This window comes from Phyllostomus hastatus, unplaced genomic scaffold, assembly GCF_019186645.2.
Source record: "Phyllostomus hastatus isolate PE091 unplaced genomic scaffold, TTU_PhHast_1.1 phas_contig_196, whole genome shotgun sequence".
Lineage (NCBI taxonomy): Eukaryota > Metazoa > Chordata > Mammalia > Chiroptera > Phyllostomidae > Phyllostomus > Phyllostomus hastatus.
The window spans coordinates 7,627,648-7,734,550 of record NW_025333709.1 but is presented as its reverse complement, the minus strand read 5'-3'; the positions used below and the strand labels follow the sequence as shown (position 1 = coordinate 7,734,550).

Below are 106,903 nucleotides of genomic sequence, written 5' to 3'. Positions count from 1 at the left end.
TTGCCAGCACCGGGGAATCACGGTGAGGATTGGATGAGGGCACAGGGGAAGGAGGTACGGCCAACCCCGTGACTTAACCCCTTCTCTGGGCTTTTCTGGGACAAAAGAAATGATCTGAAGTGGGCGCACTGTGCTAATGATGCAAGCCCGTGCTTTGCCTCCCCAAACCCTTATTTCCAGAAAAACAGTGATCTTACAGGGTGTGTATTATTACCCTTCCTGTTTTATAAACAGGCTCAGATAGGCTGTGTGAGCTGCCAGGGTCACGCACAGCTGGTTAGAAGCAGAACCAGGGTTTAAAGTCAGACTGACGTCTTTAAAGACTCTATCAATTCAGTATGGAATTCTAGAAGGTAACCCAGCTGGGTATCGCCAGGCATGGATTCGTAAACCTGATTCCAACATGCCGAAGGGTTAATTAAAATAGAGAGTCCTTTTCCCTCGGGGCTAAGAAGAGCTTCATATGTTCTTTTTGTTTGCGGCATCTCTGAACTCCACGGACATCCGCCTCGGATGAATCCGAACCATTGGACACAATGAGATCCCATTAACGGGTGATGCCTGACTAACAACTTTTAGAGGCCAGAACAACTGGTGCAGCTTCCCCGGGGTGTAAACGGGCGAGAGGGGGATTTGCCACAACAATAAGAGCTGATTGCAAGTGTTTCTCTGCCAACTACGTTTATTCTAGGGAATCTTAAAATGACTGACTTCAGTAGCTTCAGCTGAGCTCATCAGCTGAAGCTGCTGCTTCAAATGTACGTGTGCAAACCTCCCCTGGAGCTAAGAATAGAAGAGGGAGAGAATTGCCCTGAAACTGTCTTTTATGGAAAATTTGGCTCAGCCCCTGAACAAATAAAACTTTACAGCGGTTTAAATGAGATTTGAAAAACTACCCATTCAAAGCACCTTTCCAAATAATGCATTCTGCTGCTTAACAGAACTTCATCGGGACATGGAAACTGTTCTTGAAAGCATTTCCATGAACTCCTTCAACTACACACTTTCAGAGTGAAAAAGTAATGCGTTCTTACGCTTTCATGCTTTTTTTTCCAAAAAAGTCAGTTAGTAATGTGCATCACTTATAAACCTGAACGATGGAAAAACTTTCAACCCCCACCAAATATATTAAAAATGGGGTTAGATGGGGATACCTTTATAGAATTACAGTAATTTTTTTCCTTCCAAGGGTTTTCTTTCTTTAATGATAGAGCAGCAATTTTTTTAAATAGTAAATCTGGAATTACAGAAAAAAATTTTTACAAGAACAAAAAGGTAAAAGACTTTTGTCCCCTTGCTCCTGGAGACAATGGGGGCTGACGTGTCTGTGTGTTTGCTTTTGCTTTGTTTTGCTTCTTCTAAGCTTGGTTTTTATTGTTTCTGAGTGTACTGGTAGTTATGTACCGAATTTTGTTCTGGACAGGCTGGTCACCTGGCAGATGGAGGTCAAGGGCGGGGCAGGAGGCTGAGCTGCCGCCCCACTGGGATCGCCGGGATCCTGGGTGAGTCGTTTCTCATCTCCAGGCCCCATGTTTACACAGGTCGGTTGCTTACACAGGTCGGTTCCGAGAATCTGAAAAAAAGCAACACGCCCTCTGTCCAAAGTTGCACACAGACCCGCCGCGCCCTGCATGCAAGCACAGCCCCCAGGTCCAAACCTCTTCACCAGCCAGGAGTGTCAGGTTCAAAACCCCTGAACTAGGGGATTTTACAGGCCCCTTGGCAGCTTACACCTCTCTGCCTTCTCGAGGGGGGGCTGCCACAAACCCCTGATGTTTTCAGACGCCTGTGTGTTGTTCTGAGGACAAGGTAAGGAGGGAGGAGCCTTCCCAGCACCCTGCCTCTGCCTCCCCCTGCAACCTGTGCGCGCTCTGGGAATCTTGCCTTCGGGCTGCAGGAGAGGGGAGGTCAGCAGGCTTTCTGCACCATCCCAAGTCCACACTGCCAGGGACACTCGGATGAAACCGCCACGTGCTGCCGAATGGCTCTTCGGTCAGTGACAGACCACGTGTACGATGGGGGTCCCTTCTTCAGATTGTGACGGAGCCGAATTGCCTGTAAGAGATGGAAGGCTACCTGGTCCCGGAGGAATCCTCTTGCAACAGCCAAAACCACACATCGCCACGACAGTCCCCTGTCCCTTTATGCCTCCGACTTGATGTCTGATTCCTACTGAGCCTCAGGCCACCTTTCACTCCCTCCTGGCTGACCCTGCGATGGTGCCCCTTGCTTTACCCGGCCAGTTTCTGCTCGATATTTCCAACCAGTCCCGCCCACATGCCTGTTCTGGGAGCAGCGTTGGTGGCTCTTGGGTTCTGTTTCCCACCTGTCAGGGGGCAGCAGGGGAGGGGCTGTGTGGTGCGCACTGGTGTCCCGGCCTCCGCGTCACTCCCCTCACTGCCGGCCTCGCCCAGAGCCCAGAGCGCCTTCCAGTCCTGCGAGCGCCGTTCGAGGTCGGTGCCCTGTGCTGGTGCACCGCTTTTAGTCTCCGATACTGCATTCTCACTGCGCCTTTCCTATGCGTGTATGAGTGAGTACTCACCAGGGGGGGTGCTGTCTACGGTACTCAGTGTGCTAACGTGCCACCCGGGCTTGTAGCTGGAGCAACAGGCTGTGCCGCTTGGTCTGGGTGTGCAGTGGGCTGTGGCACCTAGGTCTGTGTAAGTGCCCGCTATGCTGTTCACTCGATAAGAGCACTGCCTGATGACACACTACTCAGAACGTGTCCCTGTCATTAAGTGACGTGTGACTGGATTGAGTCAAGGTCAAGAGAAAAGAAACCATCGATCAAGGTGTAAGGGAGGGTTTTGTTCCTTGTGCCCCCGTAAAGTGGCCCCGATTCACGACACGCCCTGGCAGGCATTCAGTGCCACCTGGCATGTTGGCCGCACCCCGGTCTTGGCCACACAGCGTTCAGCCAGACGATGGCTAAGAGCCAAGAGTTGCCAATGTCCTCAGCCGCCATGTATGGTCATTGTGGCGCACCCCATCTCTTCCTCCAGGGGCACGGCCAAGCCAGCCTCGGGGCAGAGCAGAGCGAGAAGGTTAGTTGGGGACAGAGCCGGGTGCTGGCAGGCAGGGCAGAGGGCCTGGTGGGGCCTTTGGGGACCCAGAGGTGAAGAGTGCCCTGGGAGGGACTTCTAATTAAGAGTCTGGAAGAAGGGAGAAAAGGAATGAAAGGAAGCTTCCACTTACTTAGTACTTATTACATCCAACACTATGTATACAGTAATCCTATTATTCAAGCTTCTCGATACACAGGTGAAACAGGTCTTGTTCAGCTATCTGCCCAACAGCTGTTATGGGCTGGGGACACTGGGCCAGATCCCGGAGAGATGGCAGCAAACACAGACCCAGCCCGCGCTCCCATGGAGCTCGCTTGCTAGTCGGGGAGCAGACAAGAAAGAACCAGGTGAATAATAAGCATGAGGTGACAGGGGAAAGTGACCCAGGGAAAAACCAAGCTACCTCAGGTGACAGTGAGGGGTGTAGTCAGGAGTGGCCTCCAGAGCTGTGCATGTCGGGACGGAGACCTCAGGCCAAGGGCACAGTCAGGCACAGCCTGAGGGGACAGGTGCTCGGCCCAGGTAGGGGTGGCGGGTGGTTACAGTCCATGCTGGGTGCTTTGGCCGTTGTGCTGAGTGCAGGTTGAGATGGGGACCTTCACGGGTTTTTAAGCAAAGGAAGGACAGGTTCTGGCTTCCACTATGAAAGCATTGCCCTGGGCTCTGAGTGGAAAGTTAGACCACAGGCAGGAGAGAGAGCAGGGGGCACATTATGACCCTCATTTACAGATGAAGATTTGGAGGCTCAAGAACATATTTCAAAAATCTGATCATACCACGACCATCCTGAATACTTGAGCGAATGCCCTTCACCTTTAGGATGGAGCATGAGCTCCCAGACAAGATCCCACACCACAGGGCCTGTGTCGGCTTCCCTCCCCCAGATCCCCAGCTACCCCATTGCCTTGGGCCTTCTCTCCGCCTCATCCTCAAGAGACCCACGTTTCTCTACTTACCTGGCCGTTGGGCATCTTTCCTGATACCTGCAATGCCCTCCTCTCACCTGTTCACCTGGCTAAGTCAGGTCCTTGTCTTCCTTGATGTCTTTAAACACTTTTTCTTAGGGAAGCCACTCCCATCCCCATAGACCAGGCCAGGCATGCTGAGTACCTCTGTAGGGTCCCTCTTCCAATGTGGCTGCATTCTCCACCTTTGAGAATCCCTGCTTTTTGGTAGCCCCACCCTGGGCAAGGGCAGACTGGCTCCTGTCTTGTTCACCCCTCTGCACTACAGCCAGGCGCATGATCTGGGAACAATGTGGACACTTGATCAAACGATTTTGTGACAATGGGAACACTTGATCAAACGACTTTGTGAGTTGCAAAGAACATTTGCTGCAAGATCCCACAGCTGATAGGTGGGAAGAACAGGGTTCAAACTTTTATTTATTTATGTTTGTTTATTTCCTTTTCATTGAATTGATTGGGTTGACTCTAGTTAACAAAATTATACAAGTTTCGGGTGCACAGTTTTACAACACATCATCTGTACACTGCGTGGTGTGTGCACCACCCCAGTCAAGTCTCCTTCCGTCACCGTTTATCCCCCTTACCCTCCTCCGTCTCCTTCCGCTCCCCTGCCCCCCGCCCCCGGTGAGGACCACACTGTTGTCCATGTCTGTGAGTTTCTCTCTTTTTTTCTTTTTTGCTCAATCCCTCCGCACCTCCATCAAGCCCAACCCCCCTCGGACTGTGGTCAGCCTATGCTTTATCTATGTGAGTCTCTATCTGCTTTGCTTGTTAGTTTATTTTGTGCGTCTGGGAGCCTCTGGTCACAGACTGTTCTGAGCAGAGTGGGTGTGGGGGGGGACTGGAAGAAAAGTTGACGGGAACCTTTGGCATGAGCCTCGCAGGATCTCAGTCCCAGTGAAGGGGCTGTAGTTACAGTATTAGAGTCACCTCAGAGGTTTAGAGGTAACTACCATTTCCTATTTCCAGCACTTATTTGCATTTTAATTAAAAACAGTGTTTAAAATTTGGTGTTTGCCTCCATAGAGATCATGGAGATCAGAAGCTCCATTAGGGCTTCTACATTATAATTTTCTTTTTTTTAATTTTTTTTTATTTTTTTTATTTATTTATGTTTGGAGAGGGAAGGGAGGGAGATAGAGAGAGAGAGAAACATCAATGTGCGGTTGCTGGGGGTTATGGCCTACAACCCAGGAATGTACTCTGGCTGGGAATCGAACCTGCAACACTTTGGTTCGCAAGCCCGCACTCAATCCACTGAGCTACACCAGCCAGGGCTACATTATAATTTTCAAGAAATTAAAAACACGATCTCGCCCTGGCTGGCATAGCTCAGTGGATTGAGCGTGGGCTGGGAACCAAAGTGTCCCAGGTTCGATTCCCAGCCAGGGTACATTCCTGGGTTGCAGGCCAGAACCCCCAGCAACCGCACATTGATGTTTCTCTCTCTCTCTCTCTCTCTCTCCCCCCCACTCCCTTCTCTCTCTAAAAATAAATAAATAAAATCTTTACAGAAAAAAAACACGATCTCCATGCGGTGAACACATGTCAAAGGTTTTACCTGATTCATTAGTTAATAAGGGAACCAGTAAGATGTTATGATTGGTTTAAAGGATCCTCTGAAGAGCAGACATTTATATAGGCACTCAGCAATGCCGACATGAATTTTTACTAATCGTTGCAAAACTTGTCACTGTCCTATAGGCAGCACGATTTTATGTTTGGGATCATGTTTTCTACATGGTAGAAATGAGATGATCTCTCCTGAAGAGCATTCATGTGCATTGTCATCATTTTTCTACAATGTAACTGCGACCCTTAAGAGTTGGGAGGTAGCCTAGTCCATAGAAATACAGTCAAAGGAACCGATCTCTGTGGAATCCAATACTTTCTAGAAGGTCTGTTCAGTCATGTCCTTCATTCCATTGAAAACACGGTCAGTCTTCACCTTTGTGCATTCCCAAGTCTCGGAGGATTTCTTTTGAAGGACAGAGGTCAGAATGTGTCCCCCTTTGGCCTTTTTGGCTCAGAGCCTTGCAAATCCTTGGGATATATTACGGAATGTTTGTGGGATGAAGTTAAAAAGAGGGGTTAAGGGTGGGAGAGAGTCTGGCAGAGAACGAGAAAGAACAGAAATAATGGCTGCCATTCACTTCACGGCCGAGTGTGTGTGTGTGTGTGTGTGTGTGTGTGTGTGTGTGTGTGTCAGGGGCATTGCCTGTATCGTGTCATTTAATCTTTTTGCAAAATCTCCATTTTGTAGGTGAGGAAACCGAAGTTCAGGGAGGGCAAGTATGGAGTTGGTGGCTTTAACGTTTCCTGTTCTCCTCTGTCAGGGGGTAATTCTCTGCCATATCTGTGTCTGGCCCACAGAACGTGTTGAATGCATGTATAAGTGAATGAATGAATGAATGAATGAATGGGGTCACATAGCTAGGACCCATTCTCAGGTTTGTCCGAGCCTCCACATCCCACACTTTCCCCGCTATCCCTTAAAAAATAGCTGTTCTCTATAAATACCCGGGTGGAGCTATAATTTTTTTATGTTGTATTACATATCTTTCATTTTATTTTATGTTTTCCAATGTAATTGAGATCTAACCGATAAAAACACTGTATTATTTTACGGTATAAATCATATTGCGTTGATACAGGTATACACAATTGTGAAATGATCACCACAGTTGAGTTAACACCCATCACTGTGCACAGTTGTAAAATTTTTCCTTCTACGTGATGGAAACTTTTCAGATAGACTCCCTTGGAAACTTTCAAACATACAGCACAGTATTGTCAGCTGTGGTCATCATGCCGTACGCCCCACCCCCAGAACTAATTTATCGTACAACTGGAGGTTTGTCCCTTTCCACCACCTTCGCCCACTTCCCTGGCTCCCCAGCCCCAGCCCCAGCCCCAGCCCCTGGCAACCACAAATTTGATCTCTGCTTCCTCGAGTTTGGTTTTATTAGATTCCACAGAGTAGTGAGATCATATGATATTTGCCTTTCTCAGGCTGACTTCACTTAGCATAATGCCCTCAAGGCTGGATGGGCCTATTAGTTAACCCCTTAACTGGTCTGGCAAAAAAAAAAAAGGAAAAAGAAAAAAAGTGTTTTAATTAGCAGAAAGTTTACCGAGTTTAAATAACTATCTGGCCCTAGCTTTGGTAGCAGATAAAGTATGAAGCAGAAGAGAATTTTGCAGACAACGCTATTTTAAAAAGTCTCCCAATGAGGAAAATATGCAAGGATAGTTGAGTTAACAAAGAGGAAAGGCCGTGTCTGATAAAAGGGCTTTTTAAATAAGTGAGTTCTGAGTCAGAGTAACCAACGACTCTGCCGGCCCATGATCTACAGCAGGTACTAAGCAAATACGACTGGCTGACTGATGCCTATCTTGTAAGTACTTTCAGATAATGATGAGAAGTACAAATTAGTAGTTATTTAGGGGAAACTCATAATAGTAATTATTTCCAGAGGGGTAACATACCGCTTAGCAAAGGTGTACGTTTTGTTGTATAAAGTACAAGTTCCTGGGCAAACCGTTAAATCTCCATCTGAACCACCGCGTGTGGAAAATGAAGAGGGACAGACCCAGGAGGAAGCAGGCCGTGGAGATGAGGCATTTATTTGAAGCGGTTACCTGAAGACAGATTTAGCACATAAAATGTAAAACTACCCCACACCTACCCCCGTTAAAGTGGGAAAGAGTTTGCCGACGTCTCCCCAGAGTTCACGCTCGCTAGGAATCCAAGCTTTGAGGCACCTGGCCTTGGGCCGGCCACCCCCACCATCTTCCTTCCCTTTCGTCCAAACCGAACAGAAGTGTTCCTTTCCTGCCTTTGAGTTAATATGCAGTGGGCTTGGTGGATGACTTACTCATTTTACCTGATGTTTCTCAAAGCACAAAAAGAATGTTTCCTTGGTTTCTGATGATCAAACATCAGCAATGTTATTTTTGGTATTGAAGCCCAGAAGCAAGGGTTGGGGGAGGGGGCATGAGAAGGATGCACAGGAAATCATGAGGTACAATATTTGTAAGAGAATCCTGGCTTGCAGGAGGCCATTCCCTTCAAAACTAGTATAATGTCTTTTTTTTTAAAATAAAGATTTTATGTATCTTTAGACAGAGGGGAAGGGAGGGAAAAAGAAAGGGAGAGAAACATCAATGTGTGGTTGCCTCTTGATCACCCCCTACTGGGGATCTGGGCTGCAACACAGGCATATGCCCTGACTGGGAATCGAACCAGAGACACTTTAGTTTGCAGGAGGCACTCAATCCACTGAGCCACACTGGCCAGGGCAAAACTAGTAGAATTTCTATTTAGACTAATCTCTCTCTCTCTCTCTCTCTCTCTCTCTCTCTCTCTCTCCACACACACACACACTTCTCCCTTTTTCTTCTCTCTTCTTGGCTGTCTCTTACACATATTTCAGCGTTTCAGTCTTAAACAGGTAGGCCAGAGGCAGTTGAGAGGACAGAATCCTGTTTTTCTAAAGAGTCATGTGCGGCCATGTTTATTGATCACTTCTTTTTAAAGCATAGCTGTTCGTGGTAGAAATTGTTAGGTTAACTAGAGTAATATACTTGCTAACCTATTTTGCGTTAGTGACTCAGGGAAAAATATCCAAAGTTTTTCATAAGGAACACCTGGTGAAGGACTTTGGATTCTTGAATGACCAAGAGTTGGCTACTCTGACAATAATTCATCTTAATACTTCAGTTTAAGTGTCACATGACCCTGATAAGTTTGTTGAACCTCAATCTTCTTCTTCCCGTCGTGTTGTAATTTTTTTTTACTATGGTTCACCATTGACGCCAGCACTGTCCAATGGGCCTCTCTGTGATGACAGAAATGTCCTCTGTCTGTGCTGCCCAGATGGTGGCCTCCAGCCCCAGGTGGACCAGTGAGGAATGTGAGGCCCTGGGGGTTTGTGACTTATCAGCCACCATGTGACTTACCAAGGGCCACACTGGCAGTTAGTGACAGAGTCTGAATGACTTGCCTATCTCTTGCTAGGATGTGATGGTACCTCATGTTTAGATTTCATTTGGGCAGGGAAAATGAGGAGCCATTTCAGAAAGGGATACCTACTTTTTGCATCTAATGACTGAGTGTGTATGTGGGAATAGTATCACCCTCCTCTGGCCTTGCGTATCACAGGCGACATAGAAATTCAGCAGCGCTAAAAACACAGGACTGTCGGCTTAGGGATTAGGGCTTGGAGCCACACTGAACAGAGCAAGTCATGAGGCCCCTTCACTGTCTGCCTAAGGCTGTTCAGAAGTGATCTGAATACTGTGTTCTGTGTTTATTATTTATTCATCCCCCGATGAAATTCCTACGACGGTCTAGGTAGAGTAGGTGTCAGGAGTAAAGAAAATGGATAAAGACAGCTGAAGCATTCAGGGCCGCAGGGCACTGTCCACTGGGGCTCACAGAAGGCCCGAGAAGGTTGTGCCTTATCTTTGGGCGTAGTTATTAGTCATTGTGGTGGTAGGGCCCTGGAGGCCAGATCTGGGTTTGAAATCAGTGCTTCACTTACTAGCTCTGTGACCTTGGACACTGGACGGAGATGAGTTCAGCCTTCTCTCTAAGAAGGAGAGAGAAAGTGCTGTGTTGTTGCTAAGACCACGTCAAATCATGCATTTAAAGCGCCGAGCGTAGTGCCTCCTTCATAGCGAACGCTCGTGAAGTGCCAGCACTCACCGCTACTACCGCTGTTGGTATTAGCATTATGAGAAATAAAAACGAGTCCCGTGAGGCATAATTCTTGACATAAAGTAGCTAAAGTCACAGTGACGAAAAGGTTCAGGACCAGAATTTGATCCAGGTCGGAGCCGGCTCCTTTCAGGAGGGACAATTCACCTCTGGGCCCCACCCAGAGAGGGCTGTCTCTGAGCCCGGGGAGCTGGGGTTCTGGGGTTCTGGGGGCGTGCAAGCAGAGCCCCTGACCAGCGGGGGCGTCACAGGCCCAAACATCAGGCCTGCTGAGAGGCCTACCCTCGCCACACCTGTAGTGTCGCTTCAGAGGTTTCCTGAACTCATATTCGTTGTCCCGGAGATAGGTGTATTCAGGAGGAGTGTAAACTTTAAATCAAACAATACTATTGCCAGCACCTGTTTTGGTGGATTCTCCAGGAAGTGAAAGAGCCACAGAGTTAACTTTCCTGTCCATCATTCAAAGATCCGGCCGTTCATCCATCTATCCACCCGTGCTACAAACATTGAGCACCCACTGTGTGCCACCCAAAGGCACTTTTCCTTATACACCTTATTTTCCCCATCAGACAGTGTTCTCAGTTCAAGGTGGAAAGTGGCGAGTGAGAGGCAAGATGCACATCGGTGAGTGCAGTCAGGTGAGGCAGTGACTCCTCCTGGCAGACAGTTTGCGCGCCCAGCCCGGCAAAGGTGGGGACCGTGAGGACCGTGGGGACTGTGGGGAGGGTGGGCAGCTCACAGCCGGGAGAGACCAGTGTGAAATGATGAACTGTGGGTGGGCAGTTTCCTGTGCAGCGGATGTCTGCACGCATATATGGGAGAACGGCTGTTGTGTACTGTTTAGTAGTAGCATTGTGATGGGTACACACTAAGGAAACCCAATGATTTGGGTGTGGTTTTGTTTTATTCTGATAAATTGTTTTTAAAAGTCTGTTGGGAGCTGGCAATACAAGCATCTGCAGCGGCGGCGGGGGAGTCCATGAGGCAGGCCTGAGTTGGAACCAGACGGAGGAGGAGTCTGTGGAAGGAAGGGTAGCGGCATTCCAATCCCAAGGTCCCGCCTGGGTGAAGGAGGCGTGGGTGCTGCGGGAAGGGCGAGCTCCGGTGAGCAGGACGGCCGCCTCAGGAAATGTTTGCGGGCCGAGTCCAGTAGGTTCCCCGGGGGCATCGCGGCGACGCTGCCCCGCTGGTCCAATGGGAGCGCGCCCAGGACCCCGGCTTAGCTGTCTTTAAAACACCCGGCGGGGTCCCCACCAGGTACCTGGCAGCGCTCAGCTCTCCAGCCTCGGGTGAGTACTGCATGCACTTAAGGAAACTTTGGCACAGAAGCGGCTCCATCCGCAGGTCCCAGGTGGGAAGGCGGGCGGGAGGCAACAGGTCCCACGGCCACTGGCCTCGCTAGGGCCTCTAGGGCAGACGCCTTTCAGTGCCAGCCTCCTCCCAGAGCCTCTCCGGATGTCTTCCCGGTGGTCCCGGAGGCAGCCTCGTTAATCATTCATGAGCCGGGGCCGGGGAGCGGGGCTGCAAGGGCAGCCGCGGAGGGTCACGCGGGCCAAAGCGGGAGCCGGGCCGGGTGCAGGGTGAGTGTCTGCGTCCTCACGCGGATGAGCCTGGGGAAGTGTCTGTGACCCGGCAGGGGGCTGAACCCACCCCCTTCTAGAATGCTAGGGGCGGGGAATAGGAAACTGAAGGGTCCCTTGTGCGCCCTTCGCCTCCCGGTCCTCTGAGACCCCGCCCGGACACCTTGGCGAGTGATGCGAGCCCGAGAGCGAACACAGGGGCTGCCGGACGGGAAGGTGGTCCAGGCACCCCGCCAGCCCAGCGGGATTCCGGGCAGGGTGAGATGCTCACAGACTTTGCCGGCTGCCTGGGTGGGTCTTCTTTTCATCCACTGGAGGGGAGCCGGACACTGTGGTCCCCGGGTTGTGGGAGGGAGCAGGCTCTGGGAGAGCGAGCAGGTCAGGGACCGTGACCCCAAGGCCGTGGGCTCGATCTCGGAAGAGCAGCAGACAAAGAGGAGTCTCGTCAGGGGCTTGGGACCTGTTCTGCGGTGAGGGAGCGCTGGGGGGGGGGGGGCCGGGGGGGGGGCGCGGGGCGTTGAGCCTCCTGAAGGGTATGGAAAGCGATCACCTTTCTCTGCTTTGCCAAACGGACACGCTGTGCACGGGACCGTAGCGCCGGGGAGCTCTGGGGGCAGCGGGAGGCCATCTCCCCGCTGACGCCAGGGAGCGCGCTAACCCCTGACTTGAAGCGTTCCCCTGCCCGCTTTGGGTGCAGAGCGTGCAGGGACCTTCAGCGATTTCGGATCCAGAACTAGGTGCTGGGGCGCCCCCGGCGGTAGGTGCGGGCCGGGACAACAAAGGGAAGCGTGGACAGAGGAAGAGCCTCGCGCTGTGGGCGAGTCCGGAGCAGAGGTCAGTTTCCCCGAAAACCTGCGCCGAGAGGGGCAAGGGATCCAGTCCCGGGACGGTACTTGGGGCCCCCATCCGTGCCAACCCCGGCTGCGGAGCCCGCACGCGCTCTCGCTCGGGGCAGCCAAGTTACTGCGGCAACCCGCTCCCCCAGAGGTCTGGCTAATTCCTGGAGTCTCGCTCAGCCCAGCAGCCCGTTCTTTTGTGTCCGGCTGTCTGGAAAGGCTGCGGGGGAGGAGGGAGCGGGAGGGGTGGGGGTTGGCCTGGCGGCGGCTTGGAGAAAAAGCCTGGGGGAGCCAGGGCTCCAAGCTTCCTGCAGCAACAGGTTGCGCCCGGCAGCACACGGTGGCTGCTGACGACTCCCGGAGGTTTTGCCGGACGGAGTCCTGCGGGCTGCGGGTACCTTCGTGAGGATAAGGTGTGTGATTGGTTTTCTTAAACTTACCCCTGCCCTGCCCTGCAACGTAGACCCCTTGTGGAGACGCAGCCATCTGCGGCCACATGTTAGGATGAACTACCTGAAATTGACGTGGTTTTGTTTTTTTTTTTTAAGATTTTATTTATTTATTTTTAGAGAGGGAAGGAAGAGAGATAGAGAGAAACATCAATGTGCGGTTGCTGGGGGTCATGGCCTGCAACCCAGGCGTGTACCCTGACTGGGAATCGAACCTGGGACACTTTGGTTCGTAGCCCGCACTCAATCCACTGAGCTACGCCAGCCACGGCAACGTGGTTTTGTTTTTGGTTTTGTTTTTGTTTTGGGATAGAAGACTTGAATATCGTCAATTTCATATGATTCAACTTGTGGAACCTTACTACCTATTTGTCTTTCCTCACTCACTCGAGAGTGTTCTCTTTTCCATATCCGTGGAGCCATCCTCTCTTGCTGGGGTCAGGGTGTTGTTGGTGCCCACAGGAGCTCTACAGGCCTTCGTTGACTGCGGGCTGCGGGCTGCGGGCGCTGGACCTGTTTCACCTCTAACCCCCCAGCGGGTCGGGAAGTCCCGTTTCACAGATGAGCAAAGGAAAGGGCGGAAAAGGTATCATTCAGACTCTGGACTCCAGCCGCGCTGTCTCTCCAGCCGCGACTTGACTTTTAGTTTTGTTTCCTTGACGCATCTCATAATGTTTTTTATGGACGTCCCCAAGATTCCATGCTGGGCTGTCTCTGTGAGTCTGGGACAGGGACGCAAGCAAGTGCCTCAGAGGACAGGTTAAAATAGTACAACTTGAAACCAAATACTGTTTTGTCGACTATTTAAACTATGAAGGAAATATGTTTCCCGGGGGGACCAAGAGCTACCTCCGAGATTTGTTAAAGGCTGGGGTGCTTCATTACAAATAAATGGTAGAAGCCAACTCTGGTCACTGTATCTGGTGGCTCAGAGAAGTTGCAGGAAGGCGGGCCAGGCGGGCTCAGGAGCCCAGGGGAGCAGGACTCGGGACCTGCACAAGAGCCCCTGAGTGGTGCATGGCCACCCTGTCACCTTGATGAGGCCCTGGATGTGGCTACTGACACTGCAGAGGCAGGAGGAACAATCTCTGCCTTGATGTGCTGCTCCATGCACAAGCCCAGGAGAAAGCGTTCGATTGGCTGAGCCTGGGCCACCCTCCAGGGCACCATTTGGGTGCCTTGGCTGGCCTCACAATGAGAGGCAGGGCCTGGCCCCCGAAGACTCACAAAGGTGGGCTCAGAAGTCGGGCAGCTCCCATCATGCCCACTCCCCACCCCCCAAAACCCCAGAGGACAAACATGCAGTGCAAAGATCCTTTAAAAAGAAATTCCATCAAAAGTTCAATCAGAAGAAGAGAAGAAATGAAGCTGGATGGTCACCGTGTTTGCTTTTAAACCAGGGTTTGTGGAAGGAAGTGCCCCACTCTGGACCCCAGGCCCAGAGTCATGTGAAGTATTTGCTTAAAATGCACATTCTTGGGCTCCTTCCCCAGTTTGAACTCATATGCATTTGGAGTGAAAACCAGGGATCATCGCCCCCATAAACCAGAAAAGTGGTGAGACAATTTATTGATCAGTCTGGTACCTAGGCAAGGAGATAGCCCCCAGGAGAGCAATTTCCAAAGCCTGCAAAGTTGGGGGTCCCAGCAGAAAGTATGGTGCCCAGAAGGGTAGACCAGTTGGCTGCCTCTATTGGCGGAAGTAGCCAGGATTGTCCATAAACAAATGTTTGATGCAATTTTGAAACAGGTAAAATAGGCCCTTTTGTGAGTCTTCCCTCCACTGTTTGATTTCTGCAGTCCGTCCTTGCTGAGTGCCTACTGTGTGCCTGACTCTGCAGGCACAGAGGTAGTCAGACAGCCCACACAGGAGCTGGTCGGTGCAGTGCGGGCTAAGAAGGGCAGTTTGCAGCCTTTGCCTTACTTCTGCCGTCCCGAGGTTGTGTTTGGGGAGCCAGAGGTGCCTTTGGAAAGTGACATGAGTGACCCCAGCAGTGGTCAGGAACAGCACTGGTTCTCAAACCTGCCGTGTCTTAAGAATCCCTCCCCGGGGGAGCTTGTGAAACATGCAGGTGAACGGCCCCACCTCTAGAAATGAGTTCCGCTAATCCCATTTAAAACAAACACCCTCTTTACTGGATGGAGTTGTTGGCCCAGGAGGGTTTTCCTGGCTTCGATGCCAGCAGCTCCGGGAGCTGCCCTCAGGCACCCTGGCTGCATGCGTGTTTGTGGTTTCGTAGGGAAGCACCCACACTGAGCACCGCCAGTTAAAACTAGAGTGAAGACCTTCTCTTTTTTGACTTGACTTTCATCAATTGTCTATCATGAGATTTTAATATTTTCTTAAAATGTACTCTAAACCTTAAGAGGGGCCGACACGCTGGAGCAAGGTGTAGAGGCGTCTGGGCCTGGGGCTCCAGGGGCTGCCTCAGCCCACGGACACCGCCACGTGCCCCTGACACCCCCACGTGCCCTGCAGTGGGAAGCAGCATCTTCTTCGGGGCGTCCTTTCCCGGGCCGGGAGTCTGAAAGCCTGTTTATTCCTGGCTCTCCCACCGGCCTGCTGCCATTTCTGTCCCGCTGTGTGCGTCTCTGTCCCCGGCCCAGGCTTGGCGGCATTACCAGGAAGTCAGCCTTCCTTAGCAGCTGAGCCCTTAATCCCTCCAGCTGCTGCGCTCCCTGCCTGTCCTTCAGCGGAGAACAAGCTGTGAGTGTGTGTGTGGTCCGTGTCCACAGGTGCACAAGTGTGTGTTGTGTGTTAGTGTGTGTGGTTTGGGTGTGTGTAGTGTGTCAGTGTGTGGTGTACATGTACATGGTGCGTGTCGGTGTATGCCTATGTGGTGTGTAATGCCCGTATGTGGTGCATGAGTTGTGTGTGCCCATATACACACATGATGGGGCAAAAGTAGGTTTACAGATCCTTGTGTGGAAAATAATACAATAATTAGTAATAAAATGAGAATAAAGTCTGTTTCACGTGACTCTGAACCTACTCTTGCCCCATTCTGTATGTATGTGTTAGTATATACGTGTGGTGTGTGTATGTAGTGGGTCAGTGTGTGGTGTATGTGTACATGGTGTGTGTTCGTGTGTGTTGTGTGTATATGTAGTGGGTTAGTGTGTAGTGTATAATGTACCTGGCATGTGTGTGTGCATGTGGGACGTGTGTGCACACACCTGCCTGCCTGCTTAGAGTAGCCCTGTCCTACCTGAATAACCACACACACCTCTAGTTTCACACCTTCCTGCTACTCTGGCAGCCCCGGAAATTTCTAGACCAAGGAGCCTTGCAAAAGCTGATACTTTGTTATTTTTATTTGTTCTCTCTGGAGCCGATTTGATGACGGAGCAGAGCCCTGATCTCCTGTTAGAACCAGTGAAAGGCTCGGGCACTGCAGAGCCTGAGGACCGTGTTTGCGGCTGCCGTGCCCGGCAGGGCGATTATTGCCTCATGCAGACAGTGACCAGGGTCCTGGGTGTGTCTGTGAGTGAGGTGGAGAGCAGACGTGGGAGCTCAGGGTTTACGAGGCTGGTCCTGGGAGCCGCCGGGCGCTCTGAGCAGCCCTGAACTGATAAAGGAAGAACTGAGGGTCATTCTACTGTGGCTCTTTGCAGAAGTAACTGGAGTGGGGCGGGTCTTAGAAGACAGGCAGCCTCTGAGGGGATTCTGTAGGAATTCACATCTTTCAAATAGCCCATGAAAGTGCGCCTCCTCCTTTGACTTGGAGGAGTGGAGGGAGTGGGCCCACTGGGCCCCTGTACAAGGTGCCACTTTCCTGACGGTCCCCCTCACAGGGTGTGTTTCAAGAGCACCTTGTCCTTGTTTTGAAAGTTAGTGTGTGTCTACTATATGAAATAAAATCCGGGGTTTCTGACACCAGGACAGAGGGGACCAGCAGAGCTTCCCGGTTGCTCTGGTAGGTTCTGTGTTGGCTCACTAGTCTCATGCACCAGCCCAAGTGAGTCTGCGCTCTTGGCTTATGTATTTGTATGTCCAACAGCACTTTCTGTGCCCCCGCTCTGTGCCCCGCCTCGTGGTCAGTTCTGGGGAGCAGGGGCCACGCTGGGTGTTTTTGGTGGACACTGGGTAGGCAGCTGCTTTTAGGATTCCTGTGCTTGTTCCGCCTCTCCCCGAGGGTGAGCGAGAGTCCCCCTCCACCCTGAATCTCATCACCTGGGCCCCCAGTTGATCAGGTGGTGACTTGGGGGCACAGGTTTCCATGGAGACTGCCTGGTGACTGTATGAGACAGATGCATTCCAATGTCACCCAGCGAGTTTTTGGCCCCTGCTGTTGAGACCATATTCTTCTAGTTTGGATTGGGGGCCAGTGGAGAGGGGATGCTTGAAATGAGGTCAGTGAGCAAGTAAGTAGAAAAAAGGCAGAGTATGAGCGATCTCCAGAGACAGGGGAAACGCCACAAACGTGGAGGAAAAAAGCGTACAGTCTACTGCTGGGGGCCTCCTGCCTCCGGCTGGAGCCCGAGAGGGCGGGCTCTGTGAGGAGAGCCTCAGTGTCTGAGGTTGGGCTCCGAAGGCAAACTACTGGGGGTGAGCCCTGGCCTCACCTCGAGTCAGCTGTGACCTCGGGCAAGCCACCGAAACCCTCTCTGTCAGTTTCCTTAAATCAGGTCCTACCTGGAAAGCATGTACCACAGTGTCTGGAATATAGGAAGTGCACAAACAAATGTTAGTTTTCAAGACTGCATAACCATCGCTACACACCTGGTGGTTCTTGAACCCGTAAAGAGTCTGCCTGTGGCCCCTTGCAGAGGAGGGAGCTGCTTCTCACTTTCCCGTCCCTGTGGCTCTGAGTCAGCTTCTGTTTGCCTCCCTGCTACACGGCGCCCCCCCGTCCAGATTAGGTGGATAGGCTTGCTCTCTAAAGCCTGCAGCTTCCTCTGGGGCCGCTCCCAGGGCCAGGCAGCTGCTGTGTTATCCACTGTTGCCCCTTGTCTCTCTGCCAGGGATGCTGCCTTGAGCGACTGACCCCTCTGGAGGTTGCGCATGCCGGCCCGGCCAGGAAACGGAGGACTCTGCAGACCTGGTCCTCCCCGCGCCTCTTCTGCACAGAAACGCACGCTCCTGGCTCATCCTCGGCTTCCAGAACCTCTGAGGTGGGAGGCCCCCACTTCTACCTTATGTGTGGGGCATCTCGCTAGCCATGACCCTGACACTCCGCATCCTGGTGCTGCTGGGGCTCTGCTGGAACACCATTTCCGAGGGGTCTCCGTCATCCCCAAAGAGCCCCGCTGGTCTGGAATTTCAATTGCCCTCAACGAACTATGAGACCAAAGACTCTTACACACCCGGGCCCATTGGCGTTCTCTTTCAAATGGTACACATCTTCCTCCACGTGGTGCAGCCCAATGCTTTTCCAGAAGGTAAGTGACGAAGAGACGGTGGCGGAAAAGATAGAATAGTTCTCCAAATAGCTGTGTGCACACTCGACAATGTTTGTTAATGACAATGCAACCGATATATATTATCGTCAGTATTAAGGATGAGGTTTGAGGAGATGAATTGCGTGAGAGCAGGAAGTATTTTGACAGAAGTTAAGAAGAGTCGTGCCAGGTTAAATAGGTTGTCAAGAATGCAATGAGAAGAAACGAAATCAAACTATGTATGCTGGTTTTCCAATTCCTTATCCTCCTCTCCTGTTTTTTCCTTTTTTCTAATTCTCTTTGGCTAGAGCAATGACTCATTCTCAAGTACACGCCAGGTAAAACTCAAGTAAAACTCAAGTAAAACTTAGGGTAAAAAATGCAAATTCTCTGTCATCAGATGAGAAGTTAATCATTTAACTTCTCATGATTAACTTCTTCATGATTTAACAATTCCGCACTTCTCTACCCACCACAAAATGCCATTGACATTGCTTCCAGCAAGGACAGGCTTGGCCAAACCCACGCACCTGGGGGACCGTGCATTTCAGTTCTTGAGGAGAGGAGGGGGGCCCCTTTCGGTCACGTCCATGGCACCTGGTGCTTGTGTCCTTTCCACATGCCACTACGAGGGCTTTCTGCCTTTGCTTGCCCTCCTGGGCTGTACTCACAGCCTTCGGGGCATGTGTGTTCAGGGACGGAGTTATAGACCTTACAAGGGTCCCTGGGGAGAGTCTGCTCCCGGGGCCGGCAGCCTGAATTTTCACTGGCTTAATGTTAGATCTGTCCTGTGCCTGTTCTTTAAACTACACAGATTTGAGTATTATCATGATTACTAAAAATTATAAGGACTGTGGAAATTTGTATCATCTTCCTTAGCTGGTCAGCTACTGTTCACAAGAGCCAGGGGGAAGTAGGGTGGGGGAGAGAGGGAAACTGCATTTAGTAAACTTCAGCGCTTGTTTATATTATGGGCAGTTGGTGGATTTTCATTAAAATATGTTTATATCGGAATATTTTTACATTTATTTGCCTTAGATCAAGCAGATGGAATGGTTTTGAGTGTAGTTCTCAATTTTCTTATTAAGTTTAAATTTTGATTTCATGAAATAAATTACTTTGAGCCCTATTGTCTTTGAAGAGATTCCTGAAGACTACTTACTATTTACGTAATTGCTTAGGAGACTAAATTTGGAAACTCAAAAGACAGAAGTAGAAAATACACTGCGTTTATTTATTTACTTTGAATACAAATTCACTATTTTCAATACATATCTCTTTATTGGTAGGCTTGATATAAATATTACTGAGTAAACACATACCTACTAGTGTTTCCACTGGCTTCTTTTTTATGTGAAAGGCACAGAGTTCAGTTGTCTATTTATTATGAACTTACAATGGTGTCTTAAAATGTGTCATTGGATGGAAAGCGTATCAGGTACCGAGTTAATCCTATAATCTCTTTCCATATGTTGTTCTATTTCCCTTCCTTTGGATTTCAGAGGGAGACTCCCTTGCACTATTTTATAAGGAAAAAGCAGCATTTTAAAAAGTCTTCATTTGAATGATCAGGTTAAAAGATATCCTATCTCCAATGCATTTCTAAGGTTATGAGCTCCAACATCATTATTAGTCAGAAGGAAAATTCTGAAAAATTTAGATCCTACTGCAATCTGAGGGAGTTAGCCTTGCTTGCCCCCTTGACCTTGTTCAATACTTATTACTTCAGAGAAAGAAATTCTCAAAAGTTTCGAGAGTAGACCAGAGCAGACCAACACTATTCCATTCAAAAATAATTGTTAGGGCCGTTTAAAGAATAAAAGTTTTAAAAGATTTTATTTATTTACTTTTAGAGAGAGGGGTAGGGAGGGGAAAAGATGGAGAGAAACACTGATGTGCCAGAGAAACATGGATCAGTTACCCCTTGCGCACCCCCAGCTGGGGATCTTGCCCGCAACCCAGGCATGTGCCCTAACTGGGAATCGAACCAGTGACCTGTTGGTTCACAGGCTGGCACTCGATCCACTGAGCCACGCCAGCCAGGGCATAAAGAATATAATCTTGGATTCTTGAATCAAGATTATGATCTTGGAACGTTGTTTTTTTTTCCACCGCCCCATTATTTATATTCTTTCGCGCGTTTACTAGACTTCATCATAGCCTCAAAGTGCCCAGTGGATGCTTTGCGGCACAATAGACCCACAGAGACCAGCACGGCTTTTGCACGTGGGACACGTGCATTTCATGATTGCCTCCTCATAGGCAGCCGTCTGCGTACTTGAAAATGGAAAAATAAAAAAGAGATGGATTCTTCAGGGTTTACTTCACTAACTTAGGTAATACACTAACTAAAATAGAAGTCCTTTAGGGTGAGTCTTCGAAGGAGAAGACTCTGCTTCTATCTTCCGAGCGGATATTATCCCGTAGGTATAGTCTTCCATTGGAAAGAGAACTCGTGTTTTGGTGCCCAGTCCCAGGGCAGGAGCGGGAGGGGAAGAGAGAGCCCTGGAGGCTGGGATTCCTCTTTTCATGCCATCGGACTGGGGAGCTTTCTACTTTTACATCCTGTGTGCAACCAAAACGGTATACCAATTTTTTTTTTTTTTGCATTTAGACCTCTCTAAACAGAAACACATGTTTCTGTTATTTAGCTAGTACTTGAGACAAAGGCTTCCTTAACTCCCTGGGAAAAGAAAAGCTCAGCCTAGGGAGGGCCAGGAAGACGATACTCAGAGGCAGAAGGTGCTCTGGAATCTGGCGGAGGACTTTCCTAACGACCTGCTCTGTCCGAGGCCGCAAGAGTGACGCAGTGTCCAGGCCACCGGCTCACTCAGAAGAGGGTGATAGGAGGAGTCCTTCATCCCTGTCCAGGGCAGGATGCCCGAGGGTGTTGAACACCCTTTGTTCCAGGGAGGGAACAGGCGTGTCTGGAGAATGGGAGAGACCGTGGTTCGTGGTGGACCCCCGAGGTGGCCGTTCGTGGAATAAGACCTCCTGGGTCGGGGAGCCAGAGAGGGCGGGCAGGTCAGGCAGTTTTGCAGAGGGAAGGAAGCTGAGGAAGCTGAGGCTGCGCAAGCAGAGGTTTCATCCGTCCGACAGGCATTTCCTGAAAGCCCTGCCTTCCGTGGTGCACCGAGCAGGGCACGGCGAGCCCGGGAGGAAGCGGAGTGGGGCTTGGGGGAAAGGAATCTCAGCAGCTGGTGAGAAAGGTCACAGGGAGGTGGAGGCTCTTGTTGTGGGTGCTAAGGGAGGTAATAACGAACTACCTCAGAACAAGCTCAACATAATTGGGGGAACGGAGGCTGGATCCACTTTCTGTCCAAAGGACCGTGTTGAAATCCTAGCTCCTGCCTATTGCCTGCTGTGTGATCTTGGCCGAGCTGTTCCATATTCAGAGACTCCGTTCTCGTAGATGTAATGTGACTATAAACGTAATGCACTTTATAGTGTGTATCTGTGAGGCTTACGTGGCTGTACTAATACTATTATTTGAGAGGAAACATTGGCCAAATTTGATGCCGAGATTAGTTTCAAGGAGGGGAGGAGGAAAAAGGAGGTGTCTCCAGGAGGGATCAGCAAAACTTCTCGCTGCTGCTTACTCGGGGACATTCCTCGTGGAGGTGCCTGGGAAGAAGCGTTTGCACTTGGAAGTTAAGTGGCTGTGTCTCCTGGCGAGCGCCACAGTAGCAGAACCGGAGGAAGAAGCCAGGGCTTGGATGCTGGGCTACTCTCCTGAGTGGTCCTTACTCCTCTGCCAAGATATCTGCGTCCCATGAGCCCTTGCTTCCTCTGCTTCTTGCTCCTCTCCTGCTCTCCCGCGTACCTGCCGTAAGACGTCTTTGCTAGTGTTTGCTCCTTTGAACCTCCCCGCAGCTTTGCGTGGCAGATGATTGTGGTAGATGCTGGTCTTACTTCTCTTTTTAATATCCCTCCCCCCTGAGTTAGGGTGAGATTGCGTGTTCAGGTCACACAACTAGCCAGGGGAAGGTTGAGAAGCCCCTCTCCAGGACGAGCTATTGCTTCTATATTCTCCCAATTCCCTTGTAGATAATCTATTTCTCTATTACTTTAGCATAGTGCTTGCAAACTGACCGTGGGATGCTATGAAAAAGACAGTGATTTTTGCACCTCAGAAGTGGTCGTTGCAGAAGGTGACCTGGCATAGGTGGTGAGGAGTACCCTTTTCAGTGTGCTGTGCCTGTGACTACTCTGGTAGAAATGGGGACGCAGGTCAGAGCCATTGTAATGGCACAAATGAGAAAAGAATTCCCCCTCTGCTTTTATTGTTATAGAAATTCTCCAAAATTATTCTCTACCTTGTTTTTGTATATTTTTAAGTTATTGTAGGATGGTCGGTCTGCTTCCAACAGCACTGTAGGCTAATGGGGTTCGCCCCTGGTATGTGACGGTGAGAGTGGAGTTGGGGAAGCGGCAGAGTGGGAAGAGGGAAGAGGGAAGGTGGTTTCTGTGGAACCCGCGACGCCATCAGGGTGTTCAGTTCCGTGGGAGCCCCTGCTGGTGCAGGTGGCAGAGACCCAGCAGCTAAGGCGATCACAAACAGGAGTTTATCGTCAGGACTTCACGTCATCCTCTAGTTCTTCCGTGTCTGGGAAGCTCCGTGTCGGCCCTTCCGTGCTGAGTGTCTCTGCTGGGTAGAGCAGTCTTGGCTGTAGGCTTCTGCTTTTCATGACTTTGACTATTTCTTGCCAAAGGAGTTCATCATCACCAAACCATTATTATATGAAATGTTAAAAGTATTTATTTAAGAAAAAGAAGAAGATCCAAACTCTGAACAATCAAATGGCAAAAAGTGCAAATCTATCGACAGTTGAATCTAAAAAAACAAAAGCAAACAAGAAGAACAGAGACAGAATCATGGATATGGAGAGCATTTTGATGGTTGTCAGATGGGAGGGGGGTGTGGGGAACGGGTGAGGAGATGAGGGGATTAAGAAGTACAAATTGGATTGAGCGCGGGCTGTGAACCAAAGTGTCCCAGGTTCGATTCCCAGTCAGGGTACATGCCTGGGTTGCAGGCCATGACCCCCAGTAACCACACATTGATGTTTCTCTCTCTCTCTCTCTCTCTCTATCTCCCTCCCTTCCCTCTCTAAAAATAAATAAATAAAATCTTTAAAAAAAAGAAGTACAAATTTGTAGTCACTGAATAGCCATGGCGATGTGAAGTTCAGTAGAGGAAATGGAGTAGCCAAAGAACTTACACGCAGGACCCGCGGACGTGAACAATGACAGGGGGATTGCCTGAGGGAGTGGGGGCTGCTGGGTGGAGGGGGAAACATCAGGACAACTGTAATCGCATCATCAATAAACTGTAATTAAAAAAGAGAGCCTTCACATCATCTCACACGCTCAGGGAAGGGGTCAGGCACCAGGGACTAGACCTTGCACTCTCGGGACTCTCTGCCTCCCATGTGGGAGCTCCTCTCTGCCCGTAACCGTTTCGTTCCTCCTCCCCCGACCCCCCCACTGGGTTCCCTGACTCCCGCAGTCTCAGGGTAGAGAACCAGGTTGCCAATGTTACAAGTTTCGGGCCGGCATCCTGAACAGTGGTTGGGCATTTTTTCTCCTTCAGTCCCAAGTCCCAATTCAGTCGTGCCTGAGCCAATCAACACCCTTGGGTCCATGGAGTAACTGTGGCCGAGGCCCCAACTCCTGGGCCTGATGCTGTGAACCATCACTATCTTCACAGCGTCGTGGGCAGGAAGGTGGTTCGCAGGGAAGTGGTGGCCAGGCCGACAGCCCAGTCAGTGTGTCTATGCCCATGTCCATGTAGAACCAGGATGTTATATCCAACACCTGCGTGTTCTTAAGTCAGACAAAGCCGCACTGTCCTTTAGAGCATGTGACTCATACTGGCGATTGGCCTGGCTCTGTAAGGTCATGGGGGGGAAAGAACTAATATCTGTTGTTCCTTCCTCCCCATGTCACTCGTGCTGGGCAGTCCCTAGCTGCCACCTCCTTCCACCCTACCCATTGTAACAGCAGACAGCTATTATGTGCCTCCATGCAGGGATTTGAACAACTCCATGCTCTAGGAGCTAGGTACTGTTACTCCCATTTTACAGAAGTGAGAGTTCAGGCCCAGAGAGCCAGCTAACTTGCCCAGGGTCACGTGCTGGTGGTCAGTGACAGAGTCAGGGTTTGAATCCTGGCAGGCTGGCTTGCTGTCGAGTCCAGGCTCCCAGTGGCCAATTTTATTGGGCTGATAAGAAAAGTGAGACTCAGGAAGGTCAAGGGACTATTCCAAAGCCACACACACTGGTGGCTGAGGGGCCGAGTCAGCCACCAACCAAGAGGGCTCTGTGATGGCCACGCCTGGGCTCATCCCCAGGGCTCCACGCTGCCTTTGTGGAGGATGCCGGCTGTGCAGATGGCAGTTATCTGTCCCCGGAGACCTGCAAGTGCGGGGTGGAGTTGGCGGGGAGGTGACAGGCGTGCCCGCAGGCTGTAATAGGGACTCTAATCCTCCTTAAGCATCTGCTTCAGGGTGCAGCTCTTTCAGCTCAACTGAAACACTGGTCCGCTTGACTGCATTCCCATAAGCTTGTCTACGAAGTCCCGCTGCACTGCGCCCCGGCCTTCCCTATGGAAATGAGGGGGGCGGCGTGCACTGAGGGAGATGTGCTCCTGATCCGAAAAGACTCCAGAAGAATAGCTTCCTGTCTCTTGGTCTCCAACAATGGTGTCCTTTTAGGAGGATTTCCAATACACGCAGGAACTGAGAGACTAAGTACAAATGTAAATAGAGAGAGATCACCCCAGGAGCTACTGGAGGAAGGCAGCATGGTAATGAGCATCACTTTTGTATTGGGGTTGAGTGGAAGAGAAGTCCTAAAATTTGCACTTGGAGAAGTAGCTGCAAGGCGTGGCCTGCCCAGGGCAGTTCTGGGTCAGAACCACAAAGGGTGGACATTACCAGCAGAGTTGGCTCCTGACGGCCTGGCACACGCCACGCCCTCTGCTGGGTTGGGGTCTGGATTCCGAAATGAGCCTCACCCCGGAGCCGTGGGGAAGAGCTCCCCTTCCGGAGCCACTGCCTGGGGTTGAATCCTGGCCCCGATGTTCACTGGCTCTGTGACCTCCGGCAAGGGACTTAAAGTCTCTTTGTTTTCCCTCTCTAAAGTGGAGATAATAGTAATGGTACTTCTGGGGACATCATAATGTTTACATAAATAATATTTACAAAACAATTACAGCAGTGTCTGTTATGTACGAAGTGCTATATTCATGTGTGTTAAGTAACTATGAAAGTATACAGTCCATACGCATTTAAGAACATTTACAGTAACCTCAGGTCTTGGTGATCACATGCACTAAGGAATAATAGTTACCTGATCCCCACTGTGTTGTTTTCCTAGGGCTGCCATAAGAAATCACAACCTGGGTGGCTTAACACAACAGCAATTTATGTTCTCACGGTTCTAAGGGCCAGAAGTCCGAGGTCAAGGTGTTGGCAGGGCCATACTCCCTCTGAAGGCTCTCAGGGAGAACCCTTCCTTGCTTCCCCCTGCCTCCAGTGGCTCTGCCTTTCTCCCCATGGCCACCTCCGTGTCTCCGGCGCAAACCTCCCTCTGCCTTTCTCTTCTAAGGACAGCTGTCACCGGATGTAGGGCCTTTCCTTTGTCCAGGGGGATCTCAGATCTCAGACCCTTAACTTGATTACATCTACAAAGACCCTTTTTCCAAATCAGGTCACCTTCCCGGGTTCCCAGGGGCAGCACTCAGACCTACAGCATTTTGGGAGTTACAATCCAACCCACAAAACCTATGACATAGTGCTTTAGTCTTCGCCACCAGCTCAGATGTTAAGCAATGTGCCCAAGGTCCTATTTCTGAAAGATGACAAAACCAGATGCAAACCTGACTGATTGCGAGGGCTTGCATGTCAATTGCGTAAATACGTAGTGAGCTCCTACTGAGTGCGAAGAAGCCTGGTGCTGTTGGGCAGAGATGGACTTGACTGGGTTTCTCTCTTCGCAAGAGGCTGACATTGAGAGAGCAGACCTCCACCTCCACAGTGGGCCGTGATGCAGGGCAGGCGGGTCGTACTCACTGTCAGGCCCGAGCAGTGTGCTCTTGGCTGGCCAGAGGAGGGATTGATCATGATGGGGCGATCAAAGAAGGCTTCATGGAGGAAGTAGCGTTTGAACTGAGTCCTGGTGGTGTTGGAAGGGTTTAGGAGGCAGAGAGTGTTCCAGGTAGAGCATTCTAGGTGTGTAAGCGGAATCCTGGGTGATGCGAGTTGAGCCAGGGGCTCATAGGATCCGGCCTGGAGAGCAGTGAGTCCTGGGCCCTGCACGTCTGGGAGGTCGTAAGGCCACTCGCCTGGGGAGTAGCTTGTAGGCAGAGGGCAGACAGGCTCTGGAGTGTCATGCCAACACATCCGCACAAGTTTCTGCAAATCATGAAGAGTGGGCTTGACCTGTAACCTTGGCCAAAGCTACAGGAAGGAGGCCATGGGGAGTACGCATGTTCCACGGAGCCTGTTCCCGGAAATTCTCCTGCACCCTCGGGCACTCGTGGTCCGGCCCAGGGCTTCTCCAGGTGTGCATTTTGGACCAACAGCGTCAGCATCACCTGGGAGCCTGTTAGAAGTGCAGGTGTTTAGATCCTATCACCATATCTACTAAATCAGTATCATTTTTGTAATTTAAAAAATATTTAACTTTCTACATTGATGTGTTAATGAGCATACAGGACAACGCACCTGAACCTACCGCTTGATGACTTTTCACACACTGCACACGTCTGTGCAACTGGCCCTCAGATCGAGCAACAGCAAATGAGTTTGTAGAAGATTCTCTTACCTCCTAGAACCTTCTATTATTTTCTGTTCACTGTCCCCAACTCATCCCAAGGGTAACCCTGTCCTGACTGCCCAATGTTTAGATGAGATCATGCCTGGTGAACCTCGTATAAACGCTTCGGTTTCTGATGTCATTCACTCAGCGTTTTTATTGTTAGATTCATTCATATTGTTGCATTTCGTATAAATATTCATTCTTATTACTGTACACTATTCTATCACATGAATATACCGTAATTTATTTATCCACCCTGCTGCATTAGCATTTGAGAAGTCCGCAGTGGGAGCCTGTGTTGGTCAGCGTGGGCTGCTGTAACAAAATACTGAAGACTATGTGGCTTAAACAATAGATATTTATTTCTTGTGGTTCCAGAGCCTGAAAGTCCAAGATAAAGGGGTCAACAGATCTGGCGTGAGTCCTCTACCTGGTGTGCAGATGGCTGCCTTTTTTCTCGGCAGAGAGAGAGAGAGAGAGAGAGACAGGTCTCTGCCCTCTTCTTCCTCTGATAAGGGCACTAACCCCACCCTGAGGGCCTCACCCTCTTAACTTCATCTAAATCTAATCATGCCCCAAGGCCTCACCTCCGAATGCCGTCACTGGTGATTAGAGCTTCCACATATGAATTAGGGAGAAACTCAAACATTCCCTCCATGGAAGGGCCATTATGCAGAGTGCGGCTATGAAGATATTTGTGTATGTCTTTTGGTGACTATATATACCAACCAATCCTTTAAACATTTTTATTTTACTTATTTTAAAAAGATTTTATTTGTTTTCAGAAGGAAAGGAAGGAGAAAGAGAAGGAGAGTAACATCAGTGTGTGGTTGCCTCTCTCATGCCCCCTACTGGGGACCTGGCCTGCAACCCAGGCATGTGCTCTGACTGGGAATCAAACTGGTGACCCTTTGGTTCACAGGTTTGCACTCTATCCACTGAGCTACACTGGCCAGGGCTTTATTTTGTCTTTGAGGAGAGTCTGATGAGTCCTCATTTACCCATCACCCAAGCTTCAACTTGCAACTCAAGGCCAGTCTTGCTCTATTCCTACCTTTACCCGCTTCTACTCACCCCTTCATTCTGAAGCAAGCCCTCGTCTTCCTATCCTTTATCTGTAAATACAGGGTCTGGCAGAAGTAACGCCTGCCTGAGTGTGGTTGGTAGGGTAATAACGTGGGGGTAATAATGTGTAGTTTTAATACAAACATTTCACCTAAAATGTCATATGGTGTGTTTGAGTGTGATATTGTTATGTTACAGAATTACCTGCTTATGATTTTGTAATAAAAAGGGGCGTTAGTTGTACTGGACCCTATATTTCAGTATGTGTCTCTAAAAACAAAGACATAATATTATCATACTATAGAAAGTTAATAATAGTTCTTTCATATAATCAGATATTCAGGAAGTGTTCGGATGTTTTAATTGTCTCATAAATGCAATTTTAAACAGTCTGAATCAGGACCCAAATAACGCCTATACATCATAGCTGGTTGATGTGTCTCCTTATGTTTCTTTTGAATTTATAGGATGCCCCTCCATGTCTTTTTTCCCCTTGCAATTTATTTGTTGAAGAACCTAGTTACTTTTCCTGTAGCATTTCCTGTAGATGGCTGATCGTATCATCATGCTGTTCTTAACATGTCCCTCTGTCCCCTGCATTTCCTGTAAACCAGTACTTATAAAGGTCAGATGCATGTTCATTTTGGGTCAAAACGGTTTATAGATGGTATTGCACCTTTGCATCAGCAGACATTTCTCCAGTTGTCTCTCTTTGTAATGGCAGCAGCATTGGTGATCACTGTCTATCCATTCATTCATAGTAGGTGCAGTCCTTTCAAACTCCTTTGCAAACATGCTTTTACTTATATGGAAACTCCTAAGAAAAAATGAGATACTTTACATATTCTATAACTTGAATTTTTCATACAGTGAACTTTTCCCCATGAGGATGTTGACTAAAATAGATTTTTAACAAAGAACCTAGAACATTCTTTCACCGATCTTTTCATGTAGGGCCAAGGGCCTTAACATTATTATGGGTTAATTCTTTGAAGTTTTACGGCTAGTGTTTCTGATATGAACAGTACGCACCCAAAAGCATCCTATTTTTAGTTTTATTGTTTTGATTTCTTTGAAGTGGAGCAAAAACACTTGGAGCTCGGTGTTTTAGATTTATAGTTTATTGTTTTCTCCCCAGGCTTTTATGGTTTGCCCACACGTAATTTCATCCAATCGACTGGCTGTTAGTAAGTCCTAATAGAACATGTGACTTCGTTTTTAATGGTCATTTTTTTATGTTCTTATTTCTTCAGTTCATGTAATATTTAATTACTTATTATATATAAAGAGACAGAAAGAAACTTGGGAACAAACCCAGTGTTATGGGTTGAATTGTCCCATCTCCCCGTCACCGAAATTCACATGTTGTGGTCCTAACCCCAGGACCTCTGAATGTGGCCGTATTGGGAGATAGGATTGTGGCAAATGCAATTTGTTAGGTGAGATCAGACTGGTATGAGGTGGGTGGGCACCTAATCTGATATGACTAGTGTCCTTGTCAAAGGGGAAACTTGGAGACAGGTACACACGCCAGCAGGACTCCCTGTCACAAGCCGAGAAACCACCGGAAACCAGGAGCAGTCTAGAGCAGATCTGTCCTTGGGGCCCTCAGAGGGAGCAAGGCTCTGTCCACATCTCGCTCTATCTGGGCTTTGTGCCCCAGAACTGTGGGGCAATACATTCCTGTCGTTGAAGCCACTTCATTTGTGGTGCTTTGTTACAACACGTCTAGCAAACACCCAGTAAGTGCGCCAGCGAGCAGAAGACAAGTGCGGAGGGCCCAGGGCCCCGAGCAGGGCTGGTCCCCTGGCCCCTGCGGGACTGTGCAGCCATGCTTTCTGAGGGAAGGGGCTGACGGCCAGGTACCCTGGTCAGCTGGGGAGTGGGTTCAGCTCCTAGAGCCTCTACTGTACATTTGCACACACCAGTCATGTCACCCGTTCATTTAATGGACGGATTCCAGTGCATGTGCCGAGGGGTAGAAGAGATGAGAAAGAAGTAGTATCACTGATTATTCCCACCTTTTCACAACTGTATCATGTACCATTCACTTTCACCAACACTTAAAAAAAAATCAGAATTCTGCCACCGCTTGTTTGAGACAAGAGATTTGAGGGCTTTTCACGGATAACTCCTGGGTTTTGTTCCCTGCAGTCCCTGCCTGGCTTGAGGACCTCACTTTTTTCAGGATCAGACACCTCATTCTGTTGCCTCTTGTCCGTCTCTTGCCTCCTGGCAAACTGTTATTTTTTTCAAACTTTTCTCGTGATTCATGTTCTGGAAATCTGGTCCCTCCTATCTCATTGTTTTGTCTGTATTGTTTCTGTTTATAAATAAAAGTTTTATTTATTTATACAGTGTTGCATGTTTACCATGGCCTTTTAATGGTTTGTAGTCTCGCCCTGGCTGGTGTGACTCAGTTGGTTGGAGCATCGTCCTGTAACCGAAAGGTCAAGGTTAGATTCACAGTCAGGGCCCTTACCTGGACTGTGGGCTTGGTTGATCCCGGTCAGGGCGTGCATGGAAGCCAACCAACCAATGCTTCTCCCTAGCATTCCTGTTTCTCTCTCTTCCTTCCTCCATTTCCAAAAGTAATGAAAAGAATGTCCTTAGTGTGCATTGAAAAAATAGTTTGCAGTCCTACCTTAGAAACCGAATGATGCCAGGGTGCCTGGAGCATCAGAGGTCCTTCATAATTGCTAGCTTTTATGTTGATATGTTTGAACTTTTAAAGAGATTGCACTCTCCCACTCCACCAACTCTCTTTCTCTATTTACTCAGCGGAGGTTGAGCATTTGCTGCGTGTATATCCCCGAAGTCCTGGTGTCATGACGACACCACTGGGCTGCCAACCAGTAACACCCTCGGGGCCACGTGCCTTTCCGGAGCGTGCTGCTCTGCTTGTGCATTTTCTCGTTAAACGTCCCTCACTGTCAGGCTTTCACTCATTTTTCTCTTTATCTCTGTGCTGTCAGCTGCCAGTGCCTCTCCGCTTTCGTCAAACCCTAATGCTTCACATCACACACTTTGCTTCATACAAACTATCTGGGGAGCTGCCGTGGTGGCCCCATTTTTCCTGTAGAATTCAGAGTGCATGGATTTTATGGTAGCTATTTATATAGCAGAGACTTGAAACTTTATTTCCAAGATTACCACTTTTTTTACTTCTGTGTCAAAACTCAAGCTTATAATATTTTAGCCAACAAGATGCCAGACTTAACAGTAATTAAATATCTGTGAAGAGTTCAAGGGCAAGGAACAGCTGTCGTGTGGGGGCCATCGTGTGGGTCTTCACTCTAAAGGTGACAGGGGCTCCTGGGGACACCTGACCTGACAAGGGATAAGTATTGAATAAGTGTGAGCTGTCATGTGAGTCCAATTACAGGTGTTGTTATTAAATAGTTATTAAATGATAGTTTTAATGGTTATTAAAGTAATTTAAAATGAAGTTCTTTTTATTTTTAAATATAAAGCAATATAGGTGCACAAACAGCAAATGACATTTAAAGGTAATGTTTGCTAACAAGATTCTTTTTAAATTTTTATTAAAAAATCAAATATACAATTATTAAAGTAAGTGTATTTTTTTAAACAATTCTTTTTTAAAAGATTTTATTTATTTCTTTTTAGAGAGGGAAGGGAGGGAGGGAGAAAGAGAGAGAGAGAGATACATCAAAGTGCGGTTGCTGAAGGTCGTGGCCTGCAACCCAGGCATGTACCCTGACTGGGAATCGAACTTGTGATGCTTTGGCCCGCGCTCAATCCATTGAGCTATGCCAGCCAGGGCTGCTAACAAGATTTTTATGTAGCTATTTATTCAGTCATTCGTTCAGTGGCTGCTTAGAGAGTGCTTTCTGGAACCAGGCTCGGTCCCAGGCTCTGGGGAATAAACACCCACACAATGTTTTACACGTGCGAGTGCTCACACGCACACACACACACACTTTTTTCAAAAAGGGATTATTTGACAAAGTTTTTCTGCCTCTTGCTTTTAAAACTACATATCTGATTATTCTAGACATCCATTTCATTTGTGTTTAATTTCACCACATGCAGAGAAATACAGAGAAAAACATTCACAAAACTTGCATAGTGCATTTCTTCATTGAGAACGAACATGCAGTGAGATTGTGTTAAGTAAGAGAAAGCAAATGCTAGTGACAGAATGGAAGTCCCCGTCCCAATTTTCTTGACCTTGCCTTCCCTCCCGCCTTCCCTCTCCTTATCCACAGAAGCCTGTATTCTTTCGGGCGTATTTTTATGTACTCACTATACATAAAGAGAGCATTGTTTTGTGTCTGCTTTCTTTCCTTTTTTTAAACTCGCTGTTATGTTTTCAGTTTCTATCCACGGTACAGCCCATGGATTCTAACCCATTCATTTGAGCTGCGCTCTGATGCTCAGTCGTACCAGTAAGCTGCATTGCGTTTATCCTGTTCCTTAGCAATGGCATTTTAGTTCGTTTTCCTCGTCTGTGTTACCACTGCATATTTAGTGTTCCACTGATTAGACAATGCATTTCACTGGTATACTGGTGGATATTTGGGTTTGCAGTTTCTCTCAAACGCTGTTACAAAGACCACTGTTGACCGTATGTATAGCTTTGCATCATCAGGCAAGTACAACCAATAGGAGGACTGCTAGAAAAGGAATTCCTGTGGCAAATGGCACATGCATTCAGAATTTTTGAGCAACTTACCAAATTGTTCTCTAAGTTGTGTACAAATCTGTACTCCCTGTATTAAAACGTTAAATACTTGTTTTCCCATACTTTCTCCGATGCTGGTTATTAAGACTTTCCATCATTGCCAATCTGACATGGTATAGGGAAAAAAGTCATGTTTTAGTTTGTGTATCTTTAATCACAAGTGAGTCATATCCTTCTACCTTTTATATTTCTTTATTCAAAGGAACTTCCTGTTCCTGTCTGTGCTTATTTTTCCATTGAATTATTGCTATTTTCCACTCTGCTTTGTTAAAGTATCTCACCACATTTAAAATACCCCGTCTCTTGACTAAGTAGCCTACTTGCACCACCCAGGATTCAGAAGTACGAAATGATGCGAGTGTGACACTCTGTCCCCTTCTCGGTTCCCAGACACCCAACCGTTGTTTCCGGGTGTCGTGGGGGCTCTGTGTGTCCGTGTCTTTTTAGATGTGCTTTCCACCAGCGACCCTGTGTGTGTGGTCTTTTCCCCACACATGACAACGTGTCGTACATGTTATTTGACCCTTGACGTTCTTTTTAAACATATAACTTGGTCCTGATTTTATGTTAGTACATAAAGAGCTTCCTCAATCTTATTTTTATTGCTGCACAGTCATTCATTACTTATTAACCAGTTTCCACCATTTTGCTGTTATAAGCCCTGTTATAAGGAACTTTAGTTATTTTGCAAATGTGCAAGTACATAGGGTAAATTTTTAGAAATAGAATTGCCAGGTCAATTGATAATTTTGCAAATTTACACTTTTCATAGATATCTCCGAGTTGCACCGCATACGGCTCAAACCACTTTAATCCTACAAGAGCAGTTCAGAAATACCTCATTGGATTTTTTTTCTCTAGTGTCCTGTGAGGTGGGCCTCATCTCTACATGAGAAACAGGGCCATGCAGGGTCAGAGAGAGGAACTCACTCAGCCTGGGTCTCACACGGCGTGTGAGTGGGCAGAGTGGGGACTGGGATTCAGATCCACCTGAGGTCAGCGTCGGTGCCCTGTCACTCACGCTCCTCGGGCCAGGCTGTCGGGTGACACCTTGTAGCGAGATTGGACAATGGGCCTCATGGAAAATGCTTTGTAAGTTCTGCTTCCCAGAAGTCTAGAAAGAAAAACAAATAGGATGATTGTAAATGTTTGCTATGAAGGCGGTCCAGGTCTTGCTCAATAGATCTCAGTAGATCTTACTTAGACCGTTTCTGGAGCGCCTTGTCCTGCTTGTTTCCTACTTGTCTTCCCCGTGGGAACAGGAACGAGCTCCAGAATTAAGGGCCGGCCTGTACTGGCTCCTAATGTGCCTTTAAATGAAAAATTATGTTCACTTTGTTTCATCTATTTTTAGTAATTCTTCCCTTCTATGCCTGGAAGTCCAATTGTTTAATTTTCTTTTTTAACTTTTTGAGTTAGACATTTGGTTATCTCCCTCTCTCTCTCTCTCTCTCTCTCTCTTTTTTTCTGTTAAGAGTTTGGCTTATAATTTATTTGATGGGCACTTTTCCTAGGGCATTTGTGAGTTTTAAGTCCAGAATATAGACAACGGAAATTTTGGTTACAGTCTGTATCCGTCTCAGAAATAACAAGTGATTCCCTTTTTCTTCTTGTTTACTTCCAATATTATTTTGTATTGGTTTCAGGTGTACAGCATAGTGGTTAGACTGTCATGTACGTGACAGAGTGTTCACCCTGATCATTCCAGTACCCATTTTTATTTCTATTTCTTAATAAATGCATTTAAGTCTATGCAGTTTCCTCTGAGAACACTTCGGCTTTATCCTGTAGGTTTTGACATGTGGCGTTTTCTAGTAGTTTGTAATTTCACTGGAGGAAATTTCACCTTTTTGAAAGGATTGAATGACAAAGACAAGGCATGAGCCGTTATAGTTCCTTTAGGAATCCCCAGTCTTCAGCCATGTGCCTGCCGCCCACCTGGCTCGGTCCCCAGCCGTGAGCTGTGTGCCCAGTGTGCACCCCAGCGAGCCCCCCCTTCTCTCTCTCCACCACTTCCTGAAACTGCACGATGAAACGCGTTCCTTTCTTTGGCCTCCGTTTTAGGATATTGTTGAAAAAGTTGCTGAACCTGTCTCCAAGTTTCCCCTGGGTGAGAACGTGTGGAAAAACCCTTCCTTCTAGCCTCGTTTCTCCCGAACAATTGGCCGGCGCAATGAACTTGGAGTGGCATCTGGGGAATTTCAGCGCCATGGCTCCCGCTTTACGCCAGCAGGCACAGGGCTGCCCCTGGTTGCACGGGTTCCTTTTCTGCAAATGCCAGAGCATGCGTGCAGGCCGTGGGGATGGAAGGGGGCAGGTAGTCTCTGCTGCTGGTGCTTCGGAGTTTCATCTTCTGTCCCTGGGCTTGCTTTTCTTTTTTCTTGCTTCTCATTCATGTTGTGTTAATTGTATACAAGTCCCTGTTAACGAAGAAGGTACAATAGGAATTTAAAAAAAAAATCCTAAAGGCCAAATTTTGTCTTGAGTGGGATTGAAAAAAAACTAACTTAAAACTAGAGGAGGGGGTCAGAGAAGACCCGCAGGGCAGCAGTAGGTGACAGGAGTCTCCTTAGCCTTGCGAGGACGGGAGGGCTGGCCAGTTTGCAGAGAGAGAGCCGCTTGAGACACCAGCTGAGGGGAGGGAAATTCCTGGTCAACGGTGGGGGCCATAACGTGGTGAGACACCTGCTTATTGGTGTCAGGCATTTCTTTACCATTTATGACCTCGCGTAGGAACCTATGGGTTTCTAAGTTATCATTCACAAATATTTGAATATGACGGTGTCGCTGATTCAGTAGGACATGTTTATTAGATGAAGGCTCTCTTCAAACCTAATTGGAAGTAAATGGCCTTATACCCAGGCTGAGAGGAGGTCATATCTGTTTTAATATCCTCCTGGAAACGGGCTGACCCAGAATCTCAGCCTAATGAGATTTGGACAGCAGGCTCCTAAGAAGGAGGCTGATTGTGCCGTGCTGTGTTTAAAGCAGGCAAGTCTGCGGTGGTGCAAAATGAATGTGCAAGGCATGGCATTTCTTTAAAGAGCCGTTCTATATATAACTTGTGCAGCAGAAATAAAGCTGGGTAGAAACGAGTATCTGCTCGGAAAGTGAAGTTACTAGGGACTTTAGAAATGAGTGCTTCCCAAGTGTTGCACTGCAGTAACGGAGCAGACCCGTCTCCTTCAAGAACAGTTTGCTCACAGGTAAATCCGGATGTTCTACGATGAGTCTATCAGACCTGCTCACTCGTCTCGACTGCCCTCCCAGCTGAGGCTGCCCATCCCCTGGACCACCGCAGCGGTCTCCCAACGTACACAGACAGTGGGGAGGGGTATACATGGTGGCCTCCTAACAATCATAATAGTGACACCAGCTGGCTCTTCCTGGAACATGCAACACGATGTCCTGCCTCAGACCCTTAGCATCCGATGTTCTGTTTGCTTGGACCCTTCTTCTGCATGGCTTACGTTTTCATGCTGTTTGAGTCTTTGCTCAGTCGTCATCTCCGAGAGAGCATCTCTGGCCACACTGTCTAATTCAGGACCCCTCTCCCCGCGCCCTCCCCTTGCTTCGTTTTTCTTTGCAGCGAATATCTTGGTATTATAGTAAATGCCCTGCTTCTTAGACTCTAAACATCTCGAGGGGTAAGACTAATTTGTTGTCCTCTTCGACACCGTGTCTCTAGAGCCTGGAACAATGCCATGCTTGATCCGTAATGTTGTGCGCACTAGTGGACACACTCGGGCACACCCCACATGCTCACTGTGCTGCAGTCACACGGGCCTTCTAGCTCCCAGAAATCTCCGGGCTCCGTCCTGACACTGGCGCCTGTGCACAGGCTGTGTCTCCATCTCTGAGTCCCACATCTTCTGAGTAGGTGGCTGGCTCCTTTGTGTCCCCAATCTCTGCCTAGGTTTTCTCCTCCAATGGCGGCCTCCCCCGAGAAAACGTAACGAACAAGCTGCCTCCTCACTCCTTCTTCTCTAACTCCGCGTTTCCTGATCTCACGCTCAGAGCCCCCCTCATCTTCTCTCCGTTGGCAGGCACCCCCAGTCCTGCGTTATAAACACCCCTCGGTCCCCACTGCCTGTGATCCTCTTCTGGCAGAATCCCGTGTCTCCTTGCACCGTTTTCTGGTTCCCCCATTGTCTCATTTCTGGGTTGGAGCAACTGTGCACTCCCAGTAGAGACTGCTGTGCCGTCTGCAGGACTCCCTCTACCTGTGCGAGCACAGATCCCGGGGACACGCGAGTTCCCGTTCCACTTCTGACTGGGTGTGCTTCCTTCCTGTTCTCGCATTTCTACCCCAAACGCTCCTCCACCTGCCAGTGGCCTCATACTTCACCAACGGAATGAATGGGACCACATGGAAACTGACTCATCTCTCCCTAGTTTTATTTCCGGTTTCTCTCTAGGGCTAGGCATGCATTTAGGTTTCTTTTCCCCTGGATAGAATTATTAATCAAAAGATAAGATGTTTTTCAAAGTTTTTGAAAGAATTATCAACTTACCAGAAGGTCCGGCAATTGTTTATGCCACCCCCAGGAATGCATTGGGCATTTCAAAAACAATCACTTGCAAGGGACATAACCTCTCATTATTTTAATATACATTTTAGTTACTGGTGAGATTGAGTGTTTCTCATCTGCATTGTTTTTTCCTTTTTGAGGAGTCAACTATGAAAAATGCCTTTCACCTAGTTACACCCCAGAGTCTTAGTCTGCTTGCTGTCGATTCTGCGACATTAGCTCTTTACGCAGAAGCCCTTTGCCTCCTTGTTTACTGTGAATTGGCATTGGGCCGTTCGGTGTGAGAGAATTTGTCATTTAGGGACGATCATCTGGTCAGAAATAGTCACCCAACCTCATACTTCCATTTTACAGGTGAGAACACTAAGGCTCAGAGGTGGGAGGCTTGCTCGTGTAAGAACTTAGTAAGAGCAGGTAGGAAAAGGAGCAGGAAAAAGAAGGAAGGGGGGTGGCCTGGGAGGTCTCTCAGCACAGAAGTTGGTCTTCTTGTTGTCTGAAGTTGGATTCCTGCTGCTTGGAGCGGAGCAGGAGCTCCTGTTGAATGAATATGCTTTTGTTCACTAAGTAAGCAAACTAATCATTTTTTTGTAATGTCATTTATTGCACACACAACAGACATACCTTTATTTATTGCAATTTTACACGTAGTATGTGTTACTGTGAAATGCACAGAAATTAAAAAAGGTCCAGCTGTAAGAAAATCAGATTTGTGTCTGATGTTTAGTGTGCCACTGGAACAGCTGAGGTTTTCAAGTTCAACAATATGGGGATTTCAGATTTTTTTTTTAGTTTGTAAGAGGTCTCATTTTTTTAGCCCCAACCATTTAGGGCTTAATAAAGAAGCTGAGGTAAAGGACGTGCCAGAACTTCTTAAAACAAAAAAGACCAAACTTCTTACGAGTAGTATATTTCTAGATTTTTTTTCTTTAAGGGAAATATTCTGGCCCAGAGGAATGTTATCTTCCAAGATCTCATCTAGCTGTCCTGTTCAGGGCACGCATGATTTGCCGCAGATGCATAGCACTGGGTTAGAGATGATGAGATTTACGTAGGAGAGAGAACATTTCCTACTCTAAGGAACAGACACTCTCTAGGTGGGAAGACAAAATGCATTGGCAGAGAAGAAGGAGTCCAGGGAACGTGTGAGCCAGACGATCATCAGATGTCACACCCGAGTGACGAGTTGGAAGGGTTTCGCAAAGAGGGAAGTCAGCTGAGGACCTCAAGTTTTGACTTAGAAGGATAGAGCGAGGGTTTCGGTGGGTGGGGGAATCACATTAGCAAGTCTCAGAAGGGTCACGATCCAGTCAGGTTTCGTCTGGGGGACCAGGGAAGAGATCCGGCCGGGTTGGGGGGTCTTGTTTGGTGGGAGACAGCACCACAGCAACTGCCCACTCACTGCTCGCTCAGTGTGTGTCTAGGCGTCTTGTCCGAGGCTTTTCACGGATCGTTTCTTAGTGATGGATAGTATTACCTGGGTTTTACAGATGGCAAAGTTGAGGCCCAGGGACATTAACTAGGTTTCCAAGGATCAGATTTGGAATGTGAACTTAAGATCACCTGATTCAAGGTGCCCATTTAATTTATCAACTAAACGGGACATTTTAAGAATAAAAGGAGACATTGGTAATGATTAGAAGAATAGGATCTCTCTGGACAACCAGGACCACGTGGGCAACCAAGATGTATGTTTGGTCCCCTGACTGCAAAGCCAGGGCTGGCTCTGATCGAAAGCTAATCAGTGGAGGTGACATAAAGGGGTTGTAGGGTGATTAATCTGACAGCACCAAATACAATGGAATGGAGAAGAGAGATGAGAGGCCAAAAAATAACTAGTGGGGGGACCCTACTAGTTCCAGTAGGTTGGATGTGAGGAGGATCAGAATTAGGTGGTGGAGTTCTAGGGAAGTAAGATTTCCTATACATTGCTTATAATAAAAAATTTTAAATCTACCCCAAAGTGGAAAAAATAATACAGTGAATCTCTCTGTGCCAGTTGCTCACATGAAAAAAATTATCTGATTTTTTTTCTTGTTTCATCTATCCTCTTCTCTTTTTTCTTGACATTTTTCTTTGTTTGGCTATTTACAGAAAACTCAGGCATACTGTCATTTCACCTTCCACCTCAACGTGAATTTCTAAAGAATATGGACATTTCTTACTATCTACAACGTCATTACCAAAACTACCAAAAGGAATAGGAACTCTAATTCTTTACTATTAATTCTCATTACTGAGGTTAACATCCACATTTTCCCAGTTATGCATTTTTCTGATTTCTGTCTTCCCTTGGATCAGAATCCCAGTAAAGAAGGAAAAAACCATAAAACATTGGGATTCCCTAAAACTGAGTCTGAAAGTTCTGCACTTAATAAGCAGGACAGTGGGTTAACTGGATAACTAACTGGGTATTGGGAGTAAAGTTTTTTTAAAACAGTTTGGAAAAGTTTATGGAGAAAGTTGGGGAGAAATCCAAGAACTTTTTTCCTTCCAGATATTTATTTTGAATAATTTCAAATCTCTAGAAATGTTTCGAGAACAGTACTGTGGGCACCTGTATATCCCTTACCCAGATTCATCTCTTGTTACTGTCTTCCCAACCACAGAGTGCTTCACACGCATCTTATAAGTCATTTTCCTACACAAGCGCATGTGAGGATGACACTCAGAACGTTTAACACGAGGATAGCATTTTTATTTAATACACGGAGTTTATATTACATTGCTCAGAATTTCCTCTTAATGTTCATTCTTGTTGTTCCCTAGATCCAGTGCTCAGCCAAGATTCCTGCTTGGCTGTGCCCATATAGTCTCTAACCCAGAACAGTTCTGTGGCCTTCTTTGATTTTTTTGTCTTTGTAACAACAATTTTTGTTGAAGAGCCTAAGCCATTCCTCCCCCCAAAAAATGTCTCTCAATTTCGAATTTATCCTGATGTCTGATGATTAGATTCAAATCAAATATTTTGTCAGGGGCACTACACAAATGCCGTGCCTGCTCAGTGGATCACACTGAGAGGTTACTGCTGTCGGTTTGTCCCATTGCTGGTGACACTGAGTCTGATGACTCAGTTGAGGTGGCCTGTTCCCCAACAATCATTTGCCTCATGCTTTTAGCATCCATAGATTATTCTCGCCTTAATAAACCTTCACCACGGTGGTCGTAAAAGGGTCACATTCTATTCTTTTCCACTCATCAGTGGGCTTTCTGCGGTATCAGGAGCACCCTGGTACCAGCGCGTAGTGACAGGAACTGGGGAAACCCACGTAGTCCCGTGCTTCCCGAGGATTCAGTGGTGATTTGGGGAGTGGCCTGCACAGAGCTCAAGGGTCTGGAATCCCCGGGAGCGCAGTGGATGTCTGTTTGCACAGATACAGATCAGAAACACCCGGGGAGGAGGTGCACTGAGTCCCGCCTTTGGCGTGCTGAGGCTCAGCTCTTATGAAACAGCCCTTTCAGTCTCCAGCCAGCTGCGGGGTTCCGATCCCGCAGCTAATAAACAGGCATGGTTACAGAGACCTGACAGAAGTTGGACTGTTTCGTGTTTAGATTGAAAGAAGATGGCCTTTGGGCATTTTATTCTTTTCCTCTGCAGTTGGGGTTTTGCTTTCTGACACTTGGGGAGTTTACATAGGAGACGTTCAAAGCAAGCAAGCAGGTGTCCTCTTTGTACTGGGTCTGGGGTGTTGGCTTTGGGGGCCACTGGGCTCTTACTAATTCCAGTCTCATTCTCAGTTCCTAATGCTGCTTGTATCTCTGCCACGAATAAGTGGAGGACTTCAAACGCTGGGCTCACTAAATCAGGGTCAGGAGTCAGGTCCCCGCTTGCTTGGCTTTGAGAAAAATCATTCTGTGACCGGAGAAAGGCCTGGGCTTTGACCACACAGCCCGGTCAGCCAGCGTGGGTCTGCTATTGATCCCAAAGGGGTGGGGCCTTGACCGGAGCCTGCGCTCCCAAAGCATGTGTCATGAGGCCTGCCAGCCCCCTCGACCCACGGCCACGCCAGTGTCCTGCTCAGCATCTTACGATATAAAGTCAGCTCATTCGGGGCGCAGTGAGGGCTTGGCACCCAGTCGCTGCACTCTTCACTTCTCAGAATGATGGGTGTTTACAGCTTTTAGGGAGCTCAGAGCCAGTCATTCGTTAACGACCACCCCCTTCCAAGGCTCATTCACAGATGCGGAAACCGAGGCACAGAATGGGTAGGCGCCCTGCACAAGTCCACACAGCCGTTTCGTGGCAGGGCTGGAATTCTCTGCTCTAAACTATTAGGCTAATTGCCTCTCTTTCCTCATCTCCCGACTTGGATATGTTATGTGAGCCACGCCAGTTATTTGTAGTTCCCGAAACCAGTCACGTCCTCTCATGACGATGTTCCCTTTTCCTGAAGTTTCTTCCTTTCCCGGCATAGTTGGAGACATGTCTACTTCCCCTTAAGACGTCTCAAAGATCACCTGCTCCGGTCTTGCCTTGCTCCTGCCAACGCCCCCGGCCTGCCCGCTGACGTCGAACCTCCCACGGCCGCAGCTCCCCACCCAGCACACCTGCTTCCTCTCATTTACGCACCTGTCTTCCCGGGAGACTCTGAGCCCATTAACGGCACAGATTGCGTCTTTCCTTCTCTGCACCCTCAGCACCCAGGACAGGGTGTGGCAGAGGAGGCAAGGCGGCCTCCCTCCGTGTTCTTACACCGCGTCCCCGAGGCAGCCGATCCTTGCCTGGAGTCTCTGCTAGTCTCGAGGAGGAGAGAGTTTTCTACCCGGCTCGCAGTGGTGGCATGCCTACAACTCTTTTCCTTTCCCAGGAGCAGAGGGGGTTTTGCTCCCACGCTGTCCCCCTGCCATCCCCTGCAGCAATAGGCTGTTCCCTGTATCCTCCCGGCAGGAGGGTTCCCAACCTCCTCCCCACAGGCAGACGGCTTTTGCGGGTACTCCCACCTTAGACACCTCAGTAGAGTTTTGCCTTGGCTCCGGCGCAGAGGGTCTGCTGCCTCTCTCCTGACGGCTTTAAGGCTTTTCCCTCGTCCGTGAACAGGGTCTAAGGACCTGGAAGGGGTCTCCCTGCCTGTCTCCCAGCTGCAGCCCCCACTTCCCTTTCGTGGTCATGTTTTACCACCCAGGAGACTTTCTTGGCATCTGCCCTGGCCCATTCTCTCTTATGAGCATCCAGTGGAAGCTTGCAAGCACATGTAAACTCATTGTTTCCGGCCCTTCCAGAACCTTCCACATGGACACGTTAGCCCACAGTTGGCCTTTAAAAGTTTGTCAACATTTTCGGTGATTTCTTCTTTACTGCTTGGTGCTCTTTGGAATTCATTGCTTTGCAGCCTCAGGTCTTGGGTGGGCCAACGAAGAGCAATAATGTCACGTGTTATCTGGCTAGTTCTCCTTGCTGGTGGGAAGAGTGTTATTTTGTAGATTTTTACCTCCTAATTTTGCACTGAACATTCTTTTTTAAAAAAGATTTTGTTTATTTATTTTTAGAGAGAGGAAGGGAGGGAGAAAGAGGGAGAGAAGAAACATCAATGTGTGGTTGCCTCTCACGCACCCCTAACTGGAGACCTGGCCCACAACCCAGGCATGTGCCCTGAATGGGAATTGAACCAGTGAACCTTTGGCTCACAGGCCAGTGCTCAATCCCCTGAGCCACACTAGCCAGGGAGGCATTGAACATTCTTAATGTTGGCGAGTGTGCATCTCCTGATAAGCACTTCCCCAGCAACACAACTTTCATGATTTCCAGTTTGCGTTTTATTCACGTAACGGGAATTTGTGCTGTCAACTGAGGCTGATTTTTTTCCCCCTAGTTTCTCCTCATTTTCTCTCTGAGCTTTTCAAGTTGTTGTCCTCTCCATACTGAATCCAACAACTTTTTTTTTCTTTTTAAAACAACGACTTTTAAAAATGTTACTGAGTTTTCTAAACATTCGATGTAGAATTTCTATAAACAACAACTTTCACTTTTCGTGGGCATGTTTTATCCATTTGCATAATGATTAAGTAAATTGTGTAATTGCACCAAGAAGTACCCCTGGCAGAAAGCGGTTTGAGACTCTGGGAGAGTCCGCAGCCCCACAGGCCAGGGGTGGGCGGTGGGAGAGGTGGACACGCACAGCCTCGGGGAGGTGGTTCTGGCACTTTAACAAAACGCTAGAGGAAGCATACATGTTGCCTGAACCACACATTTCTTGGGACAAAGCTAGGCTTTTCCAGATCTTGAATATTTAATGATCTATTTTCTAATGATTATTTATTGGGCAGCGTCTACATTTTCGCAGATTTCAGTCTCATGTCTTTTCGGGTTTTTTAAATGAGGAACACTAAATGCTGAAATGCTCTAAAAATGGCTCTAGGTCACGTATCTGCACAAGATACTGCAAAGTATGACTTAACATTTATAGGAAGTGAATGTTCTAACTTGATAGCGTTAAGAGTTATGTTTTTCTTAGGGGAGGGGTAGAGAAAAGTATGTCCATACATGTTTTTTGTTTAAAAAACCTTAAATATTATTTTATAAACTGAAAGTGAGCTGAAAGTACCCACGGAAAGTCAAGTCCCCCTTCTCTCCGCCCCCCATGCCCCACGCTCTGCCCCCGAGGTGAGGAGGCGACTACCCACAGCTGAGCCCCAGGGTCACACAAAGAACAGCACAGAGTTTAGCTGATTCACATTCTCACAAGACTGTGTGTGAGATCATGTGGATCTCGGGACAGACCAAAAAAAAGGGAGGGATTTGAACCACATTCCTTTCAGAGATCCTCCAGGCAAACTTTCCAGCAGAGACAAAGGCTATAAATGGAATTAGCTTTCCAGGAATGTCTTAACGACAAGCCAAATACCATGGGAATCTGCAGATGTTTTGGCTGTGTTCCCTGCGCCCTCCCTGGATTCACCAGTGGTGGTAGTACAGCTGCCGGCCTGTCCCAGGTCCCGGGGCCTCTTCCCCGCCCCTCCCATCGCTAGGGAGGCCCCTGGGCTCTGAGCCCTCTCGGGGGACTCGCAGCTGCCAATGTCCAGGATTCTGAGCTCCACGAGACCCCAGCGGTCTCCCTGCCCTGTGCAGCCCGAGCACCTGCTTCCTCGGAAAGAATGTGAAATGATTGAAGGCCACGCTGGGCCACTAACAGGCTTGGCCGCCTGCCATAAAGGTAAAATAAAATCCCAGCGCAGGGACTGGCGTGCACACGTGGCCCAGAGAAAGCCGTGAGGACCAGCCTGGTGCCAGATGTTTTTGCAAAGGTAGCCTCCTGTGCAGCGTTTTTCCCCAGCATTTTTCTTGGAGAGGGAGTCAGCACCGTGGTTAATTCTGGTGCAGGCCTGTGCGCGCTGGCGCGTCAGTCCTTCAGGGAGAAGCGGCTCCGGTTCTGGGTGATTAAAGGAGGCCCCACAGTCCCGTGCTGACAGCTGTCACGAAGGAAGAAAGCATACCAGGGGGTCCCGCACTGCCTTTTAAGTGAAGGAAAGGGGCTCGCCCGCCCTCCAGAAACTCGGTTATACACTCGGAGGCGGGGGGAATCCCTTTCGAGAAGTTCTAATAAACTCAGCTTGGCTTCCAAAGGTCTGCAGCATCCATTTCTTTATTAAAAAGCCAAACTGAAGAGCCCAGTCATGTCAACGGAGGCTCTGAACTGCAGGACGAAGGGCTCCATCCGTCTCTTGTTGGTTCTGTTTCTTTGGAGAAGCCTCCCCGACACCACGATCCCCATGTTTGGGGATCAGAGGAAAGCCTAGCCTCCTCCCCGCTCCAGTCACTGGAGAAGCAAGTAAGCCAGGTCCTCCTGTGTCTTCAGGCAGCACCTGTGGTCCCCGAGTGCTTTCTCGGTACCACCTGTGCTGTGTGTAGATGGTGCGACTCCGGCAGGCGACATCGACCCTAAACCTGCGGCTTTGAGATGGGGTGGTTGGCCCAAGTCGGCCTTTAAATGAGTGAGGGGGAGCTTCCCTTGACCCAAGATGCTGTCCTCACGCACCTCCATTCTAGCCGGATGACTCGTACTCACAAAAGCACCCTTCTCATCAAATGATGGCTAACACATGTGTGTGGATTTGCTGTAAGTTAAAATAAAATGCCCAAGACACGATTTCTTTTTCAGCCAGCCTCTCGGCTATCAGAACTGGTCACACACGCGATGCGGATTCAAGGAGATTTCCACGTGTTCGTGCAATAAATCTGCTCCTTAAACGTTCTTGGTAACGGGTAAACTAAGTCAAGTTATCCAAATAACAGGAAATTTCCAGATTTGTTTGAATTAATGAGATATATTTCTGTCGAGAAACAATCGCGCTTTCGGAAATCTGAATCTGAAATTTCCAAAGCGTAGAAACGACACCCAGGAAGCCCAGCCTGATGAAGGAAGAAGAGCAGATTTGCCGGCAGTGAGTTACTTCTGTTTATAACGTAAGATCCCTCCCATCTGGGATCTCTGGAGGAAGTGCTGGGGGCCACGGACAAACCGCATAAATGTTTATATTTCCACCAAGAAACTTTGAGTCTTGATTGAAATCTTTATTCCCCTTCGGAAAGAGCAGCCAGGACCTGGAAGCTGGTGCTTCCCTCCCATCTGTGCCGTTCTGTGTCCAGGACTCTTGGGGAGGGTACCAAGATCCTGTCAATTTAGTCTTAATCCTTTTTGGATGCACATTTCCCAGAATAACGCCGTAATCTGCGAGCATTTCCTTTCAATATTTTGGCAGGAGAGACAGGCTTGAATCTGTGGTTTAAACGGGTTATGAATATGTACTTTGTAGATTAGGAAAATTCTGTTGGTGGTGATGCTTTTGGAAGGCTTGTGGGCCCTGAACACAGGCCTATAAATGACTCTGAAGCTTTGTAGACCCGTGAGTGAGAGCAGGCAGCAAGAGCATTTTACCGGAGCCTTGCATGTTGCAGTGACCTTTCTGGGTTCTAGTACCTCCTCATGCATTTTCTTGTAGGAATACAGAAGACCAGTGTCTTAAGAAGACACCTTGTACAATCTCAGCTTACCTTAGGGCCAACCTGTTGGCTTCGCCAAGTCTCCATCCGCTGCGTGACCCGCATGGGCTCGTGGAGACCCTCTCCTGGGAAAAACGAGTTCACCTTCGTGCGGTCAAAGTCGGCAGGGTAGGCTGCAGGTGGAGGGTGCGTGCAGCCGCAGAAATATGGTGGGGGGTCTCAATGGCCAGGGCTCTTTTAGTGAGAGTAAGTGACCACCATCTGTTAGGACGAAAGCCCCAATTTCAGGGAGGAAAATGCCCCCGCTCTCCCTGCTCATGCGTGTCGAAGCGGCGAGGCAGAGAGGTCTGGGCACCGCGGCTCGCTCTGTCCAGTGGCGCCTCCAGCACCTCGGGCTTCTGAGTGCTGCACGGGACCCTCTACACTGTGGTGGGAAGTGGGTAGGGAAGGCGAGCGCGGAGGTCTGGCGGGAGGTGTTAGAGGCCAGGCCTGGAAGCGGCGTGCACGTGCCTCTGTCCACACGCTGCCGGAACTGGCCGGAACTCAGGCCCCGCCGCACTGCAAGGGGCTTCGGAATCCAGCAGCGGGCCCAGGAAAATGAGGGGGCAGGCGGGTTCTGCTGACACGCACGTTCTGTGCCACCAAGGGGGGGCGGTCACTGAAGGCTGTGCCGCACCAGAGGGGAGGTGAGAGATGCTACTACGTCTCGTGTCAGTGTATTAGACACCAACCAGGACCCCAGCTGTTTCCTCGAGGCTCCTGCACCCCCTGAGCACTGCCGGCGCCCCCAGGACCCCAACCATGGACTGGGTGGTGGGTGTTCCATCTGCAGTGTCAGGCATTCCACTGGGTGTGCTCATCCGCCCCTCCCCTTTCCCCTCAGGAACTCGGTCTAAACAGGGGCAAGTTACCAAGTTTATCTTTTTTTTTCAAAGATTTTATTTATTTATTTTTATTTTTAGAGAGGGAAGGAAGGGAGATAGAGAGAGAGAGAGAAACATCAATGTGCGGTTGCTGGGGGTCATGGCCTGCAACCCAGGCATGTGCCCTGACTGGGAATCGAACCTGCGACACCTTGGTTCTCAGCCCGAGCTCAATCCACTGAGCTACTCCAGCCAGGGCTCCAAGTTTATCTTTAAGAGCCCGTAGAAAATCGTTTATACCTGGAAAGAAACAGTGAGCATGTACTAATTAATATCTAATTTACTATAAAGCTACACACTCAAAAGCCTAGTTTTTATAAGTTTCTAGAATAAATTTGAATTTTAGTTTATTATAAAACTAATACTTTCAGTAAACATGTGAATAATGTCTTTTTTTTGGATCGGTGTTGATTTTACTCACAGAGGAAGAGATGAAGTCCTGTTTGGTAGAGACCCTCCCCACCGTGTGAGTTTATGACTCACTGAGCGGCCTCTCAGGGTCAAAGAGGGACATGGCGGCCGTGTCCTCTCCGAGAGACGCTTAGTACTGTTTCTGCTCTTCGTTAATCTCATTTCCAAGTAAACACTGTACGTGCCCGTGAGGGCTGACTCTGTGTGTGTGTGTGATTTTTATTAACTAGAATTCTGAGTACAATTAACACATTTAAACATTTAGGGAAAAAAATTAGTCTCTCTCTTAGGTTTGCTCCTAAAGAACAGCTTGTTCTGTACATTTTAAGACTCAATTTTAATATTTAACACCGTAATACTTCTAAGTCTGTAACTTAATTTTACGCTTCATTTGAATAATTTGTACTCTGACCAGTTGCATCTGGTTAAAGAGACTAGAAAACATTAGGTAGAGACTAAATAAAATGACCTGAATATGAAACTTGACTAAGACTTTTTAAAAAGTCTTTAAAACAAAAAAACCCCTGAATTAGAATACTTTCAGCAGAAAAAATTAGCAGCGATGAACAAAACGAACATTTACATAATCAATGTAGACAAAGTGCTTTGTATGGACACCAGGTATGCATATTAACTACTAGGCTGGTGAGGCAGAATAACAGGGGGCTCTTAGCCGACGTGAGCATTTGAAAATGCCCCAAAAGAACGTGTGTGCAGAAGTCCAGTTGGGTGTAGCTGAAACCTGAGGGGTTCTATGCAGTGTTCGGAGATGACGTGGGAGAGGTGTTTTGTGATTCAGACTCTTGGGTTAGTTAGGTTCATGGTAAGATTCCTTTCATTGGCAAAATATCATATACATGTGAAATTGTGGAAGAGTAAATTGTACTTGTGGTTCCAAATAGTGAAGGATTAGCAATTGCAGTGTAACATTTTATCAGTGACTTCTAGTGAAGTGTATGTAGTTCGCTGATAAGTATTAAGGTGGGATGTGAGAGACCAAAAGCTTTTACAAATGGCAACCCTCTAGTTCTGCCACTGGCAACACAGTGAGTCAGAAATACCTGTCCTCCAGTCCTTGTTAACAGTGAAGAGCCTCGTGAGCTCACTTATTTACCTGCATTAAGAAATAGGAATGACATTCTAAGAGTATAGTAGTATACAGAGGTATAATAATATGTGAACATATATAGAGCTTTATCTTTTAAATATACATTTTATACTTCTACCGAAAAAGTAATTTCACTGTTGTTTTATGGCTTTTTTCCCCAGATATTTTAAGAAAAATAATACAAAAGAAGTTTGACCTTTCAACTGATTATGAGAAGGTAATTTTTATCGATGTACTTGTTTTAAAGTGAGTATGAGCAAAATTTGACTGGCTGGAAAGTAAATCTTTAAGTAACAGGTTATGGGATCTGTGAATGCAGTCATCTTTTTTGACTAAGGACTTCTATGGAACATTGAAACACCTTATAAATCTCACTTGAACAACAGCAAACATCACAAAAGCAGCGGTTCAAGAAACATCTTTCGAGCTGTATGATATTTAAAAACTAACATTTCCTTAAAGGAAGTATTATGCTGCTTTTTTGGCGGAGGGAGGAGAAGTCCCTAAGTCAAGCTGAGCCTTGAACAATGTGGGGGTTGGGGCGCCACGCCCCATGCTGTCAAAAATGCTGGTGGGACTTTTGATGCCCTGACACCTTCATTACCAAGAGCTGTTAAAAAAAAAAAACTCAAGAAGAGTCTGGAAGCTTTGCTAGAAATAAATGGCAAAGATTTATTCACGGGCCTTAGAGTTTGCCAACTGGCACACAGCTAGGCGAAGCACAGGAGCGTTTCCACAAGAAAGAAGGGTTCAGAGCAGCTCCAGTAAAGTCCCATTCTTGAGACCGCTCAGCCCAGCGTTTGTGGCCTCTGGCTGGGTCTGAGGTGGCGACCCGAGGTCCGGTGGTCTGGGTCCGTGAACGGTCTCTCCTTAGCCCTTCGCGGGTAACCGGAGGTCTGATGTGTACCCAGGCATTGACACAGGACTTGAAAGTTCAAAAGCTTAAGTCCCCAAGCTGCCTGAAACAAGAACAGAATCATTTACTCATGCCTCAACCTACTTGATTTTAGTAATTTAACAGCTTGACAACTTAAACAGCTTCACTCTGTCCCCCACAGCCTACTGTTGGCCTTACCGGTAACAAACAGTAGATTCACACCCATTTTGTATGTTCTGTGTAATATATACTGTATTCTTGCAATAGAGGAAACTAGAAACATGTGATGAAGAAAATGACAAGAAAAGGACATTTACAGTAGGGTGTGTATTTATTAAAAATATCTGGGGATGAGTGTATCTGCGCAGTTCAAGCTGTGTTGTTTAAGGGTTAATTGTAGAATTGCTTGAACATCCCTAGGAAAGGGGGTGCATACTTTTTTAAAAAGATAGCTTGTCAAAAAGTAGCTTCCCGTTTGAGCACTGTGTTTGGAACGCTCTGTGCGTGCACGTACCTGGGGTTGGAGGGGGCTGGAGGTGAGGAAGGCAGCCCGGGTCTCAGCGGGCTACGAGCCAGATGGCCAAGACAATGTGTAATTATGTAAAGGAAAAAGAGAAGGAAAAAGTAGATTTATAAGTAGCATACAGAGGAACATAGAGAAAAAAAGAATTCATCATGACCAGACGTTCTTCTGTGGGGAGGTGACTTCGGGGCCTGAGGTGCAAAGGGGAGCAGGGCGGGGGAGATGGGGAGGCAGCCTTGATGGCGTCCCAGACTTGAGGGAGCATGTGGGCCGGGAGGACAAGGTGTGGGCCGGGGGGACAAGGTGTGGGCCGGGGGGACAAGGTGTGGGCCGGGAGGACAAGGTGTGGGCCGGGAGGACAAGGTGTGAAGGGGGAAGTTCCTGCACAGAGCCGGCAGGGCGAGGAGGGCGAGGCGGGGGAGGCGAACTGGGGCCAGGTCGCTGCAGGGTCTTCAGCACCTCGCTGTGATTGGTGGACAGTATTTTCAGAAAATATCAAAGTACCTTGCCTGTCTCTACTTGATGCCAAGGTCATTCCTTTGGTATTCATGACTGGCTACCTAAACAGAAGAAGGTGTCCTTTTGATTTTGGTTTATGAGGAGTGTAGATTGCCAACAAAAACAACCAACAGATGTCTGTTGCTTTGGATGTTATGAAAATAAAAAATAGTTGAATCTGTGTGTCAGGTTCTTGGTCCTGGGCCGGCTTCTTGGTTGGGCGTTCCCCCGGCTGGCTTCGTGTTAGGGCTGGAGGTCCTGCAAAAGTGCTGCTCTTTGGTTTTTGCGTTTTCTTCTCACATCAGGTGCCTTTGCAAACTGATAAAAGAAAACATCAGGTGCAGAGTGGAGAGAGGAGACAGGACCGACCTGCAGGAATGAACTGAATTCTACCCGAGGTGTGGCCTGGGTCACAGTTTCCACCGTTGTGCCAGGAAGAGAGATTTAGTTATGCCAAGACAACAAAGGAGCGGGTGCACTGTGGGAGGGTTTCCGTCTGGTAAATGCTGGGTGTGTTAGGTGAGGTTTCCCGGGACAGACCCTGAGGCCCGGGCTCCAGGGCAAGTCAGTTGTTCGGCAGGTACGAGGGCAGGTGATGGGGAAGTGGGAGGTGATATGGGGAAGGGCAGGAAGGGCAGCCTGTAAGGGAAGCGCCATTGTGCCCCCTGCCGCTGGTGCAGCTGGAATTGCCACCTGCGTCCAAACCGGCCCATGGGAAGAGTGAGGGAACTGAGGTGTCTGAACCCCAGGACTGCAGGGGCACTGGTTAAGGGCTGCTCAGCGGTGGGCGACAGTGTTAGTCCTTAGGCAGGTCTGACCTGTGGTTCTAGAAAACGCTTTTGAGCACAGAGTTAGAAGTGCCGGGAGTTAGAAGTCTAAAGAGACATATCAGGATGGCAAAGGTCTAAGGGACATGGGTGGGCACCAGTGGCATCTTCCATGCTGCCCCGTGCCCACTGGCTCGCGAATTACTGCAGCCGCCCAGGTAAGACCTGTCTAGGTGAGTGGGGCTGGGGAGTCTTTTGAGCGCTCACGGCCCGAGCTCAGTGTGCCATCTGCTGGTGAGCCTCCGCCGGCCGAGGGGCCTGGGCCCCTGAGTGAGTGACCTTCCTTCCGGTGGGGGCCCTGTCAGGGACCCTTCTCCATCAGGGGTTGGGGGACTCAGCCGCGCAGACCCTTTGTCCCCGGGAAATAGGTCCCTGTCACAGCACTGCCTCCTTTCCGGACTTCACCTGAAAATTAAAAGTAGTGCCTGTGACCCTTGAGCTCCTTCTCTTCTGTGACATTGTAAACATAATTTTCTCTCTTTTGTTTAATGCATTTATTTAATTGACATTTAGAGTAACTCACTAGGAGCAGTGCCAGGGAGGGGGACAGACCTGTACCCCAAGAGCTCCCAGTTGGGGAAGGGGAGGTTGTGGGACAAGATACACGCGTGGATGGTAAGGTAGCGAGGACGCAGGCAACTGACGTACCCATTCAGCGTTTGGGGCGTTTGGCACGGCCAGTGTGTGCCATGCCCTGTGCTCAAGAGCCGGTATTCCCAAGCTCCCGAATCCGTTCCCTGGAGGATCGGAGAGTGTGGGGGAGTCCCTCCCAGCTTTCACCACGTGCTGCCTGACCATCAGCAAAGGGGAGAAACGTAGCATCACCCCCCTCACATGCTCACGCAGGGTTTCTGCAGAGAGAGCGTCTCAGCCTAGCTTGTTAAGCGACAGCTGCTCGATTGAATAGCGGAACACGTTTCCTATACTCAAAGAATGCATCGTCTGAGGAAATTTAGGTAGACGACTACTTACCGCTTTCCACCAATAACCCACCAGTGCCTCCCACGTGTCTAGAAACCTTCTCAGAGGGCAGTTCTCCCGGCAAACCCCTCCCCCCCCCACCTGTCACCTCTCTTACTCTGCACACCACCACTGTTCGCAGGAATGGCGAGTTTCCTCGGGATGACTTCCTGAATTAGGTTCCAGGGGGTTGTGGTTCATCTCCCCCCCCAGCTTCTTGGTTTGTATCTCCCTCGTTCATTTCCTTCCTCAGTCACTACCATCCCCTTCCTTGAAGCTTCCCGTGGGGGCAGGGGCAGGGCTTGGGACCGGTCCCTGCTGCTTCTCGCATGATGTTTGGGAAAGGTGAGTTAGTTCCCCGTTTCCTGCCCTGCGAGCGCGTGATGACCTGCCGCCTCTGAGAACACGCTCTCAGGGTCGAGTCCCTTCCAGGGGTCTCAGGGGGCATGGGGATGGAAAGCCGTGTAAGCCCCTGACCAGGATCATCGTCTGGGGCTCCCTGGAGCTCAGACACAAGAATAACGCTGACATGCATGGATTATTCCTTTTTCTTATTGATTGAGCCTTCCGCTGACAGGCTCTGGTCTAAGCCCTTTAATGTGTTGACCCACTCAGCCTACATGAAATAGTCCGTGTAAAGCCCTTGGAACAGAACAATGCACTACACGGGTTGCTTCTCACGGCTTCCCGGGCTGTCTCTGCAGTAACTGTGTAAAACAGGGCCTCTGCTCGACCCGCTTCTGTCGCTAAGGTAACCAAGGCTCCGAGTAACATGGTACCGATGCCTCCACCAGACCCCAGAGACTCTGACGTAGTCGGTCAGGGTTGATTGCTTATTGATGTATTCCACAAGGCCCCTGGGTGGCGGTGATGGTGATTAACGGCGGCTGGAAAGCCTCGACACTCAGTGGCGGAGGCACGATGCCAACTGCTACATCGCACGGGTGATAGCCTCAGACCTGTGCGACAGCTGGCCCAGGCACGGAGAAGGGAGATGTGGCCCCAGCTCCCCGGAGGGGCGCTGGTCCCCTCGCCAACACATCAGACCTGCCTGGCGTGGGGGAAGGGAAACACAAGCAGTCGGCTGACTGGCGGGGCCCGCAGGCCGCTCTGCCCTGGCTGGAGCCCAGCACGGTCAGCCCTGGGAGCCGAGAGTGGGTTTCCCAGACTTACCTGCTCATAGCCTCCACACAGGGCCACTTTAGAGACAGATTCCCGCTCTTCCCGGAATCTCCTGACGCCCACTTTGGGGGGAGGAGCCTGAAGTCAGTGTTTCTGACATACACTGGGGGGCGCTCTTGGGAGTGAGTTTGTTTGGGAGGTATCGGGCTTGTAGGTTCCCCACACAGGAAGAGGGCGGGGTCATTCAATCTGCCGGTGGCCCAGGGGGCAGAGGCATCTGAACTGCCGCCCACGTCAACATTTTGGGTACCTCATTCAAAAGTTGCTAATATCACAAACGTTTCTCTTTCTCCTCTGTGAAAATCTGCCATCTACAACAATAGCTTCCCAACTTGGATTTCTTGGACCAGACCATTTCAAAGAAGTAGTCTGGGAAACGGTGTAGAGCCACCTAATTTTATTTTGCTGCGTTAAGGACATTTAGTAAGTCAGCCATGATGACTTTGTTCCCCTTCATACATGTCTCACCTCCCTCCCCCCCCAAAAGATAGTCTTATGAATTGAGCAGAATTTTCTACTTCAAAGGGGGTTGGTCCATGCTCATCACTGACGGACCAGCCTCTGTCTCTGGGCCACTCACTGTTGAGGAATCGTTGGTCCAAGGCAGCAGCTCCCACTCCCTGAACTCACCCGTTTATCTGATTCCGATGGGCACCGGCTGCCTGCCAGGTCCCGGGCTGGTGCTGGGAGAGAAGGGCGAGCGTGACCGCCGGGGCTCTCCGTCTCCCAGGGCGCGCAGTGCAGCCGGTCACCCTACTACGTGGGGTGAGTGCCGGGAAAGGGCAAGCACAGGACTCCAAGGCAGCCCGAAGGAGGGCTGCAAAGCAAACCCAGGCTATCAAGACAGACTTCCTGGAGGAAAGAACATCCAGTTAAGGGTGATGCATTTCATCAGGGAAAGTGTCATGGGAACAGCGCTCTGGACAAGGAGGGAACACGAGGGAGCCCAGAGTGAGGGTGGGGAGAGAGCGTAAGCTTCCGAGAGACGGCAATGGTCAGGAAGAGTGGGGACACGAAGCCGAGACTAAACAATATCGGACCACGTTAAGCCTGAATCAAGCATCGTGGAGATTCAGGGAACGCTGTTAAACGGGTCGAGGGCGCCATCGGATTCCCACGTCAGAAGGGACCCTTTGGCAGGTGCCGCCTTTGGCTCTGGGGTTCGTGGCAGCAGCTGCTTCTCTATTTCGTGAAGACCACGTGGTGGTGTGTGTAGCGCTTGTCCCTGTCCTTCTCAGTCCTCTGTCCAAAACCAGTTAGCCTGCTGATTAAAAACCTTTCAAGAAATCCAAACGTGAATTCAAATGTAAGTCCCAGAACGTGATGCTACTCAACACACTCTTCCTCTAAGAAACACTCGCGTTTTATATGTCCGCCCTGTGGTGCTCCTTCTCCCACTGGGTGCTCTCCGTGGCTGATCACTCACCGCACTGTGTCTGTTTTCTCGGTGCATGCTCCCTCTGCCTCACACGGTCTCCTCGCCACTTTGACCTCCGCAGCCAGAAAGTGTGGTCTTGACCCTGAAGGTAAACTCCTTGTCTGCTCCTTCACCTTGCTCTGTCTAAAGTCCGTGAGTCGTGTAAGTGTAATGCTGTTGCCAGAGCTGTCTACCCTTCCCTGTGGTGTCTGCTGTGATGGCCTTTAACTCATTTGTGTCACTTCCGTTTCTGCTATCGATCGTCTTTAGTCGTCCTTCAGTTGTAGCGGCTCATGGAAGAACAGCGACCCTTCCCAGCAAATCTTTGATCGTCCCTTGGCAATCCACAAAGCCTCCCAGAGGCCTCGGGGTTTCAGAAGGTCATTGAGGTGTTGGTCAGATGTTGGCCAGACTCCAGGCTGGAAGTCAACTCTTTAAATGACATTTCTTGTCTGTATGCGGTCTGACGTCATATTTAGTCAGTAACATTGGAAAGCTTGTATGGCAAATATGGAATTTCTGTTTGGAGCTAAAGAGAATATATTTAAAACATTTCAATACGCTTTCCCTCCTGGGTTTGGGTTCAGCGTTTCTTGAGATTCAGGAAGAATTTTAAATTCATTGAAAAATGGTAAATAATGTAGAATATTTGCTGAGAAGTGATAGCAAAATGTATGTATAAGAATTTGGGGTGTCTGGAGCTGGTTTCTCCATCGGCCAATGCCACGAATCCCCAAGGAAGGGTTAAAAGCCGCAGCGAACCCTGACTCTTCCTGACCACGGGCAGGTGGACTTAGTTTAAGCAGGAGCACGTACTCGACGGGGATGCAGCAAAATTTAACCACGCTTTTCTGTGTGGCATCTTAACCTTTATGTCTAAGTAAGTAACAGTGTTCCAGTGCCCTGTGCCCCTGACGTGGCGTACGAGCATGTGCCCACAGAGGCAACGACTGCGGACTGAATGTTTGCTGTGTGCCTGCCAGGCACTTGGCTGGTTGTTTCCACGTTAAGTCGTTCCACGGCGGGCCCTTTGCCATACGCTTGTGAGGTAACATTTTCCATTTTAGGGGCCTGGAAGCCCCCTGCTGGGATTGAAAGTGGGTCCCTGGTCTCCTCTCCTCAAACATCACCTCTGCTCCCAGGACCAACCCTTGTGTTTTGTTTCGTCGGCCCGGCTTGGCTTCAGTGTCCGTTGCTAACTAGCTGGTCCCTTAGTTGCAAACCGCCGACCTGTAATGTTCTGCCTTTCTTTACAAACGTCTTGCCTGATGGAAACGTGAGTAACTACATACGAATTGGAACGAGGTCAAGTTTCGTCATCCCGTTGCATGAATTTTTATTTATGCCCGAATAAAGTCAGGAGTGATTAGGAAAACATGTTTCGGTCACATGATGGCATCTGGAAGTTGTGCCGGTTGCTAGGACTCGAGCGCTCGAAGAAGTGTCGGAGGCACGGGCGGCCCAGCCCGGCCTCGCCGGCACCATGTGAGGAGAGCTGCCACTTACCGAATGTGTCCCCGGTGCCCGGTGCTTTACTCGGCGAGTTATGACTGCTCAGACATTGTCTGCAGCGTTCGCTAGGATTTTACGAGGCATGCACTGTTATTCCTAGCGGGTGGCTGGGGAAGCTGAGTGGCCGTGTCAGACTCAGAAAGTCTGAGCCTTTTGTCTAAATGTTGATATATTCCCGGTTCTTTTGTAACGGACTATGAACTTGTCATTCATCGATCTTATCCAAACTGCTTCCAGTCCTCGATAACTTCTCCTGGTTCTGCTTTTCTGGCGAAAGCACCCTAAATGCAGAGCCTTCGCCACACGGGGACTTCTGCCAGTGTCTGTTACGCTGTTTGTTTGAAAATAACCAGAATACGTCTGGGGTTGAAACGAAACCCCCTGCAACTTGACTCTGCCTTTGGACGTTTTTCTCTGGAGCTGAAAGAACGCAGGAACCACTTGGGCCCACGTTCTCATCACTCACATCTCTGCCTCCTCCGCTCCGAGGGGCTTGCCAATGGAAATCCACACACACGCCCGTGCACCCACATGTGCGCGAACACTCAGGGTGGCAGACAGACTACAGAACGCGAACCCTGCACACTGTGGGACGCTGTGGGACGGGCCACTCGTTCCGAGTCACAGTACATGACACTTCTTTTGTTTGACTTGCAGGTGGTCCACTATGAGATCGGGATCATTGTCTGCGCCGCCCTGGGGCTGCTCTTTGTCGTCCTGATGCCTGTGGTGGGCCTGTGCTTCGGCCTGTGCCGCTGCTGCAACAAGTGTGGTGGAGAGATGCACCAGCGGCAGAAGAGGAACGGGGCCTTCCTGAGGAAATGCTACGCGGTCTCCCTCTTGGTGACCTGTGTCGTCATAAGGCAAGTAGAGTCTTGGACAGCACAGCTGGTCGGGTTTTTGGTGGATGAGGAATGTCTCATGTAAAACTTGTGAGTTACAAACAAAGCCACAAAAACAACCCTCCCCCCCAAAAAAACCCCACAAAAGAGACGGAAAATGCTTGTCTGAGATGACTTAAAATTGTATCACTGGCACCGCAGGTTAGCACTGTAGTCATGCTGCCCTAATCCACATGCTAACCCAACCCTTAGACACACTTCCGTCTCGAAAACATGCTGACAAACCTTAGACTGCACGAGGCACTCACCTCCGGAACAGAGGCTCCCTTCTCCTGAACAGCTGACGCAGGCAGGCAGCCTGCAGGGAGGCAGGGCCAGGATTGCTAGATGATTTGTACCTCCAAAGGGATCCGAATTTGGGAACTGAAGAAAACCGTGGAATGGAGTTAACTTTCTACTAATGTACCTATAGTTTCTTAAATTTGCCATGAAGCTGCTGCCCTCTCTCGACATCTGGAACACACCGTGCAGTTTATTAGGGCGTTTCTTCCTGTAGTCCTGCTCGCAAAAGTTTTCCAACTGACCAGCAGGTCTGAAGGGCACTGCTTTTCTTTTAAGAGGATGACGTTTTGTTGAGAGTCCAAATCAGGCCCCTCCGCTGAGGAATGTTCTCAGTGACACCGGTCCCCGGTTGTGATCTTTGCTCGTCATCCCGCATTCCTTCATTCATTCAAGCCGCGTGTCATTTCAGCCACAGGCATAAAGCACCTGTGGCGTGAATAATGCCAGGGCTCCCAGAGACTCAGAGACAATGCGGATCGGCCGTCGGCATCCTCCTGGCCGTGCCTCTAAGTATGGCATTTGCTCAGTAGCCGTGATTAAGATTTTTCAAGTTGTGCCAAACAACCGGTATTGGGGAATGTAAGCAGAAAAGAGAATTAAACAGCAATTAAACCAAATTACACAGAACAATGTATGCGGCCCTGCCCGTTGGAGTTCTAGCTGTGTATTCAAGAAGAAATGATCTTGGAACGTGGCCATCCAGAGGGTAAGATGGATGCTGTGGGGTGTCCAGTTACTGAAGTGCAATATACCCTCTGGGAAGAAGGACTGGCAGCTCGCCACATGCCGATACAAAATAGTCCCCAAGCGAGATAACGTGGAAAAGGCAGGTTGCAGACCGTGTGTAGAACACGGCAGCTAGGATAACCACAACAAAGAGGGAGATACGAACCTCGGGTATATTTGTCCTGAGCCTGTGACTGGATTGCCTGGCCACGGCGGTTGCCTGCGGGGAGGAAGCTGGCCGCTGTGGAGGGGAAGGAAGGAAGCTCACTCTTCACTGCAGATCAACTTGAGGGCTCCTTCCCTACCCACCGTGTTAGTTACATGAAAAGTTAACCGTGAACAACCAGAACAGCCCCACAGAAAGCAGACGCCCATGCGCGGCCACGTGTTCCACGGCGGTGATGTTTTTTTACGAGGCCTCATTTTGCTGCAAATAGTGACGTAACAGACTTGAGCGATGTCCTTGTAAACAACCTCCGGGTGAACGTGTGAGCTGCTTTCGTGCACCCTTTGTGACCACCGGGGTTCTTCTGTGTTCTCGGTGAGAGATGAGGGTTGGGGGCACCTCTGTCTCCCTCTGTCTCCCTGCTTTTCTCTGTCTCCTTCTCTGCAAATAATGTGCATGTTTATTCACATTTAATTCTAAAAAAAACAAGTTAGGATCGAGACCGTCTTAATTCCAGATGTTGCTGTCTTTCTGCTTTGCATTTGAAATATTTTCAGGGATGCGCACACTCAGCAGCTCTCGCCTCCTCCCCAGCTCCCAGGAAAGAGGTCCGTCGTAGCCCACAGACCTGCCAGCCCAGGGAACTGGGAAAAGTTCCTCTAGGGCTGGAACTTGCACCCGTTATTCCTGCCAAGACTTGGGCAGCAGGGCTTCTCCCCCTAGTGCCCTGTGGACACACCCTGGCCAGTAAAGACGAGGCTCGGTTGAGAAAGTATCATTTGAAAATATTTGCTCTTAGGGCTTCTTGTTAGTGTGATCCCTAATGGACAATTTAATAGTTTTCACTTGATATAAATGCATATGATGTAATTTCAGGAATATGCTTCATGAGTAGCATGTAGTTACTCATTTACCCAAATAAATGATTTTGTTTTGTTTTGTTTTGGTTAGGGTTAGGATGAGGGTTAGGGCTAGGGTTAGGATAAAGGTTAGGGTTAGGATAAGGTCAAGTGTAGGTCAGCGCTAGGCTAGTGCTGGGGTTGAATTCAGGGTTAGGGGTAGGGTGAGGTCTATGGTTCGGGTTAGGTTTTCCGAATAAACGTTTACATATGTAATAATGAGCTCTCAATTCTTCTGAATGAAGAATTTAACCTGTTTGAGATTTCAACTTTTAAATTGGACTTTATTTGCATTACATATATTTTTGTGTTATAGTTCACCCTGAATTGATTAAATTATTTACATTCTGTTTAAATAGCAAAATATATAAACAATAAGGCCACAAAGACAGAAATAAATTTGACTGTCATTTATATACAAAATGAATGCTGCAATTTTTTCAAGAGAACTCAAACCCATGAAACAAATTCAGTTAAGTTTTTCTTCTGAGTATATTTTAGTTCAGAAAATTCTTTTAAAAAATAGGTTCTGTGATTCTAGAGCCTCCTATATATTCAGTTAAGATATTTCCCTCACCCAAGTAAAACTTCTTAGTTTGAAAATCATAATTTTAAATTCCAGTATAATTAAATTAAAATTGATCAGTTATTTGAGGCTAAGTGACATATTTAAAACTACTTTATCCCATATAATGCATTCAATTGATATATGAGCCATAAACAGGTCTAAAGAAACTATTCGAGGTTGTTTTGCTTAATTTAAATTCAGACTAGAAGTTTAAACTCCTTGGCCCGGGGTTTTTGAATCCAGAATGGCTGTTTGGATGCCTTCCTTTTAACGCCCCTGCTGGTTTGCAAGTCTCTTCAGCATCACGGGTGGACAGTAGCAGCTCTGTATTGTTTACAAGGAATCGAAATGAGCCCCGAAGAGTCAAGACCAGGAGGACACAAAGCTTTCTGTACTGTGAGCAGATAGAACGGCGAAGAAAGCGACCACCTCAGAGGTCGGATGAGATGCGCAGGCGTGCGAACGGAGCCGGAGGAGGAGCCGGTAGCCTCTGGCCTACAGTGACCTCAGCAGAGCTTGGACACTGTTGGTGCATCATCTTTATAAATGATTTTTTTTTTAATTCAGAAACCAGGCATGGCTGTCGCTTACCTATTATCAGACTCAGTCCTACTTTGTGTCTCTCTGGGAAGTGTTACAATTAAAAATGAAGTTAATTTTTCAAATGAGTCCTGAGTACTTTAATTTTTCACCCGTCCTTTTTTATCTAAAATTGTTCAGATTTTACTTTATCTTTCCTGATTGAGAAAGGCATAGGTGTTAAGGAGAAAGATCCCGCAGTTGATGCGGAATATATGTGGTCATGTTCACGCTGGGTCTGAGCTTTTTTCCCCGAGGCGGCCGCGTGTGTCAGAATCCCGCAGAGGCCGACCTGTGTTTCTGCAGCTGTCCGACCATCTGGGGAAGATCCGGTTTCCACCTTGGGCCTCGGACTGCCGAGCAGATGTGTCTCACTCCAGAAAATAACTGCGTGTTTCCTCCTCCTTCTTTCCTTGGTGCTTGTCATCACTGCATTTTCCCGAATTCCAAAAGAGGCTATAAACAACACAAAGGAACGGCCATGCCTTTATTTCTCCAGCGTATTTCTAAGTTTCTGAGTATAATCGATCAGCTTTTGCCAATTACCCCGGTGAAAACGGAATCCCAGTCATTTTCAGGAAGACGGCGGTTTTTCAAAGTTCAGTTTTCATAGGGATGTGGCCGTCGGTTCCCGGCTCGGAGGCCACGGGTTCCAGAAAAGGAACTGAGCTAGCGTGCCAGAAAATCACGAGGCTTTCTTCATGTGAATAAGAAAGCTAGTTATTTGACATTTCAGTTAAAGATTCTCTGTAAAAAATAAGAGATCAGGTGTAGACTGAAAGCATTTATTTAGCTTTCGGTGGCTAATTATATTAAGCCGGTAGAAATGGTAGAAAAAAATTGCTACACACTTTAAAGGTTTAGCCTTATTCTTTAAAAGCTTTAGGTATTCACTTTTATGGGTATATGTGAGAAAATTGGTCTAGTCATAATAAAATACAGAGAAGGTAATGCTAATGTACCATAAAAAGTAAAATTCCTATCTTCTGCTCAAATGTTTGAGATCTGGTTGTACTGCACAAAAAAGTGCCCCTTTCGATATCTTTTGTGTTGAAATAGAAGTTTCAAATTAGAGATTGCAAACGGAGACCAGTTGGTCCTCTTGGTATTTAAAGTTTCTTTTTTCTTTGACACCTTGCTGATATTTAAGGGTGGGAGATTTTACCTAAGAATACAGATCTCCAGGTGTTTGTGCGGATCTGGCCGCAGGGGTCTGCCGCGGGGAGGGCACTTGCCAGGACGGCCAAGCAGCTGCCCCACCCCCACCTTTGACCTCCGGCCCCCGGAGGTCTGTGCCCGGCTCTTTGCCCGTGCCGTTCCCTGCCTGCCCACGTAGGCATTGGAACTTCTGCCTCATCTAAATGTAAGATTTGTGATGTGGCATGGGCCTGAGAATCAGCTTTCACAGTTGCTGGATTCTATTCCAGAATCCTGTTTAGTACGGTTGTTTTTTTTTCTTAAATGATCAATACTTTCATTTTAATTGAGTCCATAATTGATCAGCAGAAGCATGGGTCTTTTTAAATATGTCGCACTGAAATTCAGTGTCGCGTTGCAATTTATCTTACTGATTAATGGTCTTGAGAGTAAAGTCATTTATTTAATAAAAGAGCAAAGACGGCTTCTGAGTTGGACACCCCACACACGTGGCTAATCTTCTAAATGGACCATATGAAATGAAGTCCAGTCTTTAAGACCACGGTCACTGAGCACCCACCACACATAGGGACCCCGCATTATGCAAAATTGACAAAGAGGCAGTTTTCACCCCTTTTTAGAAACATTAACCACAGGTTAAAAATAAAGACAAAATAGTGTGAGATGAGAAACAGCCCACCAGCATTTCAGGAGAGCCCTCTGGGAGAGGAACCAAGGAGGCTCCAGCCAGGGCGCCCTTGAAGGCCAGGGGGACTTGGTCTTGCTGCTTGTTCCCCAAGTTCACTTTGACTTCTTGTATGACACAGCGTGTCTGGAACGTGATGAATGACAAATCATTCAGACATGCTGGGGAGAGACAGCCAGGGTCCCCACTGTGAAATCTTGTCGTGGGCAGGTATGCAGGTGGCAATCCTGACTCACCACAGGTGTTTGAAATTTGGCGTGGTAAATAACGCTTCAAGTACATTGCTATGACTCAACTCTTTCCTTCTTCTGTCCACATTGCTCCAAAGTCATTATCTTGGGTCATTTGGCTCTCTTTGGCATCAGTGTCCATTACTTAATAACTTAAGTCATGACTTAATAGCTGTTGTTGCTATGGGATGAAAGTCTGCCTCCTGAATGCCAATGCAGACCGAAGTCGGACAGAAATGGACTCTAAGGTGGTCATTCCAAATGGCCCAGAATGTGGTTAATACTCACTGTTTAAAAAGATGACCACCGACATGAACCCAGACTTAACAAAAGCCTTGGAGGATGTGTGACCGTCCTGCAGCCCTCTGCTCTGTGGCTGGGGAAGCACGTCTCTCGGGTGGCAACGCTCAGGGTCGTGACTCCAGCCGAAGCTCACAGAGGGCTCGCGACTTTCTCCAGCTCGCGCAGTGTGAGTTAGGGGCCACAGTGGCAAAGTCTTGTGTTCCTGCTCCAGTCCACGTTAAACATAAGAAACACTGTTCTATAGTGTGTGTTACAGACCTTTTTGGATTCACGTGGGGAAATCTAACGCTCCCGTGTAACCCTGCAACGGGACAGTGTTTTAAGTCAGACCAGCGACGAATGGGTGCCCCTTGGAATGAATGATGACTGCAAATGGGTGAATAGCTGTCCCCATTTACAGGAGACGGAGAGGTTTCCTGGGAACATGGGCCTTCGGGTGCAGAAACAGACACTCAGCTACCCCACCTGTAAACAGATGACTGTGGAAAGCCCAAGGTATTGCTTTTGATGCAATGGCAAGGTGTTGGTACTCTGCACCAGAATCTCCCCCCAGGGTTTGTTTATTATTTGCAAAACTTCATTCTATCAGAACTTTTTGTTCTATCCATATGCTCTGTGTTGAATGGTTACAAACTAACGATTTCCTTATTGACTTCTGTAGGTGAAAACAGTCTGTTATGAGTTTATGCAATTCCTTACTGCCACCTAGTGGCTAAATCCAACAAGCCTTGGTAATTAGCAATTTTAGATATTAACATTTTATTTGTTCTCAGGCTTTGACATTAAAAACAAACCGATTGGTCAAATTAATTAAGTCAGGACGTTGTTAGTAACTAGTCAGTATTAAAAGCCCTCAGAGTGGTTAAGTGTAGCCATTTTTTTCTCTTGAAAAATGTTCTTTATTTTCACATAGAGGAGCCTTTCCCATAGGGTTTTTGAAAGTCTTTATTGAAGTATGCTTTCCATGATGAAAAATGTCCCTGTCATAAATACATACTCGTGAGTTTCTATGAAGTGAATACACTAGTTACATTAGGACCTGCCCCTCCCCCAATTCAACGGCTGACTTTCGGTAGGATTATTTTGCATGATTTTGGGCTTTATATAAAATGGAATGGTATAGTATGGACGTTATTGTTTGTAGCTCTTTCATAGAACATTTTCATGCTAATGTCACACATGCTGCTTCTCAACCAGGACAATAGTAAAACTAACCAAGACAGTTGGAGGAACCAAAACTGTTTGAAAGCCCAAAGCAGTTCTGTCACTTTGGCATTTTTGCTGGTAGTCTTCTTGGGGGGAGCAGAGGTGTTCGTGTTGGGGGTGTGTGTGTGTGCAGAGGTGTGTCCTGAGGCTGTAGCGGTGGAGGGACCGGGTGGGGAGGAAGGCCAGGTCCTCCCCGGGGGCTCCTCTCGGAAGCCCCGCCCTTTCCCGTCCGCAGTGCCACCCTGCACCTGGCGTGTCCCCACGGTCACACAGTAAATGCTCTTCCTTGTCCTGTGCTTTTCCCGCAGCCTTGGTATCATCTATGGTTTTGTGGCGAACGAGCACCTCAGGACCCAGATCCTCCAGACGCGGAAGCTGGCAGGCAGCAATTTCAGAGACTTGAGAACGCTCCTGAATGAAACTCCATCGGTAAAAACCCCGATCTGTGTGTCCCGTGATGCTTCGTGTGTGGGGCCTTTTGGAGTTCCTGTATATATCTGAAGTTTTACTTAGACCTTCTAGAAATCCCGGGAACCCCTGTGGACACATGTTATCTTTTACTTTTGTAGATGAAGGAATGAAGGCCCAGCAAGTCACTTCTAAAAGAGCACAAAAACATGTTTTCAAAATTGGTGTTATCTTATTTTGTGGAGGTATAACATAAAATTATAGTATATATTATAAAAGTATTTAACCATTTTCAGAGTCTCATGATTTATTTTCTTTAGAGAAAAAAAATCTTTAGGTGCCATGGTCCTTTTCTTTTGGGCAGTATACTTAACTCTCCATTGTTTGCATGAAGTTATCTTTGTGATGAAACCTTTCTGCTTTATAAACACGCATTTGCTAATGTCTATATAGATGGGGGAGTGCACACACACACACACACATACACACGTTGTCTTTGGGGACGGGAACATGAAGAGCTCAGGGACCTTTTTCCTGTGTCCCCAGTAACACATTGATGTCTTGCCTGTTCAGAAGGTCGTTTTTAAAAACACCTGAGCAGAAGCCAGACAGACACAGGCCGCTGAGCTCAGGGGACCAGCCTGGGGAGGAAGGCCGGCCTGCCGGGTTTGGTAATCGGGGCTCTCACAACCCACGGGTCCGCTCACACAGGGGCATTCTCCCAAGTTTGTTGCAGTCTGCAAAACCCAGACCCGTGAAACAGTGCCCTAGTTTGTGAACATGGGGGTGGGGCTCCAAGGACAAAGGAGACAGGCAGTTCTTAAATGTTGCAATTGGAGAAGCTAATTTCATCCATCGTATTACAGCAGGACAGGGAGGGAAGTGTTCCGTTTTCCCAGGCGGCATAAAAATTCATCGTATTTTCGCCTGTTGTTTTGAAGACTCCATAGCGAAACCTTTTCCCTGAAATGCTGGCAAAATTAAATACACAGCGAGTGTGGCTGGGGTGCCTGGGCATTGCTTTCACACACTTGGAAGGAGAGTACCTTGTTACGGCTCGTGGGGAAACCTACCTACTTCCAAACACTTGAAGAGTGTTTTAGGAAGTCCACGAAAAATGAGGCAGAGAATGTACCTAGTCGTTTTGTAGAGGAAGCATACCTGACCCCAGACACCATAAGGTATTCGTTCTTACTCTACTAATGGGAGAAGGGAGAAGTTAAACGATGACGCACATTTTCACGGAGAAGATTGGCCCTAGTCACGTGAGAACAGCAGCAGAGCGGTGACGGGCGTGCGGGAGCCGCTGAGACTCAGAGGGGGACCGGCAAGCTCAGGAGCAGCCTCCAACTAACACGGTCCTGGCGGGGTAGTTACCGGCGGCCTCACGTTCCTTCTAGCATCTCCCTCCCAAAGATGGAACTGCTTACGCCTCTCGAATCCAGGCCGTCTCTGTGACGGGCTTTGACCAAAAGCGTTCAGCGGACGTGGCCTCCTGCAGGTGTTGAACTTCAGCTTCCCCAGGCCCTGCAGCCTCCAGCCCTGTTCCCCTCCCGCCAGGGCCAGAGCGTGAGAGCACCCAGGCTGGACGCTGGGGAGACCGGAGACCACAGAAAGAGGGGGGCCCACGTGTGCCCGACCACGCCAGCCCAGCCCAGCTGGCCACAGAGCCCGTGCACAGACTCTGAGGAACAATAAGTCATGTTTCTTAAGCTAGTAAACTTAGGGGTATTGTTAAGAAGCCTGGGTATCAGAAAATGGAAACATCTCTAAGAACGTGCTTTCTTTTTTAAATGTTCTGGTTCAGGCTAATTTTTGTATGTTAAATCTCTTTTTATGGTGGCTTCGGATCTTAGAAGAGAAGATTTCATGTTGTTTTATTTTATTTTAGCAAATCACCTATGTCCTGGGCCAGTACACCACCGCTAAGGAGAAGGCGTTCTCAGATCTGGACAGTGAGTAGAATTTAAAGTTGCCTTGGGTTTTTGTTTTTTTTTTTTGTCTGTCTGTTTTGGCCAGAAGATGCTAAGGCCACCTCCCACAGGACGTGGGCTGGGAGGCGAAGTGTGGCGTGTCTACAATTTCTGTGTGACAAGAGGGGAAAACAGAAAGGTGATTCCTAGAGCTATTGCCAGTTTGCGGCATGTTATTTATTCAAGGATGGAAACCCAGCAAAATGCTTTTGCTTTTGCTTTCTTGTAGCCACAAGTGCTTGCTCTTCAGGCCCCTGTGAGGGAGGACATGGGTCTCTGTCAGGTTCGTTGTGAAGGACAGAAATAGGCCCCGGAGAAGCCCGGGGCCTCAGAAGCAGAGGGCCGGGCATGCCCGTCCCTGCGTGCCCATGGGGGCTCACGCACACCCTTGCTCAGGCTTTGCAACCAGAGGCTGCTCTGCCAGCAAGGCGACATTTGGCAACATCCGGAGACATGTCTGGTTGTCCCAACAGCCAAGGGTTGGGGTCAAGGCTAATGGCATCCGTTGGTTGAGACCGGGCGGGGGGGTGGCACTAAAAACCCCACATGCACTGAATACTTCCAGAACAAAGAACTCCCTGGGCCCTAATGTCGGCGGTGTCAGGGTGGTGAGACCTGGGTCTGGCTGGAGAGGTTTCGGGCCTCAGGCAGTCACAGCTCAAGATGATAAACCCCGTGTTCCTGGCGTGATTCAATACGGAGTCTCTGGTGATTCACTTCTCCCTGGGGCACAGCTGGTGTGGGCACTTGGAAGAACATGGAAAAAGCCTCCACACGAGAGTAACACCCAAACAGGGTCTAGCATAAAAGCGGGATTTCTCTGCGGGAGAGACTGCAGGTGATTTTCCCGGGGCGGACCCCCTGTGGGGCAGACGGAGAGCAGGCGTGGGAACAGAGAGGGGGCACGTGGACCAAACCTCACGCTCCCTTGTGCCTTTTTGAATTCAGATATCAAGTCGTTGCTTGGAGGGGGAATTCACGAACAACTGAGACCGAAAGTGATCCCCGTCCTTGACGACATCAAGGCCACGGCGGAGGGTAAGTGCCGTGCGTGACAGACCGACGGGCCGAGAGCACGCACCACCCAGAAGTTGCGGGCTTCCCAGGTTCGCCCTGCCTCTTGTGGTTCCCCGTAGAGTTGCTGGGGTGACAGCCACCATCTGGGTTCTTGTACACAGGCCAGGCACACTGTGTCACCATAGGATTTTTTTCTAAAGCTTATGTCACAGCTGTTACATGGATGACTTACAAGTCATTTGGAATAATAGTGGCAGAATTTGATAGGGGCCCACCCCCCGCTTTTGTTGACAAAGTTATTGGAACACAGGTGTGCTCATCTGTTTAAGCATCACCGCTGGCTGCTTTCACTCTAGGGCGGCACCCCTGTGGCCCACAAAGCCTGAAATGTTTACTACCTGGTCCTTTTACAGAAAAAGCTTGTTGACTTCGGCTACAGAAAACATGTAGCCTATAGAACTTTAGGCTTTGGGGTCTACTGATTACTCTTTCCCTCCCCCCCCCCCCCAAAGAACTAGTTCTGTAAAGTGAAAATATACGTAATGTATTCAAAGTTACCACAGCTGATAGGACGAGTGAACAGATATTCTGATCTTAATAAACTGCACATTGGACTGCAGTTTAAAAAAAAGACCTCCCAAGCCCTTCCAGAGGCTGAGAACATGTCTGTGCTATGTATCAAGTGCTCTTCCTGCACCGGATTGGTCAGTGCTCACAGCTCTGTGGGGTGATGAAGTTGCCTGCATTTTACCAACTCAAGACAGTGAGGCCCAGAGATGGTGCAACCTGTCCAAGATCAGGGAGCTGGGATTCAAACCCCAGTCTGGCTATGGAGCTTGCGTAGGACCATCCCACAGGATGTTTGGGTGCATTCAGGAACGTGAAGATGTAGGGTGCTTCTGTGCCGCCCCCGGTCAGACAGCCCAGCGCCACCCTGCAGGAAGAGCTAGAACTGTGGAGTCAAGAGCCAGTGTGGCCAGGCCTCCCTGCACCCCACGCCCCTCGTGGGCCAGTGCATTGGAACTATTGGTTTGCCAAGATCTCTTCCTGCCCCAAAACTCTGCCGGTAAAGGCTGCACAAAAGTGGATGAACGATACCACGTGGTTGGTGTGGGCCTTGACTTCTCGCCCTGTGGTTTGCCCAAGATTTAATGTTTGAATTATAGTTCTCTCTGGACGACAGACAATTAAAACACATTTATTTTTCTCTTCTGTGCCTCATGTATTAGTATTAAAATTCGATTTTTTAAAAGTCAGGCCAAATCCGTGACAGTGTAGCCTTGGGTGTTGGCCAACGCTTTGAAAAATGTGGTTCATAAACAACTTTGTCAATTTTTTGGCTAAAAATGTTTTGGCTAAAAAGTTTATGCATTTAGTAGCCTTTGGAGAGAGCAGAAACATGCAAATTTATTTGTGCAAATCATATTTGAGTGGCACATCAGGGTCTGTAAAGGAAATGTGCCACGTGTTGGTAAAACATGAGTTCACTGAACTGGGGATTCTGACCCATCTTTTCACTGACTTCAGCTACATAATATGCAACCTTGGCAGGCCTGGGTCGACTCCCAGCGTTACAGCCCACTAGATATTTTATAGACATAAAATGCTCTGAAGCCTTCGGAAAATCTGCGCATGTTTACACCTCTCGGTCCTGGGGCCAGGACAGCATAGCACTCACAACCCGGAGTGTCAACAGACGGCGCCCAAGCGGACACGTTTTCTAGGCCATCAATTTATATTATCCGTCATTTTTTGTTGTCATTTGTCTCTTGCCTGACAATGGCTTATATCTTGAAGTCCAGGTGGAAAGGCAGACCATAGAGGCAGACCACACCGCACGAAGAGGTGAGGTGTGTGCTCTGTGCTGTGCATTTGGTACGCCCTTTCCCCTTTTGTCGTGTGTTTCTAGTTGCCACTGGGTTCTCTGTTTTTGGTTTTTTGCTTTGGCTTTGCTAACACAGGTACTGACCGAGCCTCTAACAGAGCAGGTACCAGCTCTATGCCGATAATTCTGCGAGGCAGGTGGGAGAGGTGAGACGCTGAGGCCCAGAGTGACTCTTGGATAAAGCCTTAAATAACGGCCTTAAATAGTTTCAAAAATTGTTGTGATACAGCTAGAGCAGAATTCAAGAGCAAAGATTGTCTGAAGCAAACTTGAAGATTTCCTATTCAGAGGAGACGACGGAATTTGGGACTGGTGGTCACACAGTCCAATCCTGGAAGCCTCCTCAGGGCTCACCAGAGCCAGGTGCTGGGGTGCTGGCTTGGATGGCGTGGGCAAGGCCATCTCTTAGGAGCAGACCTGCTAGGACAAAGTCTAGAATGACAGAGTCTCCCAGTGACTGGAGATGACCCTGCCAGCTTCCTAGCTTACAGATGAGGAAACCGAGGTCCCAAGAGGTGGAGGAGTTTGCCAGGGGTGCTATTACAAAGCAGTAGCAGGACTGGGACGTGAGACCTCAAACTACTTTTGATTCCACAACACGCAAGCATTAAAGTGTGCACGCACGTGTGTGTGTGTGTGTGTGTGTGTGTTGTTGTTGTTGTTACAGTTCTCAAGTTGACGTGACTGCCCAGGAAAGTTGGGGAGGTGAGTTTGTAAGGGCATTCACTCTTTTCCCAGCAACACCCAAAGGTGGCTCCGCCATCCGTTTTGTGAGCCTGGAAGACTTACTCGCTTTGAAGAAAAGCAGTGCCCTCTAATTTCAATTCCCCATCATCGTCTGCTGTGGCTGTGAGTCACTGTAGGAACGAGTTGTAAATGGGCTGCCTCCCCACTCGTGAATACAGAGAGCTCTATGCCCCAGAGAAACCAGGACAACAAGCAATTGTTGGGCATGTCCCAGTGTAAGAATGCGTTCCAGGCTGCGGGGCTCCCAGCGTGAAACAGAGGGACTCAGGGTCATTGAGGACGTTCGGTCTGAGTGTTCCAATCCCCACATTCCATGAGGAGCATGGTGGTGGTTTCACCAGTTGCAGATGAGGAAATTGCCGAGGAACATTCAGGAATTGGCTCCCACTTACACAGCTCGTAGGGAAGCTCGTGTCTGCACCCCGGACCTGCCTGAATCCAAAATCAGTGCTCTTAACCATCGCTCTGTGTGTACGTCCAGCTCTTTGACTTCCCATAGCTAAAACACGTCTGGGTGTGGCCAGCGTTTCACGTGGATCAAAGCTGCCTGCGAGTGAAGATGCTAGCTTCTCTGGGCTGGCCTCTGCAAGGCTGGGTGTAGCTAGGGTGGCAACACCCTTTCCTGAGGCTGCTGTGCCAGTGACAGCCAGTTAACGCCACCCCCGGATGTCCCCATCATGTTCCCCAAGTGGGAAGGCTGAGCTGGTCGTAGTGACGGGCAGAGGAGGCCAGCAGGGGCCCTGTGTTCCCCTCTCAGACTGCCCCTGGCAGCAGGCTCTTCTGGTGGCCTTCCGGTGGCATATACACATGCATGTCATGTCCCTTCAGGGGACCGCTGTAGATGAGCAGTGATTTGCCGTTGCCAGGCCAGTGTTCTAAAGCGGACCGTGTTCCTACAGCCATCAAAGAGACCAGAGAAGCCCTGCTGAACGTGAACAAAACCTTGGGGGAGCTGAAGAAATCCACTGCACGACTTAGCACCAGTCTGCAGGACGTAAGGACGAACCTGGAGCAATCGCTCAAGGACCCCGCGTGCTCCGCGCAACCAGAGGCGGCCACTTGCGATGACGTCAGAACGACTCTCAGCCAGCTGGATGACAACACCAACTTGGGTCAGGTGAGGAGGGTGGCCGTACCACAGGGCTGGGGCTGTGTCTTCAGACCGCTGGGCAGAGCTCCGCGTGGGCGCGCACGTCAGGTGCGCGGTGGCCTGGGTCTCCGCCGGCCTCCCGGGTCAGCCACGTGCACCCGCAGCAGGGGGCGGGAGACCCGGGGAAACCCCCCCTCGTGAGCTGTCCGAGATCGACTCGACGGGGCACCAAAGTGAATTCAACTTTGAAAAAAAAAACAGGGAAACAGAATGCATTTTTGTAGACTTTAAAAGTCAAAATATATTTTGAAATGAAGCTCCTAGTATGTTGACCACATATATCTAAATATAAAATAATTTCTCATATTCCCGAAGAGATTACAGAAAAAAAAAAGAATTTGGAGCCACTTGAATGTACAAAGCTCTGAATATATAAAATAATCATGTCTACTCATGGTTTTTAATTTATCAAGATAGTGATATACATATACATATCACATTTATATAAAATAATATTTTAATAGAGCCGTATTTTCCTCACTTTCACATTTCATGGATCAGGCTTACCAAAACACAGGAGCAACCGAACACAGGAGCAACCGTGTCTGCATGGCTCCTACAATCCCTTCTGTCAGCATCCAGCGGTTCTTAGAGCCCAGGGTCTGCATTCGCACTTAAATTGAGATCGGGTGTGTTTGAACATGATGTTTTATTCTTGTGTACTTTCAAACATGAAGAAAATCCACTAGAATGGTACGGGGAACCCCCATCCGCACCCTTTACCCAAATCCACCAATCACCAACACTTTGCTCCATCCGCTTGATCCTGTCATGGTACCCATTTACCCATCTCTCTCACATCTATCTGTTCACGTTATCATATATGTGCATAAAGTAGAATGCATTTTGTTCTTTTCCCAGCCTTTTAGATGTAAGTTACAGACATTATGCTCTTTTTACCCCTAAAGATTTTGTACCTTTCCATAGCCACTATACAGTTGTCAAAGTTAGGGCGTGCTCATATAACGTTGGCCTAATACTCCCTTCTAAACCATACTTCATATTCAGATTTTGCCAATTTTTCTTAAAACGTCCTTTACAACAGTTTCCTCGCATTCCAGTCTGTGGTCCCGTCCAGGGTCACACGGAGTCCTTGGCTCTCGTGTCTCTTTAATTTCTTCGATCTGGAACCGTTTCTGAGTCTGCCTTTGTCTTTGGACGCTGACATTTGCAAAGACAACAGGCCAATTGTCATATAGGATGATCTTCAACTTGTGTTTGTCCGATCTCCCCTCGGGATTAGCTTTCAGGTGTGCGTCTTCGTCAGGACATCACGGAAGTGATGCTGTGCCCTCCTGGGTGACTCGTGTCGGGAGGCCCGAGGTGTTTGTCCTGGTATTGGCAAGAGAGAGATCACTTGGAGTCCATGCATAGTATCGTATAAAGTCAAAATTTATGCCAGACAATTGTACCAATATAACCGCGGACTGTAGTGCTTTCAGATGTGTTTTTTAAAAGTTATTTATAACTTTATCCAACAATATTCAGTACCCGAAATTCTGAGGTCACGCCTGTTCGAGCTGTGTTAAATTTCGTTCCCTCATTTTTTCCTGACCGCAGCGGGAGACCTCCAGGTATCTAAAGGTAGTGTTTAATACGGGCCATTCTGAGCTAAATGTGGTTTCCCCAAACAATACTCTGCTGTCCCTAAGGAATTTAGATCACCCCCTGGAATACAGAGGCCGCGGAACTTGGGTGTAAGATGACAAATGATTTGGGGAGTAACCGGCTTGCCTTCTATTTTGTTTTTCACATTCCAGCTCCCATCTTTGGATAAGCAAATTGATAATATCACTCACGTGCTTCAAACAGACTTGTCCAGCCTGGTCGAAGAGGTGCGTTGTTTTGAAAAATACGCAGTAGCTTATTTTAAATAATAAACTGATATGTAAGAAAATAGGTAACAGCAAAGAAGAAGTGGAATTCCAGAGAGGGGTTGCCAAGAAGGGCGATGACTATTCACTTCCAGGTAATTCTGTGCATCGTTGCGACTCAAAAAATGTTTATTAAGCATCTCTTACGTGCAAAGACACCATGCTAGGACCAAAGCGAGCAGAAGAAACACAGGCTCTCACTTTTCCAGGGCTCAGAACCCGATGGGTCAACACTGACTATGCCACGAGCTGCCCCCCGCCCGCCCAGGGAGCAGCCACGCTGGTGTTTTGCCTCCACGCCTGCGTGTGCACGCTGCCACCCTGCCCGCCTCCCTCTGCTGGGCCCAGCTACCGAGGCTACGCAGCACAAGCTACTTTTTAAGTTTCATACTTCACTTTCTCAATGAGGCCTGTCCTGGGCATCTTGGCCAGGTCAAAACCCATTTTCATATTTTCTTACAGCATTGCTAGTGTTCTTTGTTAAGTTCCTCATGACCGTGATTATTGCTTTGATGTCTGGGCTATCCCACTGGACTGGTAACCCTAAAAAAGGCGGGGTCCCCATTGGCCTAGATTTCCCCGATAGCCTACCAGTTATTGCTGCTTATTCAGCCAAGGCCTTGAGTGCCCAGAGAGTATTTCTCTGTAGATTAGGATTTGGTAGGTGCCCTAGGCCTGTAGAAAAGGGAGAGAATAGTTTTATTCCTGACTCTACTATGTCTGTTAGCATGGATATAAAAATATCATCGTAGCTATTAAACTCAGCTACATAGGAACCAAGTACTTATCCCCTTAAACAAGTGATTAAGGCTCTTGGTCTTTGGACTCAGGTGTCACGTGGTTTGCTGAGTAAAGGGATTGAATTAGGGGAATTGTAAGGCTCCTTCCAGCCATAAAACCTCTTGTCATGGGTGACCCGCACAAGCCCAACCTGGGGTCGGGAGCACAGAAAAAACTGACACCAGCTCCCACGTGCTGGGGGTGGCTTAGTCACCTTGGAGGAGACAGGAGTCGGGATGTTCTTTCCGTGTCACCGATGTTGCCAGGGTGCAGTGGAACCCCGCCGGCACCATCAGTGTAAGGAAGCCAGTCACCCGGACTGGACTGCTACCAACGGATGTCATAGACTGGGCGGCTGACAAACCACAGACGTTGATTTCTCACAGTTCTGGCGGCTGGAAGTCTGGGATCAGGGTGCGGACGTGTCGGCGGGTTCTGGCGGGAGACCCCTTCCTTCCAGGTTGCAGGCGGCATTTTCTCATGGTGTCCCCTTAGCATGGTGGTCTCCTCCCGTGGAGAGAGCTCTTGGGGTCCCCTTTGTAAGGGCACCGCCCCGTTCCTAGCCCCTGCCTTAAGACCCCCCCAAAGTCCCCACCTGCTAGCACCTCGCTGTGGGGGTCAGGACTTCAACATTTGCATTTTGGGGGGGACACAGACGTGGAGTTCAGAACCGGTCACAATTGCCATGGTGGTCCCAGGCAGCTGGCTAAATGCACCAGCCGACAGACACAAACACAAATCAACCCCCCAGGGAAAGGCTGGCTGTTTGATTGACTGACTTGGAAGTAATGACACTTTCCTGTCACAGACGTGGCCACAGAGTAATCTAGCTTGGCGTGGCTGTCTTGTTTTCCTTTCAGCCCCACTACAGTTTTTATTCTCTCTAAACTGTACTTTAGTTGTTTTCTGTGAGACTAGGTCTCCACTCTTATCATGTGATTGCACTGGAAAAATGAGGTTCTATTTTTGGAAATTCTTCTATAGGAGTCGGATACGAATTTACAGCCGCACTGGTGCACTGCATGGGTCAGGGCCCCTTACCTCGGCGCTGCAGGCACCGTGGGCTGCCCGTGTTCTGCGGCAGGGGCTGCCCTGCGCACTGAAGGGTGTTCGCTAGCCCACACCGGCCCACACGGGGCCAGCAGCGCCCCCCCAACCCCCCACCAGCTGTGATAGCCAACAAGTCTCTGATCATCGCCACATGTCTCCTTGGGGACAAATTGCCTCCATTTGAGAAACACTGGTATACTCTAAATACATGGAATCATTTAACACGAGTGAAAAGTTAAAAGTTAAAAATGTCTAGCATGATCTTTGGTGGATACAATTTACAGAAAGTCCCCTCTAAAGGGAATATTTTTAGACGTTTAATGGCCATATAACGATAATTTATGCCTTAGGTAAATCTTGCATTTGTTATTTTGCTTTTGTACTCTCTACTAAATGCGTGATGGTTAACTGCTGTTCTACTTACCGTGTACATCAATTTATTTTTAACTATTTTTAGGGCTATAAATCCTTTAATGATATACCTGAGAGTGTGCAAAACCAAACCGTGGACGTGGTATCAGGTGAGATTCACAGTTTGAAATAATTTTGCGTCTCTCCTTGTTAAAGGTCGGGCCGTTAGTACAAAGAAATGCATTAAGAATTGTATTGTTCTTTTTCCCTCGTAAATACTATTCTCTCACTAAGACCTAGAAAAATAAATGAATATCGCCTTTTCAATGGTGCCACCTCCACATGCGATGTAGTTTTTAAAAACGATGACCCCCTACTGACCACAGTTACCCTCGCCCCGAGGGTGGAGGGCCACCGGGGGTGACGAACCCTCGTCAGAAGCTGTCCGAACTAACAACAGCCAAAGTCTGGGAGGTCACATTCCGACCGTTTGCACTGGGGAAAAACTGTAGATTATTATAGCTCCTAAAAGAACTTAAAAGTGGTTGCTTTTTTGGAATACCATGTAGAAGGATTTATTTTGCCTTTGACAAAGATGTTCATGTGCCTCTTATGCTGAGGCAATGATATTTTAGGCTCTTAAGGTTGCTTACGATTTTGGAGAGAGGGCCGGAGGGTGAGCGCCTGCCACTGGCCTTAAATGATCGGCTCGTGTTGGATTCAGGTTTTGGTATTTAGGGGCAATGGGCAGAGAAAGAACACGGCGTAAACAGTTCTTGGTGCAGGAACGGGGATAAACCTGGGTTATTTTCTGAGAGTAGAGATTTCTGAGGTTGTGTAAGACTGTATTTTCTCTCTTGCTCTTTTTTTTTTTCATCTGGGACATTAACTATCTTTTATTTGTATTTTTTAACTTTATTTTTGACACTGTTATAGATATCCCCATTTTCCCGCCTTGGCTCACCTGCACCCAGTCCCCACCCCCCTTCCCTCTGGCCGTCACTGCACTGTTGTCAGTGTGTATGGGTTATGCACATCTATTACGTTTTTTGGCTAATCCCCTCACCTTCTTTCATCTAGCGCCCCCTCCCACCTCCCCTCTGACAGCCGTCAGTCTGTTCCTCGTGTCCACGCCTCCGTTTCTGTTGTGTTTGTCAGTTTATTTTGTTCATTGGATTCCACACATAAGTGAGATCATATGGTATTTGTCTTTCTCTGACTGGCTTATTTCACTTAGCATAATGTTCTCCAGGTCCATCCATGCTGTCGCTAAAGGTAAGATCTCTCTCTCTCTCTCTCTCTCTCTTTTTAACGGCTGAGTAGTATTCCATTGTGTAAATATACCACAGCTTTTTATCCACTCATCTACTGATGGGCACTTGGGCTGTTTCCAGATGTTGCTCTTGTAAATAATGCTGCAATGGACACAGGGGTGCTTATATTCTTTCGAACTGTTGTTTTGGGTTTCTTAGGATATATTCCCAGAAGTGGGGTCACTGCATTCCCACCAAATAGTGCACGAGGGTTCCCTTTTCTCCACATCCTCACCAACACTTGTTTATTGCCTTACCGATGATCACCATTTGGGCAGGTATGAGGTGATATCTCATTATGGTTTGAATTTGCATCTCTCTGATAATTAGTGATCTTGAGCATTTTTCATATGTCTATTGGTCATCTGTATGTCCTCTTTGGAGAAGTGTCTATTCGGTCCTTTGCCCACTTTTCTTTCTTTTTTTGGGGGAGGGGGTTCAGTTTTCAACTGGGTTGTTTGTCTTCCTGGTGTTGAGCTGGATAAGTTCTCTGTATATTTCGGAAATTAACCCCTTATCGTGTGTATCACCAGCAGGTATGCCCTCCCATTCAGTGGGTTCCCTTTTCATTTTGTTGGGTTTTTTTGCTGTGCAAAAGGTTTTTATTTTGACATAGTCCCCTTTGCTTATTTTTTCCCCTTTGTTTCCGTTAAAGACTTAAATGTAAGTTGCAAAACCATAAAAATCCTAGAAGAAAACATAGGCTACAGTAATATCTCAGACTATCTTCTCTTTTTAAAAGATGCTTTTCTCAGTGCTTCTGTTTAGCTATTGACCAAGTGGATTGAAATACTGTGTTAGGTAGAAGTACTTGTTTTTTTTCCCCCAATAGTATTTTTCCACTGTACCGTGCTTTGGATGCCTTGTGGGTGCCCTCGTGTTCAGTCTAAGATTCCAGCTGGAAATACTGATGTATTAAAGAGGAGGTCCCACGGTTGTATATGCCGGCATCGGAGGGCTAACGCGCGCTGAATGTCGTATGGCCACCTGCTGACTAATCTCTGTTTACTTCCCCCGTCTCCCCTTCCTGGACCTCTCCTGCCAGTTGGTGCGGCCCTCCCTTGTAAGTCTGGCAAAGCGAGGTGTGCAGGGCGCGCGAGCGAGGCCCATTGCACGCACTGTCATTGCCCACACACAAGCCAGAGTTTTCTCGGGTCTGGCCGAGCGCCATTCCATCAGCCGGAATGGAATATGAATTGCTTATTTTCATGTTCTCCTAAAACAAGTAGAAACTCTCAGCTGCCATGTTTCGATCATTCAGTCCTATCCTGCGCACATGGTTTAAGCACCTACTGTGTGCCAGGTTCTGCCGGACTCTGGGATGGGAGGCGAGTGAGGAGGCATGGCCTGGGCTTCCCGTTTGGCTGGGCATGTGCGCAGGTGCCGTTTATCACATTCTGGTAACACGTCCAGGGATGTGCAAGGGGTCCAAAGTGGGGCCAGGGTGGACGGCTTCCTGGAGGAAGCAGCTCCGGAGGCCTGCAGAAGGTATTCACTGAGAGAGGGCCCCAGGCACGTACAGAGTCACCAGGGAGCTGGGCTGTGTGAGAGGGCAGGAGAGCTTGAGAAGCAGAGGGGCCCCATTCTGAGTTCAGGGACCTGTTCACAGGAGAGGGGGCATCTAAACGGCACATCTCCAACTCCCAGACACCCCAGAGGTAAGAAAGAGGCCCGTGGAGTCACCTGGCCCCGGACCGTGGGGTCTTCGGGCACAAAGCCCTTTGGAGGAGGCGCTGAGCCACGGTGCCATGACCGTCTCCTCCCGCGAGATGCCGAGAGTTCAGGCTTCATGAACAGCACGCTTTGGAGAAGGTTCCCCCCCGAGTTTGCATAGTGCCATCTTGGACCACGCCGCCACCCACCCAGAAGTCCCCAGGAGACACAGAGTCACACCGTGAGAACAGTTAAGCTTGTCTCGGCTGCCGCAGAGAGATTTCAGGATCAGGGCTTTTATTTTTTTAAGATTTTATTTATTTTCAGAGAGGGAAGGGAGGGAGAAAGAGAGAGAGAGAGAGAGAAACATCAATGTGCAGTTGCTGGGGGCTGTGGCCTGCAACCCAGGCATGTACCCTGACTGGGAATCGAACCTGCGAGCCTTTGGTTTGCAGCCCGCGCTCAATCCACTGAGCTACGCCAGCCAGGGCTAGGATCAGGACTTTTAACCGACACGTGTGTTCCTAGTACATCCCTGTCCAGAGGCCTTGTGCGAGGGTCGGGCCAGGCGGCACCTCGCACCCCAGGGGGCTGGTCCCAGGACCTGCTGGTGTGATCACCGACCCTTCCCAGAAAGCTAGAGCTCATCTGCTCCCGGAAAGGTCGGACGAACGGCGACAAGAACGGTTTGACCGCCGGGAGTGCTGTTGCTTTTCGCGTGTGGGAAACACGGATGCGCTTTCACCAGTCTCTCAGTTCGCACGAGCCCCACAAAACGTTACCAAGAATGCCGTCTGGAGGCAGGTGTTCAAAAAATCAGTCCTGGAGAAGTCGTGTGTTCCCGAATGCCATTTCTTACACGGAGGAATGATTGTATTATCTGAAATTATTATTTTTCTGAAATTACTTAACAGAAGCTTTTAGAGTTTAGGTAAATCCCATTTCTAGTGCTTTCCAAAAACGAGACATATGGGCAAGTATTTAACCTCTGTGAGCCTCAAGGTCACTGTTATTAAGTGGGAATTAAGACTACCTACCTCAGTGGAATAAATGAGTTAACCCTGGTAAGAGGGCCTGGCCCAGGGTAGGCACACAGTACATTTGAATCCTCCGACCCTTTATTTTTGTTTTTAAATAAGTAGAAGAAAACTCTGGCTTGATTTCAGCACCATGTCATCACAGTCCACGCTCATAGCTTGCTGTTTGGTTAAGTAATTGCTTTTCGATGGCCTTGGCTACATCTGCTTGGTACAGAGCCTTGTCATGTTTTAAATGCATACATAACCTGGGAAAAAGTAAAAGTGGTTCGAGTTTTTCAGTTTGGTCCCCGCCCCCCAAAAAAAAACTTTCTGTTTCCTCTAGGTTCAGAAATACATAACGGAGGTATTTTTGTTTTCAGGGATCAAAAGTACCTTGAATTCCATTGGTTCACACATCGAAAATGTAAAGGAGCAGATTTCTATTCAGAATAAGCTGACAGGTTTCTCGGATCAGATCGATGACGTCGAAACGTACGTCCACCGCACATTACCCGTGCTGGAGGAGTACAATTCATACAGGTGGGTGCCTCCTCCGAGCTGGGGAGCGAGGGCAGCCTTGCTGTGGAACGGGGTACAAACTGGACTTGCCAACTAGGATAATCTTACGAGAGCAGGTGTGTACAAAGAGGCCAGGGCCTGGCGGATTCACCCTGGTTTACACTCACCTAGGAGAGTGGAAGTGTTCACTGTGTCAGGGCAGATACCAAAGTTGAAACCAAATGGTATTCCCAGTGCCGGGCTGGCCCCAGGCGCAGTTATCACGACATTATCGACGGCATTCTTGGTGCTGTGATTTACATTTCTGTGACTGCTCTGTAACTGCCCGTTTGTACCTCATTCCTTCACCGGGGGACCACTCTGTATAAAGCACGTGATCGCCTAACCACTGTGTCGTACATCTGAAACTAACAGAGGATGATATTGAACATCAACGGTAATTGAAAGAGAAAGAGTCACAGATCGTAAAAGCTTAGAAATAAATATATATCCCAGAAACAAAACGCAATTGACTAAAATTGAAACCATAGGAAGAACATCAGTGTAGTCGCAGCACAGGGATGATGTGCAAATTCATGAAGCACTTCATACCTTTATTTAATTTGCAGGCTCGAAGTTCTCGAGACAAATTTTTAATAATTGGCAATTTTGATGTTGTGAGTGGCTTCTAGACTCTTAGTTATAATTATCTAAAGCACGTACCAGGATTTTAAAACTTAAAAGTAATTAAGAAGAACAAGGGCACTGGGGTGAGACTCTTTGCATCCCTGGGTGATACAATAAACACGGAGAGGCTGGTGCTCAGAGCAGGAACGTCCCTGAACCCAGTCGGTTGTCCAGAGAGCTCAGGTAAGCCGCTCAGGTTTGGCCCGGGAGCAGGTGTCCGTGGTGGGTTCGGCCCTGGGCGGTGCCAGGGAGGACCTGGGGACTGGAGGTATCTGGAGGGCCAGGTGAGATGTTAGGATGTGCTCTCCTGCCTGAAAGGCTCAGCCCCGTGACCAGCCCCCGGCACTGTTCTCACTGCCCAAACCCGCGCACGCTCCAGACACGCTCCTTCCTCTTCAGGCCGTTGGTCATGCAAGAGCGCAGGATAAATCGTGACGGCCATCATTAGCCCTTAGGGGACAGTTCCAGTGTGCCCACCCAGCACCGCACGCGTGACATCGCCTATAAAATGCACACACCCCCTCCCCCACCCTGGGTTGTGTCCTGTTTATAGCCCGGTTTCATAGGAAACTGAGGCTCAGGGGCGTGACACAACTCCCGTAAAGCAGCAATAACATGGCAGAGGGGGTTTCAACCCCCACTTGACTGGTCTCTTGTCATTGCCCTGTGAGCAGCAGGCCACGTCCCTCCCCTGGGGCTCGGCCACCCCAGCGGGTATCAGGACAGACATAAGACAGACCCTTGCTCAATGAGCTGGCAATCCCATTAGCGTTCCACAGATGGAAAGAATGGTACCATTCTCTGTCGCCATGTCAGCTTCCCCTGCCCAGAGTCTCTCGGCTCATTTTTAGAAGAAATGTGCCTGGGCGGATGAGGCAAGCATTAACGGTAAAAGATTTCTGAGGCCAGGCTCCAGGCTTATTGAATTACGCGTCCCCAGGATCTGGAACAAAACGCCACAGAATGGATGCAGATGGCTATTATAATTATCAAGATTGCTCTTAATTGAATGAAAAGCTTTAGGGGCGGGCTGTTGTCTTGGGAGTAAATTCTTTATTTTTTTGGTGTTGTAAAGGTTGGGAAACAGTCTTACCTTCAGCTGCCGGAAAACCTTATTGTACGTTCCAGGAATGCCGGGAAGACCTCATTGAGGATCCATTATCCTGAAATGTCACATGGGACCATTACAAAATTGAGATTTGCATTCTGCAAGCATGTGATTTAGGATGCTTGTAAAATTTTAAAATATTCAATGCACTCACCACGTAGAGAATTTGTGGTTCCATAAAGAACTCAATGCCCCCAGATATTCTTGCAACCACCAAATACTTTAGAGAAAGACCAGGGGGGAAAAGCCCAGTATTTCTTCATGTGTGGGCTAACCGTGATCCATTTGCATCTCGTCACCATTCTAATAGGTGGCCACAGCGTTAGGGGCCTGGAAAGGATGGAGACGTCAGGGCTGATGTTACCAGTCGCCCTGGAGGAGTAGAGCAGACCCTGCTTAGGAGCGCCACAGCAGTGAGGCAAAGGAGGAAATGATCCCATGGAGTGAGAACACTTCGAAACCAAGATAAAAATTAAGACCTTTTTTTATTGGGTTGGAAGACCTAGTGGTAGGAAAGCATCTTTTCATGTCACCCTCTGAGGGACTGAACAGGGGAATCTGACATTTGATCGCCAAGGATTACCCAGCGGCCCCCACCCTGGTGTGACGGCTTTGCATTGCCGTGATGTCCCCCCTTTCCCGTGTAGTAACGCTCTGTGCTTCTCTCACCAGGTGGCTGGGCGGCTTGGTAGCCTGCAGTGTGCTGACTCTCATTGTGACTTTTTATTACCTGGGCTTATTGTGCGGCTTGTGTGGCTATGACCGGAATGCCACCCCCACCAGGCGAGGCTGCGTCTCAAACACGGGGGGCATCTTCCTCATGGTGTGAGTGTTTGCTCTTCCTTGCCGTGTGGAGGGCTGGGAACTCAGGGAGGGCAGCAGGTGGCCCGGGTGTTGCACAGATCTGGGGGCCTCTCGGCTGAGCACTCGGTTCCAGTGGTGTGTACATGTGATCATACGTTGGTCGTTGTGAGAAATTTCATCAAGTAAAAAAGTAAAAGGAAATGTCTAAGTTAGTTGTACTTTGATAGACAAGCTTAAACACACTGTTTATCTACAGTGGGGTCCTCTTTAAAGCAGCTATCATGGAAATTATTTCAAAGTTTGCTCTCTTTATTCCCATTGTTTTTTCTCTGCATTCATATCCATCCATCCATCCACCCGTCCATCCATCCGTGCATCCATGCATCATCCACCAATCCATCCATCCATGCATCCATCCATCCATCCATCCAGTCATGCATCTGTCTATCCATCCACTGATCCATCCATCTATCCACCAATCCAACCAACCATCCATCCATCCACCGATCCATTCATCCAAACATCCATCCATCCACACACCAGATACTTGTTAAAGACTGGCCTGGTATCAGACACTGTTCCATATGGCCATCTAACTTGTTTCCTTTGAAACTCTAGAAACTTGACTTCGAACAGAAGTTGCCTGTCCATCCCATCCTTCATGCTCCCCAAGAATGTTCTTCTCCAGAGAGAAATTGGGTTGTGTGTCTTCTGCGCTTAAAGCCCTTCAGTAGCTCCCCTGCCCTGGATCCACCAGCCACCACCCTCTACACCCCCACTGTCTCTCGAGCAGCCATTCACCACACTCTGTGCCCCCTCTGGGTACAGAGCCACCGGGGCCCCTTTCGGACCCTCAAAGGCACGCTTCCTGCCTCAGAACCCCCCCCCCCACCCCGCTCACTGTGTCCTCTGCAGAAAGCCCCAGTTCACTCACCTGACTCGGAGCCCATGTCCGAACCGTGGTGCTGGCTGCGGGTGGGCCCGTGACTAAGCCACAAGGGTTGCCTAAATACGCCTGCGCCTAGGACTGCAAGGCCACCGTGCTTACCACTTTCTGTCCTCGCTCCTGGGCAGGCTGACCCGTTCAGCCCGCAAACAGCTGAAGATTCAGGTCCCTTTCCTCCACTGAACAGGCGGAGTCAGTGACGACGGGTAGGTAATACTGAATATTGAATAATTCCTTGTAGAATTCTTAACCTTATTTCTCTTTTTTTGCAGAGGGGTTGGAATCAGTTTCCTCTTTTGTTGGATATTGATGATCATTGTGGTTCTTTCTTTTGTCATTGGTGGAAATGTGGAAAAACTGGTCTGTGAACCTTACCAAAGCAAGAAGTTATTCCAGGTAAATGCGGTTTCCTTGACCATGATGGGAGGCTCGAGCCAAAACATTCACTTCTCCTTATCTCGTGGGTTTCTTCAAGAGCAGTGCAAACAGATGAGGGGTTCCGTTTTTATTCGATAAGTTGAGATTCCCACTGTTATGTGTCAAGCAAAAAAAAAATACACTGGTATATTTCTGGTAAGTGAAACCAGTGCCAGGAATTCAGGCCTGTGTATCCATGGGGCTGGTAATATTTGGGGAGAAAAAGAGATTTCCGTAGCGGTCATTGTCAAATGTGGCTGGAAATATTGGAAGATAAATTGTCGGGTTCCTCCCACGCTCCAGGAAGTTTCTGATATTCGAAGAGTTTCCCAGATGACAGTTGCCCACACAGATGGTTTGAGGCCATGCGTTGGAAGCGGAAGGGGTGATAAATTCTACGCCTCCTGGCAGACAGATTGTCCCCGGCAGGCAGTCCGCTGAGTCCGTTAGAAACTGAAGTCCAGCCTCCCTCTAAACGCTCTCCCTCGGAGACCAGCTACCGCACACTCGGGGGACCGTTCCACGTTTAGCTTCCGTGGTGAAGAAGGAAGTTTCCGTTTACGTGCTTGCTCCCAACTTCGGCTTCTCGATGTTTTCCTCCAGATTCTGATTTTTTAAATATATTTCTGTTTCCCTGTCTTACTGTATATATTTTCCACCTCCGATCTGTTGTACAGTCAGGCGAACGGCTATTAAAGTAACCAGCTGTTGCCGTGGTATTTTCATTACTCGGTTGGTTGAGGAAAATTAAATCGAGAGCATCAATTTCTTCACTTGGTCTCTCTTTTTTTAAGATTTTATTTATTTATTTTAAGAGAGGGGAAGGGAGGGAGAAAGAGAGAGAAAGTAACATCAATGTGTGGTTGCTTCTGATGTGGCCCCCACTGGGGACCTGGCCTGCAACCCAGGCATGTGCCGTGACTGGGAATCGAACCTGCGATGCTTTGGTTCGAAGCCCACGCTCAATCCACTGAGCTATGCCAGCCAGGGCTCTTCACTTGGCCTCTTGATAAAAAATAGTAATAATACATCAAGCCAGACTATATTATCTTCCATCCTGTGTTAAATCATTTAAAAATAATTCTTAATAAGTAGGTAATATTTTGAAACCGTTTGTACTCCTCAAGCCAGCATACAGCCATGCACGATGTAGCCCATTCTAAATGCACGTGGCGTGAAGTCAGAGAATGTGCGAACGCTCATTCACTTTGTCCAGAGAGGACAGTGAGGAGCTGCGTCCATCGCGTCACGGCTTCCCACTAGCTGCTGTGCCCCCCCGTGGTCTGTTCTCTCGTGTCTAATGTATGCGTTTCACTAAAATGTCGTGTTCTCCAAAGAAAGTAATTTCACTAATTCCTCTTGATGCTACCTAGTGGTGGTTTGATTTATTCTAATCACAATATTAGTTTCTACTTTTAAGTTGAAAATCAGTGAGGAAAATCATGATGTGGAAATCCTAAAAATGTACTTAACAGAATATTCATTTTATTATGTGTGTGTGTGTATTAGTGTAAAACTGTACTTTTTTAAAAAATGCTTTAACCTTTGTTCTAGATTTTGGATACACCATATTTAATAAATGAGGAATGGAAGTATTATCTCTCTGGCATGGTACTTAACAAACCGGATATTAATCTCACTTTTGAACAAGTTTACAGGTATAAACAATTGCACTGTGTATTTTTTTGCTAGTTCAAATGCTATTTTCCCCAGAATGAGAATTTTACTTTCCAGGTGTCTTTAACCTCAATGATAAGACTTTCCAGTTTCCCAAATTAAGCTGTTCTCTAGTCTTGGCAAAAAAAAAATAGTAGAAAAAAGACCAAGATGATGATTCTTCCCTTGAACACCTTCTAGACCAGCGGTCCCCAACCTTTTGGGCACAGGAACTGGTTTTGTGGAAGATGATTTTTCTGTGGACCAGGGTGGGAGGGGAAGGTTACGGAGTGAATTACGTTCAAGCTCACTTCCTGCTGTGCAGCCTGGACCCTATCCTGACGGGTCCGGACTGGTATCAGTCCGCAGCCTGGAGGTTGGGGACCCCTTTTCTAGATCCTGGAATGGTGGTGTCTTAAGGTCCCTCTGTCCAGCAATCCGGGACACACTGGTGAAGGTGGCCCTAAGATACACAACAGGATTCTGTGAAAACTCTTTGTTCACAGGAGCCCAAGTAAACGCCACGTAACAAGAATTCAGTGGGTGGGTCCGAACCACAGACGTGCCCGTGGCCATGCAGCTCAAGGGTCGGCTGTGCCTTGGGACTGTCCGGGCTCCAGTCCTGGATCTGCCACTGGGGGCTCTGTGACCCTGGGCAGTTCAACTTCTGTCCGTACGACAGGACTCCAATGCCAGTGGCCCTCCTCTAGCAGACACCGCAGACGACAGCAGGCGTGGCCACCCTGCCTGCACCTCGCCCTCATGGCAGACACCCCGAATCCACTGTGGTCTTCCACTCAGCCCAGAGACTTCTCACGACCCTTCCCAACAGCATGCTCTTGGCAGACCTTGTCAATCCACCGGAGTTCCCGTGCACAGCTAAGCCCTCCCTAGGCTTAGAGAGGACGAGGCCAGCTCCTTTGTGGTTCAGGCTCCTGCAGAACTGTCCAGTCTGCCTTCTGCCTGTTGGTGCATCAGGCTCTCTGCTCCGACACACCCGCCTGCTCGGGGCTCCCTGGAGAGGAGCTCTGCATGTCCTAGGGACCTCCGAGGGTCAGAGGGCACTGGCTGCAGGGCTTGGGGGACATGCCCCCGAGGAGGAGCTGTTTGGGCGACAGAGACACGCATCAGATGAGGCTGGCCTTTCTTAGCTCAGAGGAGGGGGTTTTCCCATCTTAAGGAAGCACAGGGAGGTGCGGCCAAGTTATGTCTCCCGCCAAAGTATCCCGACCGTGTGGATGTTGGTGGCCCCTCAGTGTCTTCCTCCTGCCATTGGAGTACGTGTGCAGGCGTGGGTTCAGTGAGTGAGGCGCAGCCCGGGAGTTATGGAGGGAGACGGTCTGGAGGACTTTGCATAGAACCTTCCGATGAAGCCCAGGACGTGCCTCGTATGTAACATACCTCTTTCTAGCCACTGTGGTTCAGGGGTTTTTCTGAAATGAGAATTGACAGCTGCCCAGTGCGTAATTGTGTTATCCCCCGCGGCACTGGAAGGAACCCAAGGAGACAGATAGAAGGACATATGTACTGATCCTTCCAAACCTGTTCTCACAATGAGAATTTTGTAATGTGGGGGGCAAAGTCAGGAACAGTGGGCGCTGGGGGGGTTCATGTGGCCACGGGTGACCGCCTGCTGTGTCGACACCCTGAAGCCCCTCTGTTCGCAGGTTAAACAGTTAACGCTTCTCTTTGACATTCGCAGTGGACAGAGGTGGCCACCGCTGCCTCCCTGGGTCACGTTCCTCTGTTTATCCCCGCAGCGACTGCAAAGACAATAAAGGCATTTACACCGCGCTGAAGCTGGAGAACATCTACAACATCAGTGACTATCTCGACACCCAACTGGTGAGTGACTGGAACCAACCAGGAAATTCATGTAGCTCTTCACTCAATCCAGTTGTCTCTGTTGCTTCAAATTCACGTGAGAGTCACATCAAATCAACCGTCTTAAAGTGACATTTCACCCATTCACAAGGTCATGCCACCCTCCCTTCCATCTACTTCCAAAACACTTATACCCCACCCCCACCCAACCACTCGTCTTGCTCGAGGCACCGGTTTCTCCAGTAGGTGACACAGGTCCCGAGGGCACCTCGCAGGGAAACGGCGTATCTCCCCGAGTGTCCGTGTTCCTAGAGGAGCAAGCCCCGCTTGTGTCCCAGGGGTACTGGCTCTCCAAGACGGGCCACCGTCTTCTGCCAGGGCCCTGACGAGGGAAGAGGTCACCGACCACTGGGGCCCACCCCACCCACCGTCATTCCTTACGAATCGTGGCTCCGGCCCCAGCACCCCGGGGTGGGCTCTCCTGAGCTCTGCTGGCCCTTGGCACGAGACGGCATGGCACCGGGGATGGGATGAACAGCACAGCATGGCCCCTCCGACCAGAAGGAGCAGGGGTTTGAGCTGCCCAGGCAGCCCAGGCCTAGGACACACTGGGGTCCCGCTGACCCTCTCAGCTACGCCAGAAAGACTCTGAGGAGCCTTCTCTCCTCTGGACTTCCCCCAAGGAAGCAGACGCCAAGGGGTGCCCGGGACGAGGTCGTTCCCCAAACCCCACAGCAGGTCCCCTGAGACCTCACGAAAGGCGTCGCGGCGGCTGAAGAAGCTTCAAACGTGAAGCGTCTGTTCGAAGCGGCACACAGACTTGGCGCCGACCACCCTCCCTAGATACGCCTTGCGATGTGCATAAGCACATAATTTTGTAACCAGGCTCAAAATACATGCCCCTCCCCCACATACACACACGCGTCCATCATGCCGTGCGGCATTTCTCAACGCCCCGTGATGAGTAAGGCTGGAAGGGCCCAGGACACTCGGGCGCTACACCCGCCGAAAACTACCGACTGGCTCTCAGGGCAACCCCAAGTGATCCGCCATGGCTCGTAAACCCAGGCCCCCCGACCGCCTGAGTCCAGGGCGTGCTGTGCCCTGTCCCGGGATGCAGCCTGCCCGGCCCCCTTTCAGTCTGTTTGTCAAGACCCCCTCGGAAGGTCCTCCCTGCCCCTGTCCCTGGTGTCCTGGTGCGGTTCCTGGGCCTCTTCCCTCCGAGGTCTTCCAGGATAAAGATGCAACATTAGTTTGCTGTGCACCCCGCCGCCTCCTCACACCGTGCTTGTCACAGGGCACAGGGAAGGGGCGGGCAGGGGCGGGAGGGGGGAGAGGGGTCGGCAGGCAACGCCAGTCGAGTGGGTGTGTGTTGTCTTTCGTCCTGTATAATGTTCTTGCTCTTTGGTGACTCTGTTGGAGAAGCGTAGACTGACTTCTGACCTTTGTTTTCATCACGAAGTTTACCCAGAACGTAAGCCGCGATTTTGAAAACATGGAGGTGAATATCGACAACATCGTCCTGTTGGATGCGGCGGGGAAGAAAAACCTCCAGGATTTCAGCTCTTCCGGGGTGGACAGAATAGATTACGGCGCCTACTTGGCAGAGGTATGGCCCGCTTGTTGACGCCGGGTCTTTTGGGGGGAAATTAGAGCCCAAGTGTGTTTCTTTTTCGTTTTTATTTATTATTTTTATTGAGAGGACATTCACAGAACACAAAATCAACTATTTTTGAGTGAGCAATTCACTAGCATCTCATACGATCGCAGTGGTGGTATAGGACCACCACCTCTATCCGGTTCCGAAGCGTCTTCATCACCCCCAAAACAAAGCCCTGTTCCCATTAGGCTGTTGCTCCCCATCCCCACCCCAGCCCCGGGCAACCACCAGTCTGTGTTCTGTTTCTGTGAGTTTGCCAACTCTGGATATTTTGTGTGAATGGCCTCGTGCAGTATGTGACCTTTATCCCTTTCCTGTAACCCAAGGTTTTTGAGATTCATCTACGTTCTAGCACGTGTCCATCAGCACTTCATTTCTTCGTAGGTTTGAATACTATGATTTTATGTTTATAAGTAAGAATGCAGCCCTGGTGGGTGGGGCTCGGTGGACTGAGTGCCGGCCTGTGAACCAGAAGGTCACCGGTCTGACTCCCAGTCAGGGCACACGCCTGGGTGGCCGGCCAGGTCCCCGGATGGGGGCGTGTGAGAGGCAACCCATAGATGTTTCCCTCATCGATGTTTCTCCCCCTCTGATTCTCCCTGTCCTTCCCTCTCTCTAAAAACAAATCCATAAAATCTTTCCAAAAAAAAAAAAAAAACCAGAAAGCAGACGTCGCCTGTGTAAGAGCTTCCCGCCTTGCTTTGTAGGCCCGCGTCCCCTCTGCTGCCTGTGGAGGCGCCGTTAAGGGTTAAAAATCCCATGTCCGTGACACGGTGTTCTCTCATCTCCTTTCTCAGACAGCTAAGACACCCACGAAAGTGAATCTTTTAACATTCGCACACGGCCTGGAAGAAAAAGCCAACCAGTTGGTGAGTTCGGGAGTCGGGCTGAGTTCTGTAACTGCTGGAGCTGTCCCATGTCAGTGCGACCCGGAGGGGGCTGCTGCAAAGGCCCCTCACCCCCCAAGCAGCCCCGTGTTGACAGCCCCTCTCCAGGTCCCGCCAGCAGCCCCTGCCGCGGGGCCCAACAGTCTGCGGGCCTGGGGAGGTGCCCCGGGCCGTGTCTGCCTGCCTGCACGCAGCTCTTCCCGAGCCCTGTGCTAGGTGCCGGCGCCGCTCTCACCCCGTCAACCCCTCTGCCAGCCACGCACACACGTTTTCCTTGCAGCACAGGGATGGGGACCGAGGGCGCGGGAGGGAGAGCCCAAGCGCCCCTTTGCATCACCTGTAGGAAGTGAATGCGGGAAGGCAGAGACACCCTCCGAGCTCTGTAAGCTTTTCCCTTCATCGGCTGCTCTGCTGGCTGGTGACTACATGGCTGCAACCAGTCCCTTCCGAGAAGCAGCAGAGCGTGGTGACGGGGAAGCTGGGCTCTGGAGGAAGACCCAGGTTTAAATCCTGACTCAGCCGCTGCCTAACCGTAGGACCCTGGGCAGGGCGTTTCCCGGCTCTGTGCCCCAGTTTCCTCGCCTGGAAGATGGGCAGTAGGATTGTTACACATTCATATACAAAACTCGATGGAAGTGTGGGTTCAAGAAAAATTGCTCAGTCGAGCCTTGGTTTTCTCCCTGTGAAACGAGACGTTGCTACTGTGCGGTGACTTTATAGCCGCTGTGCCTGGGAGCGGGGAGAGGGAACGCAGCCAGTGGCACTCAGAAAGGACGGGGGTGTCGGTGGGTCGTTGCAGACAGCTCCCGGTTCTGCGATTTGGTGTCTGGGCAGGGCCCGTCCCGCGGCCCCCAGGCTCACAGCTGTCGGTCGTGGCACCCGGAGGGCTGGGGGTCAGAGAGAGTGCTTCAGGGACTGGAACACTGGCATTGATCTCTGTTTGTTTCACTCTCTTTGTAGCCCCAAGGAAGCTTGAAGCGGTCCCTGGCAAGTAACGCCCAGACGATCAGAATGATTTACCACGGCCAAGTCGTGCCTCTGGAATCGCCCATGGTAACGGTCAACCTCTGGCATTTCGCTGTGCCCCTTGCGGCCCTGAGTGTGACTCGTTCCACCTGGGTGGCCTTCGTTTAGCCTAGTGACACAGTATGTGCGTCCCACACGGGCAAACCCGACGGGCCTCAGGCTGAGAAATTGAGCTGTTTTAAAAAACAGATGATAATATCCGGGCTTTAAAGAAGACACAGTTCCAATTTCACCCCCTTCTTTCCGCTCACCTTCCTGTCCCCCTCCACCCGAGGGGGAGCACTTGGAGGAAACCGGAGGCTGCCTCGTATTAACATGTTGTGCTCTGACTCCCACCACTTTCACCAGCACTTGGCTGCACGCTGAGGTTTCTTTCTGTTCTGGACGGACGTATTCTCACATTCTTTTGCTCCAAACCCTGCCAGGAAACAGGGGAGGGCAGGGGTGGGTCCTTTCCGCCTCCACCAGCCCTGTTTGCTGTCCCGATCAGTGTCTCCTCTGTCCTCTCCTCCGTCCTCCTGCCTGGCGTTCCTGTCTCGGTCTCCTCACCGCTTCTGGCTTTTTCCCCTGAGTGCTGGAAAGGCAGCTTGTAGCAGAGAAAGAACAGGGCCTCTGGCCTCAGGCAGATCTGAGTTCAAATCCTGCCTCTGCCTCTTCAAACTCACGCAGCTTCCAGTGTCCTCGCCTAGAAGTGGCGGGACCGGCTCCTGCGTCAGTGGAGATGAAGGATTTCACCTGCCGGAGGGACTCTGTGAAAAGGGGGAATTATCTGTACGCTTATGAGGGGCCTTGTTTGCAGCTGTCCGGGGGAAGGCTGTGGAAACAGGGTTACGGAGTCAGCGTGCTCAGGTTGGGAGAACCATATTAGCTCGCTTGACCTCAACTTCAGAAGCTTCCAGAACTAGTTTTCACCACCTCTGTCTTTTTTTTTCTTCTTCTTCTAACTTTTTGATTCATGTATGTATTTACAAAGTCCTTCTACTGAATTTTCTTCATTTTTGTGCTGTGCTGTGCCACAGTTTTCTGCTATACTTGCTTATGCCTTGCACAAATTTGTTAACCTCTTAAGCCGGTTTTTGCATGTCCCTTCAATGCCTGCCTTCAAGTGGCCACAGGAGTCCCTGTCCTTTTCAGGACGGGAGCAACCTGTCCACAAACAGGCAAGTTGTTCTGTATGCGACCTACAGTGTGAACCCAGGGGTCCGCAAACAGCGGCCCTGAAAACGACGGCCCGTGGGCTCAGTCTGGCCTGCTTCCTGTTTCTGCCAATAAAGTTTTATTGGAGCACCGCCATGCTCACGTAGTACAGGCGATCTGTGGCTCCTTTGGCTACAAGCGCAAAGTGGTGTGGCTGGGGCAGGGCATGACTCACAGAGCCTAAAACCTCTACTCTCGGGTCCTACACTGGTGAAGTTGGCCCATCTCTGGTCGGAACCATGCGCGTTACGCCTCTCTGGTTGGGCGGCTTTATTTTTAAGCAATGTCCGTCACTTTGGGCAACCCGGACGACACCAGACACACGGTGTGCTGCCCCGCGAGGCTCTCGGTTACACGTCCTCGTTTCCCCGTTCTCCCGCGCCACAGGCCTGTGAGATGCGCCTTGGGACAGGAGTCCGTTGTTCCTTCCAGAACAACGCCACTGCAGAGCCCAGTTGGACCTGACAGCCGACGTGGGGCCGGGGGCACACAAGGGGCGGGATCTTGCTGCTTCCCGTAGTGAGTTGGAAAATGTCATCTGTGTTTATTTACCAGAAAACTCTTCACCAAAGCATCCAGGACCTTCAACACCAAAGCAGTGGATTGGGGGTAAGAATTCCTTTTCTTCTTCTGTCACGGGGTCTTATTATGGAAGTGCACACGGACTTTCAGAGATGTTGGTTTTGCAGGTACTTTACATTTTTAAAAAATCTCCATGATCCACCCATTTTAAATGCCAAACTGGGTTTTCCTACTGTCTTTCTGTAAGTAGTTCTGTCCACGCAGACGACCTCTCGGCGCGTGGTTAGGGACACTGGGGAAAGCCGTGCTTTGACATGTAGGATGCGAACAAAGAGGATGCACTGGTCACTCTTACGGAGAGCACGCTGCCTAACAAACAGCCCCCAAGGCTCAGAGGCTCTGACCACCGACTTTCATTCTCACCCTCGGGTGGACTGCAGGCTTCTCCACACTCTGTCCCACCCAGAGGCCCAGCCTGGGGAGCAGTTTCTGTGGGGGCCACCTTGTGTCTTCCTAGGCGGAGACAGGAATTCAGGGGATGAATGGGAACACAGGTTGCCCTTTAAGCCGCCTCTTAGAACCAGCATATGGCCACCTCCTCTATGACCCATTGGCCAAAGCACGTCCCCTGACCAAGCCCATCACCCTCAGGGTGGGGAAGTGTCTGCACCCCTGGGCGGCCATGCCAGGGAAGGTGCCAATGATCGTGAACAGCTGACACCATGCACCACAGGGGCTCCTCGGGCGGGAAACATTCCCACAAGGGAAACTGACTCCCGGGCTGTGTTGTATCCAGCTTGTACCCACGCCGACACTAGGCAGCCCAGGAAATATTTCCTACTGCAGGAAATTGGCGGTCCGTGGGAGTCGCTGGAGGTCAGTCCCACAAAAGAAAACTACATGTCCTTTCCCGAGCTTTCCTCAGAGCTCCCCGGTCCCCCCTTCATCACGGGGATTGTTGCCACCCTTGACTGGGTGCTCCCCCCCCCACCCCAGTAAACCGTGAACTCCTCGGGTCGCAGTGGGTGCTCTCCCGGGCAGCACCGAGCCCACCTGTCTGTTGGTGTTCCGAGGTCCTGACTCAGGTCCTCTGAAGACTGTTAGGTTCACTCTGCTCCAGGACCGTCCCTGCACCTTTAGTCACAGTTGCCACTCCACCAGTGTGTGTCCCATGCCAAGGGGACCTGGAGACAGACAGGACTTAAGACTGGCCGCAGGTCCTGTGCCACCCCAGCACATCTCGACATTCAGGGCGACAGCGTGCTGCGGTGCATTGCCCTCCATGATGGGCAAGTGGGGGCAGATGTCAGCCCTCACCCACCGGCCAGGCTGTGCACCCTGAGGTCTCTGGGCACCTCTTCTAATTTGCACCAAGCTGCCACGTGGGTCGGCCTTGTCCTCATCTGTGTGACAGGGCAAAGAGTATGGACTTTAGGGTAGGAAAAAAAAATAGGTACAAATTCCAGGTCTTATGCTTCCCAGCTTGGTGACGTTGGGCGGGGTCAGCTCCCTCACCTGTGAAGGGGGCATAATAGTGCCTTCCTTTCCACCCTGTGAGTATTCAGTGATGTGTTTCAGGTAAAGGACCTGGCCCGGTATCTGGAACAAGGAGCTGCTTGCTGTGTGCTCCTCTCCTCCTTCCTGCCCTCAGAGGGCTGGGCTGGGTCTGCCGTCTCCTTGACTAGCAAGCTCCGTGGTGCAGGATGGAGTTACCAGCCCTCACACCCATGCACAGTGAAACCCTTTTCTCAGTCGGTAGATAGCATGGCAACTGTCGCTGTGTTTTTCAGGTGAAAGTGCACAATATCATTTCCTCTTTGGATGCTGCTCAGAATTTTATCGCAAACAGCCTTTCCTCTGTTATTGTTCAAGTAAGTTGTTTTTTTTTTATCAGCGTGCCAATAAGTAGGCCTGTGCCCGTTAACTACATGACTCAGGAGAGCAGGGTATAGTCATTCTAACGGTTTCCAACTCTTTGATTTCTTTCCAGGAAACTAAGAAGTATGGGAATATGATCATTGGATATTTTGAATATTATCTGCAGTGGGTCAAGATCTCTGTAAGTAGTTTATCTTTTATGAACACAGGGGAGTCGTGTTAGGATAGTAATTTTGTAGGATAAAATCAGAAAGAGCTAAAATCAGAAATAAATAAAATTAAATTCCTAGTAATTTGATAGGAGATAAGTAAAAGGACCCTGGATGTGGGGACCGTAACTGGAACCTCCCTGAGACTCAGAACAAGTGTTGTCCATACTGGGTGGTGCTTCCCAGGTTGGAGGGCACGCCCCCCCCATGGTCTCCCCCAGCTCCCCGTGCTCACCTTCGTCACAGAGATGTTTGCCACACTTGACTGTGTCTCCCCCAGTTAACCTTGACTTCCTTAAGTTAGAGTCCACTTGAAGTTTGGTTTATATACACCCTGGCTAGCACTGAGCCTGCTGCGTTGTTGGTTACTCAGCCGGGTGTGGTTTAAACAACTGAAATTCGTTCTCTCACAGCTCTGGAGACTGGAGATCCAAGGTCAAGGTGTCGGCAGGGCTGGTTTCCTCTGAGGCCTCTCTCCCTGGCTTGTGGACACCTGTCTTCTTTCTGTGTCTTCACGTGGCCTTTCCTCTGTACATGTCTGTCCACATTTTATGAGGACACCAGTCACATTGGGCTAGGGCCCACCCTAGTGACCTCATTTGAACAGACTTGCCTCTTCGAAGACCGTATCTCCAAACATGGTCTTCAACTGGGGGTTGAGACTTTAACACGTGAACGTTTGGGAGACACAGTTCAGTCCGTCTATCAGGAAAGTTGAGGAGCAGTTTCCAGTGGTTTTAAGGCAGCATCTTGCAGCCAGCACTCGACTTTTGTGGAATTATGGTGCCTTGGAAAGTGCCTTTTGTCATCTTGGGCTCTGGGCCAGCCGCCCTCGAGGCTTACTCCATGGTGGCGGGGGTGGGGGCAGGGCTGAGGCGTGATGCTTGCGGCCAAGTGACTTGGGTAGGTGCTGCTGACGAACATGGGCTTCGAGAAGTCGAGTGACTCAGGAACATTTGGGCTACCCCTGCGCAGCCCTGGGCTTCTCGAATCTTGTTCCTGGCCCTTCACCATGTGAGCCCAAACTGCCCGCCGTCTTCTCCTTGGTTCCCACCCAGCCCCCTATTCCAGCCACGCTCACCTGCTCGAATCCCTGGGACTTTCATCCTCCATGCAGTTCCCTCTATATGGCACGCTCCCCTGGCCAGTCCCAGCCTCCGGCCCCCACTCGCATGCGTTGGGTGGCCCCTGCACTTGGTCCTCCTTCCCGAGCCAGCTTCCTGGTGTCTGTGCTGACGCCTCCTCCCACCCCCAGAGGCTGAAGGCCCCTGGGTCCCCTCAGAGCTAGCAGGAGGAGGACACACACGGCTGAGTAGTGGCAGAGGAAATGCATCATCATCATCGCCACCGTGGCCACTGTACGTGTTCTCCACTAGACCAAGGGACCACACTGGGCAGATTTATACCTGGAATACGATGCAAACACTCTGGGTCCGAAGCAGATATGGTTTGGTTATACTCAAGCCACGCCATGGGAATAGTGGGTGGCCACTGGAACAAAACGGACTTGGCAAGGAAGAGGAGACGCAGAAAAACGTAGAGAATACAACCTCGCCCCCACTTCCTGTAAAGCAAACAGCGAAGGAGCCTATAAAGACCGTGTAACATAGTTTGAACTTGGAGACGCATAAGGTTATTAACGCGAGTTGCCTTGTAAGGTACAGGTGAGCCAACCCATAAGGACAAAGAGAGAAGACACAGCACACTGTCTGTGTCCCAGAATTTTTTGAGTGAGTGAGTGTAGCTCTCTTAAGTCAGTGGGACTGGAGCATCTGTCTGGGATCCATTAAACTTGTTTATTCTCACCTCATTAATGAGTACCTTGTTTTCTGTCTTCAAAAAGAGGGCCAGTGGGTAGTTCTGTTTTCGTAAATAAAACTTTATTGGCACACAGCCACGCCCATTTCTGTTATATTATCTGTGGCTGCTTTTGCCCTGGCAGAGTCGGGTAGTTGGGACAAAAATTTATCGTCTCCCCTGCAAAGCCTGAAATACCGGTACTTGCTCTGACCCTTCACACAACAACTTCGCTGGCGCCTGTTCTGACACGTACACTGATCAGTGAACTAACTTTCCATTTCCTCCCACGTCTTTGTCAGACCACAGAGGGAGCGGTGACAAATTCGGACTGACGTAAGTTTCTGGACAGGTGTGCTTCCTAATTCTCTCAGGAGTCCATGATGATGGGTCCTGTTGTTCCAGATGACAAGGGGGGAAATGGGAAACTGAGGCTCAGAGAGAATCAGGAGGGTCTTGCTTCCAGGCACATACTTTCGTACATCGTAGAACTCACCCGTAGAAACCAGCTGCGGCTCCATATCTCGGAGGGCAGAGAGATCCTTCTCGTGCAAACCGGCTGAAGGGACACGGCCTGTCTGGTGCTCACGGGTTCTTGTGGCTCAGGCTTTGCCTCCGTCTCTCTCCCCCTTAGATCGTGGAGGAAGTTGCAGCCTGCAAGCCCGTGGCCACTGCTTTGGATTCTGCTGTCAATGTGTTTCTGTGCGGTTACATCATCGATCCCATGGTGAGTATTTCATCTTTCAGAAGCTAAGGATAGACGGTAAACTCATCATTTTTTATTACCTCCCCCCCACCAAGATTGTACTATGCTTTATAATATAAAATAGTTTTCTGCTTGGGTCTGTTATGTTTAGACCTGAAATCTAATATGTAAATGAACGTGTTCCGATACCTAATTCACTAGACAAGTCAAAGACCTAGCTGTGGGTGTTTGCTCTTTACTGGAATTATATTTACATAAGTCAGAGGACCCTCATAAAGAAAACTGTTTGTCCAGAATAATTGGACAGGAATAAATGAATAGTCATTGGTGTACAGATGGCCAATATTCAAGTGTTACACACTTGAATAGTGCCTACACACACACACACACACACACAAACCCATAGCTACAGCGAACTTAATTTCCTTTGTGATTTAAAAGCCCGTTGAGATGTCACTATTAGAATGGTCAGTTCTAATTGGCCAAGTTTATTCCTCAGCTCTCTATTCACTCTGCAGCAGACACTGACTGTCTCCACACGCCAGTCCTCTCCTGCCGCGCTGGCTTCCAGTCGCTATGGAGATAAAGATCAGGGTCCTTACCAGAATGCTCTGGGCTCTGCATGACTGCATTCCTGCCCACCTCGGCCACATCTGCACTATTTAATCACCTTTCTCACTGTGCTCTAGGCATACTTGTTTTTTGGGGGGGGGTTTGAGGGGGTTATTTCTTTATATACGTCTCAAGCTCCTTACCTCAGGGCCTTTGCACACGCCAGGTCCTCTGCCTGGACGGGGGACTGGACACACCCTCTTTATCTCTCGCTCTCATTCCCTTCCACACCCACCCCCCACCCGGCTAACTCTTCTAGGTCTTGTCGTACAGTGGTTGAGGACAGACTCCGAATTCAGTTGTCACCTCTACATTCTCTGAACTCTGTGACTTTGAACAACTATTAAACCTTTCTGAGCTTTATCACCTCAATGGGGTCGTTGTGATGGTTTAGTGAGCGAGTACATGTAAAGCCCTTGACACCATTTCTGGTTCACGACACACTCAAAAACCATTCGCTACTATTAGCTGTTGTCTCAGCGCAGGGCTGGGCTCAGACATCTCTCTCGTTTCCAGGAGGCCTCTCTGGTCTTCCTTTGCTACACTCCCACAGACCTCCCGGCTTTCCCTTCAGAGACGTTGCTGCCGTTTGAAGTGTGCGTCTGTGTGGTTCCTTAAGAATTGCCCCCACGGCACGCAAACCGGCCTCTACACTCCACGGCCACAGGGTCTATGGGTGCTCCGTTCTGCATATTGCTGGCACAGGCCATGAAATGAATGAAGGACATTGCACGTGAAGGATAACCAGACAGCTGTCTGTCACAGGGCATCCACATTGCTGTGTTCCTCCATCTCCCTGTCCCATGTCTACATGTCCCTTTGTCTGTGGGGTGGACTTTTGTATGTGGATGGAAATGATCCTGACTTTCCCAATATGCTGACCCTGATCCTTGACCTCCTGGCTGCCCCCCTCCTCCTTCAGTTCCCTCCCCGGCCTGTCCTGCTGCTTGCAGCCCCTGCTGATGGCCCTGTGTGAAGCCCTCCGGTGGGGTGGGGTCGGGAGGGTCCTTGGTTAGCCTGGTCGATTCTGAATTGCTCTTGCTGCATCCCCCACCCGCCCAGGACAGCCAGTCAGATGGCCTAACCACCAGAGGCCAGATGCCTGCTCTCAGATAACAGGAGAACCCCGGAGGCGGGGGCTGGAGGGAGGGCTGGCCGCTGCTCGCAGAGTGCAGGCTGCAGCTGTTTGCAGCAGGCGGTTTCAATACTGAGGGAGCGCTCTGGGCACCAACTTCCCCAGGAAAACACTCTCCGCGGGGCCGATTCACACGGTTCCTCCTGGTTGTTCCCAGAAGGGCGGAGGCAGCTTCCAGTAAAAGCAAACAGTTATCAAAATAACTTTAAAACCTCTCCAAACAGGTCAAAATCATAGAAATCTGCCAATAAAAAAAGTAGGGGGAGGGGGAAGGAGGACACATTTACCGGAGATTCTGGGCCAACACGGGCCACTGCCATCCAGCACTGCCCACGACCAGGAGCAGAGCAGAAACCCAGGGGCCGAGCTGGGAGGTTGTGCTTTAAGCCGGGCTGCCTTTCGCCTCCCGGTGGGGTGGGCGAGGCTGCCCTCTGGGTACTTAGAGCGCTGGCCTGAGGCATGGGACAAACACTTGCACCTCTCCTGGGACCTGGCGGGGTGCAGGTGTACAAAGCAGGACGAGGGTAAGACCCGAGCTCACGGTGCAGGGTGCCCACGGGGCCATGCTGGTTGTGCACAGCGGTGTCCGCTCTGACTGGTGCGTAAGCCTAAATACTGTTGGCCGTTACCCCCGCAAAAGTCAGCGGTGTGGCCGTGGCAAACTGAGGACAGATGTCCCCCTTAAGGGAAGAGCCACCACTCAGCTACCGCCGATGCTGCCTCAGGGGACGAAGAGCTCAGGGTTGCGAGGTCAAGCTTCAGACTTCTCAAGAAAAGACATACATCCAGATTTCTATGTGAAATCTGACTTGGACATATTGGCAACTTAAAAAAAAATACTTTAACGTTGCTTTTTAAACAAAACAGGATTGAACGCAGCCTGAGCGCTACCTTAGAGATGGGTGGGTGGAACTGAACACCAGAGGCTTGTTGAGAGCCCGGTGCGCCCTAAGCATGGCCGCCCGCAGTTCACACGCAGAACGAAGTCAGAAGGGGTTCACCAGTCACCGAGACACCAATCAGCCCCCCGCAGGGATCCGGGCGGGCTCGGGCCGCTGGCTGGCGTCCCTCTGCTCGCTGGTTCACGGCTGTGCGGTTGGAGGGTCCTGGAAGCAAACCCTGGCTTCCCCACTTGTTGCCGCTTCCGACCGTCACTCGTTTATGAAATGAATACAATGGGATCCCTTCAGGGTTTTTAAAAAGAGCTGATGAATTATAATAATGTGTAGCGCTCCACCTGGTGGCTGCCTCACGATCAAGTTCACCAGTGGTTTCAGTGAGCAAAACTAGAACTCCTTTAAAAAAAAAAAAATCGCGAAATGGAGTGATGTTCCCCAAGCAGCCGAAGTTTCCCGTTTCCCATATTCATGCGTGGAATCCTCCCGATTCCCTCTCTCTCTCCCTAGAATTTGTTCTGGTTCGGCATGGGAAAAGCCACCCTATTTTTGCTCCCAGCCCTCATTTTCGCTGTGAAGCTGGCCAAGTACTACCGGCGCATGGATTCGGAGGACGTGTACGACGAGTAAGTACACGTACACGCGGCTGGCTCTGCAGATCCTGGGGTCCTTGTCGGTGGTGCTGCCCCCGGAGACCTCGTTAAAGAGGAGCTCTGCTGCAGTGACGTGATTGCTTTTTTTTTTTTTTTAATTAGCGGGTCACCTCTGTTCAGATGCGTCCTTTGTACCAATTTTCTTAAGCTTGTCTTAACCATTTTTTTCCCCCTCTTGCTTGACTTTCTCAGTTTCTTTAACTGGCCTCCTTGTTTCTCGTTTGCAGTTCCTCTGTCCCGGGGACTTGGCACTTGAACTTGTAGCTGTCTGGGCTAGTCTGTCCTTTGACCCCGTAGTCTGCCCTTCTGTCTGTGTGCGGTGAACTCCCACGCTCCATTTCTACGTCACTCACCTTCTTCTCGACACGCGTCTCTTCCGACCTGGTTCCGTCAGCATCGCGTTAGACTACAAAGGTGGGGGGTGCGGCTGTTGAGCTGTGATCACAATTAAAAAAATAACTGACTCTGTTTTTTTTTTCTTTTTTGATATTTTATAGTGTTGAAACTATACCCATGAAAAAGTAAGCCTTTTCTTTTTTCAACCATGTTTATAGATTGGGGCTGGGATGGGGGGGGGCTGCTCTTTATTATTATTCAATGGACTTTTTAAACTAAATCAATAACATCTTAAAATTATGTAACTACATTAGGTATGTCCAGATAAAAATAAATGCTGATGCCTCTTAAAAATAAGGATGGCACATGGTGCTGAAAACATAAATACTTGATTAATGAAATTGTACCTGTTAAACGTATTAATATATAAACTGGTCGTTTTGATGTTTGATTTCTAAAGGGAGCGCTTTGCCTTCTTTGTAGATTTAACAAGTTGCCACGTGAGCATTTATATTGTCTTTGTAACCCACGATGTCCGTGTCCATCTCGGAGCTGACACGGTGTTTTCGGTGTATTTATTTCTGTTACAGTATGCAAACGGGTAACATTGGTTTTCATAGACATCAAACCACTCAGAATCTATGAACAAAGCTGTTAACCAGATCCAACTGCACGGGTTGTCGGTCTGCCGCGTCTGCAAATTTTGGAAGAGAAACTAACCGGCCCCCCGAGGAGTTTGCGGATGGATACATGACCCGGCATGAAACGCGCACTCGGGGCCCGAGAGGGAAAGGCGTGCGCGCCACCCGCCGTCCGCCTTTAGGAGTCTGGCTTCAGTCCCCCGAGCCGTCTGCGAGAGTCGGAATGTGGAACACATTCGTTCGTGTTCCGTGTAGCCCTTGCAGCCAGACGTGCATTTCGCCACATTCGGTGGCTTGGGAAGTCAGACTGGTAGTTGGAGGAAGTTCGGCGCGTAGCAGACATGCGCGTGAACAATAAAATAATGACTTCAGAAATGTGACTCCGATCTTCTTATTGAAAACTATGTCTATACTAGAGTTACCATGTAAGGCACTGTATCATTTTCTTGGTGCCTGTAACAAAGGGCACAGACCGAGTGGCTTAAAGCAGCAGAAACACATTCTCTCGCAGTCGTGGAGACTGGAGGCCTGAGACCGACCTGTCGTGAGAGTTGATCTGTCCCCGAGGGCCTGCAGGCCAGTCCGTTCCCTGCCGCCCCCCAGGTTCTGCCCGCTGCTGGCAGTCCCTGGGGCTCCTCAGGGGTGGGCTCACCACTCCGGGTACTGCCTCTGTCTTCACACTGGTTCCCGAGGAAGGCTCTATGCGGCGCACTGGCCCCCTCGTGTACTCCTCACCAAACCCCTGTGAGGTCAGCAGTTCTATCCCAAATTATAAACCAGGTGGCCTGAAACTGACAGAGCCGAGTGACCTACCATCACATGGCTCGTCAGTGTTGAGGCCAGAGAGGGCTCGGTCCCCCGGCCCTACAGCACCTGGCTCCCAGCACGTGGGCGCCAGAGGCTAGGGTGGGTCTGGCACAGACCCTTTCCCAACAGTTCAAACTGAACCACCTCAGAGGTGCCCGTGCTTTCCAATGGTGAAATGGGACACAAATCAGCACCGCTCAAAGGGTGGCCCGAGGGCCCAGAGCAACCGGATTATCGGGGAGAGTTCCAGAAATGCTAAATCTCAGGCTCCAACCCAGACGTACTGAGGGAGAGGCCCAGGAATGTGCATTCTAACAAGCTTTCCGGATGAGTCCAAAACAGAAAACCCGGCCAAGCAATATTGCAAGTCGCCCTATGGGATAGGTCTCGATCCATTTAGAAAATAGCTTTTATCCAAGACATGTGGTTATGCCCCATCGGAAACTGCAGGTGGTTGGCAAAGCAATGCATGCCCACACAGCCTCTCTCGGAGGACGGGGGAGGCAGAGCTGGCCTGCAGACGGTGCTCACAGTGGAGTGTCAGAGCTAGCCACCAGCCCCGGAGCCCGCCATCAGTCTGAAATGTCTGTCTTCACGCCTGTCTTCCTTCCCCAGGGAGGGGCTCCTGCCTGCCCGTGTGCCCTTCCTGATCTGCTGCTACCATCCCCGGGGGCCGATCGGTGATTTTTACCGCTTCTCTGTTCTCTTCTCAATGAGCATTTAGTTCAGTGCTCTCTCCCAGCAAGCTCGTGAAAGCTTGTGCACGCAGTTCATGCCTTAAGTTCCTTTGATTCCCCACCACGCTCTAGAGGAAGAATGGATGGATATTAGACTCGGAAGACTTCAGTTCAAATGTGACTCTCCCCTGAGAAGCAACGGGAGCTCCCTTAGCCTCATCCCCCTCTGTTAAATGGGGTGGGGGGGGATGCCCCCACCTCATTGGGTGGATGTGATGATCGACGTGATGCCTGGCACGGAGTAGGCTCCTAGTGCAACCAATATCACCGGCCCGCAGTAGGCTTCCAATAAATAGCAGATCGAGTTTTGTGAGGCGCTGAACACCTTGTCCCCAGGGCTTCGAGCAGAGGCTAGTCAGCCTATATGCACGATGTCCTGAAGAGGAGTCTCCACTGGGTTTTAAAAGGGAAGGGAACAGTCGAGTAGGAAGCATCGCTGTCTGTCCCCTGAACAAGAACGGCACTGGCAGCGTCTGTCAGACGTACCTGTTTGTGGAACTCTGGGGTCTGCCGAAGTCCTGCAGATTCCAGGGGAAGGCTTGGGTGGTACATTGTAAACTCAGGTCACAGTTCAACCCTTGGCTCTGCAGCCCCTCGGCATCCCCCACCCCGAACCACGTGCTCCTGGCATAGTGCTGAGTGCCGGGAGGGGCAACGAGGATGCTGTCCCTCACGTACGGGAGATCTGTGTTCTGATCCGTGATTGCTGCTTCAGATCCCGGGGTACAGACACAGAGGTAGGTGGGCAGTCGCTGGCGCGGTCGCTCTGAGGACCAGTTGCATTTGTGCTCACGTATCTGGCTATGTGGACAGTCCACAATGCTGTCCAACAGTTAGGCCAGCTGAGAAAGTGCAGGAACATGAACTGTCTGATGAATATCATGTCGACTAGCCCTTTGCCAGGAACGGTGTGGCACCATATGACTGTAATTAACCCAGATACCCCAAAATATGACAGAGCTTGGTCTCAAGTGCTACTTTGCTGTGGCCCCAAATCTGCCGCACCTGCTACCCAAGCAAATTTGGAAGATTTTCTGGTCGGTTTATACACAGGGCTCAACAAAATACCTGGATGAGGTACACATAGTTTCCTGTTCCCAAACAGCCCAGTTAAGTCTGGGCACCCCTTTTTCGTCTTGTTAACTTGTCCTTTATTGTCTCAGCAATCACTCTATAAGCCTCAGTCCCTTGTACCCCCAATAACTGACTTGGATGGCTGCTGTCCCCAGATCTGCTCAGGGCTAATGAGCCCCCAACACCCTGCTTGCATATGAGCCAGAGTCTGTCTCCAAGCCACTGCCTCCTGCTGTTCACGGGAGCCTATTAGCAGACACGAGCAGTGTAGTCACCCCTGGAAAGGGGACAGCATGTGTCATTACTTTGCCATCTAGTGGTGGCAAACAGGAGAATTCAGGTGTCCCTGTGGAAGGACAGGGTTTTGGAGAACCAGGTGATCTTCCAGGCAAACTGATCTTTGGCACTTTGTGCCAAAGAGATTGAGAAAAAAGGCGTTAGCTATGTCCAGGACAGAATATTGCCAAAAGGTGTAATCAATTCAGCTACAGTCACGAAGTCTAGCAAGACTGGTTCTAGGGCCACCACTGGAATTTTGCTGATGCTCACCCACTGTGGAAACATCCACTTTGGACTTCAGGTGAAGCAGACATAACTTTCCAGTGTGTCCAACGTGTAAGTCTGGGCTTTATTGGGACAGCGACTGGCATTACACAGCCAACACATGCTGCTACCTCATAGGCTCTGAGACCTCATCATGACATGCATGCGCTCTGAGCATCCTTTCGGCACTCAGTGAATATTTGTCAAATTAATTGAAGCGATACATGTAAATTTGGCATTGAACTATATCATCTCTAACACATACTCCACCTCTCACACATTCAATGACCGAAAGATTATTTGAACACTGGGCTGAGTTGGACCCTGGGCCCATCACTGACGTTTTCAGCAACCATCCCACTATGCGCAGGAAGGACTTAAGAAATGCCTGAGATGTGCAAAAATGGCGGCTGGGGTCAAAGTGCTTTCAGTCAAGTGGTGAAGAACAACGTGAGCATGAGACATCTCCTGCTGTGTGTCTAGTTGCAAGCAGATCCAGGTTTCTGAGCTCCAGGATGATTGCAGTTCATCATTAGCATAAAGACACTCTTTAAAGACCTTTTCCTGCCTGTGACTCTGCAGGGTGTGCTGTCCTGGTGGCAGCTGGGAGGTCTGCGGCTGTTCCTTTCATGACATATGTCCATGTTTCCTGGAGTCAGGCGGGAAAAGACATCTGAACTATAAAGAGTGACGTGTTTTATGTAAAGACGTATTCCCCAACCCTCTGCAGGCTTGGCATGACTCACCCTCCACTGTGCACCTCGTGTGGCTTGTCTCTTCCCTCTCCTCCTCGCCTGCCTTTCTCATTCCCCCTCTGCTCCTGGGGAAGCCGTGCCAGACCAGCCTGGGAGCTGCCGTCTGACCAGGGTGCAGACAAGATACAGAAAAAAGAAAGGAAGAGAGGGGGAGGGAGGGAAGGAGGGAAGAAAAGAGAGAGAAGGAGAAAGGGAGGAAAGAGGTTACAGCATCTGCTTTCCTGTTATCTTTGCAAACAATTTTGGGGGTTTTGTGGGGTTTTGGTGGACACAATGTTGCTTAAACCCGGTCCAAAGGTGATTTTGCCCTCTGTTTAACATTCCGAGGGTCTGAGGGCGCTCCCTGGCCGGGCAGGTCCAGCCCCATTTCAACGTGGCTTCGCTTACATTGTGTACGTGTAAGTTATAAGAAACTTCCAATAAATGCCTGACTTCGTTCCTTTTGTTTTCCGTTTTCTTTCTGTTATCACAATCAGAATAATCTTGATAACTACAAAACCCAATTCCGCCAATAAATATGTGCTACCCAGAATGACGTGTGGGGAAAAGAGTGGAGAGGCAGACAGAGCTGGAGCCCGAGGACCTGTGTGTAGGGTGTGGCAGGTATTGGCCTTGAAGCTGGCTGGGATCGAGAAGGGGAAGTCCTCCCATGTCACTGACCAATTTGGACTTCCTCCTGCAAGCCGAGGAGCACCATCCGAGTCCTGAGGACGTGCCGAGGTGTCCTGTCTACAGCAATCATCAGGCAGGGAGCTGTAGGCTGAACTGGCCAGTCTCGAGGGCAGGGGCCAAAGCGTATTCCCTCTGTCATTCCCTGCAGTGACTACTGTTGCCTTTTGCATGGTAGTTACAGAGTAATGATTGAATAAATAGTGCTCTTTTCCCTCCAGCGCTGAGTTGTCTCTTATCCGGCTGCAGGCTCTTGAGAAACTCTCTCTGCCTCTCGCTCAGTTAGCGGACTCCACCTTGAGCCCCTCGGCCTTCCCTCCAGCCTGGTACTGTGATTACCTCTATGTTGTCGTGATTGACGTCCTCGTCTTTCCCCTTGTTGAGGGCGAGGACCTCCTCTCTTTGATGGCAAGGACCGTTTCTCCTTGTCTGCGTCCCAGTGGATGACGAAGAGACCCCGGGGCGTGCTCATTCCTTCCTGAGCATCCTTCGGATGAACTAAGTGGGAGCATGAATGAACGACAGCTGAATGACAGATTGCTGAGCAGGGTGTGGGTGGTCTGGCCAGAGGCCAGCCCACCACCTGCGAGAGTCCCTTCCTCTCTGGGCGTGGGAGCCACGTTCACTGGGTTCCCTTCCAGGCCTGTTTTAGAGCTTGTTTCTGGCGCCTTTTATCTATACTTCTTCACCTCTTCACGTGACAGAAGTAGCAATTCGTTTGCCTACAGGCATGGTGACTTGCAACATTAACAAACAGAAATGACAGCTTGCCCCCCCTCCCCATTTTTTCAGTTTTCCGGGGTAGCAACTGGCATCTTTGTTAACAAACACGGGTTAGAGACTCAAAATTCCAAAGGGAGACCCTTCAGTGCCTCCTCTGCCCCGAAGATGAGGTGGTGGAGTGCACGTGTGTGCGTGCTCATCTGTGACGCCCCTGCACGAGAGCGTGTGTGAGAGTGCATGCGTGTGCACATATGTGTGTGGAGATGCACGGCCAT

At 49.4% G+C, this 106,903-nt stretch overlaps 1 protein-coding gene across 3 annotated transcripts; it reads left to right on the top strand.

The window, feature by feature from the left end:
* Window positions 1–10,761: 10,761 nt before the first annotated feature.
* Window positions 10,762–101,695, top strand: PROM1 (prominin 1). Of its 3 annotated transcripts, none has more exons than XM_045834317.1 (25): window positions 10,762–11,044; window positions 17,585–18,001; window positions 48,667–48,722; window positions 54,872–54,898; window positions 56,959–57,164; window positions 64,314–64,434; window positions 66,305–66,368; window positions 67,335–67,424; window positions 70,935–71,152; window positions 72,946–73,020; window positions 75,347–75,410; window positions 79,606–79,765; window positions 82,191–82,343; window positions 83,541–83,664; window positions 85,240–85,343; window positions 87,102–87,186; window positions 88,628–88,774; window positions 89,623–89,694; window positions 90,673–90,765; window positions 92,491–92,544; window positions 94,248–94,328; window positions 94,448–94,516; window positions 96,976–97,068; window positions 100,201–100,316; window positions 100,571–100,814. In XM_045834317.1, exons 2-25 carry the CDS (start codon window positions 17,782–17,784, stop codon window positions 100,605–100,607), a joined length of 2,529 nt encoding a protein of 842 aa, XP_045690273.1. In that variant the 5' UTR covers window positions 10,762–11,044; window positions 17,585–17,781; the 3' UTR covers window positions 100,608–100,814. The 3 variants fall into 3 exon arrangements, with proteins under 3 accessions (XP_045690273.1, XP_045690272.1, XP_045690274.1); XM_045834316.1 differs by lacking the exons at window positions 54,872–54,898; window positions 100,571–100,814 and adding exons at window positions 100,841–100,864; window positions 101,270–101,695 and having other exon boundaries at window positions 10,765–11,044; XM_045834318.1 differs by lacking the exons at window positions 10,762–11,044; window positions 48,667–48,722; window positions 54,872–54,898; window positions 100,571–100,814 and adding exons at window positions 100,841–100,864; window positions 101,270–101,695 and having other exon boundaries at window positions 17,878–18,001.
* The last annotated feature ends 5,208 nt before the right edge of the window (window positions 101,696–106,903 follow it).

Excerpts from the sequence above, each read along its gene's own strand:
- PROM1 (XM_045834316.1), top strand. The coding sequence starts at position 17,782 with ATGACCCTGACACTCCGCATCCTGGTGCTGCTGGGGCTCTGCTGGAAC. Across the intron at positions 90,766-92,490 it reads TGCCTCTGGAATCGCCCATG|AAAACTCTTCACCAAAGCAT; the intron begins GTAACGGTCAAC and ends TTTATTTACCAG. Across the intron at positions 94,517-96,975 it reads TGCAGTGGGTCAAGATCTCT|ATCGTGGAGGAAGTTGCAGC; the intron begins GTAAGTAGTTTA and ends TCTCCCCCTTAG.